Source organism: Prionailurus viverrinus, chromosome E2, assembly GCF_022837055.1.
Source record: "Prionailurus viverrinus isolate Anna chromosome E2, UM_Priviv_1.0, whole genome shotgun sequence".
NCBI classification, from domain to species: Eukaryota; Metazoa; Chordata; class Mammalia; order Carnivora; family Felidae; genus Prionailurus; species Prionailurus viverrinus.
In genome coordinates this window covers 44,455,575-44,584,820 of record NC_062575.1, presented here as the reverse complement: position 1 = coordinate 44,584,820, position 129,246 = coordinate 44,455,575, and the positions used below count along the sequence as shown (strand labels likewise).

General features: G+C 49.9%; 6 protein-coding genes and 1 long non-coding RNA gene across 12 annotated transcripts; 2 read left to right on the top strand and 5 right to left on the bottom strand.

Annotated features, from left to right (window-relative positions):
• Positions 1–4,414: 4,414 nt before the first annotated feature.
• On the bottom strand, positions 4,415–6,008 carry HAMP (hepcidin antimicrobial peptide). The gene is made up of 3 exons (XM_047836995.1): positions 5,761–6,008; positions 4,635–4,694; positions 4,415–4,550 (listed from the first exon to the last, which is right to left on the bottom strand). The coding sequence occupies exons 1-3, from the start codon at positions 5,845–5,847 to the stop codon at positions 4,446–4,448; spliced, it is 252 nt and encodes an 83-aa protein (XP_047692951.1). The 5' UTR covers positions 5,848–6,008; the 3' UTR covers positions 4,415–4,445.
• Positions 6,009–8,092: 2,084 nt separating this feature from the next.
• USF2 (upstream transcription factor 2, c-fos interacting) lies at positions 8,093–17,428 on the bottom strand. The gene is made up of 10 exons (XM_047836929.1): positions 17,233–17,428; positions 16,922–16,968; positions 16,692–16,810; positions 16,356–16,556; positions 15,783–15,933; positions 15,573–15,660; positions 15,223–15,281; positions 9,127–9,221; positions 8,845–8,973; positions 8,093–8,743 (listed from the first exon to the last, which is right to left on the bottom strand). Exons 1-10 carry the CDS (start codon positions 17,292–17,294, stop codon positions 8,654–8,656), a joined length of 1,041 nt encoding a protein of 346 aa, XP_047692885.1. The 5' UTR covers positions 17,295–17,428; the 3' UTR covers positions 8,093–8,653.
• LSR (lipolysis stimulated lipoprotein receptor) lies at positions 13,064–32,277 on the bottom strand. Of its 3 annotated transcripts, XM_047836805.1 has the most exons (11): positions 31,921–32,277; positions 30,384–30,728; positions 24,981–25,100; positions 23,214–23,270; positions 22,494–22,640; positions 20,068–20,229; positions 19,856–19,915; positions 19,625–19,756; positions 18,707–19,332; positions 18,552–18,616; positions 13,064–13,077 (listed from the first exon to the last, which is right to left on the bottom strand). In XM_047836805.1, the coding sequence occupies exons 1-10, from the start codon at positions 32,027–32,029 to the stop codon at positions 18,581–18,583; spliced, it is 1,794 nt and encodes a 597-aa protein (XP_047692761.1). In that variant the 5' UTR covers positions 32,030–32,277; the 3' UTR covers positions 13,064–13,077; positions 18,552–18,580. The 3 variants fall into 3 exon arrangements, with proteins under 3 accessions (XP_047692761.1, XP_047692760.1, XP_047692762.1); XM_047836804.1 differs by lacking the exon at positions 13,064–13,077 and having other exon boundaries at positions 18,462–18,616; XM_047836806.1 differs by lacking the exons at positions 13,064–13,077; positions 23,214–23,270 and having other exon boundaries at positions 18,462–18,616; positions 31,921–32,276.
• A 9,954-nt stretch (positions 32,278–42,231) lies between these two features.
• LOC125153593 (protein FAM187B-like) lies at positions 42,232–42,948 on the top strand. The gene is given in 3 exon segments (XM_047836955.1): positions 42,232–42,328; positions 42,331–42,575; positions 42,577–42,948. Coding segments are annotated over 3 exon segments (714 nt in total).
• Positions 42,949–58,776: 15,828 nt separating this feature from the next.
• LOC125153576 (protein FAM187B-like) lies at positions 58,777–63,808 on the top strand. Its single transcript, XM_047836923.1, has 2 exons — positions 58,777–60,635; positions 63,399–63,808. Exons 1-2 carry the CDS (start codon positions 59,866–59,868, stop codon positions 63,784–63,786), a joined length of 1,158 nt encoding a protein of 385 aa, XP_047692879.1. The 5' UTR covers positions 58,777–59,865; the 3' UTR covers positions 63,787–63,808.
• Positions 63,809–68,266: 4,458 nt separating this feature from the next.
• On the bottom strand, positions 68,267–75,655 carry LOC125153634 (uncharacterized). The gene is made up of 3 exons (XR_007147529.1): positions 75,411–75,655; positions 68,561–68,730; positions 68,267–68,476 (listed from the first exon to the last, which is right to left on the bottom strand). It is a non-coding gene; the product is annotated as an uncharacterized LOC125153634 (long non-coding RNA).
• A 26,489-nt stretch (positions 75,656–102,144) lies between these two features.
• Positions 102,145–120,771, bottom strand: FXYD5 (FXYD domain containing ion transport regulator 5). Of its 4 annotated transcripts, none has more exons than XM_047836968.1 (10): positions 120,584–120,771; positions 119,958–120,064; positions 119,782–119,842; positions 110,793–110,873; positions 110,014–110,067; positions 108,513–108,614; positions 105,586–105,681; positions 104,509–104,538; positions 104,356–104,430; positions 102,145–102,479 (listed from the first exon to the last, which is right to left on the bottom strand). In XM_047836968.1, the coding sequence occupies exons 3-10, from the start codon at positions 119,840–119,842 to the stop codon at positions 102,430–102,432; spliced, it is 549 nt and encodes a 182-aa protein (XP_047692924.1). In that variant the 5' UTR covers positions 119,958–120,064; positions 120,584–120,771; the 3' UTR covers positions 102,145–102,429. The 4 variants fall into 4 exon arrangements, with proteins under 4 accessions (XP_047692924.1, XP_047692923.1, XP_047692922.1 ...); XM_047836967.1 differs by having other exon boundaries at positions 119,958–120,010; positions 120,584–120,770; XM_047836966.1 differs by having other exon boundaries at positions 119,958–120,005; positions 120,584–120,770.
• Between the last annotated feature and the right edge of the window lie 8,475 nt (positions 120,772–129,246).

Genomic DNA, 129,246 nt, shown 5'->3' with positions numbered 1-129,246 from the left:
ACACACACACACACATGCACCTGTCAGGTGCCGGGTGCTAGAACTTGCTCGCTCACGGCCCACCGCCCTCACGCCCTCACAGACAGCGGGATGCAGGTGTCTGATCTCCTGCCCGTCCTTCTGTTCCTCATCCAGCCCCAGACACTCCCACTGCACCTTAGGAGCCCTCGGGCGGCCGTTCCTGCACAACTTCCACCGTGGGGATGCTGAGGGGGCCCTTTGTTCTTTCTCTCTGGTTTCTTCCCTAAGCTCGGTCACTGTCCCTGCTGCGGTCCCAGCCCCTCCCCAAAGCAGTTCTGACCTGCACCCTGCTCCAACCTAAACTGGTGGCAGTTGCCGGTGACCATCCACGGCCCGGAGCACCTGGCCTTGGCGCGTGCTTCTGGGCGCCCCTCGCCGCCCCCTCAGTCCCGGTCCTCTGCCCTCCACCTCATCGCTGGCCCCTCTTGGCGGCGGTACTCACTTGGATGCTCTTGCTTCTGCGCCCTCTGCTCCACCGGCCCAGCTCACAGTCCCCTGGCCTCCTAGGGTCCGGGCCCCCACTTGCCAGCCCGTCCCCTCCCCCCGGGTGCCAGGGGCCGCCTGCCTCCAGGGCCCAGCTCCTCCCTGCCCCCGAGGGAGGGGGGCACAAAGGGGCCCTTGTCACCACCGCTGGAACTGGGCAGCCTGACGCCTGGGTTCTACTAGCTCCTTCCTGGAGGGGACGGGGCGGGGGGGGAAGCGGCCTCACTTGTCCCCCCTCCTCCATCACCCTGGTTCTGGGTCCCTGAGAGGGCCTTCTGATATCCCTGGAAGTCTCAGGCTAACAGGAGGCCTTGTCCTCAGTGTCTAGGGAACGTCAGTGGCAAGAACAGGTATAACCTCAGTCCCAAGAGGCCACAGAGGGTGTGAGCAGGAGCAGGTGGGACCTGCCCGCTCTTGGCTTCAGCGTCACCTCCACTCTCTCTTGAATCACTTCCCAGGGTCAGGTTGGGTGCCCACATCCTGGTCTATCTTCCAGGCTCTTCTTGCTATCACAAGTGACCGTATGGTTTGACTGTCTCCTCTCATGAGAACTTGGCCTCCAGAACGACGAGGGCTTTGCCTGCTTATTCCGTCTGTCCTGTTTGTAGAATGGCTCCTGGCACAGAGTTAAGCTTCCTAACCACAGAGCGGGTGCACGAATGTGTTGCTCAAATACCCAGCGGCACCTTCTGCCTGGAGACCTTTGCACTTACCTGTTCCTTCCTCCCGGACAGGTCTCCCTACCCCATCCCGCTCCCCACTCTGCCACTGGCCACAGCCTATGCACTCTGTTGGCTCCCAGCTCGGACACCACTTCCTCTGGAAGCCTGCCCTGCCCGTCTCACCAAGCCGGGCCCCTCCATTCAAACGCTGCCCTGTCCTTCCAGAGCCCTCCACACACTTGCCCGCCGTGCTCTGGGTGCGTTCCTTCCGCGCCGGCGCAGAGCTCCCAGAGGGCAGGGTTTCTACCTGTCTGTCTAGTTCATCCTCTGTCCCATAGAACAGCACCTGGTGCACAGAGGGGCTTATCGGGGGCTCTGTTTACTCTATGAGTTGGGTGAGGACCCTCTGTGTGCCGATTCCAGATTCCACAGCGATCCTCCTCTTTGGTCATGACCTCTGCCAGGTGCTTGCACGGGGAGGGACGGGCGGAGGGAGCTGGTGATGCCGCGATTAAGCGTAGTGATGGTTTGACCAGGAGCTGTTCAGTCACACTGGTGCATCCTCAGTCCTCATTCAGGCCAGAGCAGTTTGTGGGGAGAGGGGAGGTCCTTTCTCCCAAGGGAGAACTCGGCCAGGGTGGGGAGGGTGAGGGGCAGGGAAATCCCTCAGACCCAGGCGTGTGGAGTCAGAGAAAGCTGGATAGAGGGGGAGGGGGAGTCCCACCCCCACCTCAGGCTTCATGATGTCAGACTCTGCCCGTGCCTTTCCCAGACAGGGACAAAGGCCCATTGAGAGTGGGGTGGGGCTTGAACGCCTGGGTCCCGGAGAAGAGAGGGGCCCGGTGCCTGGGCTTCGGAGGAGGACACTGAGATCCTGGGCTACTCATATGTCACAGCCTTCAGCCTCAACACCAACCCCGTTGGGGTCACGTGCCTGTGCCGTTTGGGGGTTCAGCTCCTCTTTAGGCGTGCACCGGAGGCTGTCTCATGGGGCGGGTAGGATGCACAGGCAGGTGCCTCCACAGAGAGCCCTGGCCACTAGACTGAGATCTGCAGTCCTGGGTCCCCAGGCCACAGGAGGGTGGGGCGCTGGGGAGCCTGAGAGTGTCTAAAGGGGGAGCCGCTGCTCTGGTCCGGCCGAGCCTTCCAAACCAGGCAGGTGTGGTAAGGCTACTGTGACAGAGCACCGCATGCCGGGTGGCTCAAAAAACAGAAATTGATTGTCTCCTGGGGCTGGAGGCTGTAGTCTGACGTCAAGATGTTGGCAGGCTCGACCCTGGGCGCTGGGGGGAAGGATCTGCTCCAGGCTTCTCTCCTTGGCTCCTAGGTGACGGTCTTCATGTTCGCATGGCGTTCTTCCCGTATACGGGCCTCTGTGTCCAAATCCCTGCTTTTCATAAGGACACTAGCCCTATTGGATTAGGGTCCACCCTACTGACCTCATTTTAACTTGATTATCTCTAAAAAGACCCTATTTCCAAATCGGGTCACAATCCTGGGACTTAGGACTTCAACGTTTAAATGTGGGGGTGGGGGTGGGTGGTGCCTGGGTGGCTCAGTCGGTTAAGCGTCCGACTTCGGCTCAGGTCATCATCTCGTGATTTGTGAGTTGGAGCCCTGAGTCGGGCTCTGTGCTGACAGCTCAGAACCTGGAGCCTGCTTTGGATTCTCTGTCTCCCTCTCTCTCTGCCCCTCCCATGCTTGAGCTCAGTTTCTCTCTCTCTCTCTCTCTCTCTCTCTCTCTCAAAAATAAATAAACATTAAAAAAAAATTAAATGTGGTGGGGGGTGGACACAGTTCAACTCATAACTCGTGAGCAGCTAAATCACCCGATGAACCGAAGCCTAGAGACGCTTCTCCTTTTTCAGATGAGGAGGCGGGGTTTCCGTGGAGAGAAGACGCCTGCGAGATCCTGCAGCTAATGGGAGACCAAGCTGTCTACCTCACCTTCCTCTTCCCACCCTTCGGTCTCCATTCAGGGAAATCACTCCCAGAGGGCGAGCCTCTCATGGCTTCCAAGGCAGAAGGTAGAGGGTGGCGATGTACAGGACCGATCTGGCTCCCTGGCTGGGTTTAGTTGGGCTCACAGAGTGTTGTTTACAAAAAATAAAATCCCCTTCATCAGCTGCCAATATTTAAAAAATCAGGAAACTTCACATAAAAATAAGCATGGCCACCTTCCCTCGAAAAGAAGATTTCGCCATGTTTGGCCCATCTTTGGGCACAACAGCCATCTCCCCGTCCCCCGTTGGATACCCGGGCCTCCCCATGGATACGAAACATTGGGCCCAAATGGCCAAGGCCCCTTATCACCATGCTAGCGCTGATGTTTTCTTAGAGGCTGGGAAGATAGTGAAATGCATCTTCTCTGTTTCTACCAGTGGGGAAATGGGATAAAGCGAGGGGGATATGGTCCCAAGAACAACGGGAGGGAACTCAGTTCCTCATGGAGGTGGACGGCGTTCTCCCACGTGGGTCACGCGCCGTGTGTCCTTACTGAGATCACAGGGCCTCCCACGTGCTCCTCTGAGACAAACCCACCACCCCTCACTCGTTCGCCGTGCCTGTCCGGAAGGTCGTCGGTTTTTCTCAAACTCTTTGGTGTCAGAATCCCTTTCTACTCTGCAAAATCTTCGAGGACTCCAAAACAACTCTTGTTTACATGGGTGGTATCCATGGCTGCTCAACGTATGAGAAATCGAGGCTGGGGCGCTTTTAAAGCACGGGGGCACACGAGCGCGCGGCTCATTACCGTCAGAGCCATGGGGTCATCCCGTGTCACAGAGCTTGTACGCCCGGGACGCAAAGAAGGTGAAAGGAAAAAACAAGTGACGTTTTCGTAGTTTCCACCTTGTGGAGCCCTGCGAGGAGTCCCCAGACCTTGCTTTGAGAACCCTTGTGGGGAATCTGAAGTTGTAACCCCTGTTTCAAGAAGACTTCAAGGAGAAGAACTTGGCTTAACTTCCAGCCCCTGCTGTAGCAACGTAAATTCTAGGTCCTCTGAAGAGGGGAAGGGAGGGAAGAACAGGGAAGAAACTTCCTTCACCAAGCCTCCTTGCCAAACCCAGTACACCCCGCGGAGTACCGGCCCTTACAAGACAGCGGCCAGAACCAGCCTCTGGCCTGGGCCTGGGGCAGGGAGAAAGGGCAACAGACACTCTGGGATGGAAAACAACAGACAGAACGAGCCATTTTATTCCGAGTCCATTCACTGAGAGTCAGGGGGCAGCAGGAATAAATACGGAGGGGAGGGAGGTCCGGGGGCAGGCTGGGGAGGCTCTACGTCTTGCAGCACATCCCACACTTTGCTTTTTTACAGCAGCCGCAGCAGAACATGCAGATGGGGAAGTGGGTGTCTCGCCTCCTTAGCCTCTGGAGCACGGGCTGCGGGGAGGAAGGGAGAGTGAGCGGGGCTTGGGCGCAGGGAAGGGACGGGGAGGCTCAGAAGGGACTCGCAGGTGCTCTCACCTTCAAGCCCGCCTCGGCTGCCGCTGTGTCCTGGGGTCGGAGGTCCGTGAGCTGTCCTGTCTGTGAGAGCAGAAGGGGTGGTGAGGGTGGTGGGGACGTGGAGCTCTCAGACTCGCCCCCAAAGACCAGCTTCTCCCCGCATGGTCGGTGTCCTGGGGCTCAGCTGGTATCCCAGGAGTGGCCTTGCTGTCTGGCCTTTTCTCTCCCCCCACCCCCTTGGGCAGCTCTTCCTGCAGACATCCCGGATCCGTCTCCCTCTCTCTCTTCTTGGGGACATCACCCTCCCTGGCCTGGATGCCACCCCCGCCTATAGCAAGTCTCCCTGCGTCTCGCCCCGTCCATCCCGTTCGTTCCTCACGCCTTATCGGTCGGACTAAAAGCGTGGCGCCCGCTCGAGAGTCTCTCCCTCCGCCCCTCTCCCCAGTGCCTGCGCGTGTGCTAAAAGAAACTAGCCTGCAGAGCTGCGCTCACAGGCGGAGGAAAGTCAGTACTTGGAGTCCGCCCCTCAGTCTCCTTTCCAAGCAGCGTCCTCTCCACTTACTACAGCCTCCGATCCTCGGACACCCGTCTGCCCTCTGCCCGGGGCTTCGCTTACCGCCCCCTTCTCTTAGGGTCCAGGTCACCCAGTCCCAGGTCGAATTTCATTTCTCACAAACCATCCCGCTCGACTCCCAGCCCCTGGTCCGTCGGAAGTCCTCCCCCCACCCCTCGTGGCCACTCTGCTGCCATCACCATCTTGTTATTCAGGATCCCATTGATGAGACAGTTATCCTGATTATGTTTTAACTGTTCACAGATGAATTCCCCGGCCGGGACGTAAGCTCCACGAGAGCAAAACTCTTCTCTCATCTACCTTGTTCGCTGCATGATCCCCACTGACTAGAAAAGGACTTGTCACAGAACAGGTGCTCTGTAACTGTGGAACTAGTTCGGGCCCCCAGTCCGATCCTCAGGCCACGATCTCTGTACTTCAGGTGGCCGGCCATCCCCACCCCGGTCCCTGCCCTGAGCTCTGCCCGGTGCTAAGGGGACCAGCTGCCCTCAGCAGTACCCCCACCACCACCACCCAGGGCCTGGCTCTCCGGTCCCGGCCACCGTGCCGGGCCCAGGCCCCCTGGGCTCTCACCTCTTGCCGGAGAGCTGAGCCACTGGCCAGGCTGGCCAGGAGGAGGAGCAGGAGGCAGGCGGCCTGGACCTGTGTGCTCAGTGCCATCGTGTTGTCTGGCTGTGTCCCGCTGTCGGGTTTGGGACTTGCTGTGGTGTCTGGGGTCCCGTTTCAGCTGCTTTTATGGGCCCTTCTGGGGGAGGCGGGGGTACTAAGCCCCCTCCCCTTTGTCCCAACTCATTTCCAAGAAGGTGGTGGCGCCGACAAGACGGGAGATAAGCGGGAACAGAGCAACAGGGAACAGTGTTATGTCACCCTGAGCCAGCGGAGGTGTGTCCAGGGGGTGGGGCAGACGGGGCCACAGACCCACGCCTCTAGCCAGCCACCTGGGAGACACTTTCCCTGACACAGCATCATCACGCTGTTGACTTCAGAAAAAATTCCTTTTGCCCCCAAAGTTGAACAGTTCGATGAGTAGGAGGAAGGTGACCTCTTATTCCCCACCCTTTCCCGATATCCTCATCCACAGGGAGGCCGGCTGTCATTATGGTCCCCTCGGGCGTCCAGCAGAATTCCTACCACTTCAGGCGGTCTTCACACGTGCACGGGTTCTGGCAGGAAACGCTGGGGTGGCCAGACGCAGGAATCTGTGTCGGCTCCAGCCCCCAGCAGGCATGTGGTTTTCTGAATCTTGGGAAATGTATCTGCAGAACGTCCCCGAGAATTTTGGGCCTCGAGACAGCAGTGATAGTAACGGCTGCCATCAGACGCCTGCATCCAATGCGCCGGCAGATGTACTGACCCACTTTTGCATTCGGCCTCTGCCGCCCGCCCCCCGCGGCTCCCGCCTGCCCCACGTCGGGCTCTGCTCTGTGCTTTGGGGCCCTCGTTGCCTTCTTAGCCACCGGTCCCGGCGGCCTAGCTTCCCAGGCCCTGCTCCCTCCTAGGAGCCCACGGCCACCCCAAGGCTGCTTTTCTTCATTCTGTAGGGGGAACCGAGGGCGGACTCGGGGCAGTGCCCAGGCGCACCTGGTCAGAAGAGCTAGGCCGGCCTGAGCGGCTGGACCCTGGGGCCCGTGCTCTCACCATTTGGCCTTCCTGCCTCCCCACGAGCACAGGCCACGGTGGGACGTGCTAGACCTGGCTCACACCGGCTCCACGGAGCGAAGGGTTCACATCTCATCCCAGCTCTGCTGCAGGACATCCCGCTGGCACCTTGAAACCGGCCGCGGTGGGAGCAGCCAAACCACAGACGGTGGCCGACGCTGCACAGCTGGGCCTTTTTTGGGGGAGCCAGTCCTCCAGCATGTCACCGGATGGAGATGAGCCTGGGCTGCCTGCCTGGGGCCACCTCCCTCCTACTCACTTGGGCCGTCTTTGCGGGCATACGGCCCTGGGAACTACCAACCTTGACTCGACAGGCAGGCCTTTAGCCATGCCGCCTCCCTGACTCACTCTAGGACCGTTCAGGGTCAACTCCGGCAGAAGAGCCTACAGACGACGCTGCCAAGGAACGGACACCCTTTCTGGGTCTGAGCTGCCGCTGAGGCCCACTCAAAACCACAAAAGTGGGGCGTGTGGGGGCCGGGAGGCGAAGGCTGCTCCCTGCCACCTGCCCCCCGATTCGGTCCACGTTAGGCTCTTCCTGCCCCACACGCCTTCACTTGGCGGAGGGCACGGGGCTGTCAGAGGGAACACCAGGTAGGAACATTCAGGATGGGACCGGAGAGCTCGGTGAGGTGACGAGGCTGGCAGGCCCGGCTCCCTGGAGCGGCGTGGGAGGTGGGGCCGAAGCGGAGTCAAGGGCTGTGCGGCCACCCACAGGGAGACATGGCAGCGTCCCCCGGCACCGCCAGGCATCGCCGCGTCTCCGCTCAGGCCAGGTTTCGTCATCAGCCGGGGCAGGGGTCACAGTACAGGCGCCAGAGCCACAGTGTGAGGCGACAGGCTGACGGGCCAAGCCTGGCTTCCTGGCCATCTGCCCTTCCTGGGGGTGGGGGGCTCAAGGCCAGGCCCCACCATTGGCTGGTGCAGAGGGGAGGGCTTCAACCCCTAAGGGCAGGGTCAGGAGCCAGTCCTATTTTTAGAACGGATGACAGGAGAGACCCCAGCCTCTCCTCCAAAAACATGGGACGTGTCCTTGACCCTGGCACCTCCTGCCTTCACACCACATATGCACACCTGGGGCCTCAAAGAGGATATCCGTTCCTTAATTTCTCCACCATCCAGCCGACAGACTGGGTACCAGGGGGTACAGGATGGCAGGGATGGGCACACAGCCACGAACACAACATGGAGTTCTGCAGACCCCAGGCCCCCCTCCCCAAACCCGAGATGGACAGATACACAAACAGACAAGGCGGGGCCACATGGGGCCAGTTTATTGCAGTTAAATACCTCTCTCTCTCTCTCTCTCTATTTTTTTGTCCACTTTTCCATAAAGAAAATTAAAACACACACACACACTCGAAGGGGAGCAGGGATCCAGAAACAAGAGGTGGGGTGGGACATGGCCTCCCTGCTTAGGTCCAGGCCCCGGGGCTGGCCCCCCTAAAGTCTCCCCTCCTTCCCGAAAGCACCCTGTCTCAGTACCTCTAGAGACCAAGGAGGCAGCGGGATATGGCAGGGCTCCGTCCTCCTCCCTCTTGCCTCCAGGCGAGACCACTAGAAGTGCTGGGGCTCCGTGGGGGCCGGAGGAGGGAGACAGACAGGAGGGGGAGGGAGGAGATCATTTCCCAAGTTGAGGAGAGCGGTGGGCGCTTATCCACAGAAATGCATTATTTCTCCCCGTTTTGTTAAAAATCTACTATAAAAAAACGCAGCTGGGGGAGGGGCGTCTGTCCCTCTCTGTGCTAAGGGCTGGGGAAGGGGCGGCGGCGGCCGGAGGAGCCCCCGCCGCGCGGCGGGGCGGGTGTCACTGCCGCGTGCTCTCGCCCACCATCTCCAGGTTGTGCTGCTGCAGCTGGGCACGAAGCACGGCGTTCTCGTTCTTCAGCTCCTCGATCTGGCACACACGACAGGGCACGAGGAGCCAGGGGCTGGCTCCCCGCCCCTGCCCCGGCTCCCCCACCCCCGCCCCCTGCCCCGGCCCGGCCCGGCCCTCACCTGTTGCCTCAGGAGCTCATTGTCCATCTGCAGCCTCTCGGCCTCCTTGAAGGTCTCCTGCATGCGCTGGTTGGTCTGGCGCAGCTCCCGGATGTAGTCACAGGCCTTTGACAGGATCCCTCCTTTACTCTGGGGGGTGGGCGAGAGCGCCGGTGAGCGCCGCCCCCCGGCTCACCCGGGACAGGGCCTGTGCCCGGGGGCCAGGTCAGGCAGACTTCGTCGCAGGGGCTGGGGGCCTGGCCCACGGCAGCGCGGGGAGCTGGAGGGCCGGGGGGCACTCACCGCTCCCGTCTTGCTGTTGTCCGCATTACAATCTGGAATGATTTTTGAAAGCTGGACGATCCAGTTGTTGATCTTGTCCCTCCGCCTCCGCTCCACTGTAAGAGCAACAGCAGTGTCCACGGCCGTGCCAGCGGAGCTTCGGGCGGCTCACTCCCTGACGCTGATGTTCCGAGACCCGAACGCAGGCAGCCGCGCCTCGCTTCTCAAGAGGAACAGAGTCTCCCCTCTACCCCCCCGCCCGGCAGATTCTAAAAATCTGAGCCAAGATTCAAATTAAGAAATTTCACGTAATAGTTGGCATCTTGAGAAATGGAGTTGTGGCTTGTGTGCCTGGGAAGCAAGAATGGGCCAGAGCTCCTTTACACGGGACCCAAGTACCCCTCGCGGGTCCCCCAGAGCAGGGGCGTTTGATTTTTCCATACTCCCTAGAGCTTTGGGCTCCGTAATTTTGTTTTCTCTTCATCTCTACAATCAGTCCGACCATATCCCACCCCCGGCTAAAATCCTTCTCCAGAGCCCTGGCAGCGAGTCCCAAGCCCCCCCAGCTGGCAGGAGCGGCTCGCAGGGGCCTGCAAAGGATGTGAACCCTACCTCGAAGGCCAGGGCTGGCAAACTAATGGAAGGTTTCACCTGAAAAATTCCAGATTCGTGATTTTTACTCTATAAAACTGGGCAACCTCACCCAAGCTGTCAGCTGACTTGAGTGGCAGCTACCCCATTCAGCTGGGGCCCGCGCCTTCTCTCCAGTTCCTCCCTCTGGCTCACTTCAGGGCCTTCTAACAGCTGCCCGGGGGCGGCCTGCGCTGAAGCCCGAGACCCCACTTCAGGGCCTCCCGAGGCAAAGCTGTGCCAGAATCTTCCTTACCTTCCGAGCACAATACTAGGCACTGGTGTGGACACACAAGAAAGCCTCCGTCAACCCACAACTATCACACACCCTCATCCCTCCTGCCAGGACAGACCACAGACAAAAGCCGTCGGTGTTTGCTGAGGAGATGAAGCCTGGAGGAGGGATTTGGAGAGGAAGGCAAAGGAGTATGGTCTCCAGGCTGGGCGGTGCTGACAGGCGTTTACAGAGGGGGTCGGTGGGGGGGGGGGGGGGGGAGTGAGAAAGGAGGGTGGGCCGGAATCACGCCCCTTACTCCTCACAGCCTCTGAGGCTGGTTCCTCCCCTTGACCCTGCTGTTCTCTCAAAGAACACGCCCGGCCACGAACAGGCAAATCCCACCGCCGGCTCTTGGCTTTGTCTGCTCACTGCCAACCAGCCTTTCTCCACGTCCGAGTGCTCCCCACCGTAGCCTGGGTGAGGACGCCCTCCTACATGGACTCTCCCGTCTTTCCACAAGAGTTCCCCAACGCCTTGCTGAGACCCTGCCCGGCACCGCACTCTGCCCCACCCCGGCTCTGGCGTGAGTGCACAATACCTGGGTCCCAGGGAGAGACCTGCACCTCCCCACGGAGGACGGCCGTGTCCTATGGTCTGGGAACTCCGTGGCCAAAAGACCACAGCGGAGCCCAGAGTCCAGCCTGGGCCTGGCGGTGCCGCCCCCCGCCCCCCGGCCCCCCGCAGCGCGCTCCACTCCACAGCAGGTGGCTCCTCCGCTTCCTGGTCTCCCCTCGCGCAGCCTGGCGAGCTCAAGCCCGGGCACCGTGCCGCGGCCCTACCTCACGTGGACTCCTCCCTTCCAGCCACCAGGGGGCAGGGATGGGGGGCCGGGCACAGCTTTTCCAGTTTGCGTTTCCTTCTTTAAATCGTCCTGCTTGCCCTACCGGGTGCAGGGTGCCCTGCGAGGCCAGAGTCTACGGTGGACTCCATCTCTGCCCTGCTGGTGCCCACAGCATCCCTGAGATGTGCGTCAACGGGGGGTACTGACACCGTGGATGTGCTGGCATCGAGGATCGTACCGAGGGCCTGGGGAATGCCAGCGTGAGGCAACGATCTCTGCATGGGGGTGGGGCGTGGTGGACCTTTAGAGAAAAGACTCGGAGAGGGAACATTTGGGCTGGTTTCTGAGGACAGGGGCATTAGGCAGACAGGTGTGAAAAATTCAGAAATGGCGACATGGCAACACCTGGGGGGGGGGGGGGGCGGGCAGATACGGTGGGGCAGGGTGTAGGAAAGGCCAGGTTGTAAGGCCTTGAATGCCCTGTTTATGGGCCCAGGCCCTTGAGTGTAGGCCCCTTCATCGAGCAGGTGGTGAGGTGGTCAGGCCTGTGGCTCAGGAAGACCATCTTGGCACATTTAAAATGGTGGAAGACCGTTAAGACCAAGGCCACATCCGTTCTACGGAAGTTACGCCCATACAACGTTGAAAACAATTCAGGAGAAAAACCTGCCAGGACTGGGGGGAGAAACGGGCAAATTCACAGATACAATTGGAGACGCTAACACTCCTCTCTCAGTAACTGATAGAACAAGTAGACAAAAAAGTCAGCACAGAAAACCTGAGCAGTGTCAGCCAACTTGACCTCGCTCCACACAACAGCAGCAGATACATTCTCTTCAAGTGCACATGCAAACTTTCACAAGACAGACCACATTCAGGACCATAGTGTAAGGCTCGACAAATTTCAGGGCACTGAAATTGTATAATAAGAGTATGTTTCTAATGAGAACAGAACTAAACTAGAAATCAGAAACAAAAAAATTACCCAGAAAACCCACACGATTGGAAGAAGAAATCGTAAGGAAAACCGGAAAATATTTTAAACTGAACGATAATGAAAACCAATGTATCCAAATGGTATGCAGCTGAAGCAGGAGTGGAGTGAAATTTGCAACCAGAAGGGCCTGTACTAGGAAAAAAGAAAGGTTTAAATCATCTTAAAAGGCTAGGGAAAAACCCCCAAACAAATTAAATCCAAAGTAAATAGATGGAACGAATTAACAACATTAAGAGTAGGAACTAATGAAATAAAAAAAAGCCATCCCATCCGGCATTTAAAAACCAGATTTCACACAGAGATCTGGATTTCTGGCTCCTCAGAGGATCCGGGCAACAGGGGACCCGAAGTCTGACATGGCTGCAGTGGGCTGGCGCTGCACGGGCCACCCTCAGGCAGGACCCGCAGGACCCAGTTTCCCGTGGGGCCTGGAGACAGGCTCCTGTGGTTCCAAGAAACGGGGGAAAAGAGAGAAAAAGGAGAAAGAGAATCTGATTTGAAGTCCGCTTTGGCACAGGATCTCAGGGTTCGCAGAGGGAAGGAGAAGGGGGCAGAGTGGACAGTGGCCCTGGCATTCGGTTCCAGCTTGGGTAATTACCACAGAGGAGCCTTATGCCGCTCTGGAAAGAGAAATGTTGCCTGGGAGCCTTTGGGGAGGGGAGACGGCAGGCTCTGTTTTGGACAAGTTGAGTACGAAGGGGTCTCTAGGACATCCAGAAATGAAGATTTTGAATGGGCAGCTCAAACTATGGGTCTGGAGATCAAGAGAGAAGAATGGAATAGAGACAGCTTGGCACACAGCCAGGGCCGGGGCGTTGGCGGGGGCGTGTTGGGGGGGCTGGGAGGACACTGAAGACTGGTTCTCATCTTGTCCAAGTCACATACTCTTTTCTGGAGAAACGATCGACACCTACAATAGGGGATAAGGCTTTGGGGATATTGACCATCCCTGGGCCTAATGTTTCAACTCTCCTGAGGCCAACAGAAGAGGGGCGAGACCTCAATGGAAACCATCAGTCAGAGCAGTTTCCCACCCCTGCCCAATGGGAAGAATCACCTGGGTAACTTGTTGAAATACAGACTCCTGGGCCTCCCTCTGACCCACTTGTTCAGAACCTTGAGAGGACAGCCCTGGAGATAGAGACTGTTAACATGCTTCCCGGAGCTACTGGGATGCTATGCTCTGAGGAACAGGCTGGGAAGGAAAAGCAGAGAGTGCAGAAAAACCAGAGCGGGTAGAGCAGAAGGGAACATTCCCGAAAGAAGGAGAACAGGCAGGGTCAGATGCTTGGAGCACAGACAGGAAAGGAAGCCAGTGGATTTGGCAATGAGGTCATCCTGAGTGACCTTAGATGGACGTCTTTTGGTAGAGAAATGAGCCAGACTGCCAAGGGTACAGGGAGGATGGGCAGAGGGTGGGTCAAATACTGTGCAGGTCAGGAGAGAACAGGATGCAGCTGGAGAAAGACAGGGTTATGAGAGAGACGGTTTTTCGTAGGACGAGAAAGATTCACGACTTTGCCGCTAGACCAACCTAGTGAGAGGCAGAGAGTGACGAGTGGGGTGGAGGGTGGCTGGATGGTATCCCCGAGTCACTGGTGCAGCCTTACCAGGCGGCACACCGCGCTGCTGGGGGGGCTCGTGTGTCTGTACTGGCTGAAGTCACCATGAGTGTCCGGGGGAGCCGCGCGGGCACCATTCTACACAACACCGAACAGGCACAGACACTGAGAAGCAGCCTCGCGTCACGCAGCCAGTAAGCAGCAGGGCCACGACTGCCTGGGATCCTACTGGAGGCCCCTCAGACACACCGCAGCCCAAACCAAGCTCAGACCTGCCCCTTCCCTACAAAGCGACCTGATGCCATCGTGAAGCCCTGACTCTCCAGCCTTGGAATCATCTCCCCGACGCGCTCCCCTACCTCATGCCCTGTCCTATCCCGAGCCAACATCTGCAATTACCTCCTATGCTCCCAGCCTCCGGTGTCCCATCACCCTTGCCATCCAGCGTCCATACACAAACCCCTCTGCTGGCTGGAATAAAAACCCGGGAGCAGGGATGCTGGGAGGGCCTCTTACAAGGCCCTGCGTGACCCCGGTCCCGGACAGCCCTCCTGAAACTCCAACTTCCTCTTTCCTTCTCGGACTCCTGCTCTTCTTCAAAGACACCAAGTCTGTTCTGGCTTCGGCCTGGGCGTCTGCACTTAAGCATCTTCAGGCACCTGGCCGGCCCATTCAGGCCTCTGCTCAAATGTCACCTCTCAGAGGGGCCTAAGGAGCACGCTGTCTCCGTTACCCTCCAACCTCCCATGCAGCTTTATGTTCCTAGTCGTGATTTACGCTACCTCACGGCACACCGCAGCTTTGGGTGACTTCTGTCTCTCCCACCAGAACGGACACCGGGAGAGCCAAGACCTCATCTCTTCTATCATCCACTGTACCCGAGGGCCTAAAACACAGGCATATACGTGGTACAGATATGCTCAACGCCAAGCTCAATGAGCTGCTCCGATCACAGGTACAAAGGCCCAAACCCAGCTGAACACCGTGGGGAGTCTCAGGGCCTCGCCTGACATTCAAGGCCCTCCTTAGTCCTCCCCGGTCCCCCGCCCCCAAGCACTCCGCATGGAACCTCTGCTATGACCACACCAGCACTCCCCGAAGCAGCCGCAGGCCACTCTGCCTGCCCTCCAGCCTGCGTTCCCCTCTGCCTGACACGCACTCCTAACGGCCATCTCTCTGGGGAAGAAACCAGCCTGAACTCCATCCAGCCTCCTTGACACTGCAGACCGGGCTCCAGACCTGGCACGGGGTGGGGGGCGGGGACGTGCTTGCCACCCAGCCCAGAATCCACCTTCAGGAAACATTTGCTGAGAGACAACCGTCAAGACATAAATGTTCCCTTGGACTTGCATGTGATCACGTCCACGACAGTGGCTACGGACTGGGGGCAGGCAGGGCTCGGGGTGGGGAACTAGGGGACATCATGAAGGGCCAAAATGACCGTAGGGTGGGCTTTGGTGTTTACAAAAGGCACGATGCCCCAGCCTTGGCCAGCCAGAGGCACAGCTTCTGGAAGTCAGGTAGGCAGGGGAATGAGGGACTTGAGGTCAATGACAGTCACCAATGGAAAGATAGTTCCAGGGGCATCAAATCAACTCGAGTTTTCAACAGGCAGGAAATCCGTATGTGAATGTGAAACACGCCATTTCAGATGCTGACTGTTAATTCGAGATCACTAACCAAGATGACAAAACACATTCCAATTCACACCTCCTGCCTGTCTGCTCCTGACAACGAACTTCCACCCGTTTCTACTCTTCCGGCATTCACCGAACACCTTTTGTGCACTTCTGGCACGTCGCTGATCTGTGACACCAAGCACCAGGCCTGGCCGTGCCTGTGAGACCCAGAAACTCCACCCCGGCCTTACCTTCGTTGTGCTGGGCCCTCCTTCTTTCATCCCGTGGTGTTCTGGTTCCGTCAATTTTCCTAGAAAAGGAAAAAGACGGACACGTATTATCTCAGGTACCGTTTGCCTAAACATCTACTAAAGAGTCAGACTTGAGAATCAGCTGTGTAACATAAACTCTTATGCAGAAACAGAAAAACGGTAATTCCCTTACACTCAAGAAGCAGAAACAGACCAAAAACGCATACTGACTGCCTGCCGTGTGCTCAACTGCCTGGCTCCCATTCCAGAAAACCTTCCCTTCCTTTGGCCCTCTCACACCAGGCCCTCCCAGGGTCCCCTGCTCCTGGGAACAGGTCTCCTGCACGTACGGGGAGTACGGGTGTGTCCGAGGTGCAATTGTCCTCTGTGTTCCTGTCTGAAGCACGTCCTGTGGCGTCATCATGACATAGAACTGGCCTGCAGCGAAAGCAGGGGTTAGTGCAAAAACTGGGGGGCAGTGAGAACTGGTTAGGGGGCTTCCCTCCCTGCTAGGCCTGCTGCCTCCCCTGCCTTCCGCCCTGGCCCCTTCCTCCCTTTACCTCCGGCCTGCAAGCTCTGGTCTGTGGTCTGTACGGATACAGCTGTGGTATCTCCCACACTGGATGCTGGGAAATAGGCAAAGCGTGCCTCCCCACTGACAGCCTCGGCTGCAGGGCTGCCGCCATTGCTGAAGGGATTTTGGATTACGGCCTGGGGAGTAGGAGGACACAGAGGCCACCCTTAGCCATCTTTGTTCCCCAACCCGCTCCCGTGTTGCTGTGTCTGACATTCACTGCATTCTATGGCGAACGGAAAACCCCTGTGTGCCACTCCACTCTGTCTCCTAGCCCCGGAACTCAGCAGATACTCAGTGATCACCTGATGGGTTGATTCATTTTTACCTCTAAGAGTCTTTCCTGTTACTCTCATCCCCCTTTTACAGAAAACAACAACAAAAAAATGACATTTCAAAACTCCTGACCCAAATTTCACCTTGCAGAACAGGGATATGACCCACACAACGCGATGGGTCTAAAGGCAGCATCTGTGTCCCACCTGCCCCACTCCCTGGGGATCCCCAAGAAGAGAGTTACTGTCCCCTCTCCATCCCCCCAGGGGTTGTGGGCACCTACCAGTGGGAAGGGTGCTGCGGGACCTGGGGGCACAGATGCAGCAGTGGGGCCAGGACGTTGGGCTGCCCCATCCACACCCACCTGGGTCACAGCCTGCTGACCCCCAGCGAAGGCAGCCGTAGACACAACGCTGACGGCGCCAGCCGTGTCGCCCTGGCCATCCAGCTGACCATCAGTCACCTGGACTACGCGGTACGTCACCTGCAGGGGGCAGCAAAGCGGCGAGATGGGTTCTAGGGTCCCGGCAGGGGCCAGGTCCGCGCCCCTCCCAGCTCGCCCTCTGGACCCTCAGCTCAACACTCCACTTGCCCGCGGGCTCCCGGCCCGGAGCCTCACCTGTCCTCCATTATTCTCTGTGCGGAACTGGTACTGGATGTTGTGGTCGCCAAACGCCGCCTGCTGGACGCTGGCGATGGCCACCGCCGTCTGCTCCTCCGCCCCAGGGCCGTCCCCGCCTGCGGTCGGGGGGGGGGGGGGGGTGATGGTCAGTGGTCACGCGGCCTAGGCGCCCCCAGTCCCCTCCCCGGGCTCAGGCCGCAGACCCGGTGGGCCCCTCGAGTACTCACCTTCCTGCAGCTCGACGCCCTCCTCTGCCTCGGGTCCCTTGTCGTGACTGCGAGGAGGACGGGAAGGAGAGGGGGTCAGGGCCGCCCCCGCCCCTTTGCCCAGGTGCACGGCCCCCGTCCCGCCCAGCCCGGTCTGGAGCTGGGATACCGCTAGGACCCGGGACCCAGGGTATTAGCGCGGGGCCCCCCTCCCTCGCGGCCTCCATTTTGAGCTGGGCCCGGCGGCCGCTCGGGATCATGGCGGCCCGGTCGCCAGGCCGAAGGGCCGGGACCGGGGCGCGCGGGGGCACGGACCGGTCCTGCATTCTTACCTGGCGGCGGCAGCAGCGGTGGCCGAGGCAGCGGGATCCAGACCCGGGTCCAGCATGTCCATGGGGGGGGTGGGGGCGGGGGGGGCGCGGGGCCCGGGGGGGGGAGGGGAGGGGAGGGGAGGGAGGGGAGGGGGCGGGCGGCCGGGGGGGCCCCGAGCCCGGCGCTCACGCCGCGCGGCAGGAGGGGACGGAGGAGACACGGGAGCCGCTCGCGCTGATCACGGGGACAAACAGTGGGGTCATGTGAGGAGGAGATGCCGCCGCCGCCGCCGCCGCCGCTGCTCCTGCAGCCGCCGCCGCCGCCTCCGCCCGCCCGCCCTCCGGCTCCCGGCGGCTCCCGGCTCCGGGACGCAGCGCGGCCGCCCCCCGCCCGCTGCACGCGGCCCTCAGGCCTCCTTCCCTGAGCAGCCGCCGCCGCCGCGACTTTTTTTTTAACCCGGCCCGCCCTGGATGGCTGCCGCCTCTCCCCTGGATCGCCGGCTCGCGCGTCCGCCGCCCGGCCTGGCCCAGTCCGGCGGCGGATCGCTGCTGCAGCCGCCGCTGCTTTCTATTTTTTCCCCCTTTTTTTCCTCCTTTACTTGAGCTGCGCGCGCGCGGCGGCGGCGGCAGCGGCGGCGGCGGCGGCGGCGCGAGCCCGGGGCCGACGCGCGCGGGGGGAGGGCAGCCCCCGGGGAGCGCGCGCGCTGTGTGTCTCGGATGGCGGGCGGGCGCGCGCGGGCCCGGGTCTCGGCGGGGCGCGAGGTCGCCGTCGCCGCCTCCGCCTGGCACCCGCCGACAGGCCGCCCGGTGGAACGCGGGCCCAGATGGAACGCCAGGGGACCCGGAGGAGGGGCTCTGGTCGCCCGGGACGAGGCAGGCTGCGGGGTTTGGAGAAGTAAAGTAGGTCGGGGGGGGCGGGGAGGTGAACGGGGTTGAAGGGGAGAGGAGCGCGCGCGCGCGCTCCCGGCGGCCGGGCGGAGGTGCGCGAAGGCGGAGGACTGGGGCGCATGCGCACGTCTGGGCGGGGCCGGGGCGCGCACGCAAGGCCAGGCGGAGCCTGCGTGGGGCACGTACTCCCGGCCTGGGGAGGAAGGCAGACCCGGTTCTTTCCTCCCGGCCCAGGAGGCAAGTCTTGAGAGAAAACCGGACACATGGCCTTTTGCACACTCGCAGGCACGCACACACAGACGCAGCAGCTCCCCGGCTACCCACTTCGTGCAGCAAAACAAACACTTCCCTCTAGACACAGGCCTTGTAATGATAAGTTTTATTAGACTTAGGAGGGCAAGATAATCAATAGTCCCTCAAATTAAAAAACAAAAAACAAACAAAAAAAAAACAGTACAAAAGGTACATACAAAACGTGAGATCAGACGACTAAACTTTCTCGACTCAGGGCCAAGTTCTGCAAGGGAGAAAAAAAGAGGGTGTGAGCTGGGGACTCTGGAGGAAAGTCCAGGAAGGGTCTTAAAGCCAGGGAGGGCTGTTCACTCACCTTCTTAAGCCTCCTCTCCCTTGAAGCCTGGGAGTCGGTCTCAGAGTAAGGGGGAGGCGCTGGAGGGTAGTAGGCCTCCTCATCTTCCTCCCTGTAAGGTCTCCTCCTCTCAGCTGGCCCCTTTTTCCTCAAGGCCTCTTCCAATAGCCTTCCATCATATTGGGGGTCCCCAGACCTGGAGCTATCTTCCCGAGGGTCCCGGGAGCGGTGGTAGCGGGACCTAGGGTCAGCATAAGGGCGGTCTCTAGACCTGAAGTCATCATAGTGGGGATCCCGGGAGTGTGGAAATTCCCTTGGGTCATCTTGGTCATAGAGATCATCCCGGCTTCGGCTTCTGGGAGGTCCATACGCTTGGCCTCTCCTCCCCCTACTTGGGGGAGACCTCCTCCCAGATTCAGCAGAGCTTGGCCGGGTAAGGTCATCCAGAGCATCCACAGATCGTGCACGGGGCCGCCCGGCCCCCCAGCCACTCCCTGGCCGCTCGGTGGGGGCCTCTTGCTCCCACCGCCTGGGACTCTGAGGGGAGTGGTGACTCCATTCTTCATCTCGGATTGGGGTAAGGGCAGGACCCCGGGATGGCCGGGATCTCCAGTCGTCCTCATGGAGGGAGGTGACTTCACTCATGGCTGTAGGGAAGGGGAGGTGGGGGTGTGTCACTGACTGCTGGGAGGTCAGGAACTCCAGGGCCCAGCAGCGTCACCCACTTGGCTCATACACTTTCTAGAAGACCCTAAACTTCTCATCTTTTTAAGTATTGACATGCAGGGTCCCGTACACTTCTCGCTGTGGCTGTGGCTGTGGCAGGGAAGGAGGGACTGTGCCCAGGATTTGCCACAAGCATACACAGGGCAGGTGTCAGGGAGACTTGGTTCTCCCTCCCCACTCAGGAACCCCTCAAACCCCAAGGCTCCCACTCACCCCGCTCTACGCGGCCATTGGGGGCACCAGGTCGAGACGGGTCAAAGTTGGCCAGCTCTTTTTCCATGTAGTACAGGACCCGCATGGAGTCGTCCTGCTGGCTGGCCTGAATTCTGTAGCCACTGCGGACTTCTAAGGGCAGGAGATGGAGGTGATCAGTTTAGAAGAGCAGATGTAGACCCAGCTCCCTCCCCTAAAGGCATGTCCGATCTTTTAACAGTTGGTTCTTACCAGAGGTCACACTGCTGTCTGTGTCACGAAGCAGGGGTACCTGGGAGCTGTGGCCACCAACTGAGGGAGATGACTGTCAGTGGCTGTCTACCTGGAGCAACCCATATCCAGCCTCCTCTCCCCTGCCTCCAATCCCCTCTTTCTTCCAGCCCCAGACCCCTTAGGACCCAAATGTCCAGCCTACCCCTTGCCCTGGCTCCCCCAGGCCTCACCTGAGCTATTCCTGTCGAAGTCTCCAGGGTACCCATTGTAGATGGGGCCCATGGGAATCATGGCTGGTGGGGGCGGGGTCTTGGCAGGGGAGAGGTGAGCATAGGTGCTTGGGGCGTAGATGCTTGGGACGCCTGAGGTGGCGGCTTTGCCGGCAGCATACACTGGGAAGGACACACAAGATGAGAAGGTGGCCAGGAGCCATGCCGCTTTTTGCTGTGTTAGAGGGTCCGGAGGAACATATGCCTGGACCTTCTTCCCGATCCCCCAGCCATGGGGCTTCCCTAGGCACTTGGATTGGTTTCTGCAGCGTCCCTGAGACTCAGGACATCATCGTTGAATCCACACCACCTTTGTGTTTCTTCACACAGGTTTTGAGCAGGGGGTGTGCACTGGTAGCATGTGCTACCAGATGGGGGGGCCCCCATCTGGCAAGCCACCATGTTTGTATGATGGTTTGCCAACATTTGACAAGGTTTTACATAAAATCCCAGCTCTCTAACCACCTTGTCAGGAGATGTGGCCACCCTGGGCCTGTGTCCTTACAGAGCAGTAGGGCGCAAAGGAGCCCCTGTAGGTAAAGCCCATGTGCTAGATTCTCTAGCTGGATTCAAGTATTCCCTTGACCATTCCAGAAAATGCATCATCTGGGGAGGAATCCCATGCCCACTCCCCTCGCATGGCTGCTCACATGCAATGGGAATCAGTCTGAGGCAAGAGCGTGGGAGCCTCAGCGTTCACTTGCCTCAGCCAAGCAGCGAACCAAGTACCTCCTCCAGTGGCCGAGGGCCACATCCACTCCCACCCTACCCCCGCCTGGTTCTAGGCTGGACAGCTCAAGGGCACATCCTCTTTGCTGCCTTCCTCCCCAGGCAAGAGGCTGAGTTCTGGTGGCTGCTCTTGTGTCAGAGTCACTGGGCCCCAGGAGGCTGCTTCCTCCCTGGGATTGGGACAGGGAAATGGGAGGCACAGAAAGCTCCCTCCTCTGATTCAGTTTGGAAACAGAAAACTCAGCACTCAGCACCCCCAGGAGAAGCCCCTCAGTAGCTCAGGTGATCTGGCAGTTCCCTAACTAACCGTGGGAACTGGACCGACTTCTTACTAGCTGGGAGTTGTGGACCAAAGGAATGGGGCCCCTGGCAGTGATTTCATGGGTTCTCTGAGTATCAGGGTCTCAGGATGGAAAGAACATGGCCTGGGGACAGGCATTTGCCATTGTGGCCCCAGCCTTAGTTAGTGGGGTAATTGCAAACCTGGATGCGGCCCCGGCAGGGGGGGTTGGGGGCATCTCTCATCACCTGTGATGTGGGCTAACACCCCCTGCCTGCATACGAAGCTCTCAACTAAAAACGACAAGAGAAACAGGATGGCCAGCAGCCTCCAGAGAGCAGCAGATTTTCCTCAGGGCAGCAATACTTTGAGGAACCGGGCTGCTCACTGCCGAGTTCAATGCCATAAAATTAGCCAGTGTGGATTGAGCCGCAGCCCTCTGCTGGGTGCTCACACGCACTCTTCCCTTCATGTTCAAACACCTTCTGCAGGGACCTGGCAAAGAAGGAAACCATCCGGGAGAGTGGGTGCTGCTTGTGTGAGGTCACACAGTGTCACTGCCAGGGCTCCAAGGTGCTTCCTGGCCCTTAGTCATTACCAGTGCTGACAGCAACATGTCCGACAGCTAGTGGGTGAGGAACGTTTTCTGTAGGCTGAGCCCCGCGCTAAGTACCGGACACACATGGGGAGGTGGCTCATTAGGCTTCCAAGCGGGTGACCTGTCCAGCCAGGCCTTACATCTCCACCTGCCTAAGCCCACAACAGCCGCCTGCCACTTCACCGTGAAGTGCGGAGGGGCACCGCCGTACCTGGACGCTCTAGAAGGAACTGGCAGCGCTCACGTCTCTGAGGAGAGGAGCTGGGCCAGTGGCAAGAGGGAGACTCCCTCTCTTTGCTTCCCCCTTCCCGTTTTGTTTGCCCTTTCCCCTTCCGTCCCCAGCCATACCTACTCTGATGTGCTAGAGATGGCCTTAAACACGGCATCCGCGTCAATCCCAGAGTGCTTTTGTGGACGTGGGCTTTTAAAATGTTGTAAATTATACAGTGCTGTAAACCTTGTCTGGTGTCTTACTTTTTCATTGCAGATTTTGTTTTTCAAGGCAGCTTTTCTTCCCAGTGAATGGCATTTTGCACTATTTGAATCCTTTTTTTTTTTTTTAACCATGTGCATAAATTATGCTTTCAAAACAAACAACTCCAAATAAGTGAAAATCTAAATGAGCATTGAAGACAGCAGATCCTCCTTGGCCCACTTTGTCCCAGATTGCTCAAACCCTCCAGAACAGTGACAGTGTCCTGGGAAGCGGGCAGAGGGCTACCTCCTCCCCTGGAAGCCAGGAGAGAGGCCTGCAGGGGTGGGCGTGTGAGGGGCACTTACAGGCCTCCGGACAGCAGCACTTCTCCGGGCAGCAGGGACACCTGACATAACAGCAGCACGTGTGGGGGCAGCACTGACACCAGCAGATGCCCAGGAGGAGGAAGACGAGGAAGGCAGCCAAGCAGACCACGACCACAAATAGCCAGTCTGCGGAGGGAGGAGAAAAGGCCGTGAGCGGGAGGCCTGGGAGGACACGGGGACACGCGGACACAGGCACAGCGGGGCAGTGCAGAGTCACAGGTGGGGCGAAGCCGTTTGTGAAACTTGCTGGGGACATTGCAGCCCCCTGCTGGATTCTCCATGCCAGACGCCGGGGCGCAGCAGCAGAGGGATGCCCGCCCTCTACGACCCAGGCCAGTCCTGAATTTAGGGAGCTTGCACTGGGCTCATCAGGGAAGGCAGAGAATGAGGGGTGACCTGGCTGGAGCAAGAACAGGATGGAGCCTCAGAGAAGGGACAGAGAGCCAGCTGCCCAGATCCTCGTCTCTAGAAGAGTAAGGCAGGCACCAGTCAAGAGGAGCCCCCTGCCTACACCCCAGGCCCCTGCTCAGCCAGCCCAGCCCACCCCAAATCCCAGGGCCAGGTCACCTGATGCCACGGAGCTGGAGTCAGGTGAGGTTAGTGGGGGTCCACAGAGAGCAGTGTTTAGGGTGGGGGAGAATACTTAGCAGCGGTAAGTGGTGTCGGGGGCGGGGGGGGGGGGGGCGCGCCACCCCGTACCTTCCATGGGCCCCGCCTGAAAACCAGGTAAGAGCTCTGCCACCCCCGAGGTCCTGCCTGGAGGGACAAAAGAAAGACAGATTATGCTGGCAGGGGCCAGCCCAGCCCGCCCCTACCCTGAAGCCAAGCTCCAGGCTCATCAGGGTGAAGGTGTCCTGAAGCAGACGGGCTGGTAGCCCAGGAGGGTCCTGGCACACAGTTCCTGCCACGCGCCCCCCACCAGTTGAGTGCTATTTTCCAGAAGGCTTCCACCACATAATTTACCCACTCTCTCATGCCATGGGGAATTCTCTTGCCCCAAAGGGTCCCGTGGTTCTGAAGGTTCAACCTCCGTGTGGGCACTCCATCTTTTCCACATACACGGGTCCTATCGCCCCAAAGGGCTCCATGTCATGTGACAGGGACAGTCCTGTTCCATCAGGCAGAGGAGGCACAGTGCCTGAGGGCCCATGAAAATGTTTTAATTTTATTTTAAAATCTGAAGAAAAAAATATAGTAACACTGAATATGTAATAATGAACTTACAGCAATGCAATCATAAAACACGTATTTTAAATACGAAGGAAGAGGCCCATGAAGGCAAAAGTACCAACAGGCCATCAAAATCATAGCGTGGCCCTGAGTTCCGTCTCATTTCACACTCTGTCCCATACGCACATTCCATGGCCCAGCTGGTGCCACCGGTTGCTCTGTGTCCCACTAGCATCGTACCGCCGGGGCACCCACACACCAGCTCTGTGTCAACAAAGCTCTCCCCAACAGACCTCACATACTCCGTGCCACCTGCCCCGACGAGGAGGTTCTAGCACGCAAGCCAGCGGTTCCCAAAGTGTGGTCCTGCCCACGAGGCTACAACTCTCAGAATGACACCACGCCATCATTCGCCTTTTTTGCACCCCATCTCCCGCAGGTGCGCAGGGGTTTTCCAGAGGCTCCGTGCCGGGCGATGACCTCATCGCTTTGAGGATAATGGATCGGGTGCCCACGTGCCTCGTGCTTAAAAAAACCTCCTGCTTTCAATTTGTAATAATCCACAAAACCGTCCACAAAAACTCTTTGCGAGCCTCGATAGTTGTTTAATGCGTTAAGCAGGTCCTAACACTACATTTTGGGAAATGCTGATGTAGAATGTGCATTTGACCAAAGGCCAGCGTTCTCTGGGTCACCCACACATGAGCTCTGCTGTGATCTGAACACCCTGGAGCACGTCCCCCATCATGTGTGTGCTCATTCACACATGCGTTTCCTTGCATCACACGTGTGATGATGGCAACGTCCAGCCCAGCAGCGCCACACGTACAGCACACGCCTCACATATAGCACGCGCCACACATGACTATATGTGTTGGCCGGTAACAGAGCATCTGGCTAATGGCAGCGTCCCTTCCACGCATGGCAGCAGGATCCAGCCTTCCCTCAGTTAGACACACCGCCTTCCCTCCTCACTCACTGCCAATTAACTCTGAGAATTTCGAGATTTTTAAAAACGGAGACCAGGAAGAGGTAGAATCCCCAGCGCTCTCCACTCTCAGTGTGGCTCTGGCTTATCTGAATTGTTGGGGGGAGGGGTCCCTGCCTGGGGTGCAGGGCAAAGAGAAGCCCCAGTGACTGGTGGTGCCATGAGGGGAGAGCGAAGCAGGCGACAGAGTCCAGAGAGCGAGCTGGAGGGCGGAGGGCAGACGGCAGACATACACAAGTGGCTGAAGAAGGGGCCCCGGTCCCGGTTCCCACCCCCTTCCCGGGCCCGCAGGGCCCAAGCCCACTCACCCAGAACGATGAGCTCTGCATAGGCCTCGTTGTTCCCCTGGAGGTCCTGCGCTGAGACCACGGAGCAGTAATATACACCGCTGTCCCCCCAACCCGTCTGGTCAAAGGTCAGGTCAGCATCTGCAACAGGAGACAGGTGAGGGAGCCTCGGGAGGGCATCGGGGCCTCCCCGAGAGCATGTCAGGAAGAGGGTAAGAGAGCAGGCCTACACACGGACCACGGGAACAGTAAATGACTCGTACCAAGGGTGTGCTACTTTTTAGGCTCCGTTGTAACTACTTAACACGGGGTGTTTCAACTAGTCTGTGAGGTGGGTCCTGTTACCTTTCCCGTTCGGTAGATGAGAAAAGAGGTCTGGCGAGATCTCCTAATCTGACCCAGGTCATAAGAGTCGTCAGCGGGGGAGCTGGATGGTCTGACTCCAGAGCCTGGGCTGCAGCAGATTTATAGCCATCGTCTTACCACCTCTCACAGCAAAGGGGACTCCCCCGACAAGAACCACCATAGTGCCTGGGATAGACCCAGGGGCAGGAGGCTGGGGTGGCGAGGCAGAGAAATAGGCCAGGTTCCAGGAATTGGGAGCCGCCCAGGCCTGGGAAAGAGTGGCTGTGAGAGACACTAGGGCCGCCCCCAGTTCCCGAGTCACCAGCCCCACATTCCAGGTCAGGCCCAGGGCTTGGGACGCTCACACGGGCCAGGAGCCTGTCAATTACAGTGGTAATGAAAGTCTTTCAGCACATCCGGTTTCCTCCCTACTCCTCGGGCCCTAATTAGTTAAACCCCTTCGGCCATTCACCCACGTGGGATGGGGTGGGACACCCCCCCCCCCCCCCCCGGGCGACTCCCCAGGAGGCCCTTGGAGGATGGGAGACAGGAACAGGCCAGAAATGAGCACCTCCCTCTCCCACCCCAGGAGTCCAGGCCGCTTTCTCCGCAGCCGCTCTGGCTCTCTGGCTCCTGCTGACCTACCTACCTCCCTGACCCGCACACCCAACGCCCTTCCCCATGTGGGCCCCGAGGGCACGAAGTGTGTGCCCCAGTCGGCACCACCTGGGACCCAGCAGGGCATCAGTCCACTGATGAAGTAATGAAAGAGCTGATCCCTCTTCCTTTTTCAAAAGGCCTCGCGCCTATAGGAAACCCTCCTGCCGAGGTCCTCCTACGCCCCTCCAAGCACCTTACCCCCAGCCCACAAGGCCCTTGGCAAGATCTGGCCACTGGTTACCACACCAGCCTCAAACCCACTGTCCTCCTTTGCTCACTAGACTCTAGACACACTGGCCTCCTCACCGTCCCCCAAGATGCTGGGCCCATACCTGCCTGGCACGGGGTTCCCAGACGCTCACAGGGCCGGGTCCATCCTGCAAGCGTAACCTCCACCTGACTGCTGAATTCTATCAGCCAGCTCAGGGGCTGACCCTCCGTGACCCCATGCCCGAGGGAATGTGGGCTCCATGCAGGCAGAACCCGGCCTGTCTCGGCCACTACTGAGTCCCCAGCGCTTGGCACGGGCCCTTGGCCAGGACCGGGAAATGAACCCCTTCCCTCTTCATGCCCACCTTCCTTAGCACCTGCTGTCTGTTCCAGCATTCTGGGCGCATGGCTGTATTCAAATAGGCACTTGATACACTCATTCAATATTCAACACATAATCACCAAATGCACCCTATGTTCCGGACATACCTGAGGCGACTGGCGTGCTAGAAAGGCAGTCCTCCAAGTGTGATCTACAGACCCCGGGGTTCCCCCAGATCTTTTCAGAGGTGTCCTTGAGGTCAAAGTTATCATCATAATAATACTAAGGTGTTATCTGCCTTTCTCACTCAATCTCTCGTGCGTTGCCAGGAAGTTTTCCAGAGGCTATAAAGCCTGTGCTGTCACAGTATACTGAATGCAGCAGCAGCTCTGAGAAGCCAGCTTCTCCTGCTCGGGCAGACTTGCAGGAGATGTGCAAAAATATAAAACTAAAACAATGCCATACTCTTCGTTAAAGGTTTTTGCTTGGGTTTGGAAAATATGGTTCTTTTTCCATAAAAAAGCACGTTATTTATATTAACCTGTAACAAATTGGTTATTGTCATTTTAAATATTTTTTAAACTCCTCTGTTTGCTAGTCATAAAAGCAAAGTTCTCTGAAGTATTTAAGAGTGGAGAGGCCCTACAACCGACAAGTTTGAGAACCACTGCTACCTACAGCAGATATAAATCCCCGCTCTGACGGAGCTCAGATCCTAACTGGGAAAGAAAGACAAATAAACTTAAATCTACCACGTATCAGATGGTGATAAGGAGTATGGAGAAACCCGACCAGAGAAGGCAGACGGAAAGTGCCAGAGGTGGGAGTTGTGTAAATTTAAGGGGTGGCCAGGGAAGCCTTACACGTAAGGTGACCTTCCGAGCAGCTGTGAGTGAGTAGAGGACACGACTCCCCTCCACAATCACACATCTAGCCACTGATTATTGAGCTCTTCCTCTGTGCTGGGTCCCTCTTTCCATGTATTCTCACTGAATCCTCATAAAACGCTGAACTACGTGCTCCCAAATCTTCCTGATTCTCTGGAACACCCTCTCGGCCCATCATTTTCCCACCTGTGTCCTTAAATCAGACTCCAACCAAGTCTCCAAAACCAGAGCTGAGGGGCGGGTCCCTACCCTGTGCTGCAGAGATGGATGGGAACCCCCGGCTACAGCAAAAGTTCACAGGCCAGGAGTTGAAATCCCCTGGCTCCTCTGGGCCGGATCCCAGGCTCAATGTTTTCTTTGAGGCTGTATAACGTTTTCAAAACCCACACAAGATATGGCTTTCCAGCTGCTTTTGATCAATTCTAAGGCCCGGGCCCACCTCCTTCCTGCAGGGCGCACCCTGTTCCCGGTCTATGTGTGGTCCTGACATCACTCGGGCTGGGCATTGCCCTCATTGTTTTAGGTGCCAGGAGGAGGTGCTGGGTCTCCAGTTGAGAACAGAGCAGGGCCTCCTCCACATCGCTGGGCCTCTGGTTCCTTATCTGCATCAGGCAGAAGCAGCTCTCACCCCAGGGGTCCCATGGGCTTTCTAGTGCTACTGGGTGGGGGGGAGGGGGGGGGGCACACGTGCCCAGGCAGCCTGGCGAGGTAGAAACAAGGCTCCCATCCCGGCGCTCCATGTCACCCGAAGCAAGGAGGAATGGAGGGGTAGCCAGAGGCACCCTGAGCTGAGGGACACACCATTATGGTTTGCCAAGGACAACTTCCAGTTAAAACCTGGACAGCTGGTGGCCCTAGGAACACCAAAAGGGGGTCCGCTTTTCTCCATCCTCAAAGCTGAAATGGAGGAAGCTCCCGCGGCTCCCAGATTTCCTGAGAGGACATACACACAATGGATATTTACACATTACTGCCTGTATCAAACACGACACAGAGCGCGTCAAGGCAGCTTGAAACCCCCGCGTCAAGGCACCTTAGGCCTCTGGAACAAGAAGAGTCTACCCCAGGAGAGCCTGAGGGTCACTCTGGAGTTTTAGCCTCAGCAGAGGAGGCGTGATTCCAGCCAGCCTTCAAGGACACTCTCAGTTTGGCGGTATCCGGACAGGGCTGCTGGGTAGTCACGCCTGGTCCAGGCCAGAGATGGCCCTGGGTTATAGGGGAGGGGCCTGTACAGGTTGAACCCCCAAGAAGCTCTCTGACCTCAAGAACAGCAGGATGCTTTGGGGTGAGCTGCTCATGAAAAGTCAGGGCAAGCTGTTCGGGTCCCTCCCCCGAGCACGACTGACAGACTGGGTCTCTGGAACCCTGCCTTCTGTCCATGGTCTAGACAGAGCGAGGGAGTGTGCTCCACGACCTGCCTGGTCTCTCGGGGTCTGCAAAGGGACGCTCCCTTCTCTGCTCTGTCCCCATGCCCAAGATTAAACCTCTAATCCTTATTTAAGACAGTGAAAGGGTAAATCCATTACATGGGTTGAGCATTCATCCCTCGCCCACTACAGCCCCATCACCTTCCCCTAGATTCTTTAGGGTCTGGTCCTTCTATCTCTTATTTTAATGTTTATTTATTTTTGAGAGAGAGAGACAGAGACAGAGTGCGAGCCGGGGAGGGGCAGAGAGAGAGGGAGACAGAATGCGAAGCAGGCTCCAGGCTCTAAGCTGTCAGCACAGAGCCTGACGCGGGGGGCTCCAACTCACAAACTGTGAGATCATGACCTGGCCAAGTGGGACGCTTAACCGACTGAGCCACCCAGGCACCCCTAGGGTCTGGTCCTTCGAAAATCACACTCACTAAACGTCTTAAGGGGTGCGCCCCTGACTCATTCCATATAGTAGGTGGCCCTAGCTGGCTTGCTCTGTAGCACTTAGTACTCCCTGAAATTCTCTTTCTCTGCTTGTTTACTGCCAGTCTCACCCCACTAGAATGTCACCTCCTTGAGCACAGAGACCTTGGCTGTCCTGATCGCCACTTACATCCACAGCACCTACATCAGCACCTAACATTTAGCAGATGCTCGATAAATACCGAAAGAATGAATGGATGACTTCCTACCTGCTCCTTACTTAGTCCCAAAAGGCATTTCCTATTAGCTGGCAGCATTATGGTTAAAGACCAGGCTTCTGAAGTCTGCCTGGGTTCAAATCCCAGCTCCTGCTCCTTCTTAGCTGTGTGTCTAGACAGCCACTCTAACCTCTCTGAGCCTCAAAGCCAAGAGTGTAAAATGTGGTCACGAGGACTGCATAGGAGAAAGTATGTAAGGTGCCTGGCAAGTCATAGGCTTTATCCATGAAAATCTCTCACCCCGTCAGCTTACTCATGTTACCACCTTGGTGAGCCCTTTGCTGACCACCCTGGGCAAGTAAAGGGATTACAAGCTTGGAGATGAGACCCAAAGTGGCCGCCTTAGAATCGCAGCTCTGTGACCCCGTGTAAGCTGCTTTACCTCTCTGGACCTCTATACAATGACAATAGAATCTCACACAATTACTGTGTGGTCTAAATGAGTTAATCCATACAAACCCAGATGAGGGCCTTGGCACATGTTTACATACATTTTTACATATTGTTGCTGGTATTAGTATCATTCTAGAATCGCTGCTTCTCTTCATTACCCAATTTTATGTTCCAAGCACTTGACACTACATGTTATCTCATTGGTCTCCCTCACTGGAATGTGGTCTCCACAAGGGAAAGGATTTGATGAACCTCCAGCATCAAACGGCACCTGTATACGTTAGGTGCTCAATAAATCTTTGTTGTTAAATAAAGCACAGACGGATGAATGGATGGATGGAAGGAAGGATCCCTCCCTTCATCAAGCCTTTTAGACACTGGTGCTCAAGAGCTTCCGGGGGGGGCGACACCAGGTTGGGCACAAGGGAGCCAACACCGCCACCCAAGCAAGCCCCGCCCTGTCCCCTGCCTTGCCCAGCCCAACATACTTCCTGTGATGGTGATCCTTCGGCCCTGGTAGTAGTCTCCCAGGGTCACGGCATTGCCCTGCTTGGTGGCTACAACCCTGACAGTGCGCATGCTGTCCTGGCACTCCACGTAGGGATTGTAGCCTGGGTTACCGGCTGCCAGTTGGGCATTGAGCTGGTTGTCCACACTGGCTGGGGAGAAGGCATCGGCGACGCGGTCCCGGCAGAAAGACTTGTACTTCCAGATCACAATGGGTGCCGTGGGAGTCGTGGTGGCTTGGTAGGTGCAGGGCAGGGTCACGGGCTGGAAGAGGATCACCACGTGGTAGGGGTCTGACACAGTCACCTGGATGGCGCTGGCAGGAGCTGAGGGCAAGAGGAGAGTCAGCAAGGGCTTCTGTGAGCTCAGGGAAGTGCCTCAGGACTGAGCAACATCACTGGTCACCAGTGGGACACTTGCAAGTGTAATGGTTTTACAGAATCCCTAGCACACATTGTTCCTTAATCCCTGGGACCGGAGAGGCTGCTCAGATAATCATGCCCATTTCCTAGACCCGTGGGGCTAAAGTGGCAAGTGCAAGGTCACACAGCCAGATTTCTTGGAACGTCCTGTCCATCCCTCTTCCTAGAGTGTGGCCTTGGCTCCCTCTTCCCTTAGCCATTCTCTCATGGGAAGGAACTCTCTCTGTGGCCTAAGCAGGAAGGCGCAAAGACCACCCCAAGGCCACTGCACTCAAGGCCCTACTGCAAAAACAACCACTAAAGGTTCCAAGTTCCATGGGGTCTTGTGACTGGGGGGCGAGGGAGGGGAGTGGAATTTTGGAGTTGTTTCACTGAACTCTTTTGCCATGGAGTAGCTAAAGCCCCCATAGTGTCTCCATCAGCCTCCCACCTCACCCGACCCTAATCCATCTCAAACGAACACACCAAAAGCGCTTGGGTAAAGATAAAGTCCCCTCCACATCCCCACCCAAACATCTGATCCAGGTGAAAGCTTGCCAGCAGAAGATGGTTTCACACCAAGTCCGTAAGTCCATCCCACCAGACCCTTAAGCAGATACTTCGCAACATGGATGGGGCTGGGGCCTGGGGAGTCCCTAGTCCTACATCCACCCAAAGCCTGGGCTCTGTTTCTTGAACTCTTTCTTCAGGCGGCGTCTGATCCAGCCCTCGAGTGTCCGCTCTCCGTTACCCCAAGTCTTAGAAATCTTGGGGTGCGCCCAAATCCCCATCCCGGCCTTTGCCAGTGATCGGGTGGTCCTTCACCCCGACATCACAAAAGGTCCCCTTCTCCTTGCCGCTCCAGGATTCGCGGTCGGGGGAGTTTCACTTCCTGCTATCTCTGAACTAGGGCGGGGGAGCGTTCCTTGGCTCGAATGGGGAATTCCCTTCACCCTGGCACCCAGATTTCCCGAGACCCTGGAGATCCAGAGATCCTAGTCTCGGCGCTCCCCCTCCCCCAGCTCTCCAGCCCGCTCGGCTGTGTAGAACTCCATCCATCCCCCCTTCTACAGCGCCGTCCCGCCGCTCCGCCGACCAGAGGCCCCGCTCTCCATACCTGTGCACAAGGTGCTGAGAAAAAGCCACACGAAGACGACCGCGCCCCAGCCCCGAAAGGCTAGGTGAGGGCCCATCCCCCAGGAGAGCCCGCGAGCCACTGGCGCCATCGCCGCCGTCTGGGCGCGTCTGGCCCGCGCGTCCCCTACTTGGTACCGAGAGGGTAGGGGGCGCGGCGCGCACCAAGCCTGGGAGGGGTGCTTGCTCCTCCCCTTCCCGCTTCCGTTCCTTGTCCCTATTCCAAGCCCAACCTGCCCTGTTCCAGGACTTTAATTAGCGGAAATAACGTGGATGAGGAGCACGCTTCAGCTTTCGGGGAGAAACTCGCCGGACCCACTGTGGCTCCCCGAGCCACTCCACCCCCTGCGCGCTCTGGGGAATGGATCAGCCCAGGTACACTGGGTGAGAGCAGAGGGCTGGGCCAGGGGGTGGGCGGTGGGGAGGGGCTCCTCCACCTCCCTCCCCGGAAGTGGGCTGACCCAGGTACGCTCCGGCCCCGAGGGTCGGAACCAAGTGACCAGCCCGCCGGGAGGGCGCCTGCGGACTGGGGGTCCTGTCCGGCCCTCTCCTGCCCTGGCGAAGCCGCGCAGAGTGTAACTCACGAGAACCGACGCTTAACTGGGGTGATTCACCTGTTGAGGGGGGCGGGTCCCTCCCTGCACCTGTTCCCTCTCTGCCCACACCCCTCTGCCCGGCTGGCGATGGACCCGCCTAGGTACACCCTGCGGGGAGGGGCGAGTCTTAGCGAGCTTTGGGCTGGGGGAGGCTCCCGTCCAGGGAGAACGGAGGCGTTGCAGGCCTGTTGTGCCCTCCACTTAGATAATTGAAAGAACCGAGTGAAGATTCCGGAAAGGAAGCTCTGCGCTCTTAGGGACGCCCGAGGGGAATCAGGCCCAGGAAAAGTTGGAATTCTTTTTGGGAAGTTTTCTCCGCCTCCCTTCCCAAGTCGCGGTTCAGTCCCCGGGCAGCCATCGCCCCAGGTTAGGCCTCCGGACACGCTCGCTCTTAAAGGGCCGAGCGGAAGCGCGCAACTACGGATAGGTTTCGGCGTAAGGATTCCCAGGGTCTGGGCCACCTGCGCCCGAGGGTGGGGTGTGTCGAGGCACCCGAACGCGAGGCGTTCAGCGCGGCTCTTCTGCCCCCCGAAGGCGGCTCGGGGAAGCGCCTCCTGGGGAGCACTAGGCGCTTACTCGACAGACTCCCTGGAGGTAGCGAACTGGCCACTGGCTGGCCGGTGGCCGGTGCAGTGGCCTCGGATGTTTTGTTCCACTGCATCCTGTTAAAATTCAAGTCGGATCACGTACAGCTGTTCAAAAACTTGCTGTGGCTCCCCTTCCCAGAAGAAACCAAAATACCGCGGCCTGAGCTCTCTCTGGCCTCCCCTCCTTCCACTCTCCTCCAGGCTCACTCAACTCCAGCCACACGGGCTCCCGCCCGATACTGGAATGTGTCTCTCCCACTCCCACTCAGACCTGTTGTACTACTCCCTCTGGCCGAACCCCCTTCCTGCAGATGGCCACTTGACTTTCCGCCTCCTTTACGGCTCTACAGAAAGGTCATTTCTTATAAAATTTCAACCCTCCCTCGCCTCTTTATTTTTTGTGTATCTGTGATAAAATATACATACCATTTTAGCCATTTGCATTTATTTTTTAAAGTTTAGTTGTTTATTTTGAGAGAGAGAGAGAGAGAGAGAGAGAGAGGGAGAGAATCCCAAGCAGGCTCCTTTGCTGTCAGCAAGGAGCCTGACATAGGTCTCGATCCCACCAATGGAGAGACCCCATGACCTGAGCCAAAATCAAGAGCCACCGAGGTGCCCCAACCTATTTGTAAGTGTCCAGTTCAGTGGCATTAATTACATTCATAGCGTTACCTTCTCATCGCCACTATCTATACCCTTTTTTCATCATCCCCAATAAACTCTATCAATTCAACCATAACTCCCCATTCCTACCTGCCCCCAACCCCTGGTAACCTTTTCTCTACTTTCTTTGTCAAACTCGTCTATTCTGAGTAACTCATATAAGTGGAATCATACAACATTTGTCCTTCTATATCTGGCTTATTCACTAAGCATAATGTTTTCAAGGTCTGTCCATGTCGTAGGATATATCACACCGAAAATTTCCTTCCATTTTATGGCTTCCATTTAAAGTATCCAATGTATGCCACATTTTGTGTGTCCACTTATCTATTGGTAGACCCTTGTGTTCTTTTCCACCTTTTGATTATTGTACCTAATGCTGCTGTGAACATTGGTGTATAGAGACCTGCTTTCAGTTCATTAGGATATATATCCAGGAGTAGGATTGCTAGGTCATATGGTAGTTCCTAATCTTGAGTAACTGCCAAGATCACATCACTGCACCTTTTACATTCCCACCACTAACCCAGGATGGTTCCAACCTCTCCACGGCCTCACTGACATTTATTATTTCCCATCTTCCCGATTATAGCCATACTAGTTGGTGTGAAGTAGCATCTCATCATAGTTTTGCTTTCCATTTCCCTAATGACTAGGGATGGTGAGCACCTTTTCGTGTACTTATTGGCCATTTGTACATCTTCTTTGGAGAAATGTCTGTTCAAATATTTACCCATTTTTGAATTGGGTTGTTTTGTTGTTGTTGTTGTTGTTGTTGTTGTTGTTGAGTTGAAATTCTTTCTATATTCTAAATATCAATCCCTCATCAGATATATAATCTGCAAATATTTTCCCCATTCTGTAGGTTGTCTTTTCACTTTCTAAACAGTGGTCTTTGACACTATTAAGTTCTTAACAAAGGTTCTTAATTTGATGCAGTTCTGTTTATCTGTTTTTTTTTTCTTTTGTTGCCTACGCTTTTGGTGTCATATCCATGAAATTGTTGCCAAATCCAAGGTCATGAATATTTTTCCCAATATTTTCTTCTAAGAGTTTTATAGTTTCGGCTCTTAAGTTAGATCTTTGATATATTTTGAATTAATTTTTGTACATGGTACAAGGTGAGAGTCCCAACTTCATTCTTCTGCATGTGGTCATCCAGTTTTCCCAGCACCATTTGTGGAAAAGACTGTCCTTTAACCATTGAATGATTTGGGCACCTTTGTCAAAACTCAATTGACCACATATATGAGGGTTTATTTCTGGGTTATCTGTTCTATTCCATTGGTCTCTATATCTGCCCTTATGACAGTACCATACTGTTTCAATTTCTGTAGCTTTGTAGTAAGATTTGAAGTGTGAGTCCTCTGACTTTGTTCTTTTTCTCCCCAAGGTTGTTTTGGCTATTCAGGTTCAGGGCAATTCCATATGAATTTGAAGATTTGCTTCTATTTCTTTGAAATAGGCTGTTGGAACTTCGATAGGCATTGCATTGAATCTGTAGATCACTCTGGGTAGTATTGACATGTTAAGTCTTCCCATCTATGAACACTGAATGTCTTTCCATTTCTTTAGATATTCTTTAACTTCTTTCAACAATCTTTTATAGTTTCAGCTTCCAAGTCTTTCACCTCGTTTTTTTTGTTTTGTTTTGTTTTTTTAATTTTATAGAGAGAACAGGTGTGCTGCACACAAGTGGAGGAGAGGAGCAGAGAGAGAAGAGAGAGAGGATCTTAAGCAGGCTCCATGTTCGGTGCAGAGCCCAACATGGGGCTCGATCCCATGACCCTGGGGTCATGACCTGAACTGAAATCAAGAGTCAGACGCTCAACTAAGTAAGCCATCCAGGTACCTCTCACTTCCTTGATTAGATTTATCTTAAGTATTCAATTCTTTTAGATGCTACTGTAAATTAAACAGAATTGTTTTTTTATTTCCTCTTTGGTTGTTTAATGCTGTTGTATTGAAACACAACTGGCTTTTGTGTCAGTCTTATACCTTGAAAGTTTCTTGAATTCATTTATTTATTAACTCTGGTGGCTTTCTTGTGCATTCTCTTGGACTTTTTCTATACAGGATCATGTCATTTGTGAGTAGGGGTAATTTTATCTCTCTCCAATTTGAATGCTTTTTACTTCTTTTTCTTGTCTGATTGCTATGTTAGGATTTCTAGTATTGAATAGAGGCAGTGAAAGTAGGCATGCTTGTCTTGTTCTTGACCTTAGAAGGAAAATATTCAATCTTTCACCGTTGAGTATGATGTAGCTGTGGATTTCCATAATACTCTTTATCAGGTTGAGAATTTTCCCTCTATTCTTAGTTTTCAGAGGGTTTTTGTCAATAGAGTTTATTTGATTTTGTCAAATGCCTTTTCTCCATCGAGATAATCATGCGTTTCTTTTCCTTTCATTCTATTAATGTGATGTATTACTTTGATTAGTTTTCTTATGTTGAACCACCCCCCTTACATTCTTGGATAAATTCTAGTTAGTATCTTTTAATATGCTGTTGGTTTTGCATTGCTAATATTTTCTTGTGATTTTTGCATCTATATTCATAAGGGACAATGAACTGTAATTTTCTTTTCTTATCATGTCTTTGTCTGGCTTTGGTATCAGGGTAATGTTGGCTACATAGAATGAGTTATGAAGTGTTCCCCCCCCCTTCAATTTTTTGGAAGAATTCGAGAAGGATTGATGTTAATTCTTCTTTAAATGTTTTGTTAATCTGTGAAATCATCTGTCCCTGGCTTGTCTTTGCTGGGAGGTTTTAGATTACTGATTCAGTCTCTTTACTTATTATAGGTCTGTTGAGATTTTCTGTTTCTTTTTGAGTTAGTTTAGGTAGATGTATGTTTCAAGGAATTTGTCCATTTCTTCTAGGTTATCTAATTTCTTGGCAGATAGTTATTCCTAGTATTCTCTTGTAATTCTTTTTATTTCTGTAGGGCCAGTAATAGTGTCCTCACTTACATTTTTGATTTCAGTTATTTGTGTCTTCTATCTTTTGTTTTATCAGTCTAGCCAAAGGTTTGTCATTTTTGTTGATATTAAAAAAAAAAAAACCTTTTGGTTTCATTGTTTCTCTTCCCCCCACGTCTCTATTTTATTTCATTCTGGTCTACTTTTCATTATTTCCTTCCTTCTGCTAGTTTAAGTTTTGGTATATTGCATTTTAATTTATCTCTAAGTATTTTCTAATTTCCCTTGTGACTTCTTTTGACTCACTGTTTTAGAGTGTTTATTTTCCACAGTTGTAAATTTTCTGTTTTTCTTTCTGTTATTGATTTATTTTTTTTTTTCAACGTTTATTTATTTTTGGGACAGAGAGAGACAGAGCATGAACGGGCGAGGGGCAGAGAGAGAGGGAGACACAGAATCGGAAACAGGCTCCAGGCTCCGAGCCATCAGCCCAGAGCCGGACGCGGGGCTCAAACTCACAGACCGCGAGATAGTGACCTGGCTGAAGTCGGAGGCTTAACCGACTGTGCCACCCAGGCGCCCGTTATTGATTTCTTACTTAAGCTCACTGTGACCAGAGAAGATGGTTTGTATGATACCTATTTTTTTTTTTTAATCTGCTGAGATTTAGTTGGTGGCCTAACACATGGTATATCCTGGAAAATGACTCATGCATACTTGTATTTGTTGTTGGGTAGAGTGTTCTGTATATGTCTGTCAGTGCTAGTTGTTTTCTTGTGTTGTTCAAGTCTTTTATTCCTTACTACTTGTTTGTTCTATCCATTATTGAAAGCGGACTATTGAAGCCTCCAACAATTATTGTAGAACTGTCTATTTCTCTGTGCAGTTCTGTTCACATTTGCTTCATATTTTAAGGTATATAAATGTATAGGTTATGGTTTCTTGCTGTGCTGAAACTGTTATTAATAGATACTGTCTTTCTTTGTCTCTTGAAACCTATTTTCAATTTGTCTGATATTAACATAGCCATTCCAGCTCTCTTTTGGTTATGATTTGCATGGAATATTCTTTTCTATCCTTTCACTTTCATCCTGTTTGTGTCTTTGAGTCTAAAGTGAGTCTCTTGGAGACAGCCTATGGTTGGATCATGTTTTCTTTATCTATTCCACCAATCTCCATCTTTTGACTTAAAGTAATTACTGATGAGGAGGGACTTATTTTTGCCACTTTGCTATTTATTTTCTGTATGCCTCAAAGCCTTCTCTTTGTGCCTTTCATTTACTCCATTACTGCCTTATTCTGTGTTTAGTTCATGTTTCTACAATAAAATGTTTTGACTCCCTTCTCATTTCCAATTATATATATATATATATATATATATATATATATATATATATATATCCTATGGCAATTTTCTTTGTGGTAACCCTGGGAATTACATTACATATAAAATCTCCTGAAGTTATAACACTTCAGTTTGAATTTATACCAGCTTAATTAACTTCAATATCACATAAAAACTGGGCTCCTGTACATCTCTATCACCTCCTTCTGTTATTGGTGTCTCAAATTACATCTTCATAAAGTGTTTTCCCAATAGCAAAGATTAAGAATTATTTTTATGGATTTTCTTCTAAGTCATGTAGACAATTAAAAGTGGATTTTAATATAATAATATTAGCTTTAATAATTGCCCATGTATTTACCTCTGCTGCAGAGCTCTATTTCTTCCTATAGCTTCTGGTTACTGTCCAGCATCCTTTCATTTCAATTAGGAGGACTCCCTTTATCATTTCTTTCAGGGCAGATCTAATGGCAACAACATCTCTCAGCTTTTGCTTATCTGGGCATGCTTTAATTTTCCTCTCATTGTTGAAGGATGATTTTGCTACTTATAGAATTCCTGGTTGAAAAAAAAATTCTTTTCTCTCAGAACTTTGAATATTTCAACCCATCGCCTTCTGGCCTCCAGGGTTTCTGACAAGAAATCAGCTGAAACTCTTACTGGGAACCACTTTATGTAACAAGTTGCTTCTCTTTTGCTACTTTCAAGATTGTCTCTTTGGCTTTTGCCAGTTTGGTTACAATGTGTCTTGGCGTGCCTCTTTTGAGCTTAATGCTGTTGAAGTTTGGTGAGCTTCTTTGATTTATAGATTCATGTCTTTCTTAAAACTTGGGAGGTTTCTGGCCAATATTTCTTCAAATAGTTTTGTAGTAGCTTTCTCTCTGTCTTCTTCTGGGATTCCAACAATACGTATGTTGGTCTGCCTGATGGTGTTTCATAGGTCCCTGAGGTTCTGTTCACCCTTCTTCAATCTTCTTCCCTTCTATTCCTCAGACTCAATACTGTCAGTTGTCCTATCTTCAAGTTCACTGATTTTGTCTTCTGCCTCCTCACATCTGTTTTGAACTCCTCGAATGAATTTTTCATCTCAGTATTGTATTACTCAGCTCCAGAATTTCTATTTTTAATATTTTCGATCTCCCTATTGATATTCTCATTTTGTTCATACATCATTGTCCTGTTTTTCACCATGTCTTCTTCAGCTCTTTTAACATTTTAAGACTATTGTTTAAGTCTTTGTCTAGTAGTCTGCCACCTGGGCTTCCTTGGGGATAATTTTTTCTTTGAATGGGCTATACTTTTCTGTTTCTTTAATGCCTTATGACTTTTTTTTTTTTTGTTTCAAATGTCCATTTGAATCTTAGAATGTGGTAACTCTGGATATCATATATCCCCCTCTCCCCAGGGCTTGCTGGTAGTTGTTGTCGTTTTAAGGTATCTCTGTGCTGGGGATCAGCCCAAAGTGTAAGTTTAGGGTCATCTCAGATCTTTTCTGAGTTTGCATTTTCCCCTGGACTTATGCAAGGACTTTCTAAATTCCCCTACATTCTGTGTGTATGGTTGCTTGCAAATGTCCTAATCCATAAATGTCTGGCTTCCAAAAGGGGTAAAAGGGGAGAAAGCCCAGAGGCTGCCCTTTTAAATTTCCCGGAAGCTGCTTCAGCCAGCGGGGGTCGAAACAATGGTGGCCTGCCTCTGTGTCTGCACTTCTGTGATCAGAAGCAGTAATCTGCAGCCAGAACACAGAACCTTGATATTGAGAGGGCAAAGTCCTTGTTGCACATTCCCCAATAACAGCAGTGGCTGAGCACTTTATTTACAACATCTCATCAAATCTTCATAAGTGCCCTTTATTGCCAGTACCATTAAAATCCCTGTTTGAAAATGAGGAAACAGGTTTACAAAGAGAAAGCCATTTGATCAGGCCTCCATTGCAGGCAGAGACTTCACTGCAGTTCCTTAAATTGTAAGAAAGAGAAAAAGCAGCCCCTGATAGCTGGTAGCTGACCTGACACTAATCACAGTGTTGGTGTCACTAGGAGGTGGCCTGTAACTCACAGCTAAGTCATGGTATGCTATTGAACATAAACAATCTAACAGAATACTAGTATCACACAAAGCCTCTCTGTGACTGTGATGAACCAAGACAAAAACAAGATCACGCTATAATCATGTCTGAACATACATGACAGGGACATTGTCCAAGCCACAAAATACCAAATGCCCTCCCCCTCTCCCAGGTCATATGAGTGACTGCCACTTTAGCTACACTGCATTCTTCCGATCTTCTAGATAGTATAGAATTACTCCCCCCAAATAAGCATTCTCTTCTACGTCTCTTCTGTGTACAACGCCCAGATTTTGTTTGTCTTCAATGACTTCTGTAGTCAGAGAGGGTTATACTTCCCCAGTCCTAGAAAACAAATTCTGATTGTCTTAAGCCAATCACGGGAATTCTCTTTTCTCTCAGGGATTGGTTTGGGTCTGCACATGGGACCTAATCTTGGCTAATGGAACCTTAGGAGATCTGATGGGATGATTTTGCAAATGATTTTAACTTTCTGGTGTAAAAGAACACTCCTTGTGGTAACTATCAACTGTGGTAATCTGACTTCCTTCTACTAAATGTTTTAACTGACTTCCTGCTACTAAATGTTTTCTGGGCATAGTAGATTTCCATTTCCTTTGTTGGATTGGTGAACTGGTGGTACCATGTAACCGTTGCTGGCCAGTGGTTTGTGAGCAAGTGACAGGTGTCATTTCAGTCCAGAGCATTTAATTATGGATATGAAATCCGACAGAGCCCTCTTTTTTCCTCCTCTGGTATGAAACTGGAAATGTTTGAGGTGGCTTTGCTCCATCATCCTGGGTCCCTGAGTGATTATAATACCAACCCACAATGGATGTGGAGCTTGAGTGAGAAATAAACCTTTGTTTTTGTAAGTCATTGAAATGTGTAAGCCTGAGGTATTGCTACATTTGCTGCACAAGCAAATAGCCTATCTTGAGTGATACAGAAATTAGTATCAGGAGTGAGGTGTTGCTGTAACCAAAAATAAAAACACATGGCACTGGCTTCAAACACAACAAAAGGAACAAGAAATGTATTTGAAACCAGCAGGATGGAGGCTGTTGGCTGAGCTACTTTTTTTTTTTTTAGGTTTATTTACTTATTTTGAGAGAGAGAGAGCACATGGGAGGGGCAGAGAGAGGGAGAGAAAGAATCCCAAGAAGGCTCCGCACTGTCAGCGTAGAGCCCAAGGCAGGGATCAAACTCATGAACCTTGAGATCATGACCTGAGCCGAAACCAGAAGTCGGGTGCTTAACGGACTGAGCCACCCAGGCACCCCCGCCTGAGATACTTTTAAAGGCAAATGATATACTTCATGAACTTGTAGCTTTAGTGGAAGCAGCTGGAATACAGAAGAGTATGCGTGAAAGTTCACTAAAGTTGGGCAAAATTTGGGAAGGCCTTTGAGAGGCAAAATCCAATTAGCTAGTTAAATCTTTATTACCCATTGTTAAAGACTCTGAATGAATTCAGATACTCCCAGAAAATCCTTAAGACACCCCCAGGTAGGCAAAAGTGCTCAGTGAAAGAGAAATGAAGAATATGGCTCCCAATGCATGCCTGATATGGTGCCTCTGCAGTGACAGAGAGACAGAGAGGGAGAGAGTGGGAAAGAGATGGGGCACACCTTGCACAGAACTGTGGGTGTGGGTTTTTTTGCAAATGGAGTTGGCTGGAGCCTTTTAGAATCCTTAGGTCCCAAACTTTGGAAGGCAGGAAGCAGGCCAAGGAAACTGTTCATGTGGAAAGGAGGGCACCCCTTTCAGTGTCACCTCAGATGTAACCGAGGATGATAATGGCAAAGAAGATATTTCTCTGGAGAGTGGAGACAGGAGCCCAGGGAACAAAGATTTAGAAAGCACCCCCACCCCACCTCAATTAGCAGATCTGGTGCTAATTAAGCAGTCCTCCTCAGTTACAAGACAGGAGGCCCTTGCAGTGTTTACTCAGTGGATTTTTAGAAATGGTACAGACCAGTGATGTCTGTGTACTCCTAGAAGTGCAGCAGACCAAGTTTCATTCCACTGCCCAGGGCTGATGCCCGAGTTCTGTGGGTGACTTCACAATGCCCAGGATGGTTCCCAGCATCCTTTTGTAGTCTCAGGTTACCATGTTGGCCACCCTGTGGCTGCTTAGCCTTTCTCTCCCCACTCTGTGGGCCCAGATATTAATCAGTTGTGCCTATAAGAGTCTCTGCCAGCAGGCCCTATCTCAGGCAATGATGTCGTCCTGCAGTGTGACTATCCCAAAGCACTCTGGTACTTCTCTTCCATTCTAGGGGAAGATCCCTTCCTGCTCTCCTCAATGCCTCACATAAAGAAACTGCCTGGGGGCAGCCTTCAACTGACCAACCCTCAGCCCTCCCAGACAGGCCTCTATCACTGCCAGGACAATGACAACGCCCTTGTGGTAGAGTATGAGATTGATTTCCAAGATGCCACCGCCTTGCATGTTAACGCACGAAAGCCTGGGCCAAGAGCCCCTGCAAAATGAGACCCTGAGACTGGGTGGCCACGTACTCGTCTTCACCCACTGGGAGCCCTGGCAGGACTGTAACCACTGTGGGGGGCCTGGTGAGCGGAAACGCCTGGGGTATTGCTACATTGGGGAGCCCCAGGAAAAACCCATGCCCTGTTGGCTCTATCTGAGAGCGGAGAAGGCACGACACAGCCGTATGCGGCCTGAATTGCAGGTGGAAGCCTGTCTTGTACCCTGTGACCACGTTAAGGAAATCAACCAGCCATACTTCATCTTTGACATATATCAGTTGGGCAAGTTGACCAACAACATGTGGCTTACCTGCCCCATGGCCTCCATCTACAGGTGACTGGACCAGGGCATCAGCCCTGCATCTGACCCTCACCTAGGCTTTGTTTCCTAAGCCCACCTGGGCCAGGGGTTTGCCTTCCAGTGGAAAAGCAGGCTCTGTCTCCCACCCATAAGCCTTCATGGTCAGTCTGTCCAGGAAGGGGTCTCTTCACTGGCTTGTTCAGGTAGATGTTCATTCATTAGGAACTACTTTGCCCCTTCTGAGCGAGGCCCTGGGTAGGGTGCTACTGGGGACACAGGGGTGACCAAAAAAGTTTAGTCCCTGCCTTCATAGGCTCCTGATATTCAGGAGTGACCAAATGTAAAACCTAGAGACCAAGCACTTTGGCTCATATTCATGTCAACATCATCACTAGTGTTGTTTCTGTCTCCTCACTGAACTCTGATGAATACAATTTGTTTACGCATCCTTGCATCAATGCCGTGGTATTTTTATTACTGTCCCTTTGTAATAAGTCATCGGGGCGCCTGGGTGGCTCAGTCGGTTGAGCGTCCGACTTCGGCTCAGGTCACGATCTCACGGTCCGTGAGTTCGAGCCCCACGTCAGGCTCTGGGCTGATGGCTCTGGCCTGGAGCCTGCTTCCGATTCTGTGTCTCCCTTTCTCTCTGCCCCTCTCCCGTTCATCTCTGTCTCTCTCTGTCCCAAAAATAAATAAACGTTAAAAAAAAAAAAATAAAAAAAAAAAATAAGTCATGATATCTGGTAGTATAGATTTTCCAACTTCGTCCTTCAAGACTGTCTTGATTAGTCTTAGCCATTTGTATAAAAATTTTGGAATCAGCTTGTAGTTTCCATCCCTGCCAAAACCCTATGTTTTAATAAATGGGGACTTCATTGAATTGAAAGATAAATTTGGGTAGAATCAATATATTACAATATTTAGACTTCTGATCCATTAACATCATAAATATTTCTTTTATTTAGGGTTTGTTAAATTTCTCCCAGTAATGTACAGTTATTAATGTAGAGATTTTACATGTTTTATTATATTTATTTCTAAATACTTGATTTTCATGCAATTACAAATGTGTCTTTTTTATGGATTTATCAGGCATGATTTAATAAGTTGGTACATGAAATAAAATAATCCAAGGTTGTAAACAGTGTTTTGACTATTGACAAAATTTTAATATACCTGATATTAAGATCTGATTCAAGTCACAGGTATATATTATATATATACATACACATAACAAATATATTATACATATTATTATAATGTACAACATACATAAAATATATATTATATACAGTATTATATTATGCTGTACACCTGAAACTAATACAACCTTCTATTTTAATTATCCTTCTTCAAACCCCTCTTCAATTATCATCCCTCTATACAGAGACAGGTCTAACTGAAATATAATGTTATATTAGTTTCAGGTGTACAACATAGTGATTCGATATTTGTATACACTCTGAAATAATCACCATGATAAATCTAATTACCATCCATCATCATACAAAATTACAAAATTTTTTTCTTGTAATAAGAATTTTTAAGATTTATTCTCTTAATAACTTTCAAATATGCAATAAAATATTATTGACCATTGTCACCATGTTGTACATTACATCTCCATGATTTATTTATTTTATAACTGGAAGTTTGTACTTCTTGACTCCCATCACTAATTCCACCCACTCCTCAACGTTCCTCCCCTCTAGCAACCAATCTGTTTTTATTTCTATAAATTTTAGTTTGTTGAGTTTTTTAGATTCCACATACAAGTAAAATCATGGTATTTGTCTTTCTCTGTCTGACTTATTTCACCTAGTATAATGCCTTCAAGGTCCACCCATATTGTCATAAATGTCAATATTCCATTCTTTTTTATGGCTGAGTAGTATTCCACCGTGAATTTACACTCCATCTTCTTTAGCCATTCATCCACTGATGGACATTTAGATTGTTTCTGTATCTTGGTCATTGTAAATAATGCTTCAGTGAACATAAGGGTGTGTATATCATTTCAAATCAGCGTTTTCATTTTCTTGAGGTAAGTTCCCAGAAATGGACTTGCTGGATCATGTAGTAGTTCTATTTTTAGTTTTTGGAGGAACCTCCAAACCGTTTTCCATTGTGGCTGTACAAATTTACATTCCCACCATCAGTACATGAGGGTTCATTTTTCTCCACATTCTCACCAAACACTTGTTATTTCTTATCTTTTAAATAATAGCTGTTCTAACAGGTGTGATGTGATATCTCATTGTGGTTTTGATTTAAATTTCCCTGATGATGAGTGATGTTGAGCCTGTGCCTGTTCATGTGCCTGTTAGCTATATGTCTTCTTTGGAAAAATATGTATTCAGATGCTCTGTCCATTTTTAAATTCGATGATTTGGGTTTTTGCTATTGAGTTGTATAAGTTCTTCATGTATTTTGAATATTAACCCCTTCTTGGAAAAATAATTTTCAAATGTTTTCTCCCATTCAGTAGGTTTCCTTTTCATTTTGTTGATGATTTTCTTTGCTGTGTAGAATCTTTTTAGTTTAATGTAGTCCCATTTGTTTATTTTTACTTTTGTTGGCATTGCTTTTGGGGTCAAATCCAAAGATATGTTGCCAAGACCAATGTCAAAGAGCTAACTGCTTATGTTTTCTTCTAGGAGTTTTATAGAAGTTTCAGGTCTTATATTTAAGCATTTAATCCATTTAATTTTTGTGTATAATGTAACGTGAAGGTCTAGTTTCATTCCTTTGCGTGTAGCTGTCCAGTTCTTCCCAACACCATTTATTAAAGAGACTGTCCTAATTATATATTCTTGGATACTTTGTCATAAATTGACCATATATGTGTGAATTTACTTCTGGGTTCTCTGTTCTGTTCTATTGATCTATGTGTCTATTTTTATGCTAATTCCACACTATTTTGATTATTATAGCTATGTAATATAGTTTGAAATCTTGGGGTGTGATGCCTCCAGCTTTGTTATTTCTCAAAATTGCTTTGGTTATTTGGAGTCTTTGGGGTTCCATACAAATTTTAGGATTATTTGTTCTATTTCTGTAAAGAATGCTATCAGAGTTTTGATAGGGATTGTCTTGAATCTATAGGTAATATGGGTAATATGGACACTTTAATAATATTAATTCTTCCAATTCATGAGCACAGAATATCTTTCTATTTATTCGTGTCTCCTTCAATTTCTTTCATCATTGACTACAGTTTTCAGTATGTAAGTCTTTCACCTTGTGGGTTAAATTTATTCCTAGGTATTTTATTCTTTTTGATGTAATTGTAAATGAGATTATTATCTTAATTTCTCTTTCTAACTATAGTTGATGTATGGAAAGACAACTTATTTTTGTACATTGATTTTGTACCCTACCACTTTATTGGATTTGTTTATTTAAACAATTTTTTGGTGAAGTCCTTAGGGTTTTCTACATATAAAACCATATTGTCCACAAATAGTGATCGTTTTACTACTTCCTTTCCAAGTTGGATGTCTTATTTCTTTGTCTTGTCTAATTGCTATGTCTAGGATTTCCAGTACTATGTTGAATAAAAGTGGTGAGAGTGGGCATCTTTGTCTTGTTCCTGACGTTAGAGGAAAAGCTTCCAGGTTTTCACCATTAAGTATAACGTTAACTGTGGGCTTGTCATATATGGTCTTTGTTATGTTGAGGTACATTCCCTCTATAACTACTTTTGAGAATTTTTATTATAAATGGATGTTGAATTTTGTAAAATGCTTTTTCTATATCTACTGAGATAATCATATGACTTTTATCCTTCATTTTGTTGACATGGTGTATCACATTCATTGGTTGATTTGTGGATGTTGAATCATTCTTGCATTCCTGGAATAAATCTCACTTGGTCATGGCTTATGAGCCTTTTAATGTATTGTTGAATTTGGTTTGCTAATATTTTCTTGAGGATTTCTGCATCTGTGTTCATTGGGGATGTTGGCCTGTAATTATTTCCTTTCCTTTCCTTTCCTTTCCTTTCCTTTCCTTTCCTTTCCTTACCTTTCTTCCTTTCTCTCCCTCCCTTCCTCCCTCCCTCCCTCCCTTCCTTCCTCTTTTCATCCCTCCCTCCCTCTCCACCTTCCTTTCTTCTTTCCTTTCCTTTTTCCTTCTCTCTCCTCCCTCCTTCCTTCCTTCTTTCTTCCTCCCTCCCTTCCTTCCTTCTTCCCTTCCCTCTGCCCCCTATTTCTCCTTCTTCTTCTTCTACCCCTCCCTTCCTTCCCTCTTCCCCCTCCTCCTCCTCTTCCCCCTTCTCTTCCTTCTCTTCCTCCTTCCTCTTCCTCCTCCTCTTCCCCTTCTTCTTCTGCATCCTTGTCTAGTTTTGGCATCAGGGTAATGCTGGTCTAAAAAGATGAGTTTGCCTCCTCTTGAATTTTTTTGGAAGAGTTTGAGAAGGATAAGTATTAAATCTTCTTTGAATGTTTGGTGGAATTCACCAGTGAAACTGTCTGGTCCTGGACTTTTGTTTGTTGGGAGGTTTTAGATTACTGATTCAATCTCTATACTAGTAATGTCCTTTGGGGTTTTCTGTTTCTTTATGATTCAGTCTTGGAAGATTTTATATTTCTAGAAGTTTATTTCTTTTTGGTTGTCCAATTTGTTGATGTATAATTATTCACAGTAGTCTCTTGTGATCCTTTGTATTTTTGTGATATCGATTGTAACTTCTCCTCATTCATGTCTGATTTTATTTATTTGGGCCCTTTCTCCCCACCTCTCTCTTTCTCCTTTAGTGAGTCTAGCTAAAGGTTTGCCAACTTTGTTTATCTTTTCAAGGAACCAACTCTTAGTTATGTTGATCTTTTCCATTGTCATTTTAGTTTCCATTTCATTTATTTCTGCTCTGACCTTTATTATTTCTTTCCTTCTACTAACTTTGGGTTTCATTTGTTCTTTTTTTTAGTTTCTTTGGGTGTAAAGTTAGATTGCTTATTTGAGATTTTCTGGTTTCTTGAGGTCTGTATCACTATGGACTTCCCTCTTAAAACTACTTTTTCTATATCATAGAATATGGTATGTTGTATTTCCATTTTCATTTGTCTCAGGTATCCTTTGATTTCTCCTTTCATTTCTTTACTGACACATTGGCTGTCCAGGAGCATGTTGTTTAATCTCCACATATTTGTGATTTTTCCAGTTTTCTTCTTGTAATTGATTTCTAGTTTCATACTATTGGGGTTGGAAAAGATGCCTGATATGATTTCAATCTTCTTTAATTTATTGAGACTTGTTTTGTGGCCTAACATATGATCTATCTTAGAGAATGTTCCATGTGCACTTGAGAATAATGTGCATCTACTGCTTTGGATAGGACGTTCTGTGTATACCTTTTAAGTCCATCTTACCTAATGTGTCATTTAATGCTGTTATTTCCTTATTGATTTTCTGTCTGGATGATCTATCCATTGATGTAAGTAGTGTACTAAAGTCCCCTACTATTGTTTTGCTATCAGTTTCTCCCTGTTAATATTTCCTTTACATATTTAGGTGCTTCTGTGTTGGGTGCATTAATGTTTACAGATGTTATAGCTTGTTGGGTTGAATTCTTTATGTAATGCCCATCTTTGTCTTTAATTACAGAATTTTTTTAAAGTCTATTTTACCCGATATAAGTAAGGTTTCAGCCTTTTTTTTGTTTGTTTTCATTTGCATGAAACATCTTTTTCTAGCACTTTCAGTTTCTGTGTAATTTTACATCTGAAGTGAGTCTCTTTTAGGCAGCATATTAATGGACCTGGGTTTTGTTTTTTGTTTTTTGTTTTTAAATCCATGCAGCCACTCTATGTCTTTTGATTGGAGAATTTAGTTCATTTACATTTAAAGTAATTATTAATAGGTATATACTTATTCCCATTTTATTAATTGGTTTCTGGCTGTTTTGTAGTTTCTCTTTGTTCCTTTATTCTTCTCTTGCTCTCTTCCCTTGTTGTTTGGTGACTTTCTTTAGTTTTATGATTAGATTCCTTTCTCATCTTTTGTGTATCTGCTATAGGTTTTTGTTTTGTGGTTACCATGAGTCTCACATATAATGGCCTTATATATAATAGTCTATTTTAAATTGATAGCCAGCTGAGTTTGAGCACATTCTAAAACTCTACATTTTTACTTCCACCCTTCTGTTTTATGTTTTTGATGTCACATTTTACATCTTTTTATTTTTGTGTATCCCTTAACTAATTATTGTGGGTATAGTTTTGATTGATTGATTGATTGCAAGCATGTGCACGAGCAGCAGCACCAGGAGTGGAGGGAGAGGGAGGGAGAGAATCCCAAGAAGGCTCCACGGCCAGTGCAGAGCCCAACACAGGGCTGATCTCATGACTGTGAGATTATGACCTGGGCCAAAATCCAGAATCAGATGCTTAACAGACTAAGCACCCAGGTGCCCCTAATTTTGTCTTTTAACCTTCACACTAGCTTTGTGATTAATCCATTATCTTTACTGTATATTTATCTTTACCAGTGATATTTTTACTTTCATACATTTCTTGTTACTAATTAGTGTCCTTTCTTTTTGGCATATGTAAGTTCCTTTAACATTTCTCATAAGGCTGGTTTAGTGATGATGAACTTCTTTAGCTTCTGTTTGCCTGGAAAATTCTTTTTCTCTTTCAATTCTAAATGATAACCTTTCCAGGTAGAGTATTTTGGTTGGAAGTTTTTCATTTCAGCATTTTGAATATATTATGCCAACTTCCTTCTTCCTGTAACATGTCTGCTGAAAACTCTACTGATAGTCTTATGGGGGTTCCCTTGTATGTAATAAGTTGCTTTTCTCTCACTGCTTTTAAGATTCTCTGGTTATCTTTATCTCTATCTCTTGACATTTTAGTTATATATGTGTCTTGGTGTACGGATCTCTTTGAGTTCATCTTTTTTGGAACCCTCTGGGATTCCTGGATCTGAATGTATGTTTCCTTCTTCAGTTTAGGGAATTTTTCAGCCATTATTTATTCAAATAAGTTTTCTTCTCCCTTCTCTCTCTCTCTTCTCCTTCTGAGTCTCCTATAATGTGAATGTTATCCTGCTTGATGTTGTATTCTAGGTCCCTTAAGCTATCTTTACTTTTTAAAATTCTTTTTTCCTCTTTTTGCCGCTCTGTTTGTGTGAGTTCCACTGCCCTGTCTTCCATATCAGTGATCCTTTATTCTGTTTCATCTAGTCTGCTGTTGAACTCCTGTTGTACATTTTCAGCTCAGTTATTGTTTATAGTTCTGTGGCTTCTGTTTGGTACTTTCTTAGATTTTATTTATTTGTTTTTGTTGAAGTTCTCACTGTGTTCATTCATTTTTCTCCTGAGTATCGTTTTGTGACCATTACTTTGAACTCTTACTCTCTTGGGTAAGTTACTTACCTCCATTTTATTAATTTTTTTTCTAAATTTTATCTTGTTCCTTCATTTGGAAAAAAACTCCTCTGTTTCCTCAACTTGCTCAACTTTATGTGTTTGTTTCTAGATCTTAGGTGAAATAGCTACCTCTCCCAGTCTTGAAGAAATGACTTTGTGACTTTGTGTAGGAGATGAACCTTTATCATTCAACTGTTCCCTAGTTCTTGATTTTCTCTCATACCTTTTTGATTGTTCAAGCAGCCTGACTTATTCTTGCTTGGTCCCATTTGGTGAGGGTGTGCCAAGAATTTTCAGTGTTTCAAAGGGAGGAATCTCAATCAACACCTAGTTTCAGGCTGATTGGCAGCAGCTTTTAAATTATGCCAATTTATACAGTCCTATGAGACAACAGTTATAAACCCTGCTGGCTTCTAAACTAGTTGATCTGTAGGTGTCCCTTGTGTGACAGATGTGAAAATTAGGGCTCCAGATGAGTTTATAAGCTCCATTCTGGAAGGTAACAGTGAACTGTAGTAAGGCCAAGGGAGAACACAAAGATGGTGCCCCATGACCTACATTCTCTGAGAGCTCCTTCATAGCCTCTAGATGTGTGGCAAAACTCTAGGATGGGTAGATAGGTCTTTTTCACAGGAAGACTGGGATGTGTTTCAGTCTTCTGTAGAGTGCCCTAGGGATAGTAGCCTACCCGCACTGTCTCTCTAATTGTTTCAGTCCCACTGGGGCCTAGAAACACAAGCCCTACACCCCCTCCCCACAACCAACTACCAGAACCAGGCAATTAAGGGGAATCCCCTGTGTCAACTGGTTTGTTGGCATACCGGCCAGTTTTCATGAGACAGAAGGAGAGCACAGGGCCTGGGTGCATCCATTAGCTTTGGCAGGGCTTCAGGTGAGTGGAGGGCTGAAACACATGCCTGTCAACTTTGGAGGGGCAGCTAAAGAGACAAATTATATCTTCCAAGTTTCATCTTCTGATTGTTTGTTGTTGGTATATAAAAATATACTTGGTATTTGTATATGACTTTGTATCAAATTATTTTGCTAAATTCACTTACCTCTAGTAAAATGCTGAGTGGAGAGGTTGATGGCAGACATGCTTATCACTATTAAATATAATACTGCTCTAGGTTTTTAGTAGAAATACTATCAAATTAATAAAATTCCCTTTTATTCCTAGTTTTCCAAGAGTTTTGAGCCATGAATGAGTGTTGAATTTTATCAAATGATTTTTCTGCATCTAATAAGGGGATAATATGGTTTTCTCCTTTGTTGTGTTATTATGGTGAATTACATTGATTGATGTTCATATGTAAACCCAAGCTTGCCTTCCTGGGATAAACCCAGTGTGGTCATGATGTTTATTCTTTTTACTTATCATAGGAAGAAATTTGCTAATATTTTGTTTAGGGTGTTGTGTCCTTGTTCATGAAAGAGATTGGCCTGATATTTTCCTTAGTTGTGATATCCCCATAAGGTTTTTGTGTCAAGGTGATGCAGGCCTCATAGAAGTTTGGAAGTGTTTCATCTTTTTATATTTTTGGAGGGATTTTGAAAGATTGATGCCATTTCTTAATCATTAAGAAATGTTTGCAAGAATTCAGTGGTAACTCTTTCTGGGATTAGAAGGATTTTGAGCATAGGTTTTTAATTACAAATTCAACTTCTTTCATAGTAAACATAGAACAGTTCAGAATTTTTCTTGTGACGGTGTCGTTAAGCTTTTCAATGAATTTATCCATTTTATCTAAATTTTTGTGTAAGTTTTGGCCAAAAGTCGTTTTTAATATCATCTGATTATCTTTTTATGCCTGAAAGTAGTAATATCTCTTTTTTCATTACTAGTATTTGTTATTTAGGCCTTCTTCCTGTTTTTTTCTTGATCAATCTTGCTAGGGCTTTATCAATCTCATTCATCTTTTAAAGAACCAACTTTTGGTTTGTTGGTTTTGTTTTCTATCTAATTGATTTCTGGTGTTTGAGATACTTGCCTAGATCTCTAGTTTTTATCCCCCACCCCCTCAAAATATGTATTTAGGCTGGAAATTTCCCCCTAGCTATAACTTACTTGCATCTTACAAGTTTTAATATTATATGTTTATCTTCATTCAGTTAAAAATACTTTATATTTTCAATTGTGGTTTCTCTTTTGATCCATTAGTTAGACATTTCACTGTACAAATTTTGAATATCTAGTGATGTTCTTGTTATCTTTTTGTCATTTGAGTCTAACTTAATTCTACTGACCAAAAATGTGATTCTGTTCCTTTAACATTTATTGAGACTTGTTTTATGATCTAAAATATGGTCAATTTTGCCAAATATTTCATGTAATTAGAAAAAATATGTGATCTGAAGTTGAGTGCAGTGTTCTACATTACATATATGATTAAGTCAAGTTTATATCATATAGCTCAAATATTCTTTATTGTTACTAAATTTTTGTTTGCATATTGCCTTGTGGATTTGTCTATTTCAACATTTAGTGCTAGAAGGTTTTGCTTCATATATTTTTAGTTTCATACAAATTTAGGATCATTATAACTTCCTGTCGAACTGACCATCTTATACAATGGCTCTTGTAATCTCTATTAATACTTTTGGCCTTAATGTTTACTTTCTGTTATTAGTATAGCCACTATACCAGTTTTCTGTTATTTAGTGTTTGCATGATATTTTTCCATGTCTTTACTTTCAACTTTTCTATATCTTTTTACTTAAAATTAATCTCTTAAGAAGTAGATATTTAGGGGCACCTGGGTGACTCAGTTGGTTGAGCGTCTGACTTTGGCTCGGGTATGATCTCACGGCTCATGAGTTCGAGCCCTGCATCAGGTGATGTGCTGACAGCTCAGAGACTGGAGCCTGCTTCGGATTCTGTGTCTCCCTCTCTCTCTACCCCCCACCCCCCGACAGCTTGTGCTCTGCCTCTCTCTCTCTAAAAAAAAATAAACATTAAAAAAAAGAAGTATATATTTAGATTTTTGTTTTGGTATTCAGTGTGAAAATCTTTGTCTTTTAATTGCAGTATTTAGTTCATTTACATTTAATGTAATTACTGATATAGTTGGGTTTAAGTTTACCATCTTCCTCTTTGCTTGTTACATGTTCTGTCCCTTCTTTGGCTCTTTTGTCTTGTTTTACTTATGGATTTACCAAGTATTTTTAAAAATTTTAATTCCAATATAGTTAACATACAATGTTATATTAGTTTCAGGTGTACAATATAGTGATTCAACAGTTCTATACATCACCCAGTACTTATCACAACAAATGCATTCCTTAATCTCCATCACCTATTTAACTCATCCCCCCACCTACCTCCCCTCTGGTAACCATCAGTTCTCTATAGTTAAGATTCTGTTTCTTGGTTTTCCTCTCTCTCTCTCCTTTTTTTTCCTTTACTCGTTTGTTTTGTTTCTTAAATTTCACATATGAATGAAATAATTTGTCTTTCTCTGACTTATTTCATTTAGCATTATACTGTCTAGCTCCATCCATGTTGTTGCAAATGGCAAACTTTCATTCTTCTTTATGGCTGAATAACATCCCATTGTATAGATGTCATATCTTCCTTATGCATTCATCTATTGGTGGACACTTGGGCTGCTTCCATAATTTGACTATTTTATTTTATTAAAAAAAATTTTTTTTCAACGTTTTTTATTTATTTTTGGGACAGAGAGAGACAGAGCATGAACGGGGGAGGGGCAGAGAGAGAGGGAGACACAGAATCGGAAACAGGCTCCAGGCTCCGAGCCATCAGCCCAGAGCCCGACGCGGGGCTCGAACTCACGGACCACGAGATCGTGACCTGGCTGAAGTCGGACGCTTAACCGACTGCGCCACTCAGGCGCCCCAATAATTTGACTATTTTAAATAATGCTGTTGTAAACATATGGGTGCATATATCTTTTTGAATGAATGAGGGTTTTTGTATTTTGAGGGTGAATACCCAATAGTGCAATTACTGGAACATAGGGAAGTTCTATTTTTAACATTTTGAGGAACCTCCATACCATTTTCCACAGTGGCTGTACCAGTTTGTATTCCTACCAACAGTGCAAGGGTGTTCATTTTCTCCATATCCTTGCCAACACTTGCTGTTTCTTGGTTTTTTTATTTTAGTCATTCTGATAGGTGTGAGGTGATATCTTATTGCAGTTTTGATTTGCATTTCCCTGATGATGAGTGATATTAGCATCTTTTCATGTGTCTGTTGGTTATCCGGATGACTTCTTTGGAGAAATGTCCGTTCATGTCTTTTTGCCATTTTTAATTGGATTATTTGTTTTTGGGGTGTTGAGTTGTATCAGTTATTTATATATTTTGGATACTAACCCTTTATTGGACATGTCATTTGCAAATATCTTCTATTCAGTAGGTTGCCTTTCAGTTTTGTTGACTGTTTCCTTTGTTGTGTAGAAGCTTTTTGTTTTGATGTAGTCTCAATAGTTTATTTTTGCTTTTATTTCCCTTGCTTTAGGAGACATATCTAGAAAAACATTCTAAGGCCAATGTCAGAGGCACTATTGACTGTTCTCTCTTCTCGGATTTTTATGGTTTCAGTCTTACACTTAGGTCTTTAATCCATTTCGAGTTTATTTTTGTGTATGGTGTAAGAAAGTGGTCCAGTTTTATTCTTTTGCATGTCGCTGACCAGTTTTCCCAACACCATTTATCGAAGAGAGTGTCTTTTTCCTATTGGATATTCTTTCCTGTTTTTTTGATGATTAAGTGATCATATAATTGTGGGGGTTTTTCTGGGTTTTCTATCCTGTTCGCCACAATCAGGTGGGATTTATTCCTTGTATACAAAGGTGGCTCAATATTTGTAAATCAATCAACATGATACATTACATTAATTGGAGAAATAATAAAAACCATATGATCTTTTCAGTAGATGCAGAAAAAGCATTTGACAAAGTACAACATCCAATCATGATAAAAGCCCTCAATAAAGCCACATATGAAAAACCCACAGTGAACATTATATTCAGTGGGGAAAAATTGAGAGCTTTCCCTTTAAGTTCAAGAGAAAGATAAGGATGTCCATTCTTGCCACTTTTATTCAACGTAGTACTGGATTCACCAAGTATTTTTTTTTTACCCAGTATTTTTTAATTATTCCATTTCCCCATCTATTAGCTTATTAGATACGCATTCTTCTATGATTCCGCTAGAGATTACAAAATTAATTCTCACTCATTAGAATATAATATAATATAAATTTGTACTTGTACCATTACCTCGACAATGTGGAGACCTTATAACTTTTTAGCTCCATTTATGCTTCCATCTGTTGTGCTTAGTTTTTTTGTTGTTGTTTTTGGGTTTTTTTTTTTGATTTTTTTTTCAACGTTTATTTATTTTTGGGGGGACAGAGAGAGACAGAGCATGAACGGGGGGAGGGGCAGAGAGAGAGGGAGACACAGAATCGGAAACAGGCTCCAGGCTCCGAGCCATCAGCCCAGAGCCCGACGCGGGGCTCGAACTCACGGACCGCGAGATCGTGACCTGGCTGAAGTCGGACGCTTAACCGACTGCGCCACCCAGGCGCCCCAAGTATTTTTTTTTTTAACATTTATTTATTTTTGAGACAGAGAGCATGAACAGGGGAGGGTCAGAGAAAGAGGGAGACACAGAATCTGAAACAGGCTCCAGGCTCTGAGCTGTCAGCACAGAACCCGACGCGGGGCTCGAACCCACAGACCACGAGATCATGACCTGAGTCGAAGTCGGACGCTTAACCGAGTGAGCCACCCAGGCGCCCCTGTGCTTAGTATTTTTTATTTTAAATATATTTTAAACCCCATAAGACATTATTTTTAAATACTCTAAATATTAATTTAATTTTGCCCACATATTTACTCTTCTGGTAGTTTTTATTCCTGTGTTGCCTTGCTTTCATTTGGGATCAGTTTCCTGCTGTCTGGAGAATTCTCTTTGGTATTACTTTTAGTGTGCTCTGCTGTGGTAAATCCTCTCAGTTTTCATCTGAAAATATTATTTTTTGCCTCCGTCTTTAGAAGAGATTTTAATTGTGGTCTATAGAAATCTATATATAGAATTCTAGATTGGCAGTCGTTTACTTTTAGTGCTTTGAAGGTGGCATTGCATTGTCTTCTAGCTTCCATCATTTCTTTTTTTTTTTTTTTTTCCATCATTTCTTTTTAAAAGTCCGTGTAGGGTCTTAGGATTATCACTTTCAAAGTTTGTATCTTTTTCTTCTCTGGCCATTTAAAAACATTTTTTTTTTAATTTTTTAAATTTATTTTTGAGAGAGAGAGAGAGAGAGAGAGAGCGAGAGCATGAGCCAGGGAGGGGCAGAGAGAGAGACAGAGACACAGAATCCGAAGCAGGATCCAGGCTCCAGGCTCCAGGCTCCGGGCTGTCAGCACAGAGCCCAACGTGGGGCTCGAACTCATGAGCTGTGAGATCATGACCTGAGCCGAAATCAGACGCCCGGCCGACTGAGCCACCCAGGTGCCCTTTCTCTGGCCATCTTTATTATTTCTTCTTTGCTTTTCAGCAATGTTTTCCTATAAAGTTCCTGGGTGTGGCTCCATTTATATTTACCCTGTATGGGATTTGAAGGCCATCTTGAATTTGTTGCTTGATGTTTTTTGTCAGTTTTGGAAAGTTTTCATTCAGTACCTTAAAATATTACTTATGTGCCTGTCACTCCTTTGCTTCTGAGTCTCCATTTACATGAATGTTAGAACTTTTCGCTATGTCTTATATGTGTCTTGCACTTTTTCTTTGTATACTTCAGTATAGATATTTTTCTGTGGTCCCATCTTTCATTTCCCTGATCTTCTTTTCTGTTGTGTTTAACAGATTGCTATCCTTTCTAGAGAATCCTCAATTTCACATTTTATTTTTTAGTTCTAATATTTCCATTTGATTCTTTTCTACCGGTTCAAAATCCTCTTCTTGTCCTCTCCTGAACATATTAATCATGGTTATCTTAACATCTATAGTTGTTATTAGCAAGGGTGTTGATCTAAGCTTCTCGGTTGTAGTAGTAAGCGGAAACCCCACCCACATTATTAAAGAATAGCAGGGAATCTGGATTCTCATGTGAAATCTCTTGGCTTTTACATGTTGGCCACTGATTTAAATACCCAACCCCCTCCACCAGGGAGCCCAATTCAAACATTTATTCAGGCTGTATCCAGCCAGTCTGTTACTTCTCACCTAGACCGTGTGAAAATCGGAAGTGGGCTATCTCACAGTGGCCCCATATCCCCGCTTACGTGTTTAGAAAAGATCCCCTGGGCTGAGGAGACAGAGAGGGAGAGAGCTGGAGGGGAAACACACAAGTACGACTGTTAATGTGTCTCAGAGGGATTTTAGAAGGTCCTGGGGAGCAGACAAAAACTCTGAACGGTTTTACAGATCTGAGAACAGAGGAGATGTGTGGCCCACTCCTGTGGTGAAGGTGGTGGTGAGATGATATGGAAGCAGCCGTTCCAGAGTCGAAGCGTACAGCTTATGCCAAACACAGCCTGTAGGGGCCTCCGCATGGGACAGGGACATGACCGAGAGAGCCCCCGGTCATAAGGAGCCAGGTAGAGGAAGGCAGGATGTCTTAGCAAAGACTTGGATGGAACTTTGACCTCACCCACTCGCCACTCTCCTCCTTGTCCACTACTCCTTAGCCGCTCTGGCCTCTACACCCTTTAAATATGGCAGCCATGTCAGGGTCTAGCCATCTCTTGGGAATATTCTTCCTCCAGAAACCCACATGGCCCTTTATGTCAATTTATTCAGGTGTTTGTGCAACTTCACCTCCTCGGTGAGTGTTCGGACAGGCCTGACCAACCTCCCTCAGCTCGCGCTCACGTCCATCTCCTCACTTTCTATGCCCATTTCCCCGCTTTACTCTTCACTTGATCTCAGCCAAAAGGCCGAGAAGCGATCCCCTGCTTTACTCTTACCTTTAGTGATTATTAGTCCTCATCATCTGAGGGTTCCATAATTGTGAATTCACCTGCTCGCCAAAATTTATTTGTAGCCCCAGGTCAACCCCCACAGTGGTTCCAAAGTCATTTGTGGACATGCAAAGAGGAGTGAAACAGTCGAATCACTTAATGCACATTCCCAGCTGAGGTTGAACAGGGAGACACTGCCTTCTGGTTTCAGCTATCATACTATTAACAAGTATCCTTTTTCATGGTCTGCTTAGTGCCACTTTTTTTGTTGTTGTTGCATTTTTGTACTTTTTGTTGATGATTTCACTATTTAAAATGGCTCCCAGGGGCGCCTGGGTGGCTCCGTCGGTTAAGCGTCCGACTTCAGCCAGGTCACGATCTCGCGGTCCGGGAGTTCGAGCCCCGCGTCGGGCTCTGGGCTGACGGCTCGGAGCCTGGAGCCTGCTTCCGATTCTGTGTCTCCCTCTCTCTCTGCCCCTCCCCCGTTCATGCTCTGTCTCTCTCGGTCCCAAAAATAAATAAACGTTGAAAAAACATTTAAAAAAAAAAATAATAATAATAAAATGGCTCCCAGGCAGTGCTGACATGTTAGCCAGTGTCCCTAAGCACGAGAAGGCTGTGACATGTCTTGTCAAGAAAACACGTGTGTTAGAGAAGCATTGTTCAGGCATGAGTTAATAGTGCCGTTGTGTACAAGTTCATTGTTAATTAATTAACGATATATATTAACTAAGAGGCCTTTAAACAAAAATATACATATAGCAAAGTTATATGTTGAGCAGTTGACAGAAAATGTTATGACCAAAGGCTCGTAGGACCTTGCTTAAGTCTGTATGTCTCCTACAAACAATGTTCAGTATTTGCGAATTCAGCAACTTTATAGAACATAACCACCATGAATAAGGAGAATCACCTGTATCTGGTATTGTGTATTATATATTTGTTTATTATCTGTCTGTTCCACTAGAAGGTAAGTCCAAGAGGGAAGAGGCTTTGTCTAACCTGTTTGGGGCTGTGATTAGAATAAGGCACGTGATAGGCATTCAGGAAACTTGTGAAATGAGTGAGCGATGGCATATCAAGCCTGCACAATAATTGTTTTTAATTTCAGTACTGAGAAGGAGTTTAGGAAAGGGTTTGGAAAGGGGACCACTGAGAAAAATATTTGCTTGTTTAAGATGAGTCGAATCATGCAGATATCTGTGGCAAGAGTCTGGGGCCAGCACATGCAAAGGTCCTGGGGCAGGAGCCCTTTGCTTGCCTGATGTTTTCAGAAGGTGGCAGGGAGGCCAGCATGTCTGGGGAGGAGAGGCTGGGGGAGAGGGGTAGGACATAAGAATGGTAACCAGACAGAATTTATTCACCTCTCCACCCCCTGCACTAAGAATTGTGTACAGAACATAGTAGGTGTTCAGGAAAAATGTGTTGAACGTTCACATGAGACACGTTAATGCCAGAGCAGGGAATAGTAGAGAAAATCCTGAATAGACAAATTAAGTTTCCTCCTATCCCAGCAGAGTGGAGGGCTTGGAATAGATATTAGATAGAGTTGTTAAACTGTCACCAGTCAAACGGGGATTGTGACCTCACATAGCCATGAGGTGAGCTACAATTCAGCCTGCTGCCCAGGGCTGGCCTGGGTTTCATGGGTGACTTCACAATGGCCAGCGTGGTGCCCTGCCCACCGCCACAGTCCCAGTCCACCATGCTAACCACCCTGTGGCTGCTGCTCAGCTTTGCTGTCCCCTTGCCAGGGTTCTATGTCTCCTTTAGCTGTCCCAACGAGAAACAATGCCAAAGAGCCCTCCTCTCGGACAATGACGTCTTCTTGCCCTGCAACTCTTCTGGGTCACAGTGGTACTTCTTCCTGCAAGACGGGACCAGCTGGTCCCACACACTCTCCAGTGCTTCCAACATAGAAATCATACCTGACAGCGGCGTTCTCATTCGGAGTCCGTTGCCCTCCCAGACGGGTTTCTACCACTGCCAGGACAAGGACGGCCTCCGAGTGGTACAGTATGAGATTGACTTCCAGGATGTCAGCACCCTGCACATAACACACAAGGGACTGGGTCAGAAGCCCCTGCAGAACGAGAGCCTGAGTCTGGGTGGCAAAGGGATCGTCTTCACCCGCTGGGAGCCCTGGCAGGACTGTAACCGCTGTGGGGGGCTGGGCGAGCGGAAACGCCTGGGGTACTGCTACATCGAGGAGCCCCTGCAGGAACCCATGCCCTGCTGGCTGTATCTGGGAGGTAGGAAGGTGTGGTCCAGCCGCATGCGGCCCGAGATGCAGGTGGACGCCTGCCACGTCCCGTGCACGGCACTGATGTCGGATTACGTCCCCTTTGACAACTTTGAGATCACTGAGGAGTCGGGATCCGTGTGGCTCACCTGCCCCCTGGGATCTGTCTACAGGTGATGGAGACAGGCACCAGCCCTGCCCTTGGCTCCTAGCCAGGGTCCCCCAGGCTGGGAGCCTTCATGATGAATTCCTGCAGAGGGGAGGGGACCCACATGGTCAGATTGCTCTCTGCTGGCCTCATCAGATGTGCCTTTGGTAAGAGCCCCCTGGCGCCCACACACAATTGAGTCACACAGGTAGAACAGGACCGCTGACCCTTCCGGAGGGCTTGGCCGATTCTGTGGCCGCTCCTGTGGTCGGCCATGCTGTGGCTGTGGCGCTCATCAGACACCCCTGCGGAAGCCCCCAGCCTGGGGGTGGGGGTGGGGGGTGGACAGCCCGGGGTGGTCAGGGCTGGGATGGGAGAAGCCCACGTGAGTAATGAGGCTATGCCGGGGGAAGCTCAGAACGCTGTGGGACCCTGAGACCTCTGCTCACTGGGGAGGATCAGAGAGCCCTGAGGAGAGGAGGCTGCCCCGGGAGGGTACCCATCAGGGTCTGCCTCGCAGAACGCACACTCATGTTCTTGTATTCCTGCCTGGAGCCCCTGGGAAATCTCCCCTTGGCCTGTCTTCCCTAAGCCGCCCGCACTGATGACCCTGACCCTGGTGAGAAGAATTACAACCACTCACAGCCCTGCACTTTGGCCACGGGCTGCATCCCAGCCCCAGAGCCAGAGCCGTGGGCCCCAGGGGGGCCATTTACAGATGAAGAAGCTGCAGCTCTCAGAAGGCACAGTCCTTGCCCGGAGTGGCGGGGGGGGGGGGGGGGGGGGGGGGTGCGGAGATACACGGTGGCCCTAAATCCTGCAAGCTTGGCTGCAGAGTCCCCGTGGCCTCCAGCCCCGCGTGCCAGGGATGGCCCCTCCCTTGCAAGGTGGGGGCCCCAGCAACCCCCTGGGGCCTCTGTAGCCACAGGCTCTGTCAGTGTGAACCCGCCACCTCCATCTGGTTTGCTTTCCCTTGTTCCAGCTGTGACCTCTGACCTCTTCTCCTTCTCACCCTCTCTCCATGGCGTCCCTTCCTCCTTTTTTCCCCTCCTCCTTTAAGTACAAAAGTAACAGCTACTCCCTATAACCCTCCCCCGCCACCCAGTTCAGAAGTGCAGGAAAGGGCACACGAGCCTCTCCTCTTACCTGGACTGGGCCGCCCACTCCACGCCGCTTACCAGACAAGGAGTCCCTGGCTGCCAGTCACTGGGGACCTGAGATAAGAATCAAGGGAGGTCCCCAGAGGCTTTAGGAGTTGCCGGGTCTCAAGGGAGCCGAGTCGAGTGGCATTTCCTGTGAGGTTTACATCTTGGACTCTGGATTCATCCAGACCTGGGCTCCACTCCCAGCTCTGCCGCTTTTCCAGCTGTGCGACTTTGGGCCTGTGGTGTCCCTCTGGGCCTCAGTCTCCCTGTCTGTAGAGTGCGGGTTGCATTCATTTCCTAAGGCTGTCACAACACAGTACCACACACTGGGTGGCTTACAGCAATGTAAATGTATTCTCTTGCAGTTCTGGAGGCCAGAAGTCCGAAGCCAAGGCGTCACCAGGGCCACGTGCCCTGTGAGATGCTGGGTGGAATCTGTCCTGCCTCTGCCTAGCTCCTGGGAGTGGCAGGCAATCCTTGGCCTTCCTTGGCTTGTAGCTGCATCCCCCTGCCCCCCCCATCTGTCCCTGTCATCATTCGGCATTTTCCCTGTGTGTTTGGGTCTGTGTCTCTTCTCCCTTTCTTTTTTTTAAAATTTATTTAATGTTTATTTTTGAGAGAGAGAGAGAGAGCGTGAGTGGGGGAGAGACAAAGAGAGAGGGGGACGCAGAATCCAAAGCAGGCTCCAGGCCGTCAGTCGGCAGAGAGCCCAATGCGGGGCTCGAACTCATGAACTGCAAGATCATGACCTGAGCCAAAGTCAGACGCTTACCCCACTGAGCCACCCAGGCGCCCCTCTTCTCCCTTTCTCAAAAGGACCCAGGTTGTATTGCATTTAGGGTCCAGGGATTTACTCCAGTCTGACCTCGTCTTCACTAATTACATCTGCAACACCCCAATTTCCAAAGAAGGTCACGTCCTGAGGTTTAGAACACGAATTTGGGGAGGACACGATCCAACTCGGTACAGAGGTCTTGGTGGCCCCGGCCTCTCGGGCTCATTGTGATGTCTAAGGGGCAAATGCCTGTCCAGACGCAAAGCCCCACCCTTGCACGATGACTGGCCCTGTCAATGCCATCTGTTGGGTCTCCTTTCTGTTCCTCGGTCACAACGGGCTGAGAAGTTGCCAGCACTGAAAGGAGATGAGGGAGCCAGCCCTGTGTGCTGAGGCACAGCCCTCGAGGCAGAGGGAACAGCCAGGGCAATGGCCCTGAGGCAGGAAGGTGCATCCTGGAGGACCACCTAGGAGGCCAATGTGGCTGGGGCAGCCTAAGTGAGAGACAGAGTGGGGAAAATGAGGCCCGGCCAGGAAAGCGGCGGGGGGAGTGGGGGGGGGGGTGCGTTCTTGCTGATTCCTCCAAGTAACCCTCAGAGGCAGGTATAGTCACACCCCCCGGTTTTCAGATGAGCAATGGGAGGCTTGAAGAGCTAGAGGCATTTTCCTGTCTCAGATTGAGTGGGGGTGGGGCTCTGAGCTCCCCGACACCCGTCCCCACCTTCCCCTGCTCTGTAGCACTCTTGGAGGGCATGCCCTGTGCGCTGTTCCCCAGGGAGGAGGGCGCCGCTGTCCCCATCTCCTCTCAGACACCAGTCCCCCAGGTACCCCCCGGGGCCACAGCAGCTGACCTTGTCCTCCTTTGCAGGCCCATCCTCTGGGAAGCCGACAACATCCCCCTGACCTGGCAGAGCCAGCTCTCCAGCCAGGACTTGGACACCATTCTGGAACCTTCCAACGGCGGCAAGCAACTGCGGGTCTTCCAGCCGGCCATTTACAAGTGCTTCGTGCAGCAGGAGCTCATGGCCCGGTTCAACCCCGTGCCCTTTCCAGGCACGGCGGAGACTCTCAGGGAAGAGGAAGGCGGGCCACACCGGGGGAAAGGGAAGACCCAGGAGGGGAAGGCCAGCTCCATCCTCAAGGGGCTCAAGTTGCTGCTGCTGCTGGGCACAGTCCTGGGCCTGCTGGGGTTGCTGCTCAAGATCTTCCACCCTTCCCAGGGCAAAAGCAGTCACCGGGTGCTGCTGGTGAAATGAAGCAAGCCCTCTGTGCCCAGGACACTTGGCCTCCTGTGTCTCCGTCACTTTAACTGTCCTTCCCAAGGCACTTCCGGGGGGGTGGGGGGCGGCAGAGGCGGTGCCCGCAGGTGCAGAACAGGCCCATGGCCACAGCGAAGGCTGATGAGCTCTTCCCTGTTCCAGGTCCTGCTCGGTTAACCCCTTAGCAATCCCCATCCCGTAGATGAGGAAACGGAGGCAACTGCTGTCCAGTAATTGGAAGGTGGGGGGTGGGGGCGCTCCAGTTTGAGCTCAAGTCTTGTTTTCCTCACGGGGAGGACGGAGAGATGGAACTCACCGTTTTCAGGGCGAGTCTCTGGGAGTTGGTAAACTGTAGCCACCTTAGGCAGCTTACTGCATTCCCCCGAGGACAAGGGCTGAGACAGGATGGGAGGGGGTAGCGGGGGGGGGGGTCACACCCCGACCTGCAGATCCGCACTGGGCTCTGCCTTTCCTTGGTCGTCTTTGCCCCGCACTCCCTCAGATGTGCTGAGGGCTTTCAGGCTTAGCCATATCTGTCCGAGGCAGAGGGTGTTCCCAGGGTCGTAGCCCCGGGCCGCCGGACCTGTGTCACCCCTCCTGGCTCTTGCAGTGGAGAGAGAGCCCCAAGAAGGAGAGACAGACCCGTTCTACCAGGACAAGGCGCCAGGCCTGGCCCAGCTGACCCACGGGAGTCACCAAGCCTAGTTGTTCCCAGAAATTATATACACTGTTCCACAGAGTGCAAGAGTGAGAAATAAAATATTAATGCCTCGTAAAACTCGTTGCCCTGATATCCCACTGGACAGATCTGAAACTTCCAGAACAGAGCTTCTGCCCCTGAGCAGAGGGCAGAGCTCACTCCTCGCTTACCAGACACTGTTGCCAAAACACTTAAGGCTTCTCACGGTGCCCACAGACGCAAAGGTTCCTGCAGAATCGGGAGGACATTCGTGGAGAACTAAACAGGGTCCGTTGGGAAACAGAGGCAGAGAATAATGATGACAGCAATGGCAAATATTTGTGAACTTCCTGGCATGATCAGAACTCACACCCTTCATGAACTTTATGTCCTCACAGCCACCCACCCATGAGGCTGGGGTTCCTCCGAACTTTGTTTTGAAATAGTTTTTTAACGTTTATTTATTTTTGAGAGACAGAGAGAGACCGAGTTCGAGCGGGGGAGGGGCAGAGAGAGAGGGAGACCCAGAATCTGAGGCAGGCTCCAGGCCCCGAGCTGTCAGCACAGAGCCCCACGTGGGGCTCAAACCCACGAACCGTGAGAGCATGACCTGAGCCGAAGTCGGATGCTTAACCGACGGAGCCACCCAGGCGCCTCCAAACCTCGTTTTGTAGTTGAAGACATCAAGGCACAGAGGGCTCAAGCACCCTGCCTGAGGTCACACAGCAAACTTGAGATGGGGCCAGCAACGGGAGAGTGAAGGAAGACCTTGGGGCCCTCCGACCAGCTCCCCAGAACCCCCGGTTTCCTGCACCCGCGGCGGCACATGGCGCGGTAGCCGGGGGTGGAACAGCCAGCGCCAAGCACAGGCTGCCCCCAGGCCTGAGGACCACGGTCCACAGCCAAGGCAGTCCACGTCCCCCGGCGGCAGGCAGACACTAAGGTGACCGCAGTGATTTTCACCTCCTGGTGTCCACGCTTTGTGGGGTTCCCCTTCCCGTCCAGTGTGGATGGCACCGGTGACTTGCTTCTAACCACATTCATATTCTTACTGTTAAGGGGTCAGAATGTCACCCCTGGATGAGGCTACGTTGTATGAGACTCTGTCTTAGCCTCCCGGATGCGGAGAGAGGCTCGCTGGCCGGGTGAGGTCAGCAGCCATGGCGCGGAAGCCCGCTTGGTGCGAACCGTGAGCGGCCTCTAGGAGCCACAAGTAGTCTTTAGGACCTGAGGTGACAGCCCGGGCCTCAGTCACACGGTCCCCAGGAAATAAACTCTGCCAACAATTTGAGTAAGGCCGGAGGCAGGTTCTTCCGTCGAGCATCCGGATGAGAACACAGCCTGACCGACACTTGGACTGAGCAGAGGACCCCAGGGAGCCGCATCCGGACTCCTGACCCCTGGACACTGGGCTATCATGCACGTGTGTGGTTTTAAGCCACTTAGTGTACTGCCATTTGTTACGCAGCGGTAGGCAACAAACGCCCCCCCGCCCCATAACCCCCTGTCCCCCTGAGGTCCCCTGCAGCTTCAGCGGTGACGCAGACAGTTGCCTCCCCTCAGGAGCCAGGCCGGCAGCTGGGCAGCTGGTGCCCCCGGGAGCAATCCTTACCCAAGAGGGATGGCGGTGGGAGCCACTGGTCTGGGGCGCATCCAACATCTTCCCTCAGGCTCTTCAGTGACACCGACCTTCAGGTGGGCACAGTGGCAACCGGCCCATCCATGCCCGTTCATCAGGTGAGCCCCTCTCGGGCCTTGCTCTCCCTCACTTCCGCGTCCCCAGATTAGATTCGGCAAGTATTTTCTCAGCCACATGTTCCCCTCTTGTCTCCTGGGACATGGATGTTAGACCTGCTGCTGTCCCACGGGTCCCTGAGGCTGTTGATTCCCCCCCCCCCCATCTTGTCTTCAGGTTGGAGAACGTCTGTTGATCAAGTTTGCTGTCACCTCCCTGGGTCCTCTCTGCTGGGTTCTTCCGTCCGTCCAGTGAGCCTTTTCCTTTGGCTAAAGTATTTTTTGGTTCTCAAATTTCCATCTAGTTGTTCAGACCTCCTAGCTCCTTGCTGATACTTTCTTCTTAAGAATTTCTTTTTTAATGTTTGCTTTTGAGAGAGAGACAGAGCATGAGCAGGGGAGGGGCAGAGAGAGAGAGGGAGACAGAGAATTGAAGCAGGCTCTGGACTCCAAGCTGTCAGTACAGAGCCCGACGCGGGGCTCGAACCCACGAACCATGAGATCATGGCAGAAGTAATCCAAGTCACTTCTAAGCTAGAGCACTTAATTCCAGAGCAAAATACTCTGGAATTTCTCTTTCCTGATTCCAGATTCCAGATTGCAGATTCCAGAGCAAAATACTCTGGAGTCCTCTTTCCTCTGTGCAGAACCCATAGCCCTTGAGATGGAGGGTGTTCTGCCCGCCTGGGTCGAGGTACGGGCGGAGTTCCAGCTGACCCACAATACACATGGCGCATAAGTTAGAAATAAACTTTTGTTATCATAAGCCGTAAGGCTTGGGGGATGTTTGTTACCACAGCATAAGCAGCTTATCCTGACTGACACACTCTCCTTCCAAAACACTTGTCACTTCTGCGATTTTTCACTTGCTTTTGTCGCCGTTGGGCTAATATTTTTCTCTACCCACTGAACTGAGAGCTCCATGAGGTCAGGGATACTTTTTGTTGTTTCCCCACTGTATCTCCTGAAACAGCTGGAACATAGCAAGAGTGTCAATTGACTGAAGGAAGAAATCAATGAGCCATAATCCTAGGAGGTCAGTATAATTATCGCTATTTTACAGGGATGAAATGGAAGCTCAGAATGGTTGCATTGGTTGCTCAATGACACATGGCAGGAAAATGGCAGCGATTGGATCAGAACCTAGGTCTCCGTTCAAAACTTGTTCTGAGTACTGTGTGGCTACCTTTCCTGGACAGGAAGGCCTTGGGGTGCTAGGTGTTAAACTACCTTCTCAAGGGTTTTCAGCCCTACCTCCAATATCTCTGCATTGGTGACATTAAAGGACAAAAGACTTGGGGCGCCTGGGTGGCTCCGTCGGTTAAGCAGCCGACTTCGGCTCAGGTCATGATCTCGCGGTCCGTGAGTTCGAGCCCCGTGTCGGGCTCTGTGCTGACCGCTCAGAGCCTGGAGCCTGTTTCAGATTCTGTGTCTCCCTCTCTCTGCCCCTCCCCCGTTCATGCTCTCTCTCTGTCTCAAAAATAAATAAACGTTAAAAAAAAATTGAAAAAAAAAAAAAGGACAAAAGGCTTGGGAATCTATGGACCACTGGTCCTCTCTGGAATGAGCCACAGCTGGCCAGACAAGGCGGGGAGATGCAAAGTGAGGGGGTGTTTGTCAGCTGTCTGCCCTTCTTTTTACCTCTTTTTAAAACAACTTCCCTTAGTTGAGTGCTTAGTCTCTGCCAGGCACTGTGCCAAGAGCTTTAGGATCATGAGCGCACAGCATCCTCACGACCATCCCAAGTGATTTGTTTTTCCCACAGGAGGAAACTGAGGGCTAGAAGGGTAAATCTACTTGCCTATGGATACACCCTTAGTGTGTCAATTACGGCTGCAAAATAAAAACATCCTCCCAAATCAGGGATTTAAAATAGTAAGAGTCTATGATTGCTTACAAGTCTAGCCACCAGCTGGGTAGTTCGGGTCTCAGGTAGGATTATTCGTGCTTCTCTGATCAACAGCGGCCTGGGGTTGGCCCTCCAGTCTTGGCTGAGGTGCCTTACATGTGCAGGAGTCGGCCGTCCAGGCTGGACCAGGTGCCGGCAGTGGGCTGGGGCAGCTGGGCTCTCCACGTGGTCTCATCCTCCGGCAGGCAGAGAGCCAGGCTTGTCCACAAGGCGGTGGGAAGGGGCCAAGAAAGTGGACAGAAGCTGTGGGGCCTTTCGAGGCCCAAGCTCAGAGGTAGCATTTGACCAGGGACTTGGGCAGAGTGGCCTTGGCTTGCCATCCATGTGCCTTGAAGGTTAGGCTTGGGGAAGACCCCTGGGCGAGGCTGGATTAAATCAGATCTGTTAGCTACTGCTGCAGGAGAAACCATCCAAAATGCAGTGGTTTGATACAATGATTATTTCTTTACCTCTCCATTCTGTAGGTCGGTAACAGGCTGGGCTCAGCTGGGTAGTTCTTCCGGTCTACCGGAAGCTAGATGGCTCTGCTTCAGGGGGCTGGGTGGCAGTTGGCTGGGGAGCCTTCGGTCTCCTACCCGCAGCAGGCTAGCCTGGACACGTTCACGAGGTCATGGCAAGGCTGCAAGAAAGCAAGCAGAAGCTGCACAGGCTAAGCTTAGAAGTAGCACAGCATCCCTTTCTCTGTGTTTTATTGGCCACGGCAAGTTACAAGGTCAGCCCAGATTGTAAGCGTGAGAAAATAGACTCCATCTTTTGATGGGAAGAGGAGCAAAGTCACGCTGGCAGAATGCATACAGGGAGGAGTGATGGGCTGCATCCTTTCTGTAATCGCTTTACGTAGGCAGCAAGGAACACGGCTGGGCTTCTAACCCAGGAGGAGGAAACTAAGTCTTCCCAGCTGTATCACTCGTGTTCCTTTCCTTAGCTTCCCCACCACCCCATGTGTTTCCCCTCTGTGTTGTTTGAGCCTCCAGTAGCCTTCTGTATCAGTCAGAACACCTTTGGCTGCAAGTACCAGAAATCCAGGCAAAGTGGTTCAAGCTCAGAAGGAGTGTATCGGCTCTTAGAGTGGAGAAGTCCAAGAGTAGTTCTGCTTCAGGCACAGTTAGATCCAGGTGCTCAAACAGTGTCCTCCCACGTTGTTTTCACTCCACTTTTTTCTGCATTGCCTTAATCCTCAGGCAGACGCTTCCCAAGAGATGAGGGCAGCTCCAGGATTACATCGCAGTGGGAGGAGAGCATACCTCTCACGACGACAGAGACAACGGCAGAGTGCTCACTGTGTGCCAGGCACTGTTCTAAGCACTTGGCAGGTGGTAACTTATTTAGTCTTCACACCCCATGAGGTTATCATCATCTCCAGTTTACAGATGAGGGAACTGAGGCACAGAGATTAAGATCCATGTCTAAGGGTTCACAGGTAATGAGTGGCCAGGCCGGGAGCTGAACCCAACGCGGCTGCTCCAGACTCCTCGCTCTTAACTACTTCACAGAAAAGGAGTCATAATAGCAAGCCTTATTCGGAGAAGATACTCTGTGCCTGACATTGTTGGGAGCATCAGGGCATAACGGTAATAATATCCATTGAACCATTTAAACCTTCCAGCAACCCTATGGGGTAGCACTGTTATTATGTCCATTTTGCAGATGGGGAAGGTGAGGCACTGATAGGGTGAATAAGCCTGAGGTCACGTGTGGGGCAGCGAGGAACTGAATCCAGACAGTGGAGTCCCGAAGCTGTGTCTGCTGTCCCCAGCGTCCCTCTTCTGAGCCAGGGGTGAGGTCAGCCTCCGAGAACTTTAGGAAGGGAGGTGGAGGGGGGGGGTCCCAGGACAGCCCAGTCTTTCCCCTCACCATGTCTGTGTCTCCCTGCTCTCCCCTCCACCCACGGCCTGGCACAGCCTTCCCGGAACCCGCTTGTGAACAGACTGACCTAATGCAGGCTGGGCCAGAGGGCTGAGTCCTGGCAAACGGGCAGTGGCCGGGCCTGAGTCACCGGGCAGGGCTTGCCAGGGCCCGGAGTGGCGGCATGAGCCTGTGCCAAGGAGGGCATGGGCTGAGAGGGACGACACCTGGTACCACCGGGCAGCTGCAGTTCCTTCTGAGCCCGTGACCTTGACACCCGTTAGATCTCTGCAAAACAGTCACGTCAAGTCATTTTTTAATGCATTTATGAGAAACCGAACGTGGCTGTTTATATGCTTTTGATTTGTCAGCCGACTGAGAACTGGGTGAATGTAATGACATCTCATGAGCAGAATCTGGGTGTCGCCGCCGGCCCCTTAACAAAGACAGCAAGCATGCTTGGCTACATGGGCTCCTCGGGTTCCCAACCTGCTGGCACGGGGAAACTGAGGCGCAGAGAGAGAAGGTCACTTGCTCGTCGCCTCAGCTGGGACATGGCAGAGCTGGAAATGGATCCAGGAAGACTCTTAACCCGCTCAGAAAACCTGCTTGGCTGTGTGGTCGGGACCCATCTACCCCACTGAGGACAAAGCTTAGCTGTTCGTGGGAACCTTCGGGAACATTCCACCCGCTTTACGTTTCCTCTGTCCCTCATCCCACCCCTCCCTCCTCACTGCCTTCTTTCCCCTTCAATGTGAAGATGTGCTCTTCTCTCGTCTCTCTTTCCTGCCTTCTTCCCCTCCTTCCTTCTTCCTTCGCTGACCTTCTATCAAGGCAAGAATCACAGCGCTAACGCTAACTGGCCTTAGAGAGGGCCAGCGGGGCCCTGAGTTCCCCACACGAGGAGCTCGCCGGCCTCAGTGGACTCTCTGCGCAGTGCTCCTACTATTGCCATTTTACCGATGCAGGCGCGTGCCCGGTGGCTCCTCCACGGTGGCTCGCTCTGCACTTGTGCGCCGATGTGGCTCCTGCGGCTGAGATTCAAGCCGAGGGCACTGGAAGTGAGCCACGTAACTGTCCACGTTCAGGCAAGCTGATGTTTGACTAACGTTACGCTGCAGTGACCCTTCGTGGCCGCAGGTTCCCCCGGGGGATCCCCGGTGCCACGGCCTTTCTTGGGATCCCGCCCTGTGCCTCCGGGTCCCCTGCCCGTCCCTGTCGCCGGGAGGATCGAGTGACTTAATGCATGTGTAGTGCTTACGTAACAGCGCTCCAGCAGGTCTTAAGGGATAACCTGCTTCAAGTCCACGAGCCCCTGGCTTGCGGACCTAAGTCCCTTGTTCTGTAGAAGAACTAAGCAACTTTCCTCGAGATTTGCAGACCGCTGGCCTTGGGAAGTGAAGGCCCACACCTCCCCAGAAGAGAAGGCATGACCACATTTGAAAACAGCCGTCCCTGATGCCGAGTCTGTTCAGGGCCGCGTGGACCTCCGCCGAATGGCCTGGCCGCCAGCTTCTCCCGCACGCAAGCCCCTGCCCTCTTCCTGTGCCTTCCGAGTTAAAACCCTCCGGCTCCCCCTGGACAGGGCAGGTGGTTTTGAGACATCAGTCCACCATCTTCCCGGGTTGCCCGCTTCCTGAATAAAGCAACCTTGCCTTCCCACCCTCACTTGTGTCTGGCTTTAGAGTGGCGAGCAGCCGAACCCAAGTTTGGAATCCCTTCTCGGCCCTGTAACACTTAGAGCAGCGCCTGGCTAGAAATGTGCTTCCGAATGTTGGTGGCGGCAGCTGGTGCTGCTGTCTTCAATGGTGGTTTTTGCGGAACTGGCCTGATGCTGGGAGAGGCCCCTGTGGCTGTGCCCCTGTGGGCCGCTCCTCGTCTGGTGCGTCCAGCCGGGGTCTGCCCTGCAGGCAGGCTGTCCGGCTCCACCGGCCTCGCTCATCGGCGCTGATTTTGCTGACCCCCATCCCGGATGCCAACAGTGGGTGTGGATGCTCACGGGAATGAGCCGGGCAGACACTGGGGAGCTCACACGCAGAACCTGCCCGACTCCCAGATTCACGCCTTCGGGCCTCATTTCCTTTTTTTTTTTTAATTTGTAAAATATTTATTTATTTACTTAATGTTTATATTTGAGAGAGAGAGAGAGAGAGAGAGAGAGAGAGAGCGCAAGCAGGGGAGGGGCAGAGAGAGAGGGAGACACAGAATCCGAAGCAGGCTCCAGGCTCTGAGCTGTCAGCACAGAGCCCGACGCGGGGCTCAAACTCACGAGCCGTGAGATCATGACCTGAGACCAAGTTGGAATGTGCAACCGACTGAGCCACCCAGGCGCCCCCAGCCCTCATTTCCTGACATAGCAGCTGTGGCCTCCGTGCCTGCCACCCCCTCCCTCACCCACCCTCCACCACTTCCTCCCTCCAGACACAAGCAGTAGTCATGGCGGCCTGTCACCCTTCCATCACCATCTCCCCCTCTCTTAAGATGTTTATGCCTCTGGGTTTTGATTCGTCAGTGTCACCCGCAAAGCCATTGACTTCCTGCCCCGGGGGATGAGGATTCGTTTCATGCCGTGTCCTTCCTGACATAATGACTCGGCTCAGCGTCCCTGGGCCTCAGCTTCCACATCCAGAAATGAGAACAACAGCAGGTACCTACCTCACAAGGTCGTGAGGGTCACAGGGATGAACCCTGTAACACCCTTGGAAGAGGGCCGTGCCTCCCGTAAGGGTATATGCTGGCTATTGTCGTTATTATAATTGTCATCCCTTTTGGTTTCTCTGTTAGCTTTGTAAGTCCCAACCACAGACAGATCTCCATTTCCCCTTCCTGCCTTTCCTCCCTGGACCTGGCGACTATGAGCCACTGAGGACAACACCCTCGGCTGGCCCCCCAGCAGGAGAGAAGGGCGCCGTCACCAAGAAAGATCCAGGCTTCTGCCCAATTTGAGCCGACATTATTTTTTTAAATGTTTATTTCTTTATTTTGAGGTGGGGCAGGGGCAGAGCGAGAGGACGAGAGAGAATCCCAAGCAGGCTCCGCACTTGTCAGCTGAGAGCCGCTGTGGGACTCTATCTCAGGAACCCTGAGATCATGACCTGAGCTGAAATCGAGAGTCTGACACAGAACGGCAGGATCACGACCTGAGCCAGTAACAAGAATGGGACTCTTGACGGACGGGCCACCCAGATGCCCCGAGCCACCATTGATTTGAGCATCTTTCACAGCAGTGGACTCAATTTCCTGACTCTCCATAGGCTTTCCCTGCCCCCGCCTCAACATTGAATTATGAGAATTTTCAAACCTACAGAGAAGGTGAATGAATTTTACCATGACTCCCATGCACCTATCATCTGGATTCTACACTTGTTAACGTTAAAAAAAATTTTTTTTAATGTTCTTTATTTTTGAGAGAGAGAGAGAGGGACAGAACACGAGTGGGGGAGAGGTAGAGAGAGAGAATCCGAAGCAGGCTCCAGGCTCCGAGCTGTCAGCACAGATCCCGACGTGGGGCTCCAACCCACAAACCGCGAGATCGTGACCTGAGCCGAAATCGGACGCTTAACTGACTGAGCCACCCAGGCGCCCCTTGTTAACAATTTTCTACATGTGCTTTATCACATACCTATCTGTCCATCCTCTATTTATTCAACCACATGATTTCTTTGCTGGATTTTTAAATGAGTTAAAGTGAAGTATTTTCAAGCAGACATCTGCACTTTTAACTTCTAAATAGCTCAGCGTCCATATCACTAATTAGAATTCAATCCTTACGGTTCTTTTTAAAAATTTTTTTTAATGTTTATTTATTTTTGGGAGAGAAAGAGAGACAGAGCATGAGCAGAGGAGGGGCAGAGAGAGGGAGACACAGAATGTAAAGTAGGCTCCAGGTTCTGGTTCCAGCCCAGAGCCCAACGAGAGGCTCGAACTGGCTCAGATCATGACCTGAGCTGAAGTCAGCTGCTTAACCCACTGAACCACCCCACCCAGGCTCCCCACGGTTCTTTTGTGAGGGGAAATTTGCATACAATGAAATGCGCAAATCTTCAACGCAGGTTACTGGGTTTTGACTGGCACATAGACGGGTCATACCAACCCCTATTGACACAAAGGACAGTTCCATCACCCCACAAAGTTACCTGCTTGGGTCATCCCCACCCCACCCCCAAAGGCAGTCATGGCTCTGATATTTTTTTACCTTCACTGTCAAATTATCAGGGTCGATGACACGTACGTTCTGGGAGTGACCTTCACCAAACTTTATGGGTTGGTGGCTAGAGTTTAAAACATAACGACTGTTCCCCTCTGAAGAATATGGAAAGCATAATCAACACTATGATGCCAGCAGTGACTGGGCCGGGAGGGAATGGGGGGGGCTCTCACGCTGACAGCCAGGACCGTGTCTGGTGAGGGCAGTGCTCTGGGCACCGAACGGGCCATACTGTTGACGTCCCCATGCCGTCCCGTGTGCACTACGCACACTGGGTGTATCACGTAGGCTGGTGCTGGCTGCAGGTAAGGGAACAAGAGATTCCAAATACCTTAAAAACTAAAGGCCTTTATTATTTTCCCAAACAGCTAATCTCACCAAGGTAGGGAGGTTGTACAGCGGTCAGCCCACCCGTTGAACGGTGTTCTTGTGATCGGTGTTCACGTTCAACGGTGTCGGACGAAGATTCCTCGGCACGTGGGCAGTGTCTTCCCTTAAGGTGGCAACATAGCTGCCACAGTGCCAGCCCTCGTCTCCTCTAGAGGCAGAACACAACAGCCTTATACTTCCTTTTGCTAAAATCCTACTCTGCCCGTCTCCCCCCTACATTTTAAGTGTTTAGCCTCTCCGGGTTTGCTCTTGGGACTTAGTGCAAATCCTGCTCTTGGCTTTGAGGATTATAGGCTCTTCAAAGTGCTGGTGAAAGAAATTGCAGAAAGAGAAGCAGAAAAATGATCTTTCTTTGCAGCTGCAGAAAATCAGACACTCCTCGGCAACATAAAACTCCCCTTGCAAATACTTTTCGTAGGCCATACAGACTTCAGAGATTGCTACATCTTGTGAAAGGCAGCTCCAACCTTCCAAAATCTGTAATTCTGATTTGTCTTACTTAATAAGTTATTGCCCTGGGAATAATACTTAAGTGGGCATGTAGATTTTGAAAAGGCTAAATATTTGTGAGGTGTTTTTTTGTTGTTGTTAAACCAGGGGAGTGTTATTAGCACCGCCCCCTCCCCCCCTTTTCTCCCACGTGGTTGGAGGGCAAAACCAAACACAATCTCTGTCGTGATTCTGCTTTAGACTAAGAGTTCAAGAAAACGAAATCCCACCATCAGTTGGTGTCTCCCCATGCCGCCGTACTTTCTGTGGGAGGCAGAAAAGGGAAGCGTCTTTCCCTTGCATTACTTTTTAAGAGCAAAACCATTTTCCTCCAGAAACCTCCCCTAACCACTTCCCAGCAGACTTACCCTCACATGTTCTTGTCTAGGAGTGAGTCACGGCTCCTTCCAGAACCAGTCACTGACCGGGAAACTGGGGAACTATGACTAGCTTAGACACCTCCCCGAAACACATGGACAGAGCTAATAAACAAGCTAAGACGATCAGGGCTCAGCCTACCAAGAAGCAGGGAAATGGGTTAGCACAGTAATAATGCAGACCCCCACTTCCTGCTGCTGGTCGCATGGCTGTTTCTGTAGGCACCCCACCTCTGGCCTCGCACTTTGCTTCTGCTTTTTCGCCTCAGGTGGAGCGAACCCCAAACATTCAGGCCTTGTAGAAAAGGAGCCTCTAGAGGGGACGTGACTTCTGAGCGAGGGAAACACCTGCCCACATCCCTCAAGGGGACAGTACCTAAGCTTGGCTGCCTGCATATCTTTGAGGCTTTGTTATCTTGGAGGCTACGGAAACCCAAACTAACTTAAGCACCAAGGGAACTTACTGATTCTTACAGTGAAAAAGTCCAGTGGGAGGGAGTTTGGATTTCAGGTATGGCTGGATCCAGGTGCTCCAACAATCTCAGGACTGTACATCTCTCCTTCTTTCACCTTTTCTTCCCTCGGTATTGATTTCGTTTTCAGGCAGGCCCTCTCCTCCCCCGGCAGTGCCAGCCTGCCAGCCTACCAGGTAAGCAACCACGGCAGCACAAAACTCAGCGTTCCAGTAGCTCCAGCAAAAGTCCTGCAGCCGTCTCTCATTGGCTTTCCCTGGGTGATGTGCTCATTTGTGGAGCTGGGGAATGGGGCTGACATCAACAAATTGCACAAAGAGAAGGAAAGGATGGTTCCCAAAAGAAAACGAGAAGGGAAATGAATGCCCATTGGGCTAATATATCTCTTACGTATAGAGAGAGCCCCTGGGAGCACCAGCCTATCCTGTTTTATCATGAAGAGCAGTACAGTTGCTCACAGGGTATAAGGGGCTAAATTAGCTGGGGGTAGTCAGGGAAGGCATCTTGGAAGAGGCACCATGGGAAGCAGAGCCCTGAGGAATACAAGACAATGTGCCAGGCACAGGGACCTGCAAAAGCAAAAGACCTGAGACTAATCAACACTTTATGGGTGAGTGGATAAGTGAATTCATGAATGAATGCCTACAGGCAGGAACTATATACAAGAGCCCTGTCTTCCCGCTCAGAAGGAAGCCATGAGCTCTGTAGCAACGGGGGAGCTGGGGTCAGACTGTAGATACTGCAGGGGAAGAGGACAGGGCAGACAGCCTGAGTGGGGAAGGGGGAGAGGTGTATGCACTCCTCAAGAGCCAGGAGGAGAGGGTGACAGTGAACCCTACCTTGGAGACCACGTCCCACAGCCCTCCCTCCCCTTCTGAGGCTGCTGGGGCCACCCAGAAACCCTCCCCCTGTCCAAAGCTTGTTTTCCTCTCCCTCTCCCTGCCCCTCCCCTCCCCACCCTCTCACCCTTCCCTCCTGCTCTCCCTTCTCATTCTCACTTCCTTTTTTTCTGTTCCTCAAACACACCAAATTTTTGTTCCCGTCTCGAGACATTTGTTTGTGCTTGCTGTTCCTTCTGCCTGAGACACCCTTCCCCAAGAACTTTGCGAGGCTGGCTCCTTCTTAGCCCTCAGGTCTCAGCCAGGTCCCCTCCTCCGAGCAGCCCTCCCTGACCACCCCAACTGAGGGACCAGCCCCCTGCCCCACAGCTCCTTCCCAGTCACGGGGACCTGCTTTACTTCCTTTTCCCTGAGGCTTTCAAGTTGGTGGGGCTGCTGCGGTCACAGCTGTCACCCCAGTGCCCAGCACACACCCTGGCACAGGCTAGGTGCTCAGAGGGCTCAAGGTTCAGCTGCACTCCCTGTCTGCTCTTTTCAAGGTGATTGTGCCTTCTCTGTGCCTCAATTTCCTCTTCGGTAAAGCGGGCGTAACAGTAGACACGTCCTCTGAAGACAACCTATCTGAGGCACTCGGAGCGCATGGAGCTTGGCTCATACAGGTGCCCCCTAAGGGTCAGCCACTATAGGACTATCATTACCACCTTAGGGCTGTCGTGAAATCTCTGGGAGAGGGCTGGCACGGCGGTTACCTGTACGTGACTCCCCAGTGCTCAGATTCCAGCCGTGATGGTGGCTTCCTGGCTGTGTGACCTTGTTCTCTGAAAACTGAGGCTCACCGTAGTACCTCCACGCTTCTCCCCCCCCCCCCATCACTCCTCGCCATCAGGGATGCGCGTGCTGGCACAGCTCACACAGCAGGGGTGCAGACGTAATGAACTCACGCAGATAAAAGTGTCTAGTGCAGGGCTCCAGGCAGCAGATGGAAAACTGATTCACAAGGTCATTTGTTCAGCCAGCTACAATCTAGAGGGATTTCTTGGCAGGACATGTGACTGCCAGTGGCCTGGGTCAAGCTTCACCTCCAACCCTCCTCCAACCCTTACCTTAGCTCTTAAGGGCCAGCTAAGGGCCGTCCCCTGCATGTAGGATGGATGGGAACAGCAAGTGTCAGCCCTATGATGCTCCCTGACCTGCTCATGCTGTCACCAGGTGGGGGCAGCTAGACTAAAAAGGGTCCCACAACTCTGGGATGAACACTTATAACTAGGGGCACTGGGGAAGAGTGGGAGGGGGTAGCCTAGAACAGGAAGTTCCCTGGCCCCCAAGCCAGACACCTTCCTCTCTCTCCTCTCTCTCTCTCTCTCTCTCTCTCTCTCTCATCTATCAACCTGTTATCTATCTACCAATTATCTAGCTATCTATCTCTATCATCTCTCAGAGCTCAGTGGGCTTAACCCTTTAGGTCACTGGGGGATGGGAGACAGGGTCTCGGGAAAGCTGGGTGGTTTGGTTTTGTTTTGTTTAGACTTTGGTGGGGTTTTTTTTCTTTAGACACTGGTAAAATGTGCCACAAAAATATGAAGTCTGATATTGATATATATATCAATCTATCTATCGATAGATACAGATAGATTGATATAGTGTTCTTGTTTTTGAAAAATTTTACAAGTAAGGACATGGAAAATAAAACAAAACTAGTAAATTAAAAGCACTGCTCTGATAACAAAAATGGGCAAAAGATCTGAACAGACACTTCTGCAAAGAAAATATACAGATGGCAAATAAGCATATAAAAACATGTGCACCATTATGTGTCATCAGGGAAATGTAAATCCAAACAAGATACCACTACATACCTATCAGAATGGCCAAAATCCAAAACACTGACATCACTAAATACTGGCGAGGATGTGGAGCACCAGGAACTCTCACTCGTTGCTGGCGGGACTGCAAAATGGTCCAGCCACTTTGGAAGACAGTTTTTCAGTTTCTAACAAATCTAAACCTACTCTTACCATGTGACCCAGGAAGAGCACTTCTTGGTGATTAACCCAAGGAGGTCAAAACTTGGGTCCACACAAACACCCGCAGCCAATGTTTATCACAGCTCTATTTGCAATTACCCAAACTTGGGAATGACTAAGATGTTGTTAAGCAGGTGAATGGATCAGTAAACTGTGGTATATCCATCCAGACAATGAAACATCGAGCAGCACTAAAAGGAAATGGCAGGGGCGCCTGGGTGGCTCAGTCGGTTGGGCGTCTGACTTCAGCTCAGGTCACGATCTCGCGGTCCGTGGGTTCGAGCCCCGCGTCGGGCTCTGGGCTGATGGCTCAGAGCCTGGAGCCTGCTTCCGATTCTGTGTCTCCCTCTCTCTCTGCCCCTCCCCCGTTCATGCTCTGTCTCTCTCTGTCTCAAAAATAAATAAACGTTAAAAAAAATTTTTTTTAAATAAAAAATAAAAAAATAAAAAGAAATGGCAGAACACAGGGGATTTTTAGGGCAGTCAAACTACTCTGTAGGATAAGACAATGATTGGCATGTCATACATTTGACCAAACCCATAGAATGTACACAACCAAGAGTGAATTGTAATGTTAACTATGTACTTTGGGTGATGATGTGTCATTGTGGGTTTGATCGTAACAAATGGACCATTCTGGCGGGAGGTGTTAATAACAGGAAGGAGGCTGTGCCTGCATGGGCTGTGGGCATAGGAGTTTTATGGGAAATCTCTGTACTTTTCACCCAATTTTGCTGCAAACCTAAAATTGCTTTAAAAATAAAGTTTATCAATGTTTTTTTAAAAAAAGTATTTCTCTCAATCCCAGTGGCTTTCAAACTTTCTTGACTCTAAAAAGTCACTTTACATCACAAGTCAGGATGAACATATGCTCCCAACGGAAGTTTCCCAAAACAATACTTCCTACTAGCCCAAGACAAATTCTGATACTTTGGAATTTCTCTTCTCTTCTACTCAATTTCATTTTAAAAATGCTTGTCATGACCTTCTAAATTGATCTCATGAACCACTAATGAGTCACTACTCACAGTCTGCAAAGCTTTAATTACGTGCAAGAAAGGATGTTTTAACACCAGGAAAAAATGGGAAGGTTGTACCCAAAGAATATTCCTTTATGCTGAATACACTTTGCTTGATAAAAACATCACAGTTTTCCTTTTTAAAAAATCTACGGTGGACAGATGAGAATGTGCCATGGATAGGTACAAATAGGGGAAGCTATTTCTGTGGGATTAAATTCATTCATTCATTCATTCATTCACTCTTTCTACAAACGTGTGCTGGGTGCTGGGGTTTCAGCTGCAGTGGCGTGCTGGAGCTGGTTGATACAAGTTGGCAGGAATCGTTAAAATTTTCAGGAATTTTGGTTGAAATCACACGGGTGGCTTGAGACAGGCCACACCAGTCATCAAAAGCTATCAATCAGTGCCCCCCTACACACACACCTTACCTCTTTGGAAATCAATAAAAGGAAACCTTACTAAAGTCCAGTGGGAGGCTGGAAGGGGGCCATACTGCTCTATGTCGATTGCAGGAAGAATTGTCAATTCCTACAGACCCCAAGGAAGAATCCCCAACAGGAAAGAATGATCAACTAAAGGCCCTAAAAAATGGACCGCTCGGAAGCTCAGCCAATGAGAAACCACTATCACTCTTGCTTTTCTCCGATGGACTTCCATTCAGAACAACGGCTCCCGACTTCCTCCTTTTTCTCCATAAAATAATACTCCTCTCCTTTATTCTCTGGACTTGCCTATGGTTCTGCCATTGTTTGCACGTTCCAAATTGCAATCTATGCCATTCCCAAAGAAATCCAATTTTGCTGGCAAAACAATTGACTTTTAAGGTGAACACCCTATATAGCTGCTCGTTAAACATTTGTGAGCACACTACTGGTCAGTTCCCCGCATGGACAGAGCTTACGTTCTTTTTTTTTTTTAGAGAGTGAGAGTGAGAGAGAGAGACCATGAGCGGGGGGGGGGGGGGGGGTTAGATGTGGGGTGGGGGAGAGAGAGAGAGAGAGAGAGAGACCATGAGCGGGGGAGGGGGTAGATGAGGGGTGGGGGGGGAGAGAGAGAGAGAGAGAGAGAGAGAGAGAGAGAGAATCTTAAGCAGGCTCCATGCTCAGTGCAGGGCCCAACGTGGGGCTCAATCCCACGACCCTGGGATCATGACCTGAACTGAAATCAAGAGTCAGTCAGATGCTCAACTCACTGAACCACCCAGGTGCTCTGAGCTTATGTTCTCAAAGGGAGTGAACAGTTTACTGAAATAACCACACACACATATAAACATGTAAATGCTGTGAAGGAAAAGTACAGGAATTCACGAGAGCATATCATATAGGAGCTCCAAGAAGGCTTTTCTGGGGACATGAAATTTGAGCAGAAACTTGAAGGATGTGAGGATTCAACTAGATAAAGAATGCAGGGAAGAGTGTTTCCAGGGAGAAGGCATAGCATGTGCAAAAGCCTTGTGCCCAGAGAGAAGGTGAGTCCGAGCCTGAAGCTGGAGTGCAGGGCAAGTGGAAGCAGGGCGGGGGCCACGGACACGCCCCCAGGCCAGGCAGGGCCTGCAGCAGGGCGGGGCGTTTGGGTTTTATCCTAAGCACGAGTCACACAAGGCTACTACCCCGGTGCAAGGGAGATGTTCTTGTAAATGACCTCTTTCACACTTTCTCCCATCAGATCCTGGCAACTAGGTTTAGGATACAGATTGCACACAGCTGCGGGGCACAGAAGAGGACTCCGCCCCTTCCGGAAGTGCCTTTTGTTAATGAAGACTGTTGTTTTTTAAAAATTTTTTTAGTGCTTATTTTTGAGAGAGAGAGGGAGACACAGAATCTGAAGCAGCTCCAGGCTCTGAGCTGTCAGCACAGAACCCTACATGGGGCTCGAACCCACAAACTATGAGATCATGACCTGAGCCAAGTCTGAGACTTAAATGCTTAGCCAACTAAGCCACCCATAGACTGGGTTTAAAAGTCAACTTCTGGGGGTGGCTGGGTGGCTCAGTCGGTTAAGCCTCTGACTCTTTTTTTTTTTTTAAGTTTATTTATTTATTTTTGAGAGAGACAGAGACAGTGCAAGTTGGGGACGGTCAGAGAGAGCAAGAGAGTGAGGGAGAGAGAGAGTCCCAAGCAGGCTCCGCACCATCAGCAGAGACTGACGCGGGGCTGGAACTCACGAACACCGTGAGATCATGACCTGACCTGAAATCAAGAGTCAGACACTTAACCAACTGAGCCACTCAGGCGCCCCAGGCCTCTGATTCTTGATTTCGGCTCAGGTCATGATCTCACAGTCACGAGATTGAGCCTCGAAACGAGATCTGCATTGAGCATGGAGCTTGCGTGGGATTCTCTCTCTTCCTCTCTCTCTCTCTTCCCCTCCCCTGCTCACGGTCTCTCTGTCTCTCTCAAAATAAACAAATAAACTTAAAAACAACAACAACCACCACAACCCCTGGTGGGTCAGATGCGACCACACTAAGAAAAAACAGACCTGGAGAGCTCAGCATTTCCCTGGACTGATGTTCCTTATAAACCATGAAGCAAGGAGTTCATCAGCCCACACACGGAATATATTTTGAGAGCAGCTGGAACAGCCCACAGGCACCGGTGGAAGAAACCAGGGGTTGATGACAGAGAAGACACAGGGCCCGGGGAGCTGCTTTAGCGCCGCTGGTCTTGGGGTGGGACAGATAGAATCAGCTTACCTGGGAGGGTCCAGGGCCGAGTGAGGCACGTTATTCATAACATTATCGTGATAACGATGAAAACAACCATACAGCGGCACTTAGAAGGGGTCAACTAGCCTGGACCAGTGCAATCAGGATACAACCTTTCCCTCTCCCCTCTTGGGGAGTCCTCCCAGTCGCTGCTGTCAGGAAGGGGTTGACATTCCCTTTCCCACGGATGCTTCTTGCCTGTTGCGTAACCCGGAGGTGGCTGCCTAAGGCGTCTGCGCCACATCTGAAACCTGGGGGCAATTTTGGTAGCCTCCTCATGGGGACATTGAGATACATGTGGCGTTTAAAGGGCACCTGGTGCATAATAAGCGCTCCTTAAGGTTAGCTGCCATTGTTAACGGTGTCTCCAGCCTCCTTAATTTCCCCCCAAATCAAACACACGTTAGATGTGAGGCAAGTATACATAAGTTCTTTCACTGAGAGGTCGGTTTATTAGTGTTGAGTCTGCGGCAAGTGTCAGAACCCCAATTGCAAACGGACTTAAACAGAACAGCAACAGAGGAGGTGGATCTTATCGGTGCACTCAAATGTACTTGGCTTCAGGCAGAGTTGGATCCAGGTGCTAAGGACGACATTAGGAGTGCACCTCTGTGCCTGCAGGGAAATCTTTTCTCCTGTTCTCTTCTCAACCTCCCCCCCATTGCCCTTCCTTCCGGCCATGGAATCTAGCATTCCTCCCCTCTTCCCTGTGAAATTCCATCCTGCCATCTCTTTTTGCAGGACGGGGGTGGGAGGGGGAGCTTCAGTCAGAGGCTAATAGAAACTCTCTTCTGGCCAGATCTCCTACTCCCGAGGGTCCACGCCCACGTTCCAGGCTCTGGTTCTGAAGTCACAAGAATTTGGTGGGTGTATCAGTCAGGATTCAACCGGAGAAACAGAACCACCAGGATATATGTATAAATAGCTATGAAGGCACTTGTTCCTGGATCTTATGCAATCTGGGGAGCTAGTGAAGCAGTCTCATACGGGAACTTGGAGTCCGCCGGGCAGGCAGTCAGGAAGGGAAGATAGACGTAAGGTCAGAGAGAGCAAGAGTTGGCAGGAGCATGCGGCACAAACTGGAGTCCACGAGGCTGGACTCAGCACATGTTGGGTCTTGTTGCCTCTGACGACCTTGGTGATGTGCGTGTCCTGCTGGAGCCAGGGCCCTTCGTCATGGAGCTAAACGCACAGCTGGCTCGGGAACTAGGAAGCTGAAGAAGGGTCTAGGGGACGGTGGCGAAGTCTCAGGACCAATGGAGTGAGTCAGCAGATAAAGGACAGCATGTGTGAGCCTCTAAGTGGCCTCTACTTCCCCCCTGCCCCAAATCTCCCATAAGAATCCCTCCTTTGCTGGGCGCCTGGGTGGCTCAGCCGGTTGAGCGTCCGACTTCAGCTCAGGTCATGATCTCGCTGTTCGTGGGTTCGAGCCCCGCGTCGGGCTCTGTGCCGACAGCTCAGAGCCTGGAGCCTGCTTCGGATTCTGTGTCTCCCTCTCTCTCTCTGCCCCTAACCCACTCGCATCCTGTCTCTGTCTCTCTCAAAAATAAATAAACATCAAAAAAAAAAATTTAAGAATCCCTCCCGTGGGTTCAGCCTTATCGGAAGCACTCCAAAGAGGATATTCTGGAAAATGTAGCTCAATGTAAGCAAGTTGATACATTACAAAGCCACCACAGTCTACTCCTTGTCAACTTGCACATACATATCTCCTTAAACCATGCTTAATCTCCAAATAAAGAGAATAGCAGAGTCACGCTGTAACTAAAGTATACATCTACGCCAGCTACAACTCAAAATTTGCTAAACTTTTCCTAAGGAAAAGATATAATATCTTTTTTTTCATTGTTGGATGATGTCCATTCTTCTCGTAGCCGATTCTACACCTTTGATATCTTACAGTTTGCATATTGAGAAATAAAGCTAGCTACTATGCACATGTCTTCTGCTTGCTAACAAGGGGAAAGAGGAAAAGAAAAGAAAAATATGTGATACACACACACACACACACACACACACACCAAACATTCATTTCAAAAAACACACAAACATATTCATTTCAAAAAAGGAAGAAATAGCTCAGTGGCTCAGTCGGTTAAGCATCCAACTCTTGATTTCAGCTCAGGTCATGATCTCACAGTTTGTGGGTTCAAGCCCCGCAATGGGCTCTGTACTGACAGGAGTCTGTCTCCTTCTCTCTTTGATCCTCCCCTGTTTGCTCTCTGTCTCTCTCTCTCAAAAGAAATAAATAAACATTTAAAAAAGAAAGAAATACTCACAGCTACTACAGTTCTTATTTCTGCACCTGGTCATCTCTGGCATTTATAATTATATTCATAACTACCTTTCCCATTACCCGTTTGCTATGTCCTGGAAGTTTGGGGTCCCCCCATTCATATGTTGAAATTCGAATGACCAATATGATGATATTAGGAGGTGGGGCCTTTGGGAGTTGACAGATAGGGATAGGGTGATAGATAGGGTCATAGGGATAGAACCCTTATGAATGGGACTCTTACAAAAGAGACCCCAGAGAGCTCCCTAGGCCCTTCCACTATGTGAGGATATAATGAGAAGTCTGGACCCAGAAAATGACCCATTCTCAACAATGCTGGCACCCTGATCTTGGATGTCTAACCTTTAGAAGTTTGAGAAATAAATCTCCATTGTTTATAAGCTACCTTGTCTGTGGTATTTTGTTGCAGCAGCTGAATGGACTAAGACACCATTCCATATTCATTTGCCCTCAGCAGCCACCTTGTCTGGTCATGAATCTCTGGTGAGCTTTGAATCAATGGTTAGTGGAGGAGGGGGCCAAGATGGCAGAACAGCATGGAAGTTCTTTTGCCTCTCTGGTCCCTGAAATGCTGCTAGACCAACACCAAGCCATCTAGCACACCTAGAAAACTGATCGGAGGATTGACACCGCAATGTATATAACTTGAACTACAGAACTCGGCAGGTACGAGGTGCAGAGAGGTGAAATGGGGGAGAGAGAAGCCACGGAGGGCAGGGAGCTGTTTTTGCTTGCGGAGAGAGGACAGAGATGGGGGAGAGGGCAGGAAAAGCACCCCACCCCCGAAAGCAGCTGAATCAATGGTGAGTTTACCATTTTATTTTTCTTATGTATCCCCTGACCTGAACTCAACACGGTCTAAAACACAGTCTAAAACACAGAGCGTCTGTGGTACAGACAGAGAGAAAGCTTGAATTCGGATGCCTTAAATTTCTTTTTCGTGCCTAATTGTTCTGGCTAGAACTTCCTGGACTGTGTTGAACAGAAGTGGTGAAAGCCTTGCCTTGTTCCTGATCTTACAGGCAAGACTCCCAGTCTTTCACTATTGCATATGATTTCTGCTATGGGTTTTCCATGATGGCTTTTATTCTGCTGAAGTTACCCTGTGTTCCTAGTTTATTGAGTGTGTTTTTTCCTCAAATCATGAAAGAGTGTTGAAGTTTGTCAGAGGTTTTTCTGCATCAATTAAGATGATCATTCTGTTGATGTGATCTATTACATTGATTGATTTTCCATGTATTGAACCATCCTTGCATCCCAGGGATAAATCTCACTTGGTCATCGTTTATAAACCTTTTAATATAGTATTGAATTTGGTTTGCTCGTATTTTGTCGAGAATTTTTGCATTCATGTTGAGAGGAATATTGGTCTTTAGGTTTTTTTATAGTGTCTTTGTCTGGCTTTGGTATCAGGGTTATGCTGGCTTCACAGGATGCGTAAGGACATGCTCTTTTCTCTTCAATTTTTTTCGGAAAAGTTTGAGAAGAGTTGGCAATAGTTTTCCTATAAATGTTTGGTAGGATTAACCAGTGATGCCATCATATCTGGGACTTTTCTTTCTTGGGAGCTTCTTGATTACTGATTCAATCTCCATACTAGTTACAGGTCTGTTCAGATTTTCTGTTTCTTCGTGATTTAGTTTTGTTAAGTTTTGTGTCTCAAGGAATTTGTCCATTTCATCCAGCTTATCCAATTTGTTGCCATATAATTGTCCACAGCACTTTCATAATCCTTTTTATTTATGTAGAATTAGTAGCAATGTCACCACTTTCATTTCTGGTTTTTGTAATTTGGGTCTTTTCTCTTTTTTTCTTAGTCCGTCGAGCCAAAGTCTTGGCAGTTTCATTCGTCTTTTCAAAGAATCAGGTTTTTTAAAAAAGTTTTTAAAAATTTTAATTCCGGTACAGTTAAATACCGCGTTATTTTGGTTTCAGGTGTGCAACATAGTGATTCAACAATTCTATACATTACCCAGTGCTCTAAATGTACCTTTTTTTCTAAATGTTTTATTTATTTTTGAGACAGAGAGAGACAGAGCATGAGCAGGGGAGTGGCAGAGAGAGAGGGAGACATAGAATCCGAAGCAGGCTCCAGGCTCTGAGCTGTCGGCACAGAACCCGACGCGGAGCTCGAACTCACAAACCGCGAGATCATGACCTGAGCTAAAGTCGGATGCTTAACTGACTGAGCCACCCAGGGGCCCCTCTAAATGTACTCTTAATCCCCTTCACCCGTTTCACCCATCCGCCCACCCACCTCCCTCTGGTAACCATCAGTTTGTCCTCTATAGTTCAAAGAATCAGCTTTTTATCTCATTGTTTTTCACTATTGTTTTTCTATTCTCTATTTTGTTAATCTCTACCCTAATCTTTATTTTTCCTTCCTTGTGCTAGCTTTGGGTTTCATTTGTTCTTCTCCTTCTAGTGCCTTGGGTTATAGGGTTAGGTTGTTGATTTGCAATTTTTCTTGTTTGTTTTTTTAATTTTTTAACATTTAGCTATTTTTGAAAGAGAGAGACAGAGAGACAGAGAGTGGGCAGGGGATGGGGGAAGAGAGAGAGAGAGGGAGACACACAATCTGAAGCAGGCTCCAGGCTGCCACACAGAACCCGATGCAGGGCTGGAACCCATGAACTGTGAGATCATGACCTGACAGCCACACAGAGAGAAGTTTCCTTGGATCTAAAATGAGTCTCTTGTAGATGGTGTACGGTTTTTTTTATCCATTCTGTCAGTCTCTCTGTCTTTTGATTGGAGAGTTTAATTCATTTCCATTTAAAGTAATTCTTGGTAAGGAGGGACTTACCTTCTGCTGCTTTCCTATTTGATTTCCACGTTTTACAGCTTTTAGTCTCTCATTTCCTGCATTACCGTCTTCTTTTATGTTCAGTTAACTGTTTTTGTAATGAAATATTTAAATTAGTCTCAAATTATTTAGAAGACAAAGTGTGATGTTACAAACCAAAGTCACTATACTACTAGCTTTTAGAATAATAATTTTTTTTAATTTTTTTTTCAATGTGTATTTATTTTTGGGACAGAGAGAGACAGAGCATGAATGGGGGAGGGGCAGAGAGAGAGGGAGACACAGAATCGGAAACAGGCTCCAGGCTCTGAGCCATCAGCCCAGAGCCCGACGCGGGGCTCGAACTCACGGACCGCGAGATCGTGACCTGGCTGAAGTCGGACGCTTAGCCGACTGCGCCACCCAGGCGCCCCAGAATAATAATTTTTAAAATGTCTCTCCGATAATATAGAAAACAAAAAGCGCAGTTATAAATCATGATGAAAATAATATTAGTTTTTTAATTGCCCAGGTGCATTATTGGGATTTATAATAAGAAATATATGTGTGGTCTCCATCCCCATTCCTGGCACAGAACTCCTAAAACCCTTGAATCAGAGTAATCAAGATATCTTTTGTTATGTTAATGAGGTGATTCTTGGAACCGGGAGATGTTGCCAGAGGAGCCAATCACATGACTGGAGATTTGGAACTTTCAGTCTTACCACCCCACCTTCCCTTAGAAGGGAAGAAAGAGGCTGAAGGTTGAGTTTAACCACCAGCGGTCAATGATTTAATCACACTTGCCTATGTAATGAAGCCTCCATAAAACCCCCAAAAGATGAGGTTCGTAGAGCTTCTGGGTGGGTGAAGACATGGACATCTGGGAAGACTGACACACTCAGAGAGGACACGGACGCATCGCACCCCTACCCCATACCTTGCCCTATGCATCTCTTCTATCTGGCTGTTCCTGAGTTATATCCTTTTATAATAAACCAGTAATCTAGTAAGTGAACTGTTTCCCTGAGTTCTGCGAGCCACTCTAGCAAGCTAATTGAACCCAAGGAGGGGGTCATGGGAGCCTCTGATTTATAACCAGTCAGCCAGAAGCACAGACAACAGTCTGGGCTTACAAGTGACATCTGAAGGGAAGGCAGTCTGGTAGAACGGAGCCTTTGAGCTGTGGAATCTGATACTATCTCAGAGTAGATGGTGTGAAAATTGTGAAATTGTAAGACACCCAGCTGCTGTTGGAGAATTGCTTGGTGAGGGGGAAAAACACCCACATGTCAGAATTGGGCATGGAATCTCACCATGTGAGATCTTTATTATCACCTATTGAGATCTTCATTTCCTTATATGGCTTCCAGCCACTGTCTAGTGTCTTCATTTCCTCCTGCAGGACGACCTTAAACATATCTTGTGATGGAATAAACTCCTTCAGCTTACATTTTAATATGAGAATGTTTTAATTTTTCTGTCACTTTTGAAAGACAGTTGCTGGATATGGAATTCTTGGTTAACAGGGTTTTTTTTTTCTTTTATATCTTTGAATATATCAGCCAACTGCCTTCTGTCTTCCTAAGTATCTGATGAGAAATCGGCTGATAATCACATTGAGGAGGTGAAAAGTCACTTCTCTCTTGCTGCTTTCAAGATTCCATCTTTTGTTCCTTGGGGTTCTGGAAGGCAGCTATGCTCACCACTATACCACCAATGCACAGTTCATTGGCTTTTGAAAGTTTCATTATAATGGGTTCCAGTGTTCATTTTACTTAGAGTTGAGATTCTTAGATGTTTATATTCATGTCTTTCATCAAATTTGGGAAGTTTTCAGCCATTATTTCTTCAAATATGCTCTCTACCCCTTTCTCTCTTCTTCTGACACTCCCACAATATGTGTATTGGCCCACCTGATGGTGTTCCATGGGTCACTTAGGCTCTGTTCGCCTTTCAATCTTTTTTACTTTCTATTCCTCAGACTCAATAATTTCCATCGTCCTATCTTTGAATTCACCGATTCTTTCTTCTGTCTGCTCAAATCTGCCATTGAATCCCTCTAGTGAGTTTTTCATTTCAGCTTTTATACATTTTAGTTGCAGAAGTTTTTTTTAAGTTCCTCTTCGGGTTTTCTGTCCTTATTGATATTTCCATTTTGTTCACACATCATTTTGTTGACTTTCCCCATATATTCCTTTACCTGTTTGAGTTTTTTTAAGGCAGTTGTCTTAAAGTGCTTATTAGGTCTGTCACCAGACAATTTTCAGGGACAGTTTTGGTTACTTTATTTTTTTCCTCTGAATGGGTCATGTTTTCTTGTTTCTTTGTATGCCTTGTGATTTTTTTTTTTTTTTTGGAAAAATGGCCATATAATTCTAATAATGTGGTAACTCTAGAAATCAGATTCTCTTCATCTCTTCTCAAACAGGGTTTGCTGTTTTTTGTTATTGTTTTTGCTTATTGGTGTTTCTTTCCCTTTCTTTCTTTCTTAATAACAAGGCCTCTAATACCTTTTCTTTTTTTTTAAAGCTTATTTATTCATTTTGAGAGAGACAGAGACAGTGCAAATGGGAGAGAGAGAGGGATAGAGAGAGGGAGAGAGAGAGAATCCCAAGCAGGCTCTGCATTGCCAGTGCAGAGCCCGATGCAGGGCTCGAACCCATGAAGCCACGAGGTCATGATCTGAGCAGAAACCAAGAGTCGGATACTTAACTGACTGAGCCACCCAGGCTCTCCTCTTTCTCTTTCTTTCTTTCTTTCTTTCTTTCTTTCTTCCTTCTTTCTTTCTTCTTTCTTCCTAATTGTTGTAAGCTGTTTCTGTGTTGAGGATCAGCCTGGGGTGTAAACCTAAGGTCTTCTGAGGTTTTTTCTGACCTTGCACCTTCCCCTGTATATGCAGTTGTTTTAATGTCCTAGTCTTTACTATCTAGCTCCCAGAAGGGGAAAACGAAAAATGAAAGTGGGGATAAAAAGTCACCAGCTCTTTAAGTTCCTGGGAAGTCACTTCAGCTGAAGAGGAAGAGGCTGGAACAATGAGGGGAGGTGCAACACTAATGGCTACCTGTCTCTTTATCTGCACCTCTGTGATCAGAAGCAGCAATCAGCGATCAGACCACTGATCCTCTATAATGGAGGACAAGATGCTTTTTGCCCACTTTGGTCCTACAGGGTATATGTGCTTCTGTGATCAGAAGCAGCAATCAGCGATCAGACCACTGATCCTCTATAATGGAGGACAAGATGCTTTTTGCCCACTTTGGTCCTACAGGGTGTATGCAAGCTGCTGCAGGAACATGTTCATGGCTGCCTGCCACAAGGCTGGGGTTGGCTGATGGAGAACTGCTACTCTGCTAAGAGCTGAAATTGACTAAAATCAACCACAATCTAGTATCCAAGCCTTCCTCTGGAAGTTGTTGGCTTTCAATAGACTCCAGAGTTCCAAAATGAGTCCGCCAGTCCAGTTGTTGTCCAGGTGGGGAGACAGATCCCTCGCGGTTCCTACTCTTCCATCTTCCCAGAATTCTCCTGGGGTTTCCTTGTGGGGCAATGAAAACGTTCTAAAACTGATTGTTGGGCGTATCTATGAATATACTAAAAACCATTAGCTTATACACTATAAAGATGTGGTATGTAAATTATATTACAAGAATGTGGTTATTTTAAAAAGTGCTTGTCTTTCCGTGAGGGAAGCGTTTTAATGAAACCAACCTGCCATCATCAAGCTGACTGATCCTGTTGAGGAGTTTTGCACACGGCATACCCCGATATGTCACAGGATTCAGTGCGGGTCTTTGCTGTTGGCAGATTGGGCACTTATTGGTGGCAGTAGCCAGATCAGCCTTTGTGAGTGGAAGTTCTTGTTGCTTCATGCACAGCTCCCATGACTACCACCCTGGCTACCTTGTCGATGAACTGGCTGGGCGATGACAGGAGTGGCTGGGGAAAGTGGTTGATTGGTGTACACAAATGGGTTATCTTATATTCCTAAAATCTTATTTTCTAAGGTCACTCTTTGACGAGCATTCACATGGAATCAATTATTTTCCTCCTCTGGAGAGGTCTATCTACTTATCTCTTCCCCAGACCTCTTTGTAGCAGTCTCTGACCATCTAGACAAACCATTTTCTTTTTTTTTTTTTAATTGTTTTAACTTTTTATTTATTTTTGAGACAGGGAGAGACATAGCATGAACAGGGGGGGTCAGAGAGAGGGAGACACAGAATCCGAAACAGGCTCCAGGCTCTGAGCTGTCAGCACAGAGCCTGACGCGGGGCTCGAACTCACGGACCGCGAGATCATGACCTGAGCCGAAGTCGGCTGCTTAACCGACTGAGCCACCCAGGCGCCCCTAGACAAACCATTTTCAACCAGTCTTTGACCGTCTGGCCAAACCATTAGTCACAACTGATGAATTGATATAAATCCATATTTCTGGGCATCTCTCCTTCTGGTCAAAATGGGCAACCAGGTGCTCTGCTCAAATTTCTGCCCATTAGGAAAATTTCCATTACCCTTATCCTTCAAGGGTGTCCCAGAAGGAGGCTACAGTGATTGAATGCAGCTGTCCACTTTTGGGCGGTGCCTCCATGTCCTGCAGAACTATATGTGAACCAGGGTTTTATGTAACCGGAGTTTTACAATTTGTAAAACAATTTTTTTTCTTCCTCAGTCAACTGGTCATAGAGAACTCTCCATTAGCGATAGCTGAGGTTTGGGAGAGAGAAGGCATTGAAGCAGGAAGCAGGGATCTGGACATCGGGTCAACTCCCTCACGCAAAGTACCTGTGCCTTCGCCTCCTCCTAGAGCCATCTTGTATAAATCACTCCCGCAGATTGCTGCTGTGGTGCATGCCTAACTTTGTGACTCCTTGGGTCATACAACAGGTCATGATACATAGCTCAGTTTGCATAGTGTCTTAGTGGTCTGCGTTCAAGTAGATAGACTCTACTAAAGCCCAGTAGAAAGCCAAGAGCCGTTTCTCAAAGGTAGAATAATTATTTTCAGAGAAGGATATGACTTTGCTCCAACATCCTAGAGGTCTACACTGTGACTCACCTAGAGGGGGGCTGCCAGTGGCCAAACAGTGTCCCTATCTACCACTGACACTTCAAGCACCATCGTAGCCTGAATCCGTTGCAGAGCTTTCCCTTATTCTGGATCCCACTCAAAAATGGCGGCTTTTCGGGTCACTCAATACGTGAGTTACAGCAGCATTCCCAAATGAGGTATACGCTGACTCCAAAATCCAGAGAGGCTCCCCAGGCATTGTGTGTCTCTTTCGGTGTCAGGAGGGGCCACGGGCAGCAACTTCTCCTTCACATAGGAAGGAATATCTCAACACCCCTCAAATCATTGGACCCTAAAAACATTCATTGAAGTTATAGGCCACAAATTTTCGTGGGTGGGATTTATTTCCCACTCTTTGGCATGCAAGTGTCTTACCAATGTGTCTAAAGTGGTTGCTACTTCTTGTTCATCAGATCCCATCCTCATAGTATCATCCAGGTAATGGGCCAGCATGGTGTCTTGTGTAAAAGGAAGGTGACGAAGATCAGTCCAGACCATATTATGATATAGAGCTGGAGCATTGGTATACCTCTAAGCTGGGACAATAAAGGCGTGTCTGGCTTTGCCAGCTGAAAACAAACTTCTGATGGTTTTTACAATCAGGTATAGTAGATAAAAAGGCATTTTCTAGATCAATACCTGTATAACAGGTCCCGGGAGATGTATTGATTGCTCCAGCAACAAAACCCCATTTGGGACAGCAGCAATTGGAGCCACCACCTGATTAAGTTTATGATGATCCACTGTCATTCTCCCTGATCCCTCTGTCTTCTGCACAGGCCAGATAGGCAAGTTGATGGGGATGTGGTGGGAATCACCACCCTTGCATCCTTCAAGTGTTAACAAAGGCACCAATCTCTGCAGTTTCTCTGGGAATGTGGTATTGCTTTGGGCTTAGTATTTGCATAGGTAGAGAGAGCTCTAGTGGCTCCCACTTGGCTTTTCTAACCATTGTATCCCTCACTCCACGGTTCAAGGCACCAGTGTTGGAATTCTTCTAATTGCTCAATATGTCTATTCAATTTTTGCAGCTAAGCATTGAACAAATTTACCTGGGTATCCACAGGGTGGGTTCAGTGACCAGCTAGGCCTTCCCCCAAACTCCATTGGTCACCTGACCTCCATAGCCCCCCTCTGACTAGTGAAACACTACTTCCTGGGATTCCAGGAACTAGAGTCAGTGGCCACCCAGGGTCCAGTAATCCTTAGAAAATCTGCTTATTTCCTTTTCCCCAGCGTACAGCTGCCTGGTAAACGGCCACAGGTCTCTTTGGAGAAGTCTAGGAGAAAGATTAACAGCATACACTTTTGGCAGTGGAACAGGGTCCTTGCTCAAAGGGACCTGGCCTCTCCTTTGATCAAAGGCTCAAGTGTAGGAAGTAAGTGAGACACCATGCCTAGGTTTTGGTCATTCGGGTTAGACTTCATTCACTAGACCCAGAACTCATCCACTTATTCAAATTGAGCAAGACTTTAGTAGGCTGCCCTCCTGCTTCATTTCTAGGGAAACCATGACAAACTGGTAAATGCCAACGGTCTCTGCAAGTCAGACTTTTCCCATTACTGGTTTGGCTTCACTACCCACTGTGGAAGCCATGCTGTCTTATCTTTGGTGTGCAAGTGCCACCAGGGGTCCCTGCCACCTGTGGGTTCCATCATGCCTATTGCATTTAAAGATCCCAGTCCAACGACAGCCATTTCCACTAGAATTTTTTACAAAAAAGAGCCACCATAAAGCTCTTCCAGGATGCTAGGACTCCTTCTTATAAATTTATTTGACAGCCACGTGACAGCTAATGGTAGTGATATCACTGTGGTCCCTTAACTCCCCACTTAAATGACAAAGCCATTCAGTGTGCCAATCTTTCTAAGCCTGCGTGGGTTTTCCCCCAGCTTTACTGAGGTACAATTGATAAATAAAAATTATATATATTTAAGGTGTACAGTGTGTTGTTGAGATATATGTACACATCGTGAAATGATTTCCACAATCAAGCTAATTAACATTTCCATCACCTCATATAGTTGTGTGTGTGTGTGTGTGTGTGTGTGTGGTAAGAACACCTACGATCTGTTCTCTTAGCAAAATCCAGTATTACTGTAATAAGAACACTATTATTAACTATGGTCACCAAGCTGTACAATTCGATCTCTGGAATTTACTTGTATAATTGGAACTTCGTGCCCTTTGACCCACTTCTCCCCATTTCCCGCATCCCCCTGTCTCTGGCAACCCCCACTCCACTCTCTGCTTTTATTAGTTTGATTTTTATAGATTCCACTTATAAGTGATATCATGCAATATTTATTTCTCTGTGTCTGGCTTATTTCACTTAGCACAGTGTCCTCTAGGTCTCAAGCTTTTTGGATACCTTCCTCTATAACAGAAGTCAGCAAACTCTAGCCTAGGGACCGAACCTACTGTACAGGCTGTTTTCGTATGGCCCACAGGCTACTGAAAATGGTTTGTACATTTTTAATTCAAATAAAATCAAAAGAAGAATAGTATCTTGTGGTCCATGCAAACGATATGAAGTTCAGATTTCGGTGTTCCTAAGTAAACTTTTATTGGGACACGGCCATGCTTATTCATTTGCAAATTGTCTTTGGCTGCGTTTCTGCCATAATGGCAGAGTTGAAGCTAACACTGACCTATAAAACCTAAAACATACACTGTCTGGCTTTTTGCAGAAAAGGTTTGCTGATTCATGCTCTGTGGTACTCCAAAGAACCTCTGACATTTTAACCCCATACAGGCAACCTTTGGGTACATATGTCAGTCAAAAAACCAAGCAAACCGGCAGAGATATTCTTAGACCCGTACGTTCAAACACGGAATCCAGAATCTCTGCTCAGTGGACGCAATCAATAAGTTTGGCCTGATCCAACTTTATTGTCTGCCACCACCTTGATTCAGCACACCTATGACCCATTTCCATACCCATTCTGCGGGTTTCTGTTGATACACATTGGCAAACGGAAATTGGCAGTTGTTTTGGTGACCTCCTCATGGGTCATATTTTGTACTTCACCCTTTGGGTTCTGTTGAGACTTGAGTCTAGGAATAGGTTTCAGAGGCAAGAAAAGGATGTAGGGGGATAAGCGGCCCCTTGCAATGTTACCTTAGGGAAGGCCATTACCGTTTCTTCAAGCAGGAGGAGACTAACCTCCTCAGGCGGGGGTGCAGGCTCACTCTGTGAGCAAAGAAGACTCGGCAGCCTTATTAGGATCTGCTTGGGCCTCCCTGGTGGCTTAGTCAGTTAAGCATCTGACTCTTGATTTCTTGACTCACAGTCCATGAGTTTGAGCCTCGCATCAGGCTCTGCACTGACAGCACAGAGCCTGCTTGGGATTCTCTCTCTCTCTCTCTCTCTCTCTGTCCCTCCCTTGCACACACTCGCTCTCGCTCTCTCTCTCTTTCAAAAAAAAAAAACTTTAAAAAACAAAATAAAAAATATAAAGAATCTGCTCATATATCCCAATCCCAATTTTCAGGCCCCTGTTTTCTTCCCGCGTGATGCTCTGACATTAACAAAAAGACCCTGTGGGGTTGGAAGTTTGATTTGAGTTGTAATTTGGCCACCCACAGGATTTCATGTTGATTTGGCGTTTAGAACTCTTGGCCCTGTGTCAATGGGAAATAAGGGTTTCTTTCCATGTGGTCGCAGAAACTGTTAAGTCCCTTGTACAGCTCTTGAGATGGCAAAATGTAAAAGTCTGAGCTCCCCATTTTCTTTCCCAGAGTTTTCCAGCATCATTAGAGGCAACCAGGAAACTCTTACACGCCTGAGTTTTACTAAAATGTTCTATGGGAGCAAATACTTGGTCACCCCGAGGCTTGCCTACAGATACAGGAAGCCACTCGTACTGATCTGAGTGACTGCTTTACCGCTTCGTACAATGGACTCTCACTGCCCCCTGCACCACTGGAAACAGGCTCACCATTGCCTTTCAATCTAATTAGATCAGGAAAACAATTCCAGAAAAAGCCAGAACTCATCCTTAAGATTCGGCTCTTCTGGAACCACTCCTAGACCACATTCTATTATCAGCAGAGCAGAACCACTAAAACACACACACACATACACACACACACACACACACAATTTGTCACAGGAATTTGACCTTTCACAATGGTGGGAGCTAGTTAAGCTGTCTCTGTAAGGCTGTTGTCTCTGTGCTTGACGCTGGACTAGAAGTCCACTGGGCAGGCAGTCAGGAAGGGAAGGGAAGTGTAAGGTCAGGAAGAGCGAGAACAGTCCGGAACCCACCAACGCAAGTTGGAGTTCGTGAGGGTGGACTGAACCCCACGCAGTCCTCGTTGCCTGTGATCTTGGTGATGCAATGTACTGCCAACACCGGGACGCCCCATCACAGGGCGAGGCTCACATCTGGCCCAGGAGTTGGGGGAGCTGACAGAGGGGGAGACGGGACAGGCCTGGTGGCCTTCTGCCAACGAGATGAGTCGCAGATGAGCCACAGCCAGTGCAAGCCAGAAAATGGCCGCTGCCCCAACCCCGACCCAGCAATCTCTGATGAGAACTTCTCTTGCAGGCCACCCTAAGCAGAAGCGTGCAAGGAAGGGAATGCTAGGAAATGTCATTTAACATGGACACATCACAAAGCCACCTCACAAGATGTTTTAAATCCTGTCTAATCTCCCCACCGGCGGGAGCTCACCGACTCACCAACCTCAGTAGAAGCAACACCTCACTGAAGCAAGCCTTGGAAGTCCCTCCCAACACCCCCCAAAAAGCACAATGTGGTCCCAGGTGAAGAAAGCAGATTCCTTCCAGTTAGCATGATTCGGCCTTAATTCTTCCAGAACGAGAATCTTGTCAATATTGTTCTCAGGAGTCTGGCCGCATGACAAGGACAATTCCATTAGCTCTTGGCAAGCCGTCTCTCCCCTGACGTAAGAGTGGAGGAGAAGGCTGCAGCGTAGATATCACACAACAGAAAAAGGGGTCTTGTGCCGGGAAGGGTTGGGGCAGCAGATGAACAGCTTTTTGAGAGCTGTTGGAGAGATTTCGGGATATGTTTTCCAAGTCAGAGATTCAGCGTTCTGTCCCCTGGAGGTCTCCACAGACTCCAGTCTTAAGAATTACCTTTTCCTGGGGCGCCTGGGTGGTGAGTAGGTTAAGTGTCCAACTTCGGCTTAGGTCATGATCTTGAGGTTCATGAGTTCAAGCCCCACCTCGGGCTCTGTGCTGAGAGCTCGGAGCCTGGAGCCTGCTTCAGATTCTGTCTCCCTCTCTCTCTCTCTGCCCCACCCGCACTTGCACTCTGTCTCTCTCTTCCTCTCAAAAACGAATAAACATTAAAAATTTTAAAAAAAGATTTACCTTTTCCTTTCATATTTGAATAAAAACAGCTTGAGTCCCCACCCTTAATTTGGGACAAGCCCAGCATCCTCCTCACTACATCGCCCAATTCCTTGGGGCTACTGTTTTCCATGATGATATTTAGGGTGTTGTGGACTCCGCTAAAAGACTACATTTCCCAACTTTTTGCAAATAGAAGGTGGCCAATGAGAAGTAAGTAGAAGTCTTTGGGAGGAGATCCTGGGAAGTCTTTTGAAAAGGCATAAACTCACTTAGTGGTGCCTTCCCCAAACCCCACCTTTTTCTTTTCTTCTTGCTTTTCCCCCGGGAATATGACATGCTTGCTGAGGTTCCTGCAGCCATTTTGTGATCTTGAGGATTAGAGCCACATGCTAAGCATTGCAGAGCATTATGTCAGGAGAAGCCTAGTCCCTTATGACACCAAGGAACCCCTTCTTCAGCACCGGACTACACACTTCAGAGTTCCGCGATGGGAGAGAGAAATAAATCTCCGTTTCAAAGCTACTATTGTTTCTGGCTTGTGCCTCTTGACATTGAATATGGTTTCTGCTTCCAGAATTCTTCGTATGTGAGATAATAAATTTCCTTTGCGGCAATACCCAGCTTCCTTCTCTAAGAAGATTGTAGCTTCCTGCCCTCTTGAACTCAAATGTGGCTATGCGATTTGCTCTGGCCGATGGAATGCGAGGAGGAGTGATGTGTGTCCTTTCTGGCAGAGGCTACAAGAGACAGTGTGTGACTCACCTTATTCTCTCTTCTTTCTGTCACTGATAACCAGAAATACTTCTGATGGCTTCTCCACCAGCTGAAGTCACATCATGGCTCTCAGCCGACCCACGAGAGACACGCGGTGTGGGTGCAAACAAACCTTTGCTGTCGTGAACTACCCAGATTCTGAGATTGTTACCGTCAGTTTCAAGCAAAAATGGGTTAGCTTGATGTAGGGAATGAGGCGCCTTTTTTGGAAAGGCTAGTGGAGTGGGCTCTAGGCTAAGACTTTGCAAATGATTCCAAGAACCTGACGATAAGGAAAAATTTGCCTCTGCTCCTCTGCATTTCTTGTGTCCTCTCACACTACCGCCACAACAAGCGACTCTCTGTGACACCAGCGAGGTGGCCTACAACTCAATTCAATTCTGACACTAACCAGAGCCAGAGCAGGCCTCACAGGTTAAGGGCTCTCTCCCCACGAGACTGTCCCCCCCCCCAACTTCTGATGTCAATTGCCAGTAGGTCCCAGGTTCCCCACAACTTCCGTCAAACGTGGCTACGAATTGGGGGCTCCCGTGACTCTCTCGCCTTGGATTTGGTTATTTGCTAGAACAGCTCATAGAACTCAGGGAAACCAGTTTATTAGGTAACAAAGGATATGTTAAAGGATGTGGGTGGACAACCAGGTAAAGAGAGACATGGGGCAAGGTCTGAAGAATCCTGAGTACAGGAGCTTCTGTCCTCCATGGAGCTGGGGGCGTCACCAGCCCCCCAGCACGCGGCCGTGTTCACCAACCAGATTGCTCGTTGAGACTCGTAATTTTGGGATTTTTCTGGAGCTTCATCATGTAGGCGCGATTGACCATTAACAGTGTCCAGCCCCTCTGTCTCCTCCAGGGGATGGGGTAGGACTGGAAGTTTCAAGCTTCTGATCATAACTTGGTCTTTCTGGTGACCAGACCCATCTAGGGGCCTATCACACCTTGCCCCATTAGAACAAAAGAGACTCGTGTCACCCAGGAAACTCCGAAGGTTTTAGGAGCTCCGTGGCAGGAACTGGGACCAAAAGCCAATATACATATTTCCTATTATGTTACAGTAACTGAACCAGCCCACCGGGGGGACTCCTCCCTCCACGTGAGTTGTGAGGTCACCCACCCACGGCACCTTTCAGCATCCTGTTGCTTTGTCTCCGATCCAGGAAGTCGTCACCACCCAACACATAACTGCCTTTTTATGTTCTATTTTGTTGTGTTTTGACTGTGGTATAACCTTCGCGTCACAAAGTACACAAACCTGAAGCCTGCAGTAGAGTTAACGCTGCTCTCTATGACACAAACACACTCGTGTAACTGCCATCACGGTGCAGCACACTTCAACGCTCCAGAAAGTTCCCTCACGCTTCTTCTCAGTCAACGTCCCACCCCCGCAGTAGAGGCAACATGATAGTAGTAAAGGCAACTACTATTCTGACCGATATCACCATCAATTAGTTTTGCTTATTCTAGAACTTTCTATTAGTATACAGTCTGTGCTCTTTTGTACCTGGTTCCTCGCACCCAGGATAATGCTTTTGAGATTCATCTACGTCATCATGTGCACCAGTAGCTTCTCCTGCTTATTGCTGAGTAGTACTCCATCACAACACGTCACAGATTGTATCCACGCACATGTGTGCATGTGTGTGATATACAATATATGTATGAATGATATTCCCTCCTGATTGGTTAGGCATCTGATTAGCAGACGGTGGGTGCCAATCACAAATATTTTTAGACTCCCCCATATGTATATATTACATATTATATATATATATCACATATGTAATATACATGTATTATATATACATATGTCTATACATATACATAATATATATCACATATGTATATATACCCTATATCACATTTAACATATATTTGTTTTCAATGGATTTATCTTTATGGCTACTTACATGAAGCAGTACTGATTTTCCATGTATAAATGTTCCTTTTGAAATAAATGTATTTAAGTTAAAAAGGGAGGTCATCTTGGGGCACCAGGGTGACTCAGTCGATTAAGCCTCTGACTCTTAATTTTGGCTCAGGTCATGATCTCACAGTTTGTGGGATTGAGACCCATGAGGGGCTCTGTGCTAACAGCTCGAAGCCTCCTTGGGATTCTCTCTCTCTCTCTCTCTGCCTCTCCCCCACTCATGTTCATTTGCTATCTCTCAAAATAAATAAATAAGCTTTAAAAAATAAAGAGAGAGGGGCGCCTGGGTGGCTCCGTCGGTAAAGCACGTCTAACTTCGGCTCAGGTCATGATCTCGCAGTTGGTGGGTTCGAGCCAGACGTCGGGCTCTGTGCCGACAGCTCAGAGCCTGGAACCGGCTTAAGATTCTGTGTCTCCCTCTCTCTCTGCCTCTGCCCCACTCACACCCTGTGTCTCTCTCTCTCTCAAAAATAAACATTAAAAAATTTTTTTTAAATAAATAGAGTTGATCTCTTTAAAAAGTGAATAATAATAATACAGGTGGGATGAAAATGTGGCAAAAATTGAGAAGAGTTTATATAGGGTCATATTATTTATGATACACTCTGATATTTCTTTTTATTTTATTATTTTTTTTGTATGCTACTCACAGCCCACAAAAGTGATTTCATAACCCGTGAATAGGCTGTGACCTGAAGTTTGTGAAATATTGTTATGTAACCACTTGTGAACAAGGCCTTATCTCTTACTTTGTCATTATGACCCTTAAACTGGGGTAGTGACCCTTCCTGAGCCCCATGCTTCAGAGACCCCGCTCTGGCCTGATCGGTTGAAACCCTACCAAGGGGCACAGAACCCCAGGGCCTTCAGGAACCGCCCACCAGGGCGTGTGCCCCTTCTCGACCCTGCACTGGGGCCCTGGGTCCTGGAAGTCCCCATCCAAGCGGCTTGGAGCCCTCCTCGCCACGGCCTGCATGACCTTCTTGGTGGGCATACCTCTACACCAAGAGGCGGCCCAGAGGCAGTCATTCTTGGTGGGGGTGTGTGTACGGGGTGTAGATGTGCAGGCCAGGGTGTCCACACTCGTGTGTGAGGCCCCTCCCACCAATGTAAGGATCTGGAGTGTGAAGAAAAAGCAGGCCGCTGTGGGCCCAGGGCCTCCTTTGGTGCTTAACCCGTTACCAATACTACCTGCCAACATTAGGGGTGAGCTGGCATTGGCCACCAGGCTCTGCACGTGGACCGGGGCAGGGGTCTCAAAGTGCCGTGGCCAGAATCCCCCGCTGACGCTCTCACCGGCCAGAATCCCCCGTGGGCCACCCTCCTGTCCCCCCTGCCTCACACCAGCCCACCTGCGTTCACCGTATCTCTGCCCTGGCTTTGGAGCCTGCGACACCCTCACTTTATCCCTCAGGGGACCTCGTCCCTAGTCCCGGCCGCTTTCTTCCACTCCCCGGTCGTGAATAATCAGAGACCACGGGCAAGGACCACAGTGCTTTACTTTTCGTCTGAACAGCGTGGGACACCGGAGTGGGGGGGTGGGGGGGGTGGGCAGTGCCCAGGGGGCCGGGCAGCCCTCAGGGTGGGCAGGGGACTTGGGGCATCAGCCCGGCTGTCTCCATCTGGGTCTTCCCTCTCGGGCTGGGCTCTACCAATTATTCTGTAGACTCATCGAGGGGAGGGAGGTGGCTGGGCACGGTGAGCCGGTGGGGACTCAGTCTCGGGGTGCCCCTCCATTCGGTTGCCGGCCCCTCCTTCCGGTGGTCTCACCTGTTGTAGTTCCGGCACAATTGGGGTAACCGTCTACACTTGCCACCTGTGGGTGAAGGAAAGGGTTCGGTCATGAGTTGGAACAAAGTTGATGATTGCATGTGCTCCGGGCGCTGGAGGACAAGGCCCGTCAACCCTGCCCCTGGAGAAGCTCCAAGGCAGCCCTGAGCCAGTGATGAGGAGCACAGGGGAGAGGAACCAGCACAAGGGCTCCCCCGGGGGAGCAGCCTCCCCCACACAGAGGGCCCCTTTGAGAACCCATCCTAGTTTGTGTGTTATGCATTCATTCAGCAAGTATTTGTTGGGTACCTACTATGTGCCAGGCTCTGATCTAGGCCCCGGGAACACCCCAGGGAACAGGAATGAATAAAATCCCTGCCCTGGTAGAGCTGATTTAACAGCAGGGGAGACCGACTGAGAAAAATGACTAAGTCAAGTATGTGGACAGTGAGGTCAGATGGTGATGCGTGCTCAGTAGAAAACTAAAGCCGGGAAGGAGGCAGGGAGGCCGGCGGCTGAGGGCATCTTCATGGTGATGACTAGAGGGGCTTCACTGAGGAGGGGACATTTGAGCAAAGACCTGAAGGAGGTGAGGGGGAAGCCAGGAAGGGTGTTCCAGGCAGAGGGCATGGCCAGTGCAAAGGCCCTGAGGTAGGAGGAGACAGGGGCTTAAGGGACAAGTGGGGGGCGGGTCAGGAGGCAGGACCAAAGTGAATGGGGAGGGATTTCAGAAGACAAGTCTCCTGGCTGTCGCCCTTGCCACCTCCTTCTCTCTGCCCGCCCCCCCCCCCCCCCCCCCGGGCTTACACAGCCCCAGGCACCCTGGCTTCTTCCCGTGGTTATTGCGACATGCTCAGTTCCTTCCTGCGTCTGGGCCTTTGCGCTTGCTGCCCCTTTCCACTGTTTTTTAAAATCGTCTTTCTCATTGACAAGGAATCTCTTCTGATGGTCTCTCTTTAGAGATAAAGTGTCGCTCCCCGTCCCTCTTGGCTTGTCATTCTGCTGTTTTCCTTACGGTGATGACCTTTCTCGTATCCACTCTGCTCACCTGCTTATTGTCACTCCCTCACTGGATGTGAGCTCCCCGAGGGCGGGGACCAGGGCACAGGTGGGCACAGAGCAGGTGCCCACAGATTATTGTCATTGGAACAACTTATGGCCCCAGAGCTAACTTTCAGGCTCTGCCCTCACACAGACCTGGGTCTAGTCCTTCCCTGATTTTTAGTGCTCTGTGACCTTGAGCAAACTCCTCAGTTCTCTGAGCCTCACTTGTCCCACGGGGGTGGAGGTGGGGCTGTGTGCGTGGACAGGACCCGGCTCAAAGTCAGTCTCGACTGAGGCACCTGTGTGCGACCCCTGGGTCCAGTGCGGTTCGGGCACGTGGTAGCCAAGTCTTTTTATTGCTGTTAGCCTCCTGCCTCCCGCCTTAGCTGAGAAAAGATGTGGCTGTGTGCATTTCCTGATGGGGAAGTGAGGGGATAAAACCTGGTGAAGGTTATGAGGCTTAACCGAGAGCTTGCAAACTGGTGGCCCGCGTGTTTTATTTAATCTGCAGCATTTAAAAAACTACTTTAAGAATTAGTTTTTCTGGGGGCACCTGGGTGGCTCAGTCGGTTGAGTGTCTGACTTCGGCTCAGGTCATGATCTCACGGTTTGTGAGTTCGAGCCCCGCGTCGGGCTCTGTGCTGACAGCTCGGAGCCTGGAGCCCTGCTTTGGATTCTGTGTCTCCCTCTCTTCTCTGTCCCTCCTCCACTCATGCTCTGACTCTCTGTCTCTCAAAAATAAGCATTAAATAAGTAAGTAAATAAATAAATAAAGACAACTGCTCAGGGGCCTTCAAGAACTGACCCCTCAGTCAAAGTGCAAGCCAAGGCCGCCTCTCTCCCAGTCGCGGTGCCCCCCCCCCCCCCGCCATTCTCACTGGTGAGGATGACAATGCCCGTGATGAACAGCACGGCTGCGACCAACAGCCCCCGCTTCCGGAGAGTGTCCTCGTCTGCAGAGAGAAAAACAGAGTATGGCAAGAGGGGTCTTCCTCCCTCCCTCTTCCCACATCCTCCCACAGGTAACTTACCGTAGGAGAAGGGGTTGTCCTCACTGGCGCCTGGGGGGACAGACGTGGAGCAAGTCAGAGTTCGGCAAACATTTGTGGAGCGAGGCCGTGAGTGGCAGAGTCAGTGGAGGGGTGACAGTCGGTCTCTGCCTTGGGACACTTAGACCAAAAGCCTCACATGGCACACATGTGGCTCCCATCACCTCTCTACCTCAGATTCTCACCCTCCTGCTCACCCAGATGCTCCAGCCCCACCGGCCGCCCTGTTGGTGGCCATGCCAGGTCCCTCTCACCTCAGGGCCTTTGCACTGGCCGCTGCCTCTGCCTGGGACGCCTTTCCCCCGACATCTGCATGACTCCCCCACAGCTCCTTCTCAGGGAGGTCTCCCTGGCCCTTTGCGGAAAACTACTCCCCAGTCACTCTCTAATCCTAATGCTACTTTATTTCTCTTGATGGCAGCTTTAAGCCACCTGATACACAATTCTTATAATTCGTATTTATTGTCTCTATTCCCCGACTAGAAGGTCTGCCCGATGAGGGAAGAGATTTTTGTCCGTCTTATTCACCACTCTATCTCTAGCACCTAGAAGACAGTAGGTGCTCATGAATATGTTTTGAATGGATGAATGAACTCTATGTGACCTGTGGTCATATCATTTCCATCCACTCTTTGGGGCCGGCTGGGCCGGAAGTGGAAGACAAGACCACACAAAGGGGAATCAAGGTGTCCCTGAAACAGAGCGACCCCCAAACTGATCTCGGATGCGTGAGTAAGTCCAGCTGAGACCAGAAGAACCACTCAACTGAGCCCAGACCAAAGTTCCAAATCGCAGACCCGAGAGCTAAGCAAACGGTTGTCATTTGAAGCCACTGTGTTCTAGGGTCATTTGCGTGCTGCGTTCATTTACGCGTTCATTCGTCTGTCGGGACATCTATCGGATGCCTGCTTATACCCACCCTCTTCCAGCCTTGAACTCATGTGTTCACCCAACACATGTTTACTGAGGACTATTTCATGCTGGGCAAGGGTCCAGGTGCTAGAAATACACAGTGAATAGGAAATAGCCTGTTTCCAGCCAGGGAAGGGAGTTACTGACCCGTGGGCCCGAGGGCAGCGTCCGGCCTGACGTCTTTGCCTGGAGATCGCCTCTTGGAGAGCGTGGTGCCTTTAGTGGGAGCGGCAGAGGGAGTGGCTAGAAGGTGGCAGAGGGCGGAAGTGAGCGGGAGGAAATGAGGGACGTCGCTGACACCCTCCCCCACTGTCTCCACCTGCAGTGGGCGGGCACAGCGGCCCCTCACTCCTACCCCGGGGACGGCAAGGAATGGCAGGCGTGGAAATATTGAATGAGCCTGCACCCCTGGCTCCTCTCCTGGGACCTCTTGGGCTGCCTCATAATCCAGGAAGCAAAGGATAACATCTGAGCCAGGCCGGGGGGGCCTCCAGGACTCAGGCCCAGCACCAGGAGAAGCAGAGCTTGGACATACTTGTAGAAAACACTGTGGAGGTCACCTCTGCTCCCAGACCAGAAATACCAGAGGCCTCCTCTCTTTAAAGCCAGGGCGCCTGGGTGGCTCAGTTGGGTAAGCTTCTGACTCTCGATGTCGGCTCAGGTCATTTCGTGAGATCGAGCCCCGCTTCGGGCTCTGTGCTGACAGTGCAGAGCCTGCTTGGGATTCTCTCTCTCCCTTTCTCTCTGCCCCTCCCCCGCTTGCGTGTGCGTGCTCTCTCTCTCTCTCTCAACAAATAATAAAACACTTAAAAAAAAGGATACTGAACAAAAAGTAAATGCCACAAAGAAAATATCTGCCCTTCTGGCACTGAGAAGTGTCCCCGGTGAAGCGGTCAGCCCTGTCTGATGCCCCAGGATGAGGCCAACATACTGAAGGCCGAAAAGCTGCCTCACGAAGCCCGAGCTTCCAGACCGATCTCAGAGCCTCACTTCTTGTGCATGACCTGAAAGCCAAGAATTACGAGATGTTGGGGAAAGCCTTGCCCAGAGGAAGGTTCGAGCAAGGCCGGTGGCAGGGACAGGCGCGCTGAGACACAGGAAGTGTGAAAGAGCCTCAGTGGCCCCCCGCTGCTAGAGAGCCGGGCTCCAGTTCCCTTTCTGCCACTTTGGGCTGTGCGATCCAGGCCAGCAGAGGAGCCCCTTGGGCCTCGGTTGCCTTCCTGTACAATGGGGTTTTGACAGTTCCCACCCCGTCGGGTGCTCGCGAGCAGTGCATGAGTGAATCCAGGGAAGCCTAGCACTGTGCCCGGCACCGAGCGAGCTCCCAGCAAGCGTTGGCTGTCGCTGTTACCGTGGACGTGGCTGCATGCCTCCCTTCTGGGGACAGCTTCCCTTTTCCTTGGGGGGACTGCGCCCCCTGCCCCAGTCCCTCTGGGTCTATTGTGACACAGGCCACAAGAGGGAGCAGGTGACCCAGTCATCCTCCCCTGGGACCTTCCACATTCCCAGGAGGCATTCAGAGTGACGGCGAGGTGAAATTTGGGAGCTCCGAGCTTGCAGATGGCAGGGGTCATTTCCTCACGGGGCAGAAGACAAAATTCGGCACAAGAGAAACAAAAATGGAGCAGGGAGAGAGGCGCCGGGGACCCTGAGGCTCAGCGGTGCCTTTTACCATCTGGCCCCGTGACCCCCTCGGCCCAGTGGAATTTCTGTCACGGATAATCAGGAACACAGAATGACACAGAGTAACTCAGGTCAACGAGGATTCACAGCAAATGAATCCAGAGATGTGAGAATGTTTTTTACCACCGGGAAGCGTGGACACCGTCACTACCCACCCCCACCTCCACTTTTGTGGAAAATAGAAAAGTTCTCTTCTCCAACACACTTTACTTCCATCTGTTGTAACATTTTAATAGACAGGCTCCGTCAGAATTAAATGCTTTACCGCCATCACTGGAAAACTATAACAATTATAAAAATCCACAAGGGGGATGACATAGCCTTAGAGGCGATGCTTTTGTTCAGTGCCCGGTCTGCGCAACTGTGCGTGCATCTCAGCCTGGGAACGGCCTAAGCTACAATACTTGCCAGTAGAGGCGGATCCTCAAATATGAGTCAGACAGGCATTGGAGGCCACCTGCTGCCTTCACCTTGGCTCAACCTCTTTTCCCACGCCTCTGAAATGTTAACTACTCACTGGTCCTGAGGGGAACTACCTTTTCCTTGACTCTTGGTCTCTGCAGTTCAGGCACTGCTGACCCTGTTCTCCACCCCCAGAATGGGCGGAGACTCAGGCCTAACCACTCAGAGCAATCCATTCCCCAGGCTTCCATTGGTCAGACATGGGCATGTGACGCCAAATGGGCCAATGAGAGTAGATTTTATTCCTTGGGCTAGAGATGAGAAAAAGATATGCTCTATTTGCTGGGTTTGTGACATAAATACAACTATGGGACCATCTTTGCCACCAAGAGAGGAAAAGCCCCCGAGAACTTGAGAATGTAGACAGCAGGGCTGAGAGAGAGAGAGAGAGAGAGAGAGCGAGCAAGTCAGTCTGATGACCGTGCCTGAGCATGTCGATCCAGCTCTTCCTGAAATCAATGCCTCTGGACTTTACAGAACATATGTAGCCAATAAATCTATTTTACTTTTAGTTGCGTTTACAGTATTTTGCAGCTGAAAACCTCCTGCTCTAACATGAAGAGGTGCACAAAGGAAACACCCACATCCACGCTGCCGAGCACCAGCTCTGTAAAGGAACCTGAACAAAAGAAAGTTCCAAATCTATCCTATCAGGTTTGGAAAAACACTGCACGCTAGATGCTCCCGTAGAGGACGCCTGCTGCAAATACGCATTACTAAGACTCCAACAAGTCCCGCCATAAAGAAATGTGTTTAACTTTAACTCAGGAGTTTCCCAAACACCTTTGACCGCAAATCAAAACAGATTTTTTGAAAATGTATTAGCAATTCCCCAAACGGGTGCTCCGAGCAATGTACTTGGGGAGCTACTGACCCAGATAAAGAATTAAACAAAATTTGTACGTTGCCCTTCTAGTCCCAGGCCCTACCTTCTGGGCCACTCTGGCCGGTCCTCGGATCTGTGGCTGGGAGCACATCCATTCTCGTCGGCCGTGGGGTGTGGGTCTCCTCCGTCTGCTCCTGCGTTGTTCCTACTCAGATCAGGGCAAGGAGGGAAGGCGGACAGTGCGTGAATCAGGGACGTGCACATCCATCAAACGGCAAGGGGGCCCCTCCCTCCTCTGGCTGGAGGAAATCAAAGACGGTTCACGTTCCAAGTGTCACCGTGTGGGTGGGACAGGGGGACTCTCTGGCACACGCTGGTGGCAGGGCAAATCCATGCAACCGTTCCCCAGCTGGCTTTTCCAACAAATTCCAGCGTTCGTGCCCTTTGCGCCATAGTGTGGTGGGTAAAAGCAAGGCCGTAGAGCCAGATTCCGGGCCCCTGGTCTGAGCTGTGTCACTGACTTGTGACGCCCTGAGTGAGTTACTCCGAGCCTCTGTTTCCTTATTCTGTAAAGTTTGGTTGTTCTACCTCAGAAGGTTTGTGTGAGGACTGAATGAGAGAACACAGGGAAGATATTTAGAACCACGACCAGATTATAATAGGGGAGAAAAGCATTTGCTTAAGGAGGAACGGACGAGGTTGCTTACCATGGCACTGGGTGTAGCATAGAGTAAGATGTTCATCAAGATGTGCACGGCTTCACGAACCGTACACAGGCACCCAGCCGGGTACCATGCAACAGTGCGAAAGAATAAGATTGGTGTTTACATAGGAATGTGTGAAGAGCTTCCAAACATACTGCTGCACGGGGCAGGTGGGGGGGGGGGGGGTGGGGAGCAAGTTTCAGAACGACTATCGTTTTGGAAATGATCCGCTCACGCAAATACATCTCCCGGCCAGGATATTTTCTGCGGGCAGAAATGTGGCACGGCATCACTGGGGACCACTCCCCTTCCAGTGCTAGCCGTGGGGACCTCTCAGAGATGGGGGAGAGAACAAGAACGGAGAATGGGCCAAGGGATTTCATCTCACTATAATATTTTTATTATCCCCAAGCAGAACAGGTTTGGGTATTACTATATCATTAAAGATTAATGGGAAAAATTAGGGAGCACTTTCTGAACTGTTACACTCCCAAGACAAAGTTCAAAAAGGACTTGAAAAACTCAAAAAAGGAAAAAGTTCAAGAGATTAAAGGAAGAAATGAATGGCCTTGGTGCATGGGGGCATTCCTGGGGTGGTTGCAAAGCTCTAGTCCTTGAGCTGGGTGGTGGTGACACAGGGGCTCAATTCAGAGTAATCTGTTAAGTGGTACACTTATGGGTTTTGTGCTTTTCTATATGCATATTATTTTTCACAACTGCAAAAGATTTGCTTTCACAGAAGTGGATGTGGGCGGCTGTCTGCCCCACCACAAAGTAAACCAGAGGATTCAGAGCTGGAGGACTGAAATGAGTAACAAAGGAGTCAGAATGTGGGAAGAAGAGAGGGGATAGTGTCTGTCTCAGGCCTCCGCCCCCACCCCCTCCGCATGCCCCACTCACCACCAGCCTGCAGAGATGTCTGAGGGGTGGACTGGGACTCTGGGTGGACTGTGTCTGGAGTCCGGAAACAGGGAGAGAAGAGAGAGAAGATGTGGAGAAGGTTCATGGATGGAGGAACAGGGGGTTTGCTCTACTATTCAATTTTGATATAATTGAGATGACTTAATTAACCCAGCCATTTGCTGATTGCCCAATTGCCAGGCCGGTACCTCCCCTGTCTCAGCCCTCCCCTCCCGTAGATGCACACTCCCCTATTCAGCATCCACCCACCTCTGGTAAGAGCCCCTGGCACTTTCTTTATGAACCACCCTTCCCCGATTCTTGGTCCACTTCGTTCAGTGGGGTTGGCACCAGGTTGGCTGGAGGTGGAACCCGAGACCCAGGTCTGGCAATCAGCGTTGGTCTATGGCCACGATGATCAGCTCCTGGCTGGGCATGTAACCCGAGCCTGGTCAGTGACAGCTATGCCACATTTGCTGGATTGGGGAAAGGGAAATGCCCTTTCCTCTGGCTTCTTAGCAGGTAAGACGGAAGCCTCAGGGGCCACCTTGGCCTCATAAAAGGAGAATCTACCTGAGAATGACGTGAACACAGGAAAAATAGAACCAAGAGACGGAGGCAGGTTCCTGATAGCATCATTTGAGCACCTAGAGTGAGCCATATCACTGGGCTTTTCAGTTGCACAACCCAAAATTCCCGATTGGCCCAAGCTTGAGATTTTTGTGGCTGCTGTCATTTGCAGTGACGGGATCTTGACAGACCCAAGCCTCTTTCCTCACCTGGGGTTTGAGTCAGGGCATGAATGTTCACAATGCTTGTGTCTGCTGAAGGAATGGATGTGGTCTCCTTCAATGTCTGTCCTGGGAGATCAAGGACGAGAAGTCAGAGAGGAGCCTCCGGCCCTCCTTCTCTCACCAAAACCCCACCTTACCCTCCCTTCTGGAACTGTGGGCGGTAACTCAGAATATCCTGGTGGAACAGCAGACAGATGCTTGAATGGTGGTATCCACCCTTAGTCCTGGAAGTGCTTTAAAAAATGATGATGCCCAGCGCCCTTCCTCCAGCCCCTCTTCCTGCCCATCCTTGTGGGGTGGGAGAGGCAGTTTGGCCTAGTGAACCCAGGTCCATTCTAAAGTCAGCCAGGGCCCCGGCCTCAAATTCTGCTCCCCCAAATTCCCTGGCCACGTGACCTGGAGCAGGTGGAGTCCCCTCTCTGAGCCTCATCTGTCTCATCTGCAAAGTGGGGATAATCACTGACTCTGTGATGGGAAAAGATAGGGTCAAATAGGCAGAGAGGGAAAGGTTAGGACCTGAGGTCCCTGGGTGGGGAAAAACACATATTTTGGAACAATGCTGGTAGGGTCTGATTCCCTTGGGCATAGGGTTCCTTTTAAGAACATAACAGACACCACTTACTCCCCCTCAGGGTCCCCTCAGGAATTTGACAATCAAAATTCCTAATTAAAATAAGTAAAACATAAAACTTCTGTTATACAAGGGACAGTAGGACCATAGTCTGACTCCTCACACAATGGAATTGAGCCAATCAGGAAAAGACAACCCAGAACCTAGAGTCATCAAGCCAATAAAGGTAGGACTTGAGAAGGAACAAGGGGGAAGGGAAGAGGGGTGACCAAAATCATATAGAACAAAGTCCCTATTGTCACGCGCCTCTTGTTATGGGCGTTCACTTTCGAATGTCCCCTCTCTGCAAAGAGACCTTTCATACTATTCTTACTGTAATACTATTTCATACTATTCTTTTTTTAAATGTTTTTATTTATTTTTGAGACAGAGAGAGACAGAACGTGAGCAGGGGAGGGGCAGAGAGAAAGGGAGACACAGAATCCGAAGCAGGCTCCAGGCTCTAAGCTGTCAGCCCAGAGCCTGATGCGGGGCTCAAACTCATGGACTGTGAGATCATGACCTGAGCTGAAGTCAGACGCTTAACCAACTGAGCCACCCAGGCACCCCTATTTCATACTATTCTTTTTTTAATTTTTTTTATTTTTTTAACGTTTATTTATTTTTGAGAGAGAGAGAGACAGAGCATGAATGGGGGAGGGTCAGAGAGAGAGAGGGAGACACAGAATCCGAAACAGGCTCCAGGCTCTGAGCAGTCAGCACAGAGCCCGATGCGGGGCTCGAACTCACGGACCGCGAGATCATGACCTGAGCGGAAGTCGGACACTCAACCGACTGAGCCACCCAGCCGCCCCCATACTATTCTTACACTCTAATAAACTTTCGCCTGCTGCTCATTTTATTCCGTGTCCACCTCTTCATTCTTTGAAGTGGCTAAACAATGAACACTGGGTATTGAGGTTAAAAAAAAAAAATCCTGTAACATTTCTTTGGGGGCTTGTCTAGGATGTTAACGTCTTCCAACCGTAAGTAAATAACAGCTGGCATCCCCTCTTTCCTTTCTATCTTAAAGAAAACCTCAGACTAAATAATTGGCACCCACCCACCAGTTAAGAGCAAACAGTGTGTCAGCCATCCTCAAGTCTCGGGTGACAGGCTCCTTGGGTCTCCTCCCATCTGATCTCCCAATGTAGTTGGGAATGTTGGTGTGGTGGACTCCCAACTTCCTTTCGAGAAGAACCTCTGGATGTGTGGGACTCAGGGGAGGCCAGACAGCCATTGATGGGTCCTGACCAAGGCTACTCTTTGGTGGAGGCCCGAAGGCCATCAGCAGAACCTGATCCCTGACTGCCCACTTGGGTATCCGGTGGAATTTTCCTCTTTCTGTCTTGGCCAGCCTCTCTTCTCCTTTGGGAAGTGAGTGGAAAAGCCCAGGACTGATCTCTCTGGTATCCTCGTAGGAGGGATCCAGGTGACTTCCAAGGGTCCTACTCACAGGTTTCCCAAATACAACGGAAAGCGGCCCTGTACTTGCTTCCACTTCTGACCCTCTGACATGGTTCACCACCTCCCAGGGCCCCATTTTTTACCTTTCATTTTCAAACGCCTCTTGCAGAGCAGAGAGCAGGACTTACTTCAACCCCTTCTGGGCTCACCACCCTCCTCCTGCCCCTGATGCCCACAGGGGGATGGAGAGAAGACATTTGGCCGGCTCCCACAAGGTACAGAGGATAATTAGAGCCAACTGTCTCTGGTCAGTCTACGTCAGGACAGGGACTTTAAGGAATATTCCCAAGCAGCTGCCGAACACCCTTCTGTTTCAGAGAAGTTTCCTGACTTCTCTGGCTTGACACGGACTCCCCATTTCCAGGTTTGGGTGGAGAAGAAAATCTGCATCTGCTCATCTGTCCAAGCTGACAGGCTTTAGAACCAGGAGACCTGTTTCTCTGCCTTCTGGGCTTTTATTTGTCTCTAGGCTTCTTGGTGACACCTCACCTCTTCTGCCTTCCCCTCCCTCCTCCTGTCTCTGCACCAGCTTGGGTGCAGCCTGCCTAACTGGTTCCTCTACCTTTCAGGGGCCTCCAGCACCACGGGTTCCTCCTCCTCCCCTCACTGTCAAGGAACAAAAAACACCCCCTTAGACTTACACCGCCCACTTCAGATTTCCTCACTGGTGCCCCAGGTAAAAATTGACAATGGGGAACAAATTGATTGACTTTTAAATGGATACAGATGGAACATAATTCGGTATTTAAACTAACGTAAGTTTGTTGGTTTAATTAAGGTAGACAGGTCTTTAGAGTTATGAGCATTAAATATATGAAACTTTTTCTGGTTTACTGAAGGCCGAGTAATCACATGCTATCTCTGTTACAGTTCATCAGCAAAAAGGTGACTTCAAATGATGGTTAATTTTGTCTGTCTCAAAGTGTTCATGGGTAATTGCTAAGACAGCTTTCAGGGTCTTCAATAACTTGAAACTTTAAAGTTTTGCTTGGGTACTAAACTGGATTAAATTCATTTGGACATTTTAAAAAGTATGAAATGTGTAAGAAAGATATAAGAAATGGAAATACGTACCTTTTCAGTGAAGGTTTAAAAAAAAAAGTAATTTTGTCCTAAATGAGGCTGGTTGTTTGGAGAGAAATGGCTTGGGACAAAATCTAAAAGTTATAGAAGGTTCGTAAAGGAAAAAAATGTAACCAAAGTTTTTTTTTCTCTTTTGTCTGCCCAAAAAGATGGAAAGGACTATGATTTTAACCAAAATGGCAGGACAGCATGCCCTTTTGAGTTGTTTTGCTCGAGCTCTGATTAAAAAATTGCCCTTCCTTTGATCTGAAGGCTGGGGAGATGGTGGTGATGTCCTCACTGCTGGCCTCCAAATGCTCCACATTTGTGTCGTTTCTGCAAGGTGGAGGAATGTGCCATATGGCCTGTGCCATACGATGGATGGATGACTGTGATAAATGAAGGGCTTTTTTTTTAATGTTTATTTTTTATTCTCGACAGGGACAGCGTGAGCAGGGTAGGGACAGAGAGAGGGGGAGACAGAGGATCCAAAGCAGGCTGTGCTCTGACAGCGGCGAGTCTGATGTGGGACTCAAACTCATGAACTGAGATCACGGCCTGAGCCAAAGTCGGATGCTCAACCAACTGAGCCACCCAGGCGCCCCTATAAAGGCCTTTTACCCGGAGACGTGGGAGCCATTTCGCTACGCTTAGCCCAGTGTATGCTGACTTGTGCCAATCTAGAGACTTCAAAGTGGACACCCACGTGGCTGGAACATATTTATGTGGGCACTGCTGGAAAAAAAACAGGTGAATAGACCTGAACTTTGGCCCTTTTAGCCCCCCTCAACAGCCAATTTTATCCTTACGAGGAATGGCTTTCGCCAGCCTTCTGAAATACATTTGTCAAAAGGAACAATTTTATTATGATCGATATGTAAATTACTCTTGGGCCAAGATAAAATTAGTACATCTTTCTACAACCAGGGGAGTCTTGCTTGGTCACAGTCGGTATCCCCCAAAGTCCCACAGGCAGGAAACGGAGGGGTCGGAGAAATCGGGAAGACAAGGTCAGCTCTGGGGGGTAGAGTCAAGCCTGGGTAATAGCGACTATTGCCAGCACCTCGCAAGACTGACAGGGCTTTCGGCTGCCAGTCGCATAGCCAGCCAAACTGCAGGGCCAGATGAGGTTTCTCCTGGCCAGCTATAGGAAACTTTTTCCTATAGGTGGGCAATTCCCCAACCGAGGCCAGTACTCTCCTTCGGGACGTATTCGAAAAAATTGGGATGATTTTGACCCACACACCCTAAAGAAAAGCGACTCATTTTCTTTTGCACCAAGGCTGGGTCCCAATACAAATTGGAGGAGGAAACCTGGCCACCAGAGACAAGTAACAACTAGAACACTATCCTACAATTGGACTTGTTCCCAAACGTGAGGGGAGATGGGGAGACGCCCCCCCATGTCCAGTGTTCTGGGGCCTTCCGAGAAAATTGAGATAGGTGTCAGCAATGTAAGGTCGATCCTGGCCTGCTGGCAACCCTTTCCAAGGGTTCGCAACTAAGGAGGGAGAAAACTAAGGGTCCCTTGCCTGTACCCAAAGGGAACCTAGGGAAGGAGGAAGGGAAGTCTTCCCCCCCAACCTCCTCCTCCTCGGGTCCCCCATCTGTACATCCAGACTGAGAAAACGTGCACTTCTGCTCCCCGCTGCCCACCTTACCCAGGCCCTCCCTGCAATGTAACAGGTGTGTTTCCCCTCACGGAAGCTAGAGGGCCCGGGGTGGGGGTGGGGGTGGGGGGGGGAACGGATGCAAGGAGGCACCGCTACGATAAGATTGCAAGATTTTACATTACAAGATTTAAGACAGATAAAAGATCTAGGAAGTTTTTGATGATCCGGATAAGTATACAGAGGCTTTTCAGAGAGAATTACACTATGTCTTTGAATTGACCTAAAAAGATATAATGCTTCTGTGGAATCAGACTCTCAATGAAACAGAGAAGCGTGGGGTTCTGGCAGCGGCTGAAAGATATGGGGGCGAGCAACTCATTAATTATCATGGGACTGGAGATCCTACAGGGAGCTCCCAGTTCCCTACCGGGGCCCAGGCAGCCCCATCCCAAGATCCTACTTGGGACTATGACCATCCCATTGAGGAATGGTATTGCCACCACTTCCAAGCTTGTGTTTTGGAGAAATTAAGGCGGTCTAAGGTTAAATCTTTAAATTCCACCAAATTAGCCACTCGCTTACAGACACAGGATGAAAACTCGGTGGTCTTCCTGGAAAGGCGAAGGGAGGCTCTCATTAAATATACGGTTATCTTCCCTAACACCCCTGAGGCTGCCACAGTTCTAGAGGACAAATTTGTCACTCCATCAGCTCCAGATATTCAGAGAAGGCTGCAAAAATTGGCTGTTTTCCCAGAAGGGACCCTGAAGGACTCTTATGAGCTGCCAATTGGGTATATTACAACCAAGATCAAGAGTAAAATAAGGAATAGGAAAGGAGGCTTAGGGAAAAAAAGCTGAGGCCTTAGTTGTGGCCTTATGTACGATGTTAGACCGGACTTCCCGAGGTTCTGGTACCAAGTGCCATTTACGAGAATGTCCTCAGAGGGGACAACCAAAGTTCAAACCCCATAAGCCATACCCCTTGTGTGGAAACAGTCACTGGGAAAACAGAGTGCCCTCGGGGACCTCTATCTGCAAGGGTTCAGATGACCAGTGTCCCTGAAAGGGACTGATGGGGTCCAGGGCTCTTCACGGTGGCTCCCCCAAACCAACTACCTATCGGAAACCCAGAGCCTCGGGTAACTCTAGATATAGAAGGAAAACTGGTCGATTTCCTTCTTGACACCGGAGCCACCTTTTCTGTCCTCCTTTCCACTCCTGGCCAATCAGCCAAACGCAGCGTAGCAACTAGAGACGTTTCCAGAAAACTTATGACTAAATTTTTCTCTCAGCCACCGGGTGCATTATGGGGAGACTTGAATTTTTCACATTCTTTTTTGATAATGCCACAGAGCCCTAGTCCCTCGCTAGGAAGGGCCATTATAACTAAATTAGGGACGATAGCCCTCCTCGCTCCGGGACGGATAAACAATTGCCTAAACTCCTAGCAATCTGGGTATTGAAGATCAATCTCTCCTTGAGGTAAAATTAAATACACCTCATGGGGTTGTTCCTATGGAAACCGGATGGCCAGAGGAAGGTTTGAGGATCGAGAACCAAGCACTAATTCAGGGGCCTAATTATTCTAACCTACAATATCACAAGATCCAAATAAATACGGAAGAGGGAGAAAAGGCTATAGTTACACTGAGTTAAAAAAAAAAAAAAAATGACCAAACATGTCAGGGATTCTTGGGGATGGCTACCACGCATCTTTCCCTCCTATGGTGTGACCTCTCTTTGGAGGCATTGCATTTGGACTATTAACGCTTGTTGGTCTAACATTCTTTGTGTATGTCATTTCGAGATGCCGTCGCATAGGCCAGAAAAATAAGACGTCCGAGAAAATTCTGCTAGCCCAGATGTTCCAAACACCCTCCCATTATATCGGCCCTCTGGATCGACCTCTAAACCTGCCCTAACTGCTGTTCCCCTATCATCGCCTCCCTTCAGCAGGAAGCAGTTAAGAAGCGTCAGTCAACGTCCCAGTTCCTAACGGTAGTTAGAAGGCACGTGTTCAGAGCGCGGACTATGATAGGAAAGATAGGGTAAAGTAGGCAGAAAGGGAAAGATTAGGACGTGAGGTCCCTGGGTGGAGAAAAACACATATTTTGGAACAATGCCGGGAGCATCTGACCACAGCAAACCCCCACGGGCGCGTAAGGTTCCTCTTAAGAATGTAACAGACCTTGGGGCACCTGGGTGGCTCAGTCAAGCATCCGACTCTTGATTTCGCCTCAGGGTCATGATTTAATCTCACAGGTCATGAGTTTGAGCCCCTCGTGACCCCCGAGTCAGGCTTTGAGCTGACAGCTTGGAGCCTGCTTGGGATTCTCTCTCTCTCTCCCTTTCTCTCTGCCCCTACCCTGCTCACACACACACACACACTCTCTCTCTCAAAATAAATAAAGAGACTTAACATAAAAGAAAAGAATGTGACAGACACCACTTACTCCCCTCAGGGTCCCCTCAGGAATCTGACAATCAAAATATCTAACGAAAATAAGTAAAACATTACACTTATGTTGTACAAGGGACAGTAGGACCACAGTCTGACTCCCCACACAAGGGAACCGAGCCAGTCAGGAATGGACAGCCCAGCACCTAGAGTCAATAAGCCAATGAGGGTAGGACCTGAGAGGAAACAAGGGAGAAGGGATCCGGGGGCGACCAGAACCCTACAAAACGAAGCCCCTTGCCTACAGTCCCGGGCATTCACTTTCGAATGTCTCCTCTCTGCGAAGAGACCTTGCACACACTCTACTAAACTTTTGCCTGCTGCTCATTTTATTCTATGTCCACCTTTTTTCATTCTTCGAAGTGGTTCGAGACAACGAACCCCAGTATTGAGGTTAAAAGCGAAACCCTGTAACAAATCTACTTCTCAGGGCTGGAGAGGGTGAAATGACATGGCCGAGGACAGGGTCTCCCCCACTCCCTGATAGGCAGCCATCGCTGGAGACAGCCACTGCCCTGCCCTGGCCCAGCCTCCGTCCTCTCCTGCCTGGACACCGGAGCCACTCTGCCCTGGGCTCTCTGCCCTCATCCCCACCCCCTGCAATCTGCTCCCCACTCGTAGCCAGAGGGGCCCTGTGAATCCCTGAGTCAGGTCAAGGCCCTGCTGGCACAGAGCACCCTCTTTCCTTCTAGTGAAAGCCAAGGTACTCATGGGGCCCTTCCCTTCCCCACACCATGTGGTCTCCTGTCCCCCCTCTGACCTCTCCTCTTCCCAGCCTGCCCTCGTCCACCCCAACCTTGCTTCCTGGCCTGCCTGCTGTTCCTCACACCCACTAGACAGCACTCATACCCCAGGTATCTGCTTGGCTCACTCCCTCATCTCCTTTGAGTGTCTGCCCAAATGTCACCTTCTGATGAGGTCTTCCCTGGCCACCCTGTCTAAAGAATCCTCGTTACCCTGTTCTGTGTTTCTCCGTAGCCACTACCACCTTCTAGCGTGCTATATCATTTACTGATGGATCGTTTATTGCCTGTGTCTCAACTAGAACGTGAACTTCTGTTTCATGTGTTGCTGCTTCCCCAGTGCCTAGGATAAGATCTGGCACATAGTAGTTGCTCATTGAATACCTGGTGAGAGGCTGAAAGAAAAAATGAAAACCATTTTATCAAAAAGAAATGGGGCAGCTTCCGTGGAGGGCATGCCCTGGGTGCTGGGGGCGAGAATGACGGCCGTATCCCAGGCTCTCCACTCACTAGCCTCTGGCACAGGGCACTTCCCTTGCTTGAGCCTCAGTTTCCTCATCCATAAAATGGGCATGGCAGTACGTGTAACAGAGTAGAGCCGAAGTTACCCGAGCTCACGCATGCAGCACCTGCCGTGCAGAAAGCACCTGCCAAGGCTCACACCGCTGACAGGAAACACTTCCCAGGTAAGGGTGACATTTCTCTAGCTCTTGGACCCACCCCAGCTCCCCCCCTTGGCCTAACTGTGTATCACGGGGTATCCAGGGAGCTGATTTGCTGGGACCCTAGGGTTCCTGGCCACTGAGAAGAAAACTGACACCAACCTCCCTGCCAAATCAAACTCAGTGAGTTCTTCTGGGAGGTGAGATGGAAAGTGCCCAGCAGGACGGGCTCTGGCCAGACTCGTTGGAAGCGGCCACCTAGGTGTGAAGTGTCCAGACAGCGTAACCCTGGCCCCCTCATCAAGACCCCCCCCCCTTCGCTTCCTGGTGCTGGCTCAGCAGGAAGGTGAACCTTACCTCTGGTGGGGAGAAGCAGGCCAATGATGGTGAGGAGACACAGGCAACCAGAGGGCGACATCTATTGGGTGAGCGGGAGCCGGGGTCAGTCATGATGTCAGGGAGGCAGGCCCAGGGCAGCGCCACCCCCCACCCCCTCCCCGCCTGCCCCTCAGGTCCTGCAGCCCCCTCCTTACCCTGAGCGAGCACCTGTGGCTTCAAGGACCCCCTGCCAAGGCTGACAGCTGGTCTTCCAGGACAGAGGGAGGGTTTTAGAAGTGGGGGACCCGGCCACCACCCCCTTCTTCCATATGCAGATCCCCAAAGGAAACAAGAAGCGTCAGACCCATCTGGACTTCCAGTAGCAGTCGCTGCACAGGGACACCCTTGGGGCCGAGAACTCACTCCACCGAGACACCCTACAGGGTGCAGGGGTAGAGCAGGGGGCCCGGTGCCTCCCTCTGGGCTGTCCCCAGAGCCGAGGAGTCAGCAAGGAGGGGAAAGAGGAAGAATGAGTAATGTGCTCCCGATCTCAGAGGAAAAAGTGAGCTGGTGTGAGGGGCCTCGTGAGGGGACAATAGAGCAGGATGCTGGGCACTTCGAGAACTGGTCCGAGAGGGATGGCGGAGAGCTGGGGAGACTGAGGCAGGAGGAAGAGGGGCCGGCGGGAGCCCGCCCGTAGTGCCGAAGAGCAGGCGCAGAGACGTGAGCGGGAGTCGGGGGCAGAGAGGCGGGGAGGGGGAAAGATCAGCCCTCCAGGCACCTGAGCCCGGCCCCTGGGCAGAGGGGAGGCAGGCGCAGGCGGATCGCAGGAGAGACTTACGTCAGTGCTGGGGGTCCCAAGCCGGCAGCCTCGTGGACAGAGGGCAGCGGCGGTGGCGGCGTCCCGGCGGAGGGTGTGGCCAGGGGAGAGCTGGCGGGCGGGGACCTAGACGGGCTCAGTCATTTCCTCTCGGGTTTCCTGGCTTCAGAGCCCGCGGTGGGAGCAGGAGGGGGAGTCGCGGAGGGCGATGGGGGGCAGGGGGGAGAGGCCGGGCAGCGGCCTCCACCCACCCGCTGCGGGGGTGGGAGGGAGGGTGGAGGGAGAGCGGGAGAGCGCAGGCAGGTCTCGGTGGGTGGGGCTCCTTTGGGGAGGAAGGGGAGCGGGGGCGGGGTGTCTACTCCTGGGTCTGGGGTGGGAGAGACGGTAAAGAGCAACCGGGGAGGGGGCGTCGAGCAGGGGAGGGGAAGCTCTGGGGGCTCGGAGAGGGGGTAGGCCACTGGGGCCCTGGGGGAGGAGAGAGAGAAGAAGGGGGGAAGGCTGGGGACGGGAGAGAGCTCCCCCACGTTGAATTTTGCCCTCTCCCCCATTTTGTCCCCACAGATGAGAACTCACAGACAGAACGGGGGAAAAACCCAAATGCACATTTATTAAGCTCAAGACATAGACACCGAGGGTGCAGGGAAACGGATCGGATCGTCGGAGGGGAGACGAGGAGGTGCAGGGGAGCAGTACATGGGGATTCTGGGGAGCTGCGGCTGGACTCCCGGACCCCAGGAGCTGGAGGCCTGAGTCCCTGGATCTGGGATGCAGACGGGCTCTTTGGGGGATCGTCATTGCCAAGACCTGGGGAGGGGCAGCGGGGTGCAGCGGCTCCAGCCTCGGGTGGGTGGGGCGGCTCATTCGGGGGAGCGCTCCCCGGCGCAAGGCTGGGGTCCCCACCGCCTCCACCCGGTCCTCAGGCTTCCGCACTCAGGCAGGGACAGCAGTGGAGGTGCCCAGGGCTGGTTTTACACACCGCCACCTCCAGGGGCTGGGGACCGGGGTCGGGAGGAGAGAAAGAGAGAGACAGAGGGTCAGAGAGCTGCAGTCAGCGACCAGAGAGGTGCACCCCTCCCCCACCCACAGCCAGTGGGCACCCCCCCCCCCCCCGTCGTCTCCTGAAAGCCAGACCCCCCAGGGACTGTCACCCTTGAGCTAGCACTGAGGAGCTGTCTTGCCTACCACGCCTGCTCCGTTTAGGGACACTTGTGTGGCTGTTGTCCACCCCCACAGGACACAGTCATGGAGGGGAACACACTTGTGATGAGGCTGGAGATCCCTGGCCCAGCTTGGGACTTTCTGGGATGTCCCCCTGCCAGAAAGAGTCTCTCTTCCCTTCCTATGATCCCAACCTCCTCTTACACCCCATCCCATTCCCACACCCCATCTCCCCAACATTTGGACGCAGTCAGAATTCCCCCGTTTCCCACCCACTTGGGACCATCGCTCAGCTGTAGTGGGTCACAGTCCCGTGCATAATCCGAGACCTTGCCCCCCCTCCCCCCCCCAGTTATCCATAAAGTGCCCCGTTAGGGTTTTTTAATCTCGTGAAGAGAATATGAAACAAAACACATGAAATTCCACACCAAATCCCCCCAAGCACTGAGTACCCCCGGGCCCACTTTTTAGTTATAAGACCTTTATGAGAGGCAGAGAGGTTCCCTTCTGGTTTTTAGACGTCCCTGGAAAGGACGCAGTCCCACTAAAAGCAGGTCAAGATATTTTTACATCATTCAATTAACACCCCCAAGGAGTCACAATCTTGCATCTAAGGTTTATTCCCCCCTGCATCCTAATCTCTGTCCATCTTCCACACCCTCTCCACACCCCCACACCCCTCACCCCTTCACACCTCATCACACACACACCCCCCGCAGTCCTCACCCCTTCACATACCCCCTCCACACTCTCGCACCCCCTCCACCCCTTCACCTCTTCACACCCCATCGTACCCCTACCCTCTCCACATCCCCACCCCCTCCACACCCCTCACCCCTTCACCCCTCCACATACCTCACCCCTCCACACCCCCACCCCCTCCCCACCCCTGACCCCTTCACATTCCCACCCCACTCCACACCCCCTCACACCCCCATGTCTCCCACCCCCTCCCCACCCCTCACCCCTTCATCCCTCCACACCCCTCACCCCCCACACTGCCACTCCCTCCACACCACTACCCCCTCCACTGCCCCATCCCCTCTAACGCTTCCGTCCCCTTCATCCCCAACCTGTTCACTCTTTGTCTGTGCTTTCCACCCTCATATTCTTTACATCGCCATATTCTCTCTTTCCCGAGGTCAGTTTTTAAAATCCATATTCTATACATTTCTCCTTTTGTTATTTTGATACAATTATCCGGGAACCCTTCCTTCCTTCCCTCCCTCCCCCCTTTTCCCCTTCCCCCTCTCTTCCCTTTCCACATTCCTGTTTTCTCTTTTTAAGTCATCTCTACACCCAATGTGGGGCTCGAACTCACAACCCTGAGACCAAGAGTCCCGTGCTCCACTAACTGAGCCAGCCAGGTGACCCTCCCCTCCTTTTTCTTGATCCTTTCATCCTCCTTCTTCCCACCTGAACAATGAAGTCTGGAAAATACTCTGTCTCCCTGCCTCCTCTGGCGCTCCGGTCCTTCCCCATCCGGACCTCACAAGTCCTTCTCCCGAGTGGGGCCCCTCTCTTCGCAGACTTGTGGCTTTCTCCTCTGGGGGATCATTTCATCCTTGCTGTCAAGGGCCTCTGTACTCGTTTCTGGGGAGCACTGGGGACTCTAAGACATTTCACATCCCACTGACTCTCCATGGTTTAACCTCTTTGGTCTGCGGGGCCTCAGCTCCTACTGAAGTTGCCACATCCGTTCTTGGTGGCATCATTCTCAGGGACATCCAACGCAGCTCCCCTTCCCCCTCCGGCCCCCACGTCTGTCTTCTCCTCCCAGACCGTAACTCCCAAGCCCTCACCTGAGGAGGGAAGCTCCGACTTACAGGATTTGCATGTTGGGCTGTGGGAACAAAGAGAGAGAGAAAAGCATAAAGAAATCCGGTAGCCGTGGGCTTACTAGGAAGGACGGGGCAGGCTTTGGGGACTTTCTGTTCTGGAAGTGCCCCCGCACCCCAGGCCGCCCCCACCCCTCTCCCCCTCTCTCCCCACTGCTGCCAGACCTCTCAGACCTGGAGTCCGCCTTCCTGCACTTCACCTTCTTGCCTGTTAGGAGACAGACACAACGAGACGGGACATTAAGGGTCTGGACAAAGGCCAGCGGGGAAATGGTGGGTGGCCAGCGACGCCCCCCCAACCCGAGGCAGCCTCCTTTGAGGGGCTTCGGAGCCCAGGAAAGGGTCACACTTACTGATAATGATGAGGATGCCTAGCAGGAACAATATGGTGGCCAGAGTCATGCCCACAGTCTGCACCGTGTCATAGTCTGGGGAAGATAATGGGGGATGTCAATGTGGGGTAGCGCCTCAGGCCTCCCTGGAGCCTGGACCCGGCTTCAAGTCTGCCCCGCCAGGGTCCAGAGTCCAGGGATGCTACAGGCCGTGCCGGGGGCTCCCCCAGTGGGCTAGTGTGAGGATGGCGAGCGGAGCTTGGTCCCTAGACCTTCTCTAGAAGGTCTCTACCCTTCTCTACCCTCTACCCTTCTCTAGATTCTTTGTGTATACGTAAAACCTTCCTCTACATCATATATACATACATGTGTATATGATACATACATGATATCTACATCATATATATAATCTCACCTCCTTCTACAGCTGGTTCCTCCTGGTTCTGTCCACCACTGTCACCTGTCCGAATCATTGCAGGAAGCAGCCTGCACTGTGGTCTCCTTGCCCCCTAGCCACGGGATCCTGTTAACATCTAAGTCAGATCCGGGTGCTCCGGAGCTCAGAGGGCCCCACCCCACCCTGGCTTCCATTGCATTGCAAGGAAAAGCCAAAGTCCTCACCACAGCCCACATGGCCCTGCATCACCTGGTCCCTGTTCCTTCTCAGACCTCACCCCCTCCACATTCTCCCTCAGTCCCCTACCTCGGGCATATCGGTCTCTCTGCCATTCCTGGAGCAGATCAGACACGGTCTTACCTCAGGGCCTTTGTATTTGCTGTTTCCTCTGCTTCAAAGCTCCTCCCCCAAATATTCCTTCCTTACCAGTGTCTGGGCTTTATTCAAAGGTCAGGGAAACCTTTGGTTGTCCATTTAGAATTTCACCTCCTCTCCTCAACCCTTTATAATGTCATTCTTTCCTTTATTTTCCTTCATGAGAAGCATCCTTGTCTCATACACCACAGTAACTACAGGCCTTGAACAACATGCGGGTCCGCTCATAGGCAGATTTTTTTCAACACACTGTAAATGTATTTTCTCTTCATTATTGTATATATATTTTTTATTTCTTATTTTTTTGGTAAGCTCTACGCCCATCCCGGGGCTTGACCTCGTGACCCTGAGATCGAGAGTCACATGCTCTACCAACTGAGCCAGCCAAGTGCCCTTCTTCTTTATGAGTTTTCTTAATGACATCTTTTCTCTAGTTTACTTTATTGTCAGAACACAGTATATGAACACATAACATACGAGGTGCATGTTAATAGATGATGGTATCGGTGAGACTTCTAGGCAACAATAGGCTATTAGTAGTTAAGTTTGGGGGGAGTCAAAAGTTATATGTGGATTTTCAACTGCATGCACCCCCTAACCCCCACGTTGTTCAAGGGTCGATAGTATTTATTGAATTAAGAATGTATGGAGCACACACTCAATGTCCAGGCCTCTGCCTCAGGGAATTGACTTTCATATTGTGACAAAGCACTGAAAAATAAAATGAAACGTCTGAGCCATGTGACTATGGCTAGAGGTGTGTGCGTCTCCTCTTGGCAGAGAGTCAGGAAGGGCCTCTCCTAGCAGAGCAGTCAATATTTGAGCTGAGTCCCGAAGAAGGAAAAGGAGCCTTCGTCAGCTGAATGGAGAGCTAGAAGAGGAGTATGCCTGGCAGAGGGAACCACGTGTGCAAAGGCCCTGAGGTGGGAAAGAATTTGGCGTATTGGAGGAACGGTATGAGTGAGCAAAGGGAGAGGGCAAGGGAGTGTTTAGAGAGGGAACTGGGGCCAGCTCTGCTAGACCTGGGGGTGACTTCTTTAAGCTTCGGTGTTGTGGGGATGGTTTCAGGGCATCATCCAAATAAATCTTTGCCACAATCCTCGTAGGTGGAAACTATTACTGTTCCTTATTTACAGAAGAGCCCAGAGGGGAAAAGTTACTTGCTAAAGGCCACACAGCTAGTGAGTGGATAAGCCAGGATCTAAATCCAGGAAGCCTGGCCTCGGTCATGTTTTTCTGATGACCAAAACATACCAGCCTGGAGTTCTGGTGAAGATTGAAGGAGACCCAGAGAGGGTACCACCCCCCCTCCCCCAAATCTGATTCTGCCCTCCATGAACCTCGCTGATAGAAACTGAATCCACATGTTCAGATGGCCTGTGGTCCAGCAGGTATCATGTTGGCATGACTGAAGCCACTTTAGCAATAACCTGTGGGGACCTGCAACCACCCCTTTATCCAGCCCCAGGGTACCCTCATCAGAATCTGCCACTCACCATAGTAAAATGGGTCAGGTTCCTGAGGAACTGTGGGAAGGAAGGCAGGAAAAGAGAAAGAGGGAAAAAATATTTCAACACTGGATTTCTTAACATTTTTGAGGCTCCAGATGGGGCCATTGGCCCAATGGTTTCTGGGCAGAAATCAAATAAAGACACCCTTTGATCTAAATAATGATATAGCCTCATAGCAGGACACAAGGTCTGAAGAGAGGAGCATAGGCTGGATTCCAGCCCGACTCACACCATTGGTCAATACTTTCCCTTGTGCAGTGCACAACCTACCAAACTGTACGTGACGGTCCTGGTCCTAGCCCACTGTGGAAGCCTGAGGCAGACTATGGACGCATTTCCAAAAAAAACCCATACCCACTCCCATTTGCACATGCTATTGGTAAACCGGTATCCCACTGGTAAACTGCTGAGTGCATCGGCTTCCCCTGAATATTCCCTAAAACTTTTCAGTCACCTGACGGCTCCAGAAGTCAGGCACTGTGGCTATTATTCTCATAATAGTGCCTCCTGCCACCAAATCCAACACAGGGGAGCTGTCCTAGAATATACCTTATTACATTATCTTTAATATATGCTTTGCTGTTTATTTCTAAGACATCATCAATTTTAAGATTCAAAATTGATTTCATAATAGTTTTCTCAGTGTGTGTGTGTGTATATGCATGAGTAAGTATGTAATTCTACCATATGAAACATACCCATCCATTAGAAGACTCATTCCAATTTCAGAAATGCCAACTTGTGGATAAACTGTGTGTGTGTGTGTGTGTGTGTGTGTGTGTGTGTTTACTTTTCCCCACCCCTGTCCCAAACCACACTCCCCTTCAGGAGAGCTCAGACCATCCTTCCATGCAAGAAGCCCATCTCGATCGCTCCCTAATTACTCTGACAGCTCTCAGAACATTCTGTCTTGTCTAGAGCAGAATTCTGCAAAGCATGCACCACTAGCGGAGGGGAACCAGGAATGTCAGGGGCAATGCCAGGCACTGTCGTTAGTGTTCTTCCCTCTTCCAGCCTCAGGGAAGGATGGCAGCTGCCCTGAGTTTGCGGGGAGACCATAGGACTAATTCTGGCCAATGAACTGTCAGTGGAAGTGTCAATGTCTCTTCCAGGCTGGAGCTTTTCAAGTGCTCATGCAAGAGGTCCCTTTTGCCTTTGGTCTGGTGACATGAATGCTCGAGATGGTGGCCGTTCCCATTTTCTTTGGTGAGTAGACAGCCCGGGTCACCCCGTGATGGACACATAGTGAGAATCCTGGTTGTCAGAAGCCCCTGAGATTTTTGAGACTATTTGTTACCAGAGCAACTCTAGCCTCAACTGACTGGTATAGGGGCACTTAGGCCAGACTCTGAATAACACTGATTCACACAACGTGTAAGTTCGTCCTTCTCAGTTCCCTGTCTGGTCTTCTAAGAGGAAGTCTTAGGTAGGCACAGACGTGTCTTTATCACCTTCCACCTTGTTAATGTCCCTCTTTTCCCAAGAGAAAACAGTCCTTGGGCTCAGAGCCTTCAGCAGGCAACGATATCTAGGTAGAATTTCGTGACATTATTTGGTTTTCTCCTTTAGTTGTTTAACCAGCATTTGATCGCACTGACTCCATGCCAGGTCCTGGTCTAAGCACTTCACAGGTGTTAATGCACCTAATCTTCACAGCCACTCTCAGAATTAAGGTGCTATCTTCATTTCATTCCACAAACAAGGACACCGAGGCCCAGAAAAGTGGAATCACTTCTTGAAGATCATTTTTATACTTGCAAGGCAAAAAAAAAAAAAAAAAAAAAAAAATCCTGATTTTCCATTTGTGATGGTGATACAAAATGAAGCCAATTAAATTATTTACTTTTTTAAAGACTTTTATTTTTACAGAATCTCTACGCCCAACGTGGGGCTCAAACTCACAACCCCGAGATCAAGAGTCGCGTGTTCTATTGACTGAGCCAGCCGGGCGCCCCTAGTTTTTTTTGTTTTTTGTTTTTAAAGTTAATCCTGGGGCGCCTGTGTGGCTCAGTCATTAAGTGTCAAACTTTGGCTCAGGTCATGATATCGTGGTTTGTGAGTTTGATCCTCACATCAGGCTCTGTGCTGACAGCTCAGAGTCTGGAGCCTGCTTCTGATTCTGTGTCTCCTTCTCTCTCTGCCTCTCCCCCACTCATGATCTCCTTCTCTCTCTCTCTCTCTCTCTCTCTCTCTCTCTCAAAAATAAATAAATATTTAAAAATTTTTAAAAAGAAGTTAATCCTTTAAAGGAAAAGGAATGAACATGAGTGGGGAGCGTTTGGATAGGACAAAAACTGTGAAGGTGGTCCTCGAAAGCATCAAGTTGGGGAAACATGATTTTAGAGTCATGTGTGCTTAGCTCCCCCCACCCCCCACCAGATGGAGAGTACATTGCTTTGACGCCTCTGCTGTTAATCCTGGCATTTACAAAAGTCTTCCAAAGAAGTTTTCTAAAATGAATAAATGAATGAGTGACTGACTGACTGAACGAATGTGAGCCCTGCTCGGCTGCAGAAAGCTGCATCACAGATGGAATGGTTGGACTAGCCTGCTTCGTCCCCTGGGTCTCCACACAGCCTGCCTCCCCAAGCCAGCGGGAGCCCACTGGGTGAGGACCTGCTCCAGGATCCTCTTTGGTTGCACCCTGGGTGCTCCGTGCTCCGTGCAGAAGTCCCTCTTCTGGTCCCTGCCACCCCAGCAATCTGGTTCCTCGGGGCGAGGCTGGGCTGAGGGTGGAGCCAGGAGGCAGAAGAAGAAATGTGCACCACTCCTGGCCAGTTGCCAGGGAGACATCAGGAAGGAGGTGGTTGCTATGGCAACTGGGGCAACTTAAGAGGTGAAGAGAGGTAATGGGTCTGGGCACCCCAGGCTAGGTGGGGTCCTGGGGCTGAGGTTTCTAACTCCGAGGCCAATCTTGACTCCCTCTGCTCCCTTTGTACCTCCCGGTGTTGCCCCTGCAGGGCTGGCTTCCGGCCAAGCCCAGGGTTCTTCTCAAGGGTGGGACCCCAGGCCCAGTCATGCTCCTGCACCCCCTTTCTGTTTGCCCCCAACTCTCCCTCCTGCTTTCTGACGG

What these genes read in the sequence shown, in the direction of transcription:
- HAMP (XM_047836995.1), bottom strand. Translation starts at nt 5,847, where the DNA reads ATGGCACTGAGCACACAGGTCCAGGCCGCCTGCCTCCTGCTCCTCCTC. An exon ending in GCTCAGCTCTCCGGCAAGAG is followed by an intron (nt 4,695 to 5,760) that starts GTGAGAGCCCAG and finishes CTGCTCTCACAG; the next exon opens with ACAGGACAGCTCACGGACCT. An exon ending in CAGCCGAGGCGGGCTTGAAG is followed by an intron (nt 4,551 to 4,634) that starts GTGAGAGCACCT and finishes TCCTCCCCGCAG; the next exon opens with CCCGTGCTCCAGAGGCTAAG.
- USF2 (XM_047836929.1), bottom strand. Translation starts at nt 17,294, where the DNA reads ATGGACATGCTGGACCCGGGTCTGGATCCCGCTGCCTCGGCCACCGCT. An exon ending in ACCGCTGCTGCCGCCGCCAG is followed by an intron (nt 16,969 to 17,232) that starts GTAAGAATGCAG and finishes TCCTCCTCGCAG; the next exon opens with TCACGACAAGGGACCCGAGG. An exon ending in CAGAGAATAATGGAGGACAG is followed by an intron (nt 16,557 to 16,691) that starts GTGAGGCTCCGG and finishes TGCCCCCTGCAG; the next exon opens with GTGACGTACCGCGTAGTCCA.
- LSR (XM_047836805.1), bottom strand. Translation starts at nt 32,029, where the DNA reads ATGGCGCCAGTGGCTCGCGGGCTCTCCTGGGGGATGGGCCCTCACCTA. An exon ending in TCTCAGCACCTTGTGCACAG is followed by an intron (nt 30,729 to 31,920) that starts GTATGGAGAGCG and finishes TCTTGCCCTCAG; the next exon opens with CTCCTGCCAGCGCCATCCAG. An exon ending in GGGAGAGGAGGCTTAAGAAG is followed by an intron (nt 18,617 to 18,706) that starts GTGAGTGAACAG and finishes TCTCCCTTGCAG; the next exon opens with AACTTGGCCCTGAGTCGAGA.
- LOC125153576 (XM_047836923.1), top strand. Translation starts at nt 59,866, where the DNA reads ATGGGTGACTTCACAATGGCCAGCGTGGTGCCCTGCCCACCGCCACAG. An exon ending in CCCCTGGGATCTGTCTACAG is followed by an intron (nt 60,636 to 63,398) that starts GTGATGGAGACA and finishes CCTCCTTTGCAG; the next exon opens with GCCCATCCTCTGGGAAGCCG.
- FXYD5 (XM_047836968.1), bottom strand. Translation starts at nt 119,842, where the DNA reads ATGTCGCCCTCTGGTTGCCTGTGTCTCCTCACCATCATTGGCCTGCTT. An exon ending in CCTGCTTCTCCCCACCAGAG is followed by an intron (nt 110,874 to 119,781) that starts GTAAGGTTCACC and finishes TTGATCTCCCAG; the next exon opens with GACAGACATTGAAGGAGACC. An exon ending in GGACAACCCCTTCTCCTACG is followed by an intron (nt 104,431 to 104,508) that starts GTAAGTTACCTG and finishes TTCTCTCTGCAG; the next exon opens with ACGAGGACACTCTCCGGAAG.